Below are 144,179 nucleotides of genomic sequence, written 5' to 3'. Positions count from 1 at the left end.
TAATGTGGTTTTCCTACAATGCAACATATCATTATGTGGAGACAGGTTTCATTCATTTTGACTGATCTGAAGCAGAGCTTCTTCCTTGGAATCTGTATTAGAGAAGTGAGATTAAAGTCTTGTGTTTTTCCATGTGAGTTTGATATGGCTTCAAGGAGCCCAGTATTCAGTGATCAAGGGAATATAGTTAACTCCACAAATACTGTGGATAGAAATCACAGTGCACGATGTTCCTGCCTGAACTGACTTTTTTGTTGTTGTTGCATGACACATCTAATACTTTTAACACTTGAACAACCTCAATATTAATTTTTAAAGGATTTAATTTATTACTCCCCAAGTATAATTTTGGGTTTTTTTTTTAATTGTTCATTGTTTTATTTTACCTAAACATCCTGTGGTTAAGAACTTGTAGATGTGAATACATTGTACTTGTGCCATATTCAACACCAATGTACATTTTATGTAAGCTAGTTTTCTTTCAGTAAATCATGTGCAGTGGGTATATTAGTTAAGAAATTTCATCTTATTAAGACCCATTATATCATAAAATTAGAACCTGATTCCCCAAATGAAAGCCCCATCAAAAGTTTCTCATCATTCATTTACACTAAAAAAAATTCTTTCATGTTCTGTCTTGGATTTTTAACATATTCTTGGTATATTTATCACACATTTCTTATAAGCCATTTTTTCAAACATTTAAAAATATTTATCTGTGGTATTTAAAAACCATCTTTTATGTGACAAAAGCAGAGAGGGTATTAACTCAGTGCTTACTATTTCCATATTGTACCTTGGGGCTAATAAATGTTAAAGAAAAGCAACAATTTAACCCATATATAATCTTGAGATACCATTTCATTGATGTTTCCTAAAAATTTATTTTCCAAATACATAGATGTATTAATTCCTAGAAAAGAAACTAAAATCTCTTCAAAAGTAGAGACTGGTTAAGTATTTGATACTTTATCCTTACCTATGACTTGTGCATGTTATAACTGATGAAATCATGAAACTCTAATAGAGTAGGTTTCTTCATCATTGTCTGGGTGTCTTTAAAAAAATATATATATATACATATGTATATATATATATATGTTTATGTGTGTACAAATATATATAGACACATATATGTATATATGTGTGAGTGGTGTGTGTGTGTGTGTGTGTGTGTGTGTGTGTGTGTGTGGTTCCTGGCTAGCAGACTGTTCTATTATATCAAATCTATATCTTAATGTTTTCATAGCTGATTTATTAATATATCTTCATTTCCACAGAATATTTGTTCACCATGTTAAAAAGTGAGAGTCATGAGAAGTAATTGAAAGAAGAAATTTTAGGCCTAAAATTTAAAATGTTTTTAGGTATGAGTTGATCATTGTCTAATGTGCATTATATGATTCCACACTGACATGTACACCAAGAATCTCTTATTACTATCCTATTCATACTCCTTACCTTCTTTATGATCTAAACACTTTTCTGTTAGTTTGTAGAACAAAAGAAGTGGAACCAAAACTTTGTAACTCTTAAATCAGAGGTGCCTCTCATGCTATACCAAAAAGAGGGAAACAGAAAGCTGTCTTGGAAAATATGGAAGTCTGAAAGTTACATTTAGCATAAATAAGCTTAATAAAAGATTTTTTATTTAAATTTCATGAAAAGGAAGGTTTTTGAGCTCATAAATTTAAGAATGTCCAAACATCTTAATGTTTAAAAAAATTATTTTTCAAATTTTACTTGACATTGACCCCTTTAATTTTAGGTTTATTTTTTTTTGCAAGGCAAACGGGGTTAAGTGGCTTGCCCAAGGCCACACAGCTAGGTAATTATTAAGTGTCTGAGGCCAGATTTGAACTCAGGTACTCCTGACTCCAGGGCCGGTGATCTATATCCACAGCGCCACCTAGCTGCCCCTAATTTTAGGTGGTATATGTGTTATCTCTATGTGATCTCTTAGATATACTTAGTAAAATCTCAGTTAGCTAGAACTTCAAAACTGGAACTGATATTTTTGCTGCAATTGTCTTTTAGAAGATTCATCCCCAAAAAGCAACTCTTTTTTTAAAAATAAAAATTTTATTTAAAAAATTTTTTAAGTAAAAATTTTAAAATAAAATTAGTGCAATATTTCTTGTCTGTGTACAAAACTGTTTCTATCCAGCAGCTATTCTAAGGCTTTATTCCTTAGTTTCTCTGGACTCCCATGAGCTTGATGGGGGAACCAACTTCCTATAGCTAATAAGGTACAGAAAATAAGGTAAAGAAACATTTATAGGTATGGTATGGAAGAAAATTTCAGGAATGAAGAGCAAGATATTTGCTTTCTTGATTCATACCATGGGTAGGACAAAGAAAGCTCATTTCCCTGGACTGAACTGATTGAATTACCGCCACTACCATGGTGAACACAAATTCCCTCACCCCCAACCCCTTCAAGGGTTTGAGGATGCAAAGGAAGGAATTGTGAAGCCCCATCTTGGGCCATCTTTTACAAAGTGAAAGACTGGTTTCTATTTGTTCTTTTGGACTAAAAGAGAAGGTAGAGTAGCTATAGACAAAATTTTAAAATAATTTCTTTTTCATGTTCCTAAGGCTCTCAAGCTCACTTCAGATACGTTTCTCTACTCTTTATCATTTACCACTTACCACTTCCTTTGTTCTCCTAGTGACTTAAGATTTCTCCTCTAGTTAGAACTCCATCCTTGGTGACCACAAGTCAGAAAATTAGTCTTATGGGAACTGGACTAGGATCAGAGGTGCCGGGCTTTCATGTCCCCCCAAACCCACCATACACTCTTATTATGTATGCTTAGGTATCAAAATTTGTTGTTTATGTAGACATTTAAACGCAGTTTAAAAAAAATTAGAAGAATAATTACTCTAGCTGGAGGGTATTTTTAAATCAATACCAACTCTGGTCAGACTTTCATATTTTTCCAATTTCTTTTTCCAGAAGAAATACCTTTTGATTTGATTCAACTTATATTTGTTCCAGTGAAATATTCATAAAGGAATGAATCTTTTGGCAACAAAAGTCCCACAGTAACTTTTGTTTTGAATTTAAATTTTCTCCTGTTTGCTTTACCTCCTGTTTAAAAACACAAAGTAGTACACAGAAAGGATTAATTGTGCATTGAATAAAAATTAGAAAGTCTAAAGTGGTCACAATGAAAATCATATTTTTCATGCAAGCATTTCAAAGAAAGAAATAATGAACTAAAAAAAAAGAAATATGAACTAGACAAAGATACAGTGTTTTGTGGTGTGCTGTCTTGATTCTGGAAAGGAGTGTTCCATAAATTAATGGTACCTTGAAAGAGTACTGTGAAAGTTAACTCACTACTTATCTAACTTCAGTCACATAATTTCTTATATGAAATATCCTATTGTCTGTTATTTTAATCAGATATCTTCTCAAAATTCACTTGGTTTTAGGAATTTTTCACTTGTCAATGTTTCTGTATAGGTTGTTATTTACTAAAACACTGCCAAAGATGCACTAACCATTATAGTGCCTAAGTAGAATTACTTTAGGCTGTTTCAATTAGGTATTGGTTCAGGAAAACTACTTTTAATTCAAACTGTGACGTAGATAATTCCATTTGATATTAATTCTACACATGATTTCAAAGCATACTAGGAACAATTTCTTATTGAAAAGTCAGTGTTTTATTAATATGTTATATGGATGTGAATTTACTATAGGATGTAGCTATCTAATTATGCACTGAGAAAATCTCTCAACCTAATAAATGCTCCTGTCTTCTCTCCCTAAATAACTTGTCTATGCACCTTGAAAATGCATGGAGAATAAAGCTAAAATGTTAGGCAATGTTTATGCAAGTGGAGGGATAAATGAATTGTATAAATTAGATAAGAACAAACCATTCCTTTAATTTTCTCAAATAAAAAGATTGTGCATTGAATGAAGAAGATCTAAGCAGCTCTCATAGAATTTAGTCTTTCCCTACTCATTTCCTAGTGCTATATAACGTGTGTGTGTGTGTGTGTGTGTGTGTGTGTGTGTGTGTGTGTGTGTGTGTGTGATTTAGTAAGGGGGGGGTGTTATGGATGTGAAAGTGATGTGAAAGAATCTAGAATTTAGTTTTATTATGTTTCCATGTGTTCCTATTGGTCACTCTCTCTTTGTACAATATTTTTAATTGTGCTCCCCCCCCCTCATTTTTGGTAATCACTTCCTCTATCAACTTCTTTATAGGATGGTACTAGTTGCCTTTGAATTATAGGAAGTTTTCTTAAAAAAACATCAAAAATTTGAAAAAAAGGTCAGAATTATTATTATTTGTAATGGGCAAAAAGAGCCTTACGTTGATTTTCTCCTTATCACTATCATTCTTGTTTTTGCTTTACTATTTTTCCCCACACTAATTTTTTTTGGTGAAAAAGTATGTATAGAATATAATAGTTTACAAGAATTAAGAGGCAAAAAGCAGCTGTGCTTTAGTTTTTTGGCTTTAGGGAAAAGGAATTCCAATAGAATCATTTCTAATGAATCAAATTTCAGTTCAATATCAGTTTCAAGTATAAACAGTATCTCATTCAGGAGAAAACAAGAACTTTATTCTCTTCATATGTTTAACATACTCTATTTCTCTATATTTATAGTGAATTCTTAAATCTCCTTTCAAAGCCTCATTGGGAAAAATAAAAACAAAAACAAGCCATAATGCTAAAATTGTTCCCCAACACTAACACTTTTAAAATACTGCTTTTCTAAATTATAAAAGTTGTATTTGTGTGTGTATATATATTATATAAAACATGATAAATTATCTATTTGGTGAGAATTGCATTTCAGAATAAATTAAAATTTAGAGGAAGATAGTGCTACTTCTACTATTCATTAAAATATATGAGTTTGATACTCTGCTAAATATGACATACAAGCTGATAAGGACATAGAATATATTTTGTTTGTGATCCTTAATGTTTGATTGCACTATTAATGTTTACCACTGTTTATTCATATCTATATCTGTACCTCTAAGTATTAAGCTTATGAATAGCTAATTTTTTTCACAGTTCTGGTAACTGGTAATTAGTAGTATAGAAGGTTTTGATAAGTGTAACAGTTGCAGTTTTATGAAAGAGTTGTTGTATATTTAGATAATAAATTGGAGTAATATATTTATCCTTAACTAGGAAAATACATGATAATTTCAAATTGTCAAGTGATAAATTGGTTAATTTGTTCTGTTTCAGAAGTGAGTTAGAAGTCTCACTTTCATACCATATAGCATATTTATACAACAGGCTTTTCCTTTTACTGATTTTGGGATTTTTTTCCAAATGAGAGTTTTGCTATGATTTTTATATCAGAATATTATCATGCTGCTCATTCAAACTGCAAAAATTTATTCTGATTTGCAGGAATTTTAAGCAGATAAAATATTTGAATATGAAACTAGCCTTATATATTTGATTAACTTTGGAGCAAGTGTTTTAAATTTTAATATTCTGTTTTTGAAGAGAATGAAAAAGGAAATGTTGACATCAGTAGTCATGATGACAGATTGCATGAACAAGATAATCAGTAGAAGGCTTCACCAGTTGTATAAATCAATGTATTTATCTCTATAAAATATATTAAGGAACTTGATCTTTTATACAAAAATGCGTTTTGTAGTTCTTTTATACTGCTGTTGCTAACCTGTTAATAATGCTGTTTATAATTTGCTTACATACTTGGAGCACTCATTTCTGTCAAACAGAAGCCCAACCCATCTTTTACGTTTCTGAAATTCCTTGTTCCTGGGAACAAATAAATGGATGGCTGAAATTAAATACTGTAGGCTTAGGTCATTTAGGATGCTATTGCAGTTATTGCAATTTTAAAGTGTGAAGAAATCAGAAAATGCAAATGATTCTTAAAAATTCATAAATGTTGATGTTTTATCTACATGTTCTGTTTTTTTTTAGCACCCAAGTAAATTTGTATTCAAATCCAAACTTCTAGCCAGTATCAATTGTGGCTTGGTAGAAATCAAAAATTGTACATTATATATATATATATATATATATTATATATATATATATATATACACACACACACACACACACATATACATATACATATATATATGTAAACAGAAAATGTTGCAGTGAAACTTTGAGAGTCATTCTAGAGTGTCATTTACACAGTTATTTAAGTATGTATTTGCAATTTCACTGTGCATTTTTGCATATAGTTTATTTGCATTCTTTAGAAATTTTGAGAATCCATTTTGTTTATTCCTCTACTGCCAACAATCATTTATACAGCTGGGTGCATACTTGTCTTTTTAATTATGTTACATGTTTTAAATGTGTTTCATATGAAAAACTTACAAGTTTTGAGAAACAAAATTTTAATCAATTTAAAAAAAATCAAATCATCCAAACAAAAAATTCTATTTCAAGTTAGTATGAAATAGTGTTTTGTGCCTAAATTTAACTCATTATTCTTAGAAACCCTTAGTCAATTTATAAATCAGTTTGCTTTTATAAGGCAACTAAAAAATTTTATATACTGTCAGAATATTAAGGATGATTTTTAAACAAATTATTATGAATATTTTAAAAATAAAAGGGAGAGTAAGTCACACCATGTATCATCTGTTGATAAGTGAGCTGATAAACAGTTACCAGCTGGTATGGATAGGCAATATACTTTTGATGCCAAGGTCCAGCAGAGTATTTGTTCTTTGAGGGTGCAACCCACAACCAGTCTGGTTCTTTGTTATAGTTAGCTTTCTTGTCTGTCTTTTTCTATTTCTGTACTTCTACTCTTTTTTTTTATTGACTTTCTCTTTATGAGAAGACAAAAATCTAGCTCTAGATTTGGAATACATTTATAAACATCATTCACATTCCCTGAATGAAAATCTATTTACAATTGAGGAAGAAATGTAGAAATTAGGATTCTTTTTTTTTTTGATTGGGAAGGAAAGTCACAACCTTTCTAAAATAACCAAATTACTTGCTAACATGAAGCTAAAGGGGTAAAAGAAGCACTTTTCTCATTAAATGATGAATTATCTCCTACCATACACTGCCTGAACATTACTTTAAAAGTATCTTTACTCACAGATTTTATCAAATAAAATATGTCCATACTCTTCGATATAAAATATTGTGTCTTATGGAGCTGTCTTATGGCAGAAGATTTTTAAATATAAGAAAAATTGGATTAGAAATGGTTGGTCAAGTATTTTCTTTTTTTTGTTGTTCTTGATGACTAAATTAGACTGACAGCATGACTGATCATTAGATTTTGCAAGAATACAAAATGGATGAAATATAGTGATTCAAGAATGACCAGGTATGAAAATGAGGGGGGAAAGTCCTTCTTTTCTTAAGGAAAAAAAATTAAAATTTTCTTCACATATAGAATAGTGAGAATGAAAATTTTCAAAATTGTACATTTTTAAGACTCCTAGTAAATGAAGAAGAAATCATATTGCTATGAAAGATGATGAAATGACAATAAAATTATCTGGTCTTCAAAGGATGATAACATATAAAAAATTTCCTCTCCTTCCAAGAAGCATAATAACCACTAATTGAAAACAAACTATAATGTGTACTAGTGCTATTAATGGAGATTTGGAAATTTTTTGAGACACTTTTTAGTGCCAAGTCAAAGTTCTTGCAGTGCTTATGCCATTGAGGTTATCTCTGCATCAGGGAGGGTCGTTGTCAAGTTACATAAAATCTCTTACAATAAAACAAGAATGCAAATATAAAATTAAGACAATACTTCTTTTGTATCTTGTCGAGGTAAAATTTAAGAATAACCTCAGAGATCATCTAATAATATTAATATTCAGAGCTTTCCAAAAGTCTTATTGTAGTAAACTATTGGAAGACCCTATATTTTCTAATGTATATGTGCATTTAACATAACTAAAAGCTAAACTGAAGGTTATGTTCATAGCAGGGAAGAAAACTTAACAAATTCATAAATTATAGAATATCAAAGCTGAACAGAATCCCAGAGAATCTTTAGTTTAGGGTTCCTTAATTTGACAGTCTGGTGATGTTTTATATATGGACTCCTCAAATTATATTTTTAAATGCATAAAATAATGTCTTACAGGGTTACAAAGGAAGTCAAAAGTTAGCAAAAATAAAGATGTAATTTTTTCCCCATCAACATTCATGGGCTTCCTGAAATCTATCCATCGGTCTCTGAACCCCCAAGCTAAGAATTACTTCTCTGACCTAATCCCTTTATTTTATAAATGAAGAACTAAGATCCAGAAAAGTTTTATGAATTGCCTTACACATGATAGACCCTTAAAGTATATCTTGATTGATTGATTGCCCAAGATCATGGTAATTAATAAAAGCTTGAATCCAGAAGTGAGTTCTTTTAATTCTAGGTTCAGTACCTCTTCCAATTTACTATCCTGCCTCGGGTGATGCTGAACATTTTTTAGTAAAGGATAATTGTTTACCTAAATGACAACTATTTTTTATGTGAAATATGAGCAAAACTGAATCTCTACTTCACCATATAAGCCTATGAAGTTCATATATATTTGTGAATTCAAAGCACATAATTAATTGACAAGCATCAATTATTCTTCTTCTGTTTTGGACATTAATATTTGTCATATGTAATATAAACCCACTGACATTTTACATATTTATCAAGTATTTAAAATTAACTACATTTTCAATAACTTTGCATTCTGATGAAGAACAAAATGAAACAGTCAAGTAGAATTTGTTTACAAGTAAAATGACCTAAACATTCTGAATAAAAACATTGAACATAAAAATGTTTTCCAAATACTTATAGTTTATTATCACTTTTAATTATTATTGATTTCATAGTCTATAAACTTGGACAGTTACAGCATCAATTCAAGACTGAATTTATTTCCTGTTAAACAGACTTCCTTTTGAGTCTTTTCTGTTATATGAGTGTAGTATTAAAAAGATTTAAAAATTAATTTTATTCATTTTATAAACTTTAATATCAGATCTTATATAATATGGTAAATATAAGAACACTTAATATTTTAAAAGGTGAATCTTTCAGAAAAACCAAGTATATTTTATTTAAATTAACATTGGATTCATAGTGGAAAGTACCATCATACCACCACCACCACCACCACACTGTACCCTGCCCATGGCAATAACTAAAGTATACATTATGTAGAAATTCATTTCATCTTTATGTTTCGATATTTTCATAGCTTGGTGATGGCATCACGAGCTTTTTAAATCACCTTTGGTTAGAACATCATAGTTTCACTGATTATTCTTCATAGCCATAGGTTGATCTGTACTGACTCATGTAAATGATAAGATTTTAATTTTAAAATAGAATATGAGTTAAATATTTTCAAGATTCATCTCAGGAGACTAAATTTTCTGCTTCATTTTATAGAAACCAAAACATGCAACAAGGAGTGTTAATCTATATACTTCTAGAAAGAACATGTAAAGTCATATTTCCTGAGTTTTTTGAAGACATATATATATATATATATAAATTTATAGATATATATAAATTGCATATATCTGTTTACAATTCTAATCCACTTATGGAATAGAAAGTAATAGCATGTAACATTCAGATAATGATATGTAATAATCTTAAAATAAGCTTATAATAAATATATTTTCAGATTCATGTATGTTTACATATCTGAAATAAAATATCAGCTGTGAGTTATAAGAGTGGCCTTTTTGAATACTATTAGTTTGTTGGGTTTTGGATAGTGGTTCTTGATGTGGTTTTCCTAAAAAAAGTCACACATATGTATGTAACAAAAACTCAAGGAAAAAAAGTCCTGTTGCAATTTAAAACATTATTTAAACTGGTCTAATTTGGAATCACAATTTGACATCGTTTATTAAATGTCACCTATTTCTGAGCTTCACATAACTTTAGCAAGTCTGTTTTTATCTTGCAATTCCACCTACCAAAGAAAAGGTGAGGCACACTAATTAGACATGCTATCTTTACACAACACACATTTGTTTTCTCTTTTTAGCAAGGATGATCACAAACTGAGTGAATTTCCTATTCATAATCATCTTGACAATATGAAATCAAAATGCATTTCTTTCTGATCCTTATGCTGCAAAAAAACTAGTCTGTTGTATTTCTCTCCTTTTCAGTCTTTGTCATTGTTTTTTTTTTTTTAAGGATTCACTTCATCTATTGTCAAACTCCTATCAGTTTATGACTGAAATAAGCAAAATGGCTTCTCCCTGTTACACAGTGGGCTCTGTTTGCTACAGAAAAGAGTGAAACTGTATGTTTGGCAAATATGCCAATGAAATATATCCATTAGAACAGGAGTCATTACTTTGGCTTTATTTGCTTTAAATAATTGTAAAGAAATGTTGAGTTCTGTTTGTTTACATACTGTTTACAATGGCACAGTTTTATTTTTAATATATATATATATATATATATATATATATAGGTATAGAACAATTGAGGTATTTATTTCATACTATTTTAAAGATGTTTTATGTGTTTTCACCTTTGGAATATATTGTTACATTTCCTTGTACAGAGATTTTGGTGGCTTTGTTAATGTAGTTAGTAATTTTTATGACTACTAAGTGACCAGTTTTCGGTGCCTTTTATTGTTGGATGCATGATTACATATTTATTGTATGGAAGTCACTGAGATGTGTATTTTTCTACCCTGCTGAAAGCAATGGTTGATTTTGTTGTACATAATGATGGGAGATGTCTCTCCTAAAAGATCCTCACTTGAGATCTTCCTTCTCAAATAAACAGAATGCATTCAGTTGATGTGTCAGGCCTAAATTCTTTCATGGTTATGGGGAAAGGCAAAGCTCTCAACTTCAAGTAATAGACTTGGAATTTTTTCTCTGCTTTTCTTGGTTTGTTTGTTTTTTTGCAAGGCAATAGGATTAAGTGACTTGCCCCAAGGTCACACAACTAGGTAATCATTAAGCATATGAGGCTGGATTTGAATTCAGGTCCTCCTGACCCTAGGGCCAGTGCACTATCCACTGCCATTTGGCTGCCCCACCCTTTTTGTTTTTTTTTACTGCTTTTATGTACAAGAATCATGATCACTTCAAAAATACACAAATATTGAAAAGGATATAATCAATAAGGCATTATATCTTGAGGTAATAAGCCAAATTCTGGCTGAATATGGGGTTAAAATCTGAAAATTCCAATTCATCTTTATTAAATTATTGTGTGCAATCTTAGACAATAAATTTATTTTTAGGTGTCACTTTTTTCCATAAATGGAGATAAATATATTTCTTTTAAATTAAGAAAAGCAACAAATAGGGTGGCTAGGTAGCACAGTGAATAGAGCACCTACCCTGGAGTCAGGAGTACCTGAGTTCAAATATAGCCTCAGACACTTAATAATCACCTAGTTGTGTGGCCTTGGGCAAGCTACTTAACCCCATTTGCCTCTCAAAACCCTAAAAAAAAAAAAGAAAAGAAAAGAAACAAATATTTTAACATCTTCCTTTAAGAACATTGTGGGTGTGTCAGTACCTCAAAGAATTGAGGATTTTACTTAGCTCAATTCCCTCTATTCCATTTCCATTTCAATTAAGTAAACATTTAAGTCACTTACTTGAACTGAAGATAGTGGAAATCTGTTGATGATACAATATCAATAAATCATTAAGCATTAAAAGTGCAACCAACCTAAGAATCAAGAGGCATATTACCAGAAGACTGACCATCAGGTGAGGATTTTTTTTTTTACTTATTGTTATCACTGATTGACTACCTTTTCAACTTGAATACTCAGAATTGCTCTCTTCTAGTCCTCTTCCTACCTTCCTAACCTGTCTTTCTCAATCTCCTTTGCTGAATGCATCTCAGAAATCACTAGTAGACTCTCTTTTCTTTATATATCTTCTTGATCTCATTAGGTCCCATAAATTCAATATATAGATGACTCCCACATCTGGATATTGATCTCTCATCTCTCTTGAACTCAGTCAATAAATAGTGGCCTGACTCTATACTCATTGCTATGGAGATTCATTTAAGCAGGGGAATTACATAAACATAACTCTATATTTAGAAGTTTAAGGATAAGTGAAGAGAGATTGCAAGCAAGGATACTAGTTTTAAAACTATTGCAATGATTCAGATGGAAGGTAATGAGACATTCAACCAGACTTGTTGCAGGGGAAATCCAAAGGAAGGAGTAGTTTGAGAGATTCCAAAAATAGAATTGACAAGACTTGACCAAGATGATGTGAAAGATGAATTTTTAATATGGGTGACTGAGTGAATAACAGCCAAATTTATTATTTATTTATTAAACATGTTCTGTGTCCCAGGCACTGTGCTAAACCCTGGGGTAGAAAGGCAAAAACAGTTCTTGATCATGTAATAGGGAAAGCTACATAAAACCAATTATGCATAAAAGATATACATACAGGATATAGGCACCAAGATAATCTCAGAGGGAAACTATTAGTATTTGGGGGGATTTGCAGAAGGTTGAACTCTTACTGAGACTTGAAAGAAGTTAGGGAAGCCAGGAGGCAGAATTTGAGAGGGAGAGAATTCCAGTCATGGGGATAATGGAAAATGAGAATCTTGGGTGAGAAAAAGAGAGCATTTTGGATGAAGAACAACAAAGAGATCAGTGTCCCAGGATTGCAGAGTATGTGGAGGGGAATAAAGTATAAGAAGATTGGAAAAAGAGGAAAGAGTCAGGTTATGAAGAGTTTGAAAGCCAGAGGATTTTATATGTGTATATATATATATATATATATATATATATATATATATGTATGTATGTATATATATATATATTAATATATACCAGAGGTAACAGGGAGCCCCTGGAGTTTAGTGAGATTGGGGGGGAGGGTAGAGAAAAGGAGATTCTAACATTAAACAAGTGCATTTGGAAGATCTCTGACAGCTGAGTAGAGAATGAACTCCAATGAGGAGAGATTTGAGGCAAACCAGCAGGCTACTATCATAGTTCAAGCAGGAGATGTTGAGGGCCTGCACCAGGGTGGTAGCAGGGTTAGAGGAAAGGGAGCTTATATGAGAGGCGCCATAATGGTAGAATTGACAAGATCTAGCAATAATTAGATTTGGGAAATGAGAGAGAATAAAGATTTGAAAAGACTTAAGTTGTAATCAAGGATAGCTAGGATGAAGATGGGGCCCCAACGGTAACAGGGATGGGATAAGGACATGTGTATGTAGATAATGATTTCTATTTTGTATTTATAGAATTTAAGATATTTGGGGATATTCATTCAAGATGTCTAGTAGGTATTTAGATATGTGAAACTTTTAAGTCAAGAAAGAAGTTAAAACAGGATCAATAGGTCTGAGAATTGTCTGCACAGAGATGATAATTGGGAGCTGATGAGACCAAGTGAAATAGTCCAGACACTAGAGAAGAGGGTTCAGCACAGAGACAATAGGGAAGTTGTTACACACACTGAGAAGGGAGGTGATGAATGCCTGGACTTGCATAATGGCAATGGGAAAGAAAGAACAGGCAAATTTTGAAGACATTAGTTGGAAAAGCAAAAGGCCTAGATGATAGGCAATGAGCATTAAGTGACTTGGCCAAAATCACACAAATAGTAAGTTTCTGGGTTGGATTTAAACTCAATTTCCTCCTAACTACAGGGTTGGCAATGTATCCAGTTAGTCATCTAACTACTTTACACACACACACACACACACACACACACACAGACAAATATACAGTAATTAAGAACCAGATGTTATGTCCATTACAATAGCAATATTAAATATCTCAAGGCTGCTAAATAAAAAGACTGTCCAACCAAAAGCAAAGAATACATAAATGTTTCATTGCTCAGTGATGGCTAACTGTGTGACATCAATTAATTGCTAGCTATTTTTCAGTCAAGAAACATATAATATAATTAACTTAATTAAGGGTGGGTGAACTTAAAATTTTCAACTAGAAATCAAATTAAGTCAGGTCAATTGTCTTCATACTGACCACTCTTCCCCTGAACCTGAGTTCCCACTCAAAGACTATCTCCTATTTCTTTAAAAGATCAGGTCCTGGGGGCGGCTAGGTGGCACAGTGGATAGAGCACTGACCCTGGAGTCAGGAGTACCTGAGTTCATATCCGGCCTCGGACACTTAATAATTACCTAGCTGTGTGGCCTCGGGCAACCCACTTAACCTCATTGCCTTGCAAAAATAAAAAATAAAAATAAAAAATAAAAGATCAAGTCCTCTTCTTGAAAGTCTAATATACCAGCATTAATCACGCAAAGCACCTGATCTTCATTTTTGTATTTATAGGATACATAATCATATATAAATGAAATCATATGTTGCTGAATAGAGATGGAAGAAACCATGAAACTGTGCTGATTGTGTCCAATTACAAAGTTATTTTTATTTATTTGTTTGTTTGTTTATTTTTTGCAAGGCAATGGGGTTAAGTGGCTTGCCCAAGTTCCACACAGCTAGGTAATTATTAAGTGTCCGAGGCCGGATTTGAACTCAGGTACTCCTGACTCCAAGGCAGGTGCTCTATCTACTGCGCCACCTAGCTGCCACCTAGCTGCCCTGAATTACAAAGTTATTTAATTGCAATTGAGTCCAAATGGAGCATGACAACCATGCAACTCCTTAACTGATTTACTATTCCATTCAATTAAGTCACAGTGGATAAAGCACTGACCTTGGAGTCAGGAGGAGAGGAGTTCAAATCTGGTCATAGACACTTGACACTAACTAACTGTGCAACCTGACTCTCTAGTATCCAAGGCTATTTCCAGTCATCCTGGTTCACATCTGGCCACTGGACCCAGATGGCTCTGGCAGAGAAAGGGAAACTATTAACTTGGCCCAGCATTCAATCCCTTCATTCAAATCCAATAACATGCTTGTCATGACATCACCTTTGTAAAGAAAAATAGGAGTAAATATGTCATCAAGGAAATGTATAATAGAAAATGAAGGAGACTTCCAACCAAGATGGCAGAGAGAAGTCTGGCACTGTGCTAAGGTCTCCTGGTTTTCTCTTAGAACTAATAAGAATCAAGCCTCTTAACAGAAATTCAATAGACAAAAACCCAGAAAAGGAAACTAGGAGAAGAAAATCTACCAACGAGGTCTGTCTCAGGGGAACATGGGTGAGCCAGGGGCAGAGAGCAGAGAGCTGAGAGATAGTACAGGAGTGGTGGGGTAAAGCCTGGGACTAACCTGAGAACAGCCCTGGAAGCTATGGCTTTGTGAGTGGTGGGTGGGAGAACTCCAGCAGGGCAGGAGGAATAGTTCCAATGCAGAGTTGCAGAGCACGATTAGACATCAATCCACACAGTTTGGCTAATCTGGAAGACCAGGGCCACGAGCCCTGTATTTTCAGCAGACGTCTTCATGTTTCTGAAGCCACTTCCCCTCATCCCTGTGGGAAAAAAGTGAGTCTTCTCAGGACAAGCACAGTAATAGCCCCCACAACTACTCAGGCTCAGGAGTGTGCTTCAGATCTCCCTCAATAGAATAAGCATATTAATTATATAGCCAGAGGAGCCAATGAACATTGTTGGAGGATAATCAGATCCTGGTGCCCCCCAACCAGGCCTAGGGAGTGGGTCACAAATCAAGGTCACAGCACTCCAGAGAAAGCCTCTATCACCCCCTACTGGCCGGCCTACTTGGAGTTACTAAGCCCAGTGAGCAAAGCCTCTAGGGATTTTAAAACTAAAGGTCTGTGAACCAGCCCCTTCCCCAATGGAATATCCTAGAAAAAGGAAGAAAAATTAGCTGGGGGGGGGGGTCCATCAAAAGCTACCTTGAAGACCAAGATCCTTACTCAGAGGAAATATAGAACTTCTGAGGAGAATTTGAATTGGTCTCCAGCCCAGAAAGACTTCTTAGAAGAGATCAGGAAGGAGTTTAAAAATCAATTGGAAAAAGTGGGAAAAAAAACTAAGAGAAAATTAACACCCTGTAACAAGAAAAAATATTATTGGAAAATACAATTGCAGAAATGCAAAAAGAAAATAATTCTCTCAGAACCACAACTGGGCAGATGAAAAACTCATTCAAAAATAGAATTGACCATTTGGAAAAGGAGTTGCAAAAGGTAAATGAAGAAAATTCTTCTCTAAAAAAAAAGAATGGAATCTATGGAAACTAATGACTTCATTAGAAAACAAGAATCTGTTAGACAAAGCAAAAAAAAAATTCCAAAATATAGAAGAAAATGCAAAATACCTCATTGGCAAAACCACTGACCTAGAGATTCAACTTAACAATCATTGGCATCCTGAAAACATTGAGGATAAAAAAAAAACCTGGATAAATAATTCAGGATTTAGTGATGGAAAAGTACCCTGATATCATGGAACCAGAGGGCAAATAGTTATTGAAAGAATACATCTTGGGGCAGCTAGGTGGCACAGTGGATAGAGCACCGGCCCTGGAGTCAGGAGTACCTGAGTTCAAATCCAGCCTCAGACTTAATAATTACCTAGCTATGTTGCCTTGGGCAAGTCATTTAACCCCATTGCCTTGCAAAAAAAAAAAAACTAAAAAAAAAAAGAAGAAAGAATACATCTATTCCCTCTTGAAAGGGATCCCAAAGTGGAAACACCAAGGAATATCATGGCCAGCTATTAGATAAAAGAAAATCCTGCAAGTAGCCAGAAAGAAAAAAAATTATACATCAAGAAGCCTTTGTAAGGATTTCACAGGACATGGCTGCATCAACATTAAGGAAGTGAAGGTCCTAGAATGCAATATTCCAAAGAGCAAAGGAGTTTGGGATGCAGCCAAGAATTCACTATCCAGCAAAGATAAGTCTTCTTTTCTAAGGGAAAAAGATGGCTATTTAATGAAATAGGAGACTTCCAACTTTTCCTGATGAAAGACCAGAGCTGATTGGAAATTTTGGACTTCAAATGGGAGACTCAAGAGACATATGAAAAGGTAAAAAAGAGAAAAGAAAAAAAACCTGCTATCCAATAAGATGAAACTGGCTATATCCTCACCTGGGATAAAGATTCTCATAACTTGTGAGAATTATAACTCTGTTAAAGAGAATATACTTAACCAGACATAATGGACACTCATGACTTGTCTGTGACCCTAATAGAATGATTTAAAAACAATAACTCCTTTTAAAGGGGGAACAGTAAAGAGACAGGAGGATAAAGGATATTGAATGGGGTAAATCACATTACATGAAGAAGTACAAAGGACCTATTGCAATAGCAGGGAAGAAGGGAGGAGGTGAAACTACCTGATTTTTACTCTCTTCAGATTTGGCTCAAAGAAGGATTAACATACACACACACACACACACACACACACACACACACACACACACACACACTGAGTTAAGAAACTTATCTTACCTTTCAAGTATTAAAAGGGGAAAGGGGGAGGGAGGAAATGAGGAATTAACAGAAGGAAGGGAAAGAAAAAGGGGCCAAAAGAAAGGGGAGGGGGTTTGGCCACAAGGAGATAAACACACTGAAGTAGGTGATATTCAGAAGCAAAATACTGTGGAATATGGATAAAGTGAAAAAAAAAGGAAAAATAAAGATTAGTAATTATAATTTTGAATGCGAATAGGATGACCTGTCTCATAAATCAGAAACAGATAGCAGAGTGGATTAAAAACCAGAATCACACAATATTCTACTTACAAGAAAAGCATTTGAAGCGAAGAGGTACATACAGAGCAAAGAGTAAAGGTAAAAGACTACAGCAGAATATATTATGCTTCAGCTGAATTGAAAAAGGCAGGGGTAGCAATCCCTATCTCATACAAAGCAGCTGCAAAAATAGATCTCATAAAAACAGCTAAGGAAGGAAACCATATCTTCCTAAAAGTTACCATAGACAATAAAGTAATTTCAATACTAAATATTCAGGTGCCAAGTAGTATAGGATCCAAATTCTTTTTTTAAAAAGTTATTTATTTATTTATTTATTTATTTTGAATTTTACAATTTTTCCCCTAATGTTACCTCCCCCCGCCCAGGCAGCAATCTGTTAGTCTATTGATTTAAGTTGAATGTGATAAGAATGAAATCATATCCTTAAGGAAGAAAAATAAAGTATAAGAGATAGCAAAATTATATGATAACACGTTTTTTAAATTTAAGGTAATAGTCTTTGGGCTTTGTTCAAACTCCACAATTCTTTCTCTGGATACAGACGGTATTCTCCATTCATTGTTCATGAGCAAGTCCATTAAAATTGATCATCGCCCCAATGTTGCTGTTAGGGAATACAATGTTCTTCTAGTTCTGCTCATCTCACCCAGCATCAGTCCATATAGCATCCAGATTCTTAAAAGAGAAGTTGAATGAGTTAAGGAAAGACACAGGCAACAAAATTCTACTGGTAGGAGACCTCAACATCCCTCTCTCAGATTTAGATAAATCTAATCATAAAATGAACAATAAAGTTGTAGTAAATAGAATGTTGGAAAACCTAGATATGATAGACCTTTGGAGAACACTGAATAGGGATAGAAAGGAATATACTTTTTTCCTGCAGTACATGGCACTTACAAAAATTGACCATGTACTAGGGCATAAAAACCTTATAATCAAATTAGAAAGGCAGAAAGTTAACACTTCCATCTTACATCATAATGCAATAAAAATCACGTGCAATAATGGACCATGGAGAGATAGATCTAAAACTAATTGGAAACTAAATAACCTCATTTTAAAGAATGAGTGGATTAAACAGTAAATTATAGATAGCACTAATGATTTCATCCTAGATAATGACTACATACCAAAACTTATGGGATACAGCCATAAGGGGATATTGTTGTTGTTAGGTGATATATTTTATCTTTAAATTCTTAAATGAATAAATTAGAGAAAGAGGAAATTAATGAACTAAGTATGCAACTAAAAAAATAGAGAAGGAACAAACTATCCCCCCAAATTAAGTACCAAATTAGAAATTCTAAAAATTAAAGGAGAAATTAATATAATTAAAAACAAGAAAACAATTGAACTAATAAATAAAACCAAGAATTTTATGAAAAAAACCAATAAAATTGATAAACCTTTGTTTAATTTGATTTAAAAAAAAAGAAAACCACATTGCTAGTATCATACATGAAAAAGGTGAACTCACCACCAATGAGGAGGAAATTAAAGTAATAATTTGGAATTATTTTCCCATTAAATTTGATAATATAAGTGAAATAGAAGAATATTTACAAAAATATAAGTTGCCCAGATTAAATGAAGAGGAAATTAAATATCTAAATAACCCTATCTCAGAAAAAAAAAATTCAACAAGCCATCATTGAACTCCTTCAGAAAAAATGGAATGATAAGTGAATTCTATCAAACATTTAAGGAATAATTAGTTCTAATTCCATATAAACTCCTTGGAAAAATGTGTGAAGATGAAACCCTGCCTAACTCCTTTTTTTTTAGGCTTTTGCAAGGCAAATGGGGTTAAGTGGCTTGCCCAAGGCCACACAGATAGGTAATTATTACTGTCTGAGGCCAGATTTGAACTCAGGTACTCCTGACTCCAGGGCCACTGCTTTATCCACTATGCCACCTAGCTACCCCAATGCCTAACTCCTTCTATGATACCAATATGGTGCTGATACCTAAACCAGAAAGAGTCAAAACAGAGAAAGAAAATTATAGACCAATTTCCCTAATGAACTTGGACGCAAAAAATCTTAAATAAAATATTAACAAAGAAATCATAGCAAGTCATCACTAGGATGATACACCATGACCAAGCAGGATTTATCCCAGGAATACAGGGTTGGTTCAATATTAGGAAATCATATGATTATCTTAATAGATGCTGGAAAAGTCTTTGACAAAATACAGCATCCATTCCCACTAAAATCACTAGAGAGCATAGAAATAAATGGATTGTTCCTTAGAATGATTAGCCCTATCTATCTGAAACCATCAACAAGCATTATATGCAATGGGGATAAGCTATAGGCATTCCCAGTAAGATAGGGGAGAAACAAGGATGCCCATGATCACAACTACTATTCAATATTGTATTAGGAATGTTAGCTCCATCAATAAGAGAAAAAGAAATTGAAGGAATTAGAATTAGGAAGGAAGAAACAAAATTCACTCTTTGCATATGACATGATGGTACACCTAGAGAATCCTAAAAAATCATCTTAAAAATTATTAGAAACATTAGCAGCTTTGCCAAAGTCACAGGATATAAAATAAACCCTCATAAATTCTCAGCATTCCTTATATTACTAGCAAGATATAACAGCAAGAACTAGAAAGAGAAATCTCATTTAAAGTAACTTCAAACAATATAAAATATTTGGGAGTCTACCTGCCAAGGCAGACTCAGAAACTCTATGAAACAACTATAAAACTTCTCACACAAATAAAATCAGATTTATATAATTGGGCATACATCAACTACTCATGGATAGGTCATGCTAATTTAATAAAAATGACAATTCTACCTAAATTAAAATTTTTATTTAGTGCCTTACCAATTAAACTTCCAAAAAATTACTTTAATGAGCTAGGAAAAAATCAAAACTTAATTCATATCGAGAAACAAAAAGTCAAGAATATCCAGGAATTTAATGAAAAAAGTCAAAAGAAGGTGGCTTAGCTTTAACAGATCAAAAAATTATGTTATAAAGCATCAGTCATCAAAACTGTTTGGTACTGGTTAAGAAATAGAGTAGTAGATCAGTGGAATATACTAGGTGCAAAAGAGATAGCAGGAAATGATTATAGTAATCTGCTGTTTGTTAAACTCAAAGAGTCCAGCTTCTGGGATAAGAACTCTCCGATAAAAACTGTTTGAAAAATTGGAAGTCAGTATGGCATAAACTTGGATGAGAGAAACATCTTGCACCCTATACCAAGATAAGATCAAAATGGATACAGGATTTAGACATAAAAGACAATATTATAAGGAAACTAAGCAATCAAGGGATACTTTGCCTGTCAGATTTATGGAAAGGGAAGCAGTTATACCAAGGAAGAGATGGAGAACATGAAAATTAAACTAGATAATTTTGATTACATTAAATTGAAAAACTTTTGCACAAACAAAACCACTAACCAAGATCAAAAGAAATGTAGTAAATTGGGAAACAATTTTTATGACTAGTATTTCTGTCAAAGGACTCATTTCTAAAATATACAGAGAACTGAGTCAAATTTATTTAAAAAAAAAACCAACAGACCATTCCCCAATTGACAAAATGGATACCCAAAGGCAATTTACAGATGAGGAGATCAAAGTAATCCATAGTCATATGAAAATTGCTCTAAATCATTGCTATGAGAGAAATGCAAATTAAAGCATCTCTGAGGTACCACCTCACACATCTCAGATTGACCAATATGACCAGAAAGGACAATGATCCATAATGGAAGGGATGTGGGAATTCTGGGACACTAATACATGGTTGGTAGACCTGTTAATTCATTCAACCTTTCTGGAAAGCAGTCTGGAACTATGGCCAAGGGGCAACAAAATTGTGCCTACCCTTTGATCCAGCAATACCACTACTGGGTCTATACCCTGAAGAGATGATGAAAAGGGGTAAAAATATCACTTGTATAAAAATATTCGTAGCAGCCCTGTTTGTGGTGTCAAAGAATTGGAAATGAAGTAAATGTCATTCAATTGGGGAATGGTTAACAAACTGTGGTGTATGTATAACATGGAACATTATTGTTCTATTAGAAACCAGGAGATATGGGAATTCAGGAAAGCTTGGAGGGATTTGCATGAACTGATGCTGAGGGATATGAGCAGAACCAGAAAAACATTGTATACCCTAACAGAAATGTAGAGGTGATGATCAACCTTGATGGAATTGCTCATTTCATCAGTGCAATAATCAGGGACAACTTTTTAATGTATCTGCAATGGAGAATGCCATTTGTATCCAAAGAAAGAACTGTGGAGTTTAAACAAAGACCAAAAACTATTACCTTCAATTTAAAAAAAAAGTTGTCTTATATGCCACAAAATTTTCCTATCTCTTATATTTTATTTTTTCCTCAAGGGTATGATTTTTCTCTCAATACATTCAATTTTGATTAATGTGTATCATGGAAACAATGCAAAGATTATCAGACTGCCTTCTGTAGGGGGAAAGAATTGTAAAATTCAAAACATTACAAAAATGATACCTAGAAACTACCATTGTATATAATTGGAAAACAAAATATTCATATTAAAAAAACAAAAAGAAAGTGAAAGTATGAGGGCTACAAGGCAAGTGAAAATCAGAGGGTCACAATGCATAGAAGAAAAATGCTTGATGAATGTTTCACTTGTACCCCCAGATTGACAGTATAATCAATTCAGAATGTGGAGTGAACCTCCTTGATAAAGAGTTATACACATAATAGGCTTAGATGCTGCAATCTGCTTTGTAAGAGGAAACATCCAATTAGATGAGGTCATAGACCCAATTGAGTATTTCAGTAATAGTAGCAAAAACATCTGGAAAACTACTCAAAGAAAACATTCAAAAGATTACATAGAAATAAACTGGACATTCTGATATCATCTCATTATTAGATTAATAATTTCACTAGTGCAGGCATTCTATCCTACAGGACAAATTGCTATGCAACTCTTTCCTTCTCCATGGTTGCCTTTAAGAACTCCATAGAGGTTCTACCCATTTTACTTGAGACTTTCTAAATTTGTTGATATTGCATGGATATCAATGGAACACGGGGGCTAAATGATGCAAATAACAAAAATTTTACACTTTAATGAATAGTGTTTTTGGTCTCCTTTTTGTATTTGAATGTTTATTTTTGTGGATAGTTCCTCAGTTTAGAAATTTTAATAAGATCATCAGAAACAGGAAAGTGGTTCTATATTTTGATTGGGTGCTTGATTTGAGATGCTGCTTAATGGACTGTTCTCTGTCACCTGCACTAAAGAAATAACAATCTGTGAAAAAGAAAATGGCATTCTAGGTACCAAAACGTAGTTTGTAGGAAGTGTTTACAGATCAAATAAGAAAAGACCATATTGCAGTGGAGGAATCCCACCTCCACAAAATCCCTACAGTGAATTCTTGGCTATTGGTTGATAGATTCAAGTAAAAAGACATCATACTGTGCTATGGAAACTCTTCCTTCCCAAAAAAACTACAACAGACCTGCGGTTCCTTCTCACATTACAATTTCCACTGTTTTTCCCCCTCCCATTCCCCCCATATTCATAGAAGATACTGCTGGAGAATTCCAAGGTTTTTTTTTACTATATAACTGAAGCAGAAGGGACATGAAGTAAACTAAAATAAGTAATTCGCCTCATCCTCTTTTCTAACCTACCTGGATCTGTCAAAAGAATTAATTGAGATGCTTTAGCACAGAGTACTCCTACTCCCTCCTACTCCCTTATAGAAACCTTCACATAGGTTTCTGTACGCTCATGAGAGCAAAACAAATCAATGGAAAGAACTTGCTCAGCAATAAAGCTGCTTTTGAACTGTGAAGGCATCCAGTCATTCTCTATAATGACCCTGAGAACACAAAATACATGGTAAGTTTAATTAATGATAGATCTATTGGACCTTAATTTTTACTATATTCAACTTAACCATCTTTGCTCCTTGACTTTATAATCTTAAGGCAGCAGTTAGGAAAAGTAAAATCTGGCCACCTATCAGATCAATCAGTTTGACAAACCCTTCTATAAACTATAAGATTTATAGCCAAGAGATTTCATCTGGAGCTATTAGAATTAATTCATTAGCAACAATTATGGTACATTTAAGCTCAACTATCTGCCAATCCAAGTGGACCATTTTACTTGAAATCCAGGGACATGTGTCTCATGTGAACTCCTGTACCTACAATTAATTCTTATACATTTTCCTAGAAAAGCTCAAAAGAGTAGTGTTCCATCTCAGTCATAGCACTGTAGTGGTTGACTACAGGAGGTCTAATATAATCTATGACTCCAGGTGGTCCTAAATCCAGTCAGGTGATTTGTTTATTTGGATTAAAGATTCATGGGATCAGGGAAAGAGACCAGGAAAACCATTACTCCACTTGAAATTATAACAACATAGAATATGGGATTTGGAAGGGACTTTGGAAATCATTTAGTATGATTCATTCTTTTTGACGAATGAAGAAATTGAAGCTTAAGGGGATGAGATGACTTACCCAAAGTCTACAGGAAGTTAATGGAAGTGTTAAAACTAGAAGTCAGACCTTTTTGACTCCCAGTTCCAAGTTCCATCATACCTTGAGATGTTCCAGAACTAATGGAAGTTTTTCACTAATGATAGCCCACCAAACCACAGACTCAAGCTTGTTGTGGGTTCCAAGGAAAAGAATCATACAATTAGAGCTAAAAGATACTTCAGAGGTCATCTAATCCTACTCTTACATTTTACAAGTGTGCAAACAGAAATATTGGAGAAATTACTGCTTGCCAAAGGGTACTTGGGTAGTGATCGAACATGTATGCAAGTATAGATTCTCTAAATATATATGTATGTGTGTGTGTGTCTATACATATATATATATATATATATATATATATATATATATATATATATATATATATATATAATGTTCTTTCTACTATACCATGCTTCCTCTAGTCTTTAGACTCATTGCTAGGTGAGGTAGAGTTATGGCTATAGCTTATCTAAAAGCATGCAGAATTGCCTAGTTGTGTGAAACAATCTATCAAGAGCTAACTCCTTGTGCTTTCCCTTGTGATATTTTATTATCCTTGTGCAAAGTGAACCTCCCCTAGACTCTAGGTTTTATTGCCCCAAGCCTTAGTTCAAGACTTCCTTTTTAACCCTTTATCCCAATAGAGTTCTCTTCTTGACTTGCCTGGCAGTCCCTATTTTCATTATCTTTCTCTGACTCTATTATATACTAGAAATCTTCAATTTAACCTTAATGTCTCTTTTCTCTGTTTATGAAATCAAATGAATGATGGCATGACTTGTACATTATGTTTATTATAGTGAGGGGAATATCATACAAAGACATCCTCACTGCCTTTTCCAGAATTATTTCACCCATTATTAAATAGGAAACAGGATTTTTGGTGGTGATCTGGATGTTGTGGGAATTCTTGACCTTATGGATATGGTTCTCTTTCTATCAACGAACCAGTATGGTGCTCCAGCAACACTGGGCAAAAGCACCTATGTGATTTTCTGGCAACAAATTGGAGACAACACAGTTTATCTAAGCCTGTCTCATGATAGTCTGTTTATCAGAATGGCCTTTTCCTATCAGACCTGCAACCATACTCCCCTTCCCTCTCCTCCCCCACTCCAACCCAAAGACTTAAGTTTCCTAGAAACTGCCTGGTAGGTTAGGGGATCCACACTGCTGGATCAGTTGTTTATGAACAGAACTACAATGGTATCTGATCATTTGCAAAATTTCAATTTTTCTGGAATCAGATAGGCATAACCTTTTAATTCTAATTATTTTTTGCTGATCCCAAGGAGTCTATGTGAAATCTAAACCTCACTGAGCTGGTACTTACAAGAGATTTTATTAATTCATGAGGACTGTAACAGGTACTTAGTGTATAGAGAGACTAATGCTTTGTCTTTTGTACTCCCTCTGGTTCTTTGTTTTAGTTGCGTTGTGATATTTTTCTCTAATATCTTTTTGCTTATTGAAAAATTGCTTTGGGTGGTTTAATTTTATATTTATGTCCACTAATTTTCTCTTCAGCCCTCTTTTAATAAATATATTTGGCTGTTTAATTGCTGAGTATATTTAGTTCTATATACTTATTTTGTTGAGAAATTTGGCTTTTGTCCTTTTAAGGTCCCTGAAAGTCCTATTCCCAGTGTACTGAAAGGGACCAAAAAGAACATTTGCATCAGGAACACTCATAAAATCAACTTGATATGAAACATAGTTCTTTAACAAAAACTTTGGTGGAGAAACACATTCAGTTACGAGTACCTGAGAGAAAAGTTCTCTGAATCCTCTGTCTCACAGAGGACTGGTCCAGAAGAAAAGTATTGATTGAATAAAAGACTGAATAAATTTTAAATTGTGAAAAAAAAGACTGCAATGCATTTTGGTTCAGAAATTCATTTACATATTGCTGTTTTCAGAGTTTTGAAGTATATAGCTGAAGTTAAAAATCAAATGACTGGGGAATGTGGGATGATTATATAATGGTTTTTGAAGTCAGATTGAAATAAAATGGATTTTTTTCTGTTTTAACATCATAAATTAGAGTTGGGTAACTGTTTATAAGGCCTTAATCTGAGGCATCAGATCCCAGAAAGGCCAAATGAAGCTAAAAAGTAGGAAATACTAAATACAAAATTAGTCAAAAGAATACAGAAACAGAAGATGCAAAAGGCAAGGAGAGAACCTGGTAACAGAAGAGAATATAACAGTTGATCTAAGCTGAACCGATGGTTTTTCAACTGTTCTCCTGAGAGCTGTTCTATTTGGAAGAGAGACATCTCTTTGCTGAGAGCTGATTGACTGGAGAAGGTATGAGTTGACTAAGAGAGCTGCCTGAAGCCCAAAAGCCTCTGCAGTTGCTGGAAGCTCATTGTAAGAGAGCTGAATCCTACTGTTTTATGAAGAGTTGTAGAGGATTATTGCTCCTTACTGTCATCTATGGCTTTCGAAAGGGGAAACCTTCCATGTGTATCTGTGATGCCTGTATAGTTTAAGAGAAAGGGAAGGAAAAAGAAGAAAAGTCATATTTTGAAACTATTTGACTGGGCTCTATGCTGATATATTTTTGCTGAAATAATATTTTCTCAAGGGAGGCTATGTGCTTAAAGAGTTTTATGTTATTTCAGTATCCAAGATTAGCAACTTTGCCTAGTAGGGAAACATTGTGGAGCAGAAGAGAGACAGAACAGAGAAGTTTTCACTATTAAGTGATACATCGTACAGACTATTCACAAAAGAAACCAAGGACACTAAGGGCCATCATCCAAAGACTTAGATTTCCCAGATGCATACATTTTCCTACTTATGTATTTCTCTGCTAAGTTTCTGTAAGTATGTGCCTACTTTCTTCCATGGACACTCTGTGCATTGGTGAGAGAGTGTGACCCAAATTTATTGCTGAATTGTTATATTTTGTTTATTCTTGCTTTTGCTTTCTGCTGAGTAAATATTATGTTTGTTTTTGCTTTTGCCTTTATCATTTAGTAAATATTTTACATTTGAGTCATCAGTGGTGTCAATGTGACTGATTTTGGGGTTAAGTGGGAAGCATACCAGTGAGAATTCAAGAGCTAAATGGTGAGTAGTAAAAATGAATCTCTCTCTTCTGAGAGTTATTCCTAGTCCTATGAGACTGAGTAGTAACTGAGTGGTAGTGGTAGTGGCTATGGTCAGTGCTCCAGCAGATATTCTCCCCATCTCCTAGTGTTAGGAGAGGTTTGAAATGAGAGAGAGAGAGAGAGAGAGAGAGAGAGAGAGAGAGAGAGCGAGAGAGAGCATCAGTGCTATACTGACTTTCTTTAACTGGATATACTAAGAATAGAAAGAAAGAGAAGATGAAAAAAATATGTTTTACATAGATTGAAAGTTCATGTATTTGTTCCAAATTTCTTAAAAAAACTCCATATCACTTTTCAAACATGCTGATTATACAATGGTGATGAAGAAAGATTTCCCAAGGCAAGTATACAGAAGTAAAAATCTAATCACAGTTTTAGTGGTAGAAAAGTCCTAAAGGATAAGACAAAGAGAAAGGAACAAGGTAGGAATACAATGAGGAACAAGAGGAACACTATTTGATCTTTTTTTTTTTAGGTTTTTGCAAGGCAAATGGAGTTAAGTGGCTTGCCCAAGGCCACACAGCTAGGTAATTAAGTGTCTGAGATCAGATTTGAACTCAGGTACTCCTTACTCCAGGGCCGGTGCTTTATCCACTGCGCCACCTAGCCGCCCCTGATTTTTTTAAAGTAATAAAAGCAGAGCAACAGTTTGAAATAGATAGTTAAGATTCTTTTATCTCTAACATAAGTCGTAGCAAAATAAAAAGTCTTGAAAGTATAGGGATACTATTTATTATCATACATGTGATGTTTCTCTTACTGAACTGCTACCTGTCAATGTCTTACATTGCTGTTTGACTTTTTCCATTTGTCTTGACATTCCAACTAGATTGCATAACTATCTTTTTTTTTATATTTCCTACAGGCCCAAGACAGTATCTTCCTTATCCTTAATAGGCTCTTAATAGATGTGTCAGAGATGCATTCTTGACAACAGGGAAACACATTTAGCAGATGGCAAACTTGGCTAAAGCCATGCCCATCCTGTAAATATTATCAGCAAGGCAGACTGTGAAATGTAATGGTGATACGTGTCAGGGACTTGGAGCACTGCAAGGTTGAGAAGGGCAGACCAGTGCTGGGAAAATTCCCTTCCTGATCACTGCCTGGAGGTGGCTGTAGAGAAAGGTGAGTTGACTGCAATTCTATTGGGCATATATACAACATAAGAAGGTAGACCTAGGGCTGGAGCATATGGCTTGGAAGTTCATGAAAGCCAGTTCGAGTGTGGTAAGCAGGAGAATGTGAAAGAAAAGGCAATGGCTTTGGGAGCCTCAGTATTATGTTTTGGGATTTGCTGTGAGGACAGAGGAAGTATCTTAGAATCAGTGTGGACCTGAAGAAAACTAGAGATTGAGCAATTTTTTTTAAAGGTGAACTATTTAAGGAAATTAAGAAGAATTTATGGAGGAGAGATCTCTCAGTATAGAGGACCTAATGTGGGGTGCAGATTCAATTCAACAAACATTTTAGAGGCTTTATTTTGTTTAAAGCACTGGAAGATACACAGGGAAAATGAAAAACAATCTCTGCTCTCAGCTGGCTAATACTGTACTGTAGACATATCCCATCGATAAGTATAAATATAAGATAGTTTGAGGAAGGAGAAGACATAACAATAAGAGGCATTAGGACAGTATTCCTGTAATTGGTAGCATGTGAGTTTAACCTTGGACTATATTCCTCCCTTACCTTTTTCCTCTAAAAAAATGAACGAACTTCTGTGAGGTGAAGGCAATAAAAGAGTCCATTCTAGTAGGATTAAACAGCTTGGGCAAAGGATGAAACAACAAATGGAATATTAAATTGAGGGAATGCAAAATTGAGGAATCTGTATTTTATCTAAGAGCCAGAATTCTTAACCTGGGATCCAAGAATGTGGTTGCTTCCCCCCTCCCCAGTTATTTCAATATAATTAGATTCCTTTGTAATCCTATATATTTTATTTTGTTAATTTTAAAAAAATATTCTGATAGGTTTCCATAGGTTTCACTAGCCTGTCAAAGAGGTCCATGCTGCGAAAAGTTAAAAATCTCTGTCCTAAAAGCAATAGAGAAATGTTAAAAGTTCTTTAGCAGAGAAGTGACATGGTCAGTACAGTTCCTCCACTGCTCAATTTCCCACAAGTTGTTTATTAGAAGGATGTAGTGCTTTTTCTCTGTAAAACATTATTCTGCACCATATCACCTAAAGCCAGGTAGATGGGGCTTTCTATTCTCCCAAAGATTTCTTTTTTTAATTAAAAAAATTAGAGTTTATTTTTTTCTTTTAAAATTTTGAGGACAACTACTCATCTACCACCCCCTGAGAAGCAAACAATATATCAATCATACATTCAAAAAATAAAATATTTTAAAAATCAAGGAAGTTATAGCTACCTTGGACTCATGCATCAGGTACCATTATTTGCTGGGATAGTATACGTTCCCATGGTTCAGACTCTTAAGTCTGTAGGAATCACTTCTGGCACCTGAACCTAAGAAGGATAATCAACACAGAAAAGAAACAAATGTGCCCAAGTCCATTTCTCAGAGCCCTTCTCCTCTCTCTAGCTCATTTCATGATACTTTCTGTGAATAAAATGAGAAAAAGACACAGATAGTAAGAGAGTGGCAAAAAAAGAAAGTCAATGACTCAGTTTGACCAGTTAAAGACATGGCAGCCAATAAAAGAAGGCTATCCCTGCCTGTGTGGTAGGGAATATTGCAGGTTCCATGTTAGACAAATTGAGTATGTTCTAAGAGAGTGTCTCTCTATATTAGGAAAACTGGGCAAATTGCTCCACTGAAAGGAATTTTACATCTAGTGTCTTGTTAACATTTTGAAGATACTTCTAGAATTCTGGTTTTCATTACCTACACCCATGGTTTACAAAATAATGTTTTGGCAGTTATGTGAGGGAGGGATTGATGAAAGGAGAGATTGGATGTAGGCTGACCAATCATAAAACTATTGTAACATTATTTCAGTAGTTTGGGTGTGAGATGATGGTAGCTGGGATGAGATGAATTTGAAAGGCATAATAGAGCAAAGTAACAGTATTTGATAACTGATTGGATGTGAAAGATGAAGTAAAATGAAGTGTGAATATTTCTAAATGGAACAGAAATCTCTGAGAATCTTCCTGACTGTTTATATTTTGGAGACTAATCTGGACCCAAACTGGTTCTCCCAGGTGTAGACCTGAATCTTCAGGATGTTTCAAAGGACTTAGAAGCTAATCAGAACCTAGAAGACAGGCAACTCAATATATGCTAAATTGTAGGTGCTTCTCAGACTCTTTTTTTTTAACCAAATCATTTTAAGCATTCATTTAGCTAGACAGGAATAAAACATTCCTCTGGCTCAACAGTCAACAAAAAATAGTTTCCCATAACATTATTTCTTGGAGTTCTTCCATATTAGGATTTTTTTCTGGTAAAATATGATGAGAGTTAATAAATATTGAGAAAGCTCTTATGTGCAGGGCAATTTGCTCACTTGTTTGAAAGGTCTATAATGTAATACACAAGAGCAAGAGAACTGGAGCAATTTCAGAACAATTTGTTCTAGGCTTTTGATTATCATTTCATCATCATGAAATTATTGCACAGGGCTTCCTGAAAAGTTGACAACTGAAGATTTGTTAGTTCAGTTGTATGTTCCTGATAACATATATAAGATTTTATATAGTGTATTGTCTCTGAAATGCTTTTTTTCATCATTTTCAATTTCTCTTCAATTAGCAATGGCTCTTAATATTTATATTTTCCTTTCTTCCTGCATCTGTTAGATAATTTGTGAGTTTTAAAAGACTTAGATTCTTTATCAGAGTAGACCAGAATCTTGGAAGAACTCAAAAGAACCACTATAATTACAGAGGGGAAGTGTAGTACTTGGGGTCAGCAAGTATGATCTTTCTTGATTCCATATTTGGTCACACAATTGGAAGCAGATTTAGGAGGGACTAAGAATTCTACTACCCTTAGAAGCAATTCCTGAGAGGGAGTGATGATTGTTTTAGTACCAGAAGCAGTGCAGACCTACATCTACCTTGGACTAAAAGTATAGCTTTAGCTATCAAAGTTTTGGTTTTAACCATCCAGTCCAGAATGGAATAGGTCAAATGCCCCATCAGCTGTTTTGGCTATCAGTTTTTAACTAGATGTTAAATTTAGGATCATTCAGCAAACTTGTTTGTTTTCATGCTTTTGTGATATTCTCTCCCCCTGCCCCACCTCCCCCATGCATTTCCTAGTTCACATTCTTTGGAAAAATTCTAGCCTTATCTCAGTTAAACTAGGAAGCAAAGGGATTTTTCCCACAACTTCAAAAAAAAAGGGTCCAGTGTAACTGGAAGATGGTTGTGATTATTGACAATGACCCAAACCTTCTCTAGATACCAAAGACTCAGTAAAATTTATGCAGATGAAGATTACCAATGATATACAAAAGGAATTGAGAGCTATTATATATATCAAATTTTTTCCATCTAGTATTTCTCCTTGTAGCTTGTATTACCATTGATTACCATGTAATGATTGGTATTCCCTTTTGGCATGAAGGGACTGGCTATGCTTTTTAACTTTTCACTTTCTAGTGAACCCTGGGAACTAATATACCTGGATGCTATATTCTCTCCTAACCTTCTAAGAGAAGCTACCAACTCCTCATTATAGGCCTTCTAACTCATTCCATTTACAAAACAACAAACCTTGTATTTGAGTCTTTAGAAAATCAAATGACTTCTTAGCTTATCTCTCACATTATGGATCAAAATCATCTCTATTCCTCAATATAATGACTGAGGTGGGTTTCTAAGGAGTGACAAATTCAAGGTTTGTTATTTCCAATTGTTGAACACTGGAACTCCTCTCTCATTGACCTATCATTCATTAAGTTTTTCTTTCTCTCCTTAGCAGTATTAAAGCTCTTCACCCATCATCATTTATTGCAATTGCTCTATTCCTATCAGGTATATACTACTGTGATACTTTAGTTCTGTCAGGAATCATGGTTTTTATGTACTAGTTAATCATGAACCCAGATCTCCCATCTGGCCAAGTCCTCTTCATGACCCTGAGTGGATACTTGCTTTCCTCAATAAATTTCCAAATGATATAAAACTAGTAGGTTTTATCATAAGATGAGGATCAGAAAACCCAAAGATAGTGACATTATTTTTAATTAATGTTTATTAATAGTATAATAAGATGAAATTTAATGGAGATAAATGTAAAGCTTTATACTTGACTTTAAGAAAAATCAGTTTAACAAATATAAGAAATGGGTTAGCAGTTTTTGGACAGCAGTTCATCTCAATATGACTTTAGATATGAGTTAATCTGCCTTGAGAACTACAGAATCTAGGATTAGGGAGTTTACAATCCTGTTCTGCTGTTTTCTGATCTGCTGCCATAGTGTGATTATACAGTCAACAACAATAAATAATAAAGCCTGCTTTGAGAGCCACAGTCTTGGATTAGGGAGGTAACAATCTTGTTCTACTGTTTTCTGACCTGCTGCAATATATATATGTATATATATATATATATATATATATATATATATATATATACATATTACCTTTAATTCTAGAAATCATAGATTAGGAAATCATTGATAACTTTGGAGAATGTCCATAGGATGTCAAAATCATGCCATATGAGGACTAATTGAAGGAGAAGAGTATATTTAGCTAGGAAAAGAAAAGACTTAGGAGGTAATTGTCTCATAGTATTTGAAGGATTATCATATGGCAGAAGGATTAGACTTGTTCCTGGCCCTCAGAGCATACAAACCAAGAGTACTCTATGGAGGTTGCAAAAGAACAAAGTGAGACTCAATATAAGTGGAAACTTCATAATAATTTGAACCTTCTAACCAAAGAATGGGTGGACTTGACGGTGAGATAGATCTCCGTCCTTGGAGGTCCTCAAGCAAAGGCTGGATGATCACTTGTTTGTAATTTTGAAGAGTAGATTTTTAGTTAGGTACCCAGTAGTTTCTAAGGTCCCTTACAGTATTGAGATCCTGGGATTCCATTATCACAACAATCAGAGTGAAATCACTAATAAAACATAGGGCTTAAGTTTTAGTAATTCTAAGACCACTGAATCAAATTGCTGCATTTCCCCTGCAAAGGACATTTTATTAAATTATTATGAATATTATAAAATAATGACTTAGTTGCTCATACTACAGAAGTTATTAAAATAACTTTATTATCTTTGTGTTTTACTTCCCCCCAAAGTATATTTCTAATCTATGTTTTTGGTCTAAGTCTATGATTTCATTATTTTTGTCTTTACTAATGATGAGAACTTCCTCCATGAATATAGATCACCAAATGTTCTGCAACTTAGAAAGTGTTTGAAACACTGAGAATTTAACTTATTTGCCCAGGATCACACAACCAATGTTTGTCAGAAGCAGAATTCAAACCTAAGACTAACTTTCTCTCCACTATACCGTGCTATGTTTCTGGGCGTCTCATATTCACTTTTTCCCATTCCATTTACTTTAAAATTCTAAAACTGTGCCATGACCAGTTTCTTATACAGACCATAAAATTTTTTCTCAGCTCTCTTCCCCTTTGAGGATTATCTATTTGCCCCCAATAAAAGCCTGACTAGGAACATATGAATCATTCCTTGATTTACTAACTACGTAAGTCCAGAACATCTGATGAGAAAGGTGATAGGCCATTGAACAGGTGGCAGCTTCCGTTTCCACAGTCCTGAGAGGGACAAGTTTTCCTAGAAAAGAATTCCTGGTATCTACACTAATCTTTTTCAAAGATCCTCAGCTGCCGTATTCAATTTCATTTGGCATCTTCCATTGGCTCTGTGTGGCTCTTTTCCTTTTACTTCCTCTCACTGCTTCCTTCACACTGTGGTGTGTCTACCTCCTATTCAGACTGGTAAGGAATCCCCTGAACAAGGTTCAACCTTTAAACCAAGCAGAACAGGATTTGGACCTATATAGTATGATATCAAAGACTTAGGGCAGGTCTCCCCACATAGACAGACATGTGGTTGGAAAGATAGATAATAGATAGTAGATTGATAGCTAACATATGAAAATAATGTAGCCCATGATTTATTTCTTGGCTTTGGTTTAGGAAAGAAGATAAAGATTTACTAAAAGAGGTTATAACACATTAAGAGAGTGATACAAAAGTTAAGAAGAGTTTAAAGAGAAGACCATGCTGATTGAACTGTTTAGGCCAGCTGAACAGGGCTTCAACAGGAGACTGGAGGTCAAAAAGAGCAAGCCCCCTTCTGAATCTCCTCAAATTCTCCCCCAGAGTCCATGGGAGGAGGTGGTGACCTGGGAGTGACCCAAGTCCCACATTGGAGATTTTGCCTTTTGGGGAGGGGGTCTCTTTTGGGTGGTCTTGGGTGCTTCCAGGGCCTGTTCACTAGCTGCCCCAGCAGAAGACAATGCAATTTAAGTGAGGTTGAAGGTCAGGCCTTCAGCTGTGGTCTAAATTAGATGTTAAAAGAAGGAAGATTCCCTTAACAACGCAAGCAAAAGATTTACAAAATTTGTCTCCAAATGATCTTGTCACCCCTTATGCCCACATTTCTCTGCATCAATAAGACAGTTGATGGGTAGACATTAATAAATTGATAAATAGTAGATAGGTAATATATATATATATATATATACATATATATATATATATATATATATACATTGCTAATACACAGTAGAAGATAATAGATTTCAGATAATCAACTGATATTTATATAGATTTACATAAATTTTGTTAGAGATGAGTTGGCATGCTCTACCACAGGTTGGGCACAAATAGTCCTTGTGAACACCTGGAGTGATTACTCTAAACTTGTGCATCTCACATTTCCTTTGACTTGCTTCAATTCTGATTTGCTCATAGAGCATAGCACTTTCTCTCTGATGAGGGCATGCCACTCTTGGCAGTCCTGTGCCAGTGGTAGGTGAGTGATAGATGGTATACATAGATTATTTGATAAATAGGAGGGAGACAGATAATAGATAATTCTCAGATGAGCAGATAGCTAATAGAACTATTTTCCTTGCTTCCTTTTCCTAGTGTCCAATTCTGCCATCTTTGGTAAATCCTCTAAAGGTTCTAAAGGATTTGGGATTTTTTTTTAGAATTCCTTTATTGAACTCATTACAATAATTCCTCATTAAAATTCAAAGTGAAAAATCGAAATTCTTTAGAGTGGGAGGTAAGACACAGAATAGCAAGAAAGGTGAGATTAACTTCTTTTTTTTCACTATATTGTCTGGGATCTGCCATAATCATAATAATTAAGGCAACCAGGATGATAAAAGACTTTGAAGACATGGGGAATAGATATGAAAGAAGATGCAGAGGCATGACAACCTTTTTCAAATATCTCAAAGGCTGTCTGTCATGTTGAAGGAAGCATTAGACCAGTCCTATTTGGCCCCAGAGAGCAGAACCAGTACTCAGAGGTAGAAGTTGCAAAAGAATGAAATTTGGACTAGATGTAAGAAGAAACTTGACTCTGGAGTCAGAGGATAGAGATCCAGAATCTGCCTTTGTCAAGTATTGAGTTGCCATGAGAAAGCTGTTTACCCTCTCTTTGTCTCAGTTTCCATATATGTAAATGAGGGGATTCGTACCCTCTCTCCCCAAACCATTCTGTATTTATTTTCTACACATTCTGATTATGCCTACACATACATGTCTCTACTCCACCTCCCCATAGAATATAAGTTCCTTGAAGGCAAAGTCGGCTTCATTTTTTTCCCTTTGTATCATCACCCAATGCCTTGATGATGGTGGTTCTTTGTTCATGATATCAGGAAAGTGATGCCATGACAAACACTTGAATTGGATTTGAAATTGGATTTGAATGGGGGGGGGGGCTGGGCCAAGTCATCAGCCTCACTTTCTCCTCCAGAACCATCTGGATCCAGTGGCCAGATACGAGTCAGGACAACTGGAGATGGCCCTGGATGCGAGGCAGTCAGGGTTAAGTGACAACTAGTGAGCATCAAGTGTCTGAGGCCAGATTGGAACTCCTGATTCCAAGGCCAGGGTGTAAATCGTAGGAGTTTAATAAATGGTTATTGGTCAGTTGATTATCTTTCTACCAGTCTTCCTTTGGGGGAGTCTACCCCTAGGCTCTGCCATGAGCCTTCTCTCCCAATGACTCAATGACCACCTGCATGCAGATGGCTCCAGGTCTACACAGCCAACCTGGATCCCTCTCCTGAGCTCCTGGCCTGGACATTTCTACATGGATGTCCCACTGGCTTCTCAATTTAATATGTCCATAAATGGAAACCACCTTTCCTGCCAAACTCTCCTTCCTCATCTTGATGCAGGGGAAGATGAGACTTAAAATATAACAGAAAGAATTTGGGTGGGGATGTAAATTGATTCTTGAAGTAGAGAATTAAGATTGTAACAGAAGCCATCCTGATGTCTACGGATGGTGCCTCTTTGTAATGGAGGCTGCCCCGATGCCCGCGATGCCCACGGATGGCACCTCTTTGTAGCAGAGGGTGCCCCGATGCCCATGGATAGCACCTCTTTGTGGCGGAGGCCTCCCTGATGCCCACGGATGGCGCCTCTTTGTAACGGAGGCCGCCCCGATGCCCATGATGGCACCTCTTTGTAACGGAGGCCTCCCCGATGCCCACGGATGGCGCCTCTTTGTAACGGAGGCCTCCCCGATGCCCACGGATGGCGCCTCTTTGTAACGGAGGCCTCCCCGATGCCCACGGATGGCGCCTCTTTGTAACGGAGGCCTATCCGATGCCCACGGATGGCGCCTCTTTGTAGCGGAGGCCTCCCCGATGCCCACGGATGGCGCCTCTTTGTAACGGAGGCCTCCCCGATGACCACGGATGGCGCCTCTTTGTAGCAGAGGGTGCCCCGATGCCCACGGATGGCGCCTCTTTGTAACGGAGGCCTCCCCGATGCCCACGGATGGCGCCTCTTTGTGGCGGAGGCCTCCCCGATGCCCACGGATGGCGCCTCTTTGTAGCGGAGGCCTCCCCGATGCCCACGGATGGCGCCTCTTTGTAGCGGAGGCCTCCCCGATGCCCACAGATGGCGCCTCTTTGTAGCAGAGGGTGCCCCGATGCCCACGGATGGCGCCTCTTTGTGGCGGAGGCCTCCCCGATGCCCACGGATGGCGCCTCTTTGTGGCGGAGGCCTCCCCGATGCCCACGGATGGCGCCTCTTTGTGGCGGAGGCCTCCCCGATGCCCACGGATGGCGCCTCTTTGTAGCAGAGGGTGCCCCGATGCCCACGGATGGCGCCTCTTTGTGGCGGAGGCCTCCCCGATGCCCACGGATGGCGCCTCTTTGTAACGGAGGCCGCCCCGATGCCCATGATGGCACCTCTTTGTAACGGAGGCCTCCCCGATGCCCACGGATGGCGCCTCTTGCAAGAAGCCCTGCCTGATTGCCCAGCTTGACCTCATCTCTCTAACCCAGCCCCCTCATGTGTCTCCTTGCGTGTATTCTGCGTTCACTACAGCACTTAACAAACACTTCATGACTATTGATTGCTGGAAGCTCCGGTATTGGGTTCAGCACCCAGGGCAGAGGTGGCCTCACCACGAACACCCAGCAGGCCTTGCGCAAAGAGCATAATGCGGCTGAACAGTACTATGTCAGCCTGGGCTTTAAAGCCCCTGCAGCGGGGCCAGCCTTCAGGCCAATAGGAAGGCGGCGCCGCCCTCACGTGACAGCCGCCCGGCTGCAGGCAGCCTCCAGTTTTATTTTTTCCTTTTTTTAAAGGGCTTTCCTTAGCCCTTCCTCAGGATGCGCCATCTCGCGAGAACGTCCCTTCTTCCTCTCGCGAGAGTGGGCCGAGCTCCAGCTGCGGGGCGGAGCGAGAGGCGCGGTGGGCGGGGCGAGCGCCTGAGTGGCCACGGCGGAAGCGGGCGCGCGGCTTGGGGGCGGGCCGCGGGGGCGGGGGAGGAGGGCGGGGGGAGGGGAGGGGAGGCAGGTGGGCGGGCGGGCCGGCCGGCGGGGGCGCTTCGCGGAGCGGCGGCTCCTCTTCGGGGCCGGGGACGCGTCTGGGCGCCGCGGAGGCCGCCGAGGGGAGCGCGGCCCCGCCGAGGGGAGCGCGGCCCCGCCGAGGGGAGCGCGGCCCCGCCGAGGGGAGCGCGGCCCCGCCGAGGGGAGCGGGCTCGGGGCCGGGGCGGGGCGGGGGGGGGGTGAGGAGGGGGAGGGGCGGAGAGCGGGGGGGGGGGGGGGGAGGGGGCTCCCGGCGCGCTCCCGGCCCCGGCTGTCCGCGCCCGCAGTGGCGGCTTCGGGAGCGGCTCCCCGGATCCTCCGCCGCAGGAGGGGGTAAGAGTGGGGCGGGGGCCGGAGACAGCTGCAGGCAGCCCCTCCCCACCTGCCCACCTCCCCATCTCCTCCATTTCCCCGCCCCCATTCCCCATCTCCCCTCCCCCATCTCCCCATCTCCCCATCTCCCCGCCCCCATCTCCCCCATCTCCCCGCCCCCATCTGCTCCATCTCCCCATCTCCCCGCCCCCATCTCCCCTACCTCCCCATCTTCCCCCTCCCCTACCTCCCCATCTCCCCCATCTCCCCGCCCCCATCTCCCCATCTTTCAATCTCCCCGCCCCCATCTCCCCCATCTCCCCGCCCCCATCTCCCCATCTCCCCCATCTCCCCATCTCCCCCATCCCCACCTCCCCCCCCCCCCCCCCGCCCCGGGGACCCCCTGGAGTGCTTGGGCCCTGCCCTCGGGCCCCCAGCCCGGCCCTCCCGCCTCTGCGGATGCCGCAGCGCCCCGGGGCGCCCCTTGGCCCTCTCCCCTCTCCCCCGGTGGCGCCCCCTGAAGCGGGTCCGTCACCCCGACTCGGCAGAACCAGAGGAAATGCTGATGGTTTCCTTTGTGTAGTGAAGGGAATAGGTTTAGCCTTTTGGTTTTTAAGCGTATCTTCTTCACTATGGGAAGCAAGAGGGGGGAAAATATTGAGGATCTGGGTTCAAGTGCTGTCTTTGACACTTATTTCTATGACCTTGAGTAAGTCCCATAACCTGATTCTCTTCTATAGAGTGAGATTTGCTTAGGTGACCCTTGAGGGTCCTCCTAGTTCTATTTTTTTTTAAATTAAAAAAATTTTTTTTTAGGTTTTTGCAAGGCCGTGGGGGTTAAGTGTCCTGCCCAAGGCCACACAGTTAGGTAATTATTAAGTGTCTGAGGATTTGAACTCGGGTTCTCCTAACTCCAGGATTGGGGCTCTATCCACTGCCACTTAGATGCCCCCTATGTTACCTATTCTTAACCAGGCCTCTATTGTTACAAGCTAATCTTTTTACTTTTCTCTAGTTGGCTCTATAAATCTTTCCATATTGCTGTTCCAAATCTTTTTTTCTTTTTCTCAAACCTATTGGATTATTCACTGTTTTCTATTCACTGTTTTCTCTCTCAGCAAAGGAACCCTACTTTCTAATTTAAGAAAATGAAGCATATCCATTGTAATCTCCATTTCCCCCTTTTTTCTATATTTTACCATCCCTTTCATTATCCCACATTCTTCATTTGCTCCAGTAGCTACCTTCCCTTCTGTTGCTAGTTTCATCTTCTCTGGAAGATAGTTCATTTATTCATCTTCTGTTGACAACTTTCTTATTCCTATTCCTAAAGAACATTCACTTAATCCTTAATCCTTAATCCCCTCAATCTGTAGTTCTTTCTCTTTTCCCTTTTATAGGCAAACTCATATAAAAAAAAAACTTCCTATTTTGTAGTATGACTTCTGATCCCATCAATGAACTGAAACTTGAAAAGAATCACTTTTTTTTTTTTATCTAGTCATCTTCTTGACAAGTGCTAAACCCTAAAACCAGAGCTGAAACTTTGGAGGATTTCACTGTTTCACTCTTGGACTCTAGTAGTGGTTCCTCTCTCCCTTCTAGGTAGTCCTAGATATCCTTTCCTATGTCAGCCTCTACTGCTGTATACGTACCCATCACCTTTCCTAGACTTTTTTTAGTTGCAGAACTACAATCAAATCAATTGCTTCTAGTAAGACTATGCTAGTGTGCTCTCAAACTGCTCTAGTAATCATCCTTTTATCTTTCCAAAACAAAATACTTTTCCTTGGCCACCTCTTTCCCATTTTAGAGATATTACTTTTCTGGTATTCACTTTTCCTTATCTGTAAAGTGAGCAATTTAAAGTTGATAATCTATCTCTAACTTTATTATCCTTTGATCCTTTTTATTGCCTTCCTTTTTAGCATTTAAGCTTCCATAGTTGGTTGAGCATTTAAATACTTTTTTCATTCATTTAACAGCTCCATGCTGCACATCTCCATCCCAAACTCAACCTATCCAAATTCCTTCTGCTTGATAGTGCTTTCTTCTCAGATTTTCTTGAATTTGCCTTCTTTAAGACATAAAGATAGGAGATGGAGTGTTGATGGGAAAGAACAGTGAGAAGGATAGTTTGTTTGGATCACAATGTATTGGGTGCAAGAGTAATGTTCACTGAGCTGGAAAGTTTGGTTTGGGCCAGATTATGATGAACTTTGAAAGCTGAATAGAGTGATTTATATTTTATCTTGTAATTAGTAGGAAACTAACTGAAGTTGGTTGAATAGGAGAGTTAACTGGTCTTTTAGAAAAAATACTTTGCAGCAGTATGTAGGCTGGATTGGAATGTGGAGAGACCTGAGGCAGGAAAACTAGTTAGGAAGGCTTCACAGTGACCTGGTTAGTTGTTGTCCTTTCTTGAAGACCAAAGTGACATCCCTATGCTGGGATCAAGGTATAAATGTGTCTAACTGTTACTGGTTAGACCAATATGATCTCTGAAGACTCTGACACAGGTTGGGCACAAATAGTCCACATGCACATATGGAATTTAAATGTCTCTAAATTTACTCATCTCACGTATCTTTTAAGCTACTTTAATTCTTTGTTGCTCATAGAGTGCAGCTCCTTATTTGGATGCAGTCATACCATGGTGGGTAGTCCTTTGCCAGTGTCTTCTATATTACACAATTGATTCCAGAGTTCTTCAGAGATACTTTGAGACTCTGCCTGTAAGATTCTTTTGACCTCAGAATGAACACTTGCCTTGTGTGAATTCTCTGTAAAAAGTTTTTTAGGCAAATGTATATTTGACATTTGAGCAGAATTGCACTCTCTGCAGTAGAGTTTATATAGTTGACAGTTCACCTTGAGAAAGGACCTCAGTGTCCAGTATCTTGGCTATGTTATCTTCAGAATCTCCCTAAGATAATTCAAACAGAAGTGATTCAGTTTCCTGGATTGTCACTGATAGTCCATATAGGTTTCACAGATATACAACATTGAAGTCAGTACATTGGCTACATAGACCTAGCTTAAGAGGTAAAGAGGACCTTCAAGGGATAACTGTATGAATGGAATGAAAGAAAGCTTGGTTGTGAGAGATGCTTTGGAGGAAGAAATGGTAAGATAGAGCAACTGATTAGATAAGGCAGGAAACAGAGTGGGAAGTTAAAGAAGTGCTGAGATTAGAATAGGATCCTGGGAAACTGGAAGGGTGCTGGTGCCTTCAACAGAAATGGGGAACTTGGAAGAGGGAATAATAGTTTGGGAAGAATGAATTTAGTTTTGGGCATGGCTAAGTTTAAGATTTCTCCATGACATCCAATTGGATGAGTAGTAGAGTTACCTGTGATGTGATCAATGTTGTGAAAGTGAAGTTCAGGGTAGACATTGGGTTGATTGTGTGGATCTGTGAGTCATTTACAGAGAGATGTCAAAACTTTTTTGACTGCATCCATGATGGAACTTTGTTCTGTTTTTCTTATCCCTTTCAGAACTGCTGATGTCTTCTGATGAAGTTGTTTAATGAGCTGTTTCTCTTCTGAACTGGACCCCAGATCCTCATACTCCAAACCTACCACACTGAACTGCATCCCATTGCCTGGTTTGTGAAAGCCTTACATGATCCTTCTTGAGAGTTTTATTGATGATAAACTTAATACCTGTGTAAATTATTCTCATAAAGATTGATTGTACATTGATACTACTTGTCATTGCCATTAAAAGTTCATATTCACCCTTGGGTAACAAATTAGCTCCATCAAGGATGATCTCTCTATTGGAAAGCCAAATGTGATTAACCTCATTTCAGGTGTGTGCTTGATGCAAATGTGAGATTTTCTTATACGTATATATATTATATATACATATATAACTATATCTGTTTATCTAGCTATCTATCTATGTATTAAACAAAGGAATTATCTTTTCTTCTGTAAGATTCTAAGGCTTTATTGGAATCCAATTTATGGTTTTGGCAAGAAAAAATTGGGCATCACCAAAAAAAAAAACTAAAAGCAAATGATTAACATTTATATAGTTCTTATTATGGGTCAAGCATTATGTGAAGTGGGTTACAATTATTAACTCACAAAAACTGTAGATGGATGCATACTAACTTATAGCATTTTATGTGGTTAAATCCATTCTTTGTTTCAGTCAGGTGACTTGCATATCAACTTTTAACACATAGTTCAAAAGACTGGAGTTTGGGAAAATGCTGGTCTGATGGTAGCAAAAGAAATATATTAAGGAGTTAAGAACAAATAGATTGGATAAATAGACAACTACTATCTCCCTCCAAATACTGATGGGGACAACTCAGAACATTGAACTTAAGAGCCTTAGGAATAATAGTGACTCAAACTACCATTAAAAACTTACAGCTCAACCCCTGTAGTCATAATTGAGGGGAGAAATTCTTGCAGAGAAGGTCTCTTTTACTACCACCAACAGTAGCTACTGACCAGCTCTTGCTAATGGACAGATAAAAGAAGTCTGTAAATGACAATGCCTCTCGACCACTCATCCTAGTCTTCATAGTAATTATCTGAGATAGTAACCCCTGGGAGAAGGGGTCAGTCATTCCCACTCAGTTCTTAACCAACCCCTCCCCCCCTTTCTCTCCTCCCATACATTTAGGGCAGGTACACCAGCCTACCTGAAGCAATAAGGAACTATAAGGGAGTTGCAGTAGGCAGCATGTGCTAGGAAAGTCAAACCACCCCTACCACCTTGGCCAACACTGAATTCAGGAGCCTTAAGAGTAACTACTTCTAGCTCAGTTCTTGCCACTAGTATCCTTTGAGATTGTAGCCTATAAATGCAGCTTGTTCACAATTCTTATATACAGATGGTATAACCACAGCTATTGAAGACCCTGCATGGGGATGCTTTGCCACCAAAGTCTTTACCAGTCTCTCTTCTTCCCTCTCTCCTTCCCTCCCAGTTTTCCTTCTTCCTCTTTCCCTCTTGGCTCCTTTCCTCTTTTTATTCCTTTTCTCCCTCATTCTCTGTCTTTCCCTCCTACCTCCCATTTCCCTCCCTCCCTTTCTGCAGCTTATCTGTGTTTTGAATAGAACAGGTAGAATTATTATTTGATAGATACACATTCGTATACATACTTATTGGTTGGACCTCTGGTCCATCATTTATCTGCCAAGAAGTGAGAAGCATGAGATAGTTTTCTGGAGTCATAATTAGTTATTGTATTCATCACAGTTTGTAAATCTTTCATAATTTTCCTTTACAGTGTTGTAGAAGTGGTTTTCTTAGGTTCACTTCACACTGCATTAGTTGAATTCCATTTGAAGGTGAGAATGGAAGTAGACAGGAGTAAGGAATGAGAAAGGCCAATCAATGGTTGAATATACAGGAGACTTTTGTCTATTAATCAGAAATATTTGTATTTTTTTTTAGATTTTTCAAAGCAGTGGGGTTGAGTAGCTTGCCCAAGGCCACAGGGCTAGGTAATTATTAAGTATCTGAGGTCGGATTTGAACCCAGTTACTCCTGACTCCAAGGCTGGTGCTCTATTCACTGCGCCACCTAGCTGCCCCAGGAATATTTTCTTTAAGAAAAGATTGAAAAGGTGCTGATCAAGGTAGAGCAATACCAATATAAAAGATGAAATAGATCATATTTTAACTGAAAAAGAATGATTGTTAAAAATGTGGGAATCATTTCTGAGTCAGCAGTCTTTTATAAAGATCACTGACTTGTTAGAACAAAGATCAAAGCTACTAAGCTGGAAAGAAGAATAAAAAAAACAACCCTCCATTGTTATCTATTTAAACAAGTTGATTGTGAATAAAGAGCTGAGTGAATGAAAGCATACCAATTATAATAATTTTATACAGAATTTTACCTGACATAACTAGTCAGCCAAGCATGTAATAATATGGTAGGCTGTATGCCAAGTGTTAGGATACAAAGAAAAGGGGAAAAAGAACCTTGTACCTATAAGGAGCTTACATTCTAGGGGATGTGGACCCCAAAACGTGTTTTAATGAACACTTGACTTATTTGTTTAGCAGAATGGTTTGACAGTTAATGGCAATATAGATTTGGAAATATAAGTTTACTTGCAAAATGTTATAGACATGAATGATGGAAGATTATGACCAATTTTGCTTCAACATTGGAAAGGACTGTGGAATGACAAACACTAATATAATATTGTGAAAGGGTTATTTTCAACTTGTTTTCAAAAGCAGTATGGCTTATATGGGAAAATGAACATGTTTTGACCCCCCAGGGAGACAAAGACAGAAGAAAAAGTCTCACATACTCCAAAATATTGACATCATTTGAAAACAAATTAAGGGCCCATCAGTTGGAGAATGACTGAAAAAAATTTGTTGTAATAATGGATATGATAAAAGAAAATTTATTTTGTGCTGTGAGAAATGACAGAAATGAGTTCAGAAGACTAGGGCAAGACTTCTCTGAATTTATAAAGAAAGCAGAAGAGACCTAATGATAACAATAATGTAAACAACCACACTAAAAAATTAGCTGAACTCAAATTAATTATAATTGCTAGTATTGGTGTCCAAGAACTGATGATAAACCTATCAGCAAATAGTTCAGTTGTGGTGCATTGTATATCATGCTACCTTTGATGTCAGAGATATTTCTAGGATAGTCGGGTCCTCACTCCAAATCTGGTATTCCATCCACTGTACCACTATGTTCCATTAACTCAGCCTTTGAGAACTCCATGATGTCTCTGTGCTAGCATGGAAAAAAAGGAATAGAACTTTGGTTGAAACAGTGGAAGGATAGGGGAAAATTGTCTAAGTGTGAAGTAAGCTTTTCATGAAAAACTATAATTTAGAATTCTTACAAAGCTATGTATCCTTTTCTCACATAAAAATAGAAATTAAAAAATTTTGCAAGAACACATTTATAATGTAAGTAATACTCAACACATTATAAGTAACAAACAATACCCAATAAAATAAGTTATTGGAAGTCAGAAATGCCAATGAACTCATTTTTTTATGGAACTGCAAAACAGTTCAACTGTTCTGGAAAAATAATTTTGATTCATGAGAAAACAATCTTATATTTTAATGCTCCTTATACACACCTTAGGAGCATAATATGAATTTTTTAATTAAAGTTAATTTGTCCTAATCCAAATTTTGTACTTCCATTTTGATTGCTGCTGCCTACAGGTAACCTTAAAACCAGCTGTCAAATTTAAACACTCATGAAACTATATAGAATCTGCTAAAAAACATAGAAAATACTTGGTTTCAGTGATCATGAATATCAGTCAATATTTGGCATGTCAGAAGCAATATTTCTTCCCAAAGCATTACTCACCATTGCCTGTAAATGATTATAAGTCTATAAGCATTTCCCACTGGGATTACTTAAATTCTTTGGTCCTTTTTTTTTTCTCAGTCATCAAATAAAACTAAAATGTCAACCTTGGTTCATTTGCAAAAATCTGTTACTACCTCTCCTGTGCCAGGGGAGTTGAATGACTTTGAAAGAAGATAAATGCCAACCTGCTTTCTCCAACTACAAACTCATGTTTCAATTGAAAAGGTATCAAATCAAGCATTAGTGGATGAAAGCAGAACAAAGAATAGAGATCAAGAGCCATTGTTACTCTAGGGAAGAACAACTAGACAACAACATGAAATGTTACTATTTCTCAATCTTAATATCATCCTTGAAAAATTCAAAAAAGATCTATTATTTCATCAGGTATTCTCTTCAATGAATTGGGTCATAATTTATACATCTCTGTCCATCTTTTTTGACTCTTGTTCATATTCTCCCATTCTGCACATGGTTAGGATACTTAATAATAGGTGAACACACAACATGTGTGGTTCCATATACTTCTAGCTCTCTGATTATATTAAATTATACAAATGAAAGTTCATGAATACAAAAAACATTTATTGAAACAGATGGCAGAGCACAAAAACACATTTGTCATAATAGCAAAAGACAAGATAAAAATAAGAAAGCTAAGCTAAATTTTAAATTCTATTCAATACTGCCCTGCAAGGTAGATTGTAGTTTTCTGTTTTCTTCAAATTTTTTTTTAAATTGCTTCTTTGGAATACCCTTGTTTCTATATGACAACCATAGACAGTGTGACCTAGACTCATCTCTGTAGTTTCCATTTTTATAAATATATAATCATAGCTGCTATAATTTTATCACTATCATAATTTCCATATCTTTGATCAGAATAGTAATTAGATTCTTGATTTCAATTTTGACTTTGGATTCGATTTTGGCATCACCTCATCTGACAGCTGTTATGTCTATTTCTTTTTTTTTCTTTTGTTGAGTTTTGCAGTTTGATTTCACATTTCCCAAATCCAATTTTAAGGTATTTGCTTCCTAACTAATTTTGTTTTCTAATTCTTTGGCTGGCTATGTGATTTTTTTTTTTCAAAGTCCCTTTATTTTGTTTGGGTCCAGTATTCCCATCCTCTCCAAACCCTTACAAAATACTCTTGATTGGTTCTTCACCTTTCACAACTTTCATGGGAGTATGATTATTGATGTAAAAATGGAGCCAGAGTGGTATTGATAGTAACCCACTGTATCAGGTATCAGACCTTTATCAGAACTGCTTCATTCAGAGATTTTTGTCCTTTTACATTTTGTCTTTTTATCCTAGCTGTGTTGATTTTCCTTTACAAATTATTGGGTATATGTTTACATATTGTATTTCCGCTTGTAGAACCTTCTTGAGGGCAGGAATGATTTCATTTTTATTTTGTATCCTTAGTGCCCTGCATAGTTTTTTAAATGTGGTGTCCCATGTGACCTTTTTAATTGATTATTGCCTTAGGTCATAGCACCTCCTAACTCAAGGTGCTGTGATATTTGAGCTAGCACCTGGGTGGAATTTGGTTCATGTATTACCCAGTGTCTCTTGAAACTGCAAGTATAATCTTTCCTAAGCAAAAAAAATATTTGTGTTAATTATAGCTATAATTTATTGTAATCCTTTTCATTGCATATTAAGAGTTAATAATTTTCTTTGTAGTTTCATGGTTTGCATGTTAAAAGTGAAACAATTTTTTTTATCTTTTTTTATTTTATTTTATTGTGAGAAGTCTTCATTCCCAAGAACATGATAATTTCTTCCAGAGGCATTCTCTAGACAATTAGTAGCATCTGTACTGTGTAAGCTGTCTACCAGGAGATTAGAATCAGAGGTACCAAATATGTATTTGCCTTAGGTTTATTATGATATAAATAGTCCAGTGTAGACCTCTAGTTCAAATAACAACCTGTGTAGGAAGCAAGGATCAGGTTGCCCCCCAAGAGCAGACTGGAATTTAGAAAGCCCATCCATGAAATTGGCTACATGTATATACTTGGGCTATTCAGTATGCAAGGTCAGATCCTGAAGTATTTCTTCATTTCATCATTTCATATGAACCATTAAAAAAAGGTGAGTTTTTCTCCTGTATATAACTGAGAGAACAATTCAGCCTCAAATTGCCATGCTTTTGAATTTGTCCTGTAGTTCTCACTTAGACTTTGGCGCTTTTTTCCCCATAGAATTTTCTGCCATTTCTTTTTCTTTCGAGATTTTGGGATTTTTTTCCTTTGTTGAATAATATCTTTTTATTGCATTGTATACTTTTCTATATTGCTTCATTTCCCCTCCTCATCTCCTTATAAGTTCCACTGCTGAGTTTATCTTTTAGTAGACTGAGTTCATACCTAGCCTTTCCAACTTGACATTCTTATTTTCTACCTTTTCTCCATATAGTGTTAGATCAGTCATTTATGTAGTGCCTACTCTGTGCCTTATTGGGAGGGAGGCATTGAAGAAACTGAGGCAGGTGTTAAGTGACCTGCCCAGGGCCACACAGCTAGGAAGTGTCAGAAGATGGATATGATGGAAGGTATCCCTGACTCTACTTCCAGCCTTCTGTTAATTCACCCCTAACTGCTTCTTGTGGCATCAGCAGTGATTAAGTATAGCTCTGTTTTCTTCCTGTTCATATGCTAAGACTGTCCATTTTCAGTTACCCATAGGTCCTCTCTCTCTCTCTCTCTCTCTCTCTCTCTCTCTCTCTCTCTCTCTCTCTCTCTATATATATATATATATATATATATATATATATATATTTTTTTTTTTTTTTTTGCAAGGCAATGGGGTTAAATGGCTTGTCCAAGACCACAAAACTAGGTAACGATTAAGTGTCTGAGGCCAGATTTGAACTGAGATACTCCTGAATCCAGGGCTGGTGTTCTATCTATTGCACCACTGAGCTGCCCCATGTCCACTGATATTTTTAACATAGAGTAGTATTCCCTTAATATTTTCACCCCTCCCTCCATACAGCCTGATTGGCCCGAGGTTCCCTGATGTAACTTTCTGGTGTCAGGGCACAAAAAATCCAGCCTAGTCCCCAGACTTGGTGATTGCCTTAGACCACTTGACTTTACCGTGCCTTGATTATATATCGACCAAACATATTTCTGGATTGAGAAGAGGAGGATATATCCGTTTCATTTCATACCAATATTGAACTTGAACAAAAAGGCCACTGGGGTTAGAGCTCTGCCAGCAACACTATTGTTATTAAAGATGTGTTTGATGGGGACCAAGAGGATTCTAGTTAAAGGGAAACTTACTGGGTACAGTACTGTAGCTGTCAAAACCATCTTTCCCTTCACTTAAAAAATGCCTTCTCTTCTAGGTTTTTTTGGAATTGTGGAGTTTCTTTTACCCCAGCTATTTACTTTTTCAGTCATGAGACAGGGAAAGCTCAAATCTCTCCCCAGTTAAAAAATGGAGGAGAGTGCTTAGAAGGTAACCAACCTTAGAAGCCACCTATGCCTTCAGCTTGAAAATCTGACCTCTTGCTTATGTGTAGTGTATCAGGTCACCTATAGGTAGGACAGAAAGACCATCATGGAGTATTTTTTTGTGGTTGTATTTAATTGTGTTAAGTGTTTTATTTTTAAGTGTTTTTTTGATTATAGATGTTAGAGCCATGGAATTTATCTGAGAAGCACCTGTTTATTCCACTGCCTAGAAGCTTAGAGCTTTTCATTATAGAAAGACTTCATTATTATCAAATATGTCTATGTCCCAGTTCACACATTTTAGTAAGAAATGTAATTATTTTTCTTTTCTGCATCTTAAATGACCTAATGCAATTATTTCTGCCAATTTCTAGGAATGCATAGCCTTTATATCCCTAATTCTCTTTTTTCCCCAGTTTGCCTACTCTTTCCTTTTTTCCTTTTCCCTTTCAGTATGGTGTAGAGAAAAGAACATTGGAGTTGAAGTCTGAAGAACAGGGTTTGAGTCCCAGCTGTGTCACTTTTTAGCTGTGTGGCTGTGGGGTAAGTCATTTAACTATTCTGAGCCTCAGTTAATAGTAGCACACATTTATTTAATATTTTTATATTTTATAAAGTACTTTTTTCATAGCAACCCTCCGGATCTAATTATCTTCTTTTGTAGATAACAACTGATTTTGTTGAACTCTTTTTTTTTTGGCTATATTTCAGTGTTCTCATAATTCCATAATGCTATATCTTAATTTGTATTGTGGATATAAACATATTTGGCCTCAGATGTTCTTATTTAGTGTACTTCTAAATACTATATAAATATTGTGTATATATATATATATATATATATATATATATATAAAACTTTTTAATTAAAATGCTAGAGCATGTTGTACCTTTTCTATTACATATTTTTATCACAAGCCACTTGTTCCTCTGTGTTCTTTAATGGACACTTTGCTCTACTCATACCTTTATTATGAAAGAGATAATAAAAAAATCTGTTCTTGCAATAACAAATACTCTATTCACTTCTGATCTTTATTCATGTACTTAATTATCTTTATCTGTGTATATGTGCAAGTATTTGACTATGGAATATTCATACACATAGTTGCAGTCAATATGAAGATCTTTTTTTCCCCCACTTAACTATATCTTAAAAGAATGGACATACTTAACATTTTTTTTAACAATTTTATAGTATTTCATTATGCTATTATACCAGTTTGTTTTGCCATTCTGCCTTTGTGAGATATTTATGTTGTTCTAGGTTTTTTGCTATTATAATTATTACTACTACTAAAGTTTTTTTTCTTGTGCAAAGTTGAGAACTTAAAATAGTTAACAGTGCCTTGTATATGGTAGTTTTTGAGCAAAAATGTTTTTTGAATGAATGAATGAATGCTGTCTAACTCTGGAGAGAGTATAGATTTGTTCACATGATAGATGTACTTCTTTCATCTCTAATGCAATGGCATTTTGTTATTTTTATTTATTTTTGCCAGTTTAATAGGTAAATACTTGAAATCTATTCAGATTTCCAAGTCTTTTATTATTAGTGGAGAATAGTATGTACAGAGGGATAGAGGACCAGTCAAAAAAGTCAAGAAATTTTGACTTTGACTTAACTTTGACCTGTTCTCTTTGTATGATTATAAGTAAGTCCTTTAATTTCTCATTGACTGTGGCACTCATGGTGACCATACATTAAATTCTTGAGCTTTATTGGCAAAAGGATTTTCTTTGTTTGGATTGGCTGTTCCCTATATTAGTGAGATCAGGGCTAGTGTTAAGAGTCCTATTCTTTCCCCTATGACCCCTCTCCCCCCAAAAAGTTGTTAAAACTTGCCATTTTTTCATTGGATAATTTTTCTGTAAGTATAGAACTCTGAATACAGACTTAATAAAATTGTAATTCTCCCCGTTCATTTAAAAAATATGTGCTATTTTTGGGATACAAGATATATTTGACTATGCCTCTAGATAGATCTTTGTCAAATGTATTCAGAAGAGAGGAATTTGAGCCATATATTTTGAAAATGTTTTGTAATAATTTTTATATTAACAACTTTGTGTTTGTTTTTATTCATTTTTCAGATAAAGAAATTAGTTTTTTTTTTTTTTTTTAGGTTTTTGTAAGGCAAATGGGGTTAAGTAGTTTGCCCAAGGCCACACAGCTAGGTAATTATTAAGTGTCTGAGGCCAGATTTGAACTCAGGTACTCCTGACTCCAGGGCTGGTACTCTCTCCACTGCATCACCTAGCTGCCCCAGTCTAGTTTTTCTAAATGATACATGATGAAAAGGAATTGAAGGTTTTGAATGACATCTAGTTCCCACCTTTCTTTATCCAGAGCTCTTTCTGCCCTCATCTTCATTGTTTATAGTGATTTTTGTGGCCACCATAACTCTTCAGGACAATTCTATTTAGGGGAATAGCATGAGTAGAAGATTTCTACCAGTTGCAGGACATGAACTTTTATCACATAGTACCTGGAAACTCTGGAGAGAGATGTTTAAAGAAACTATCAGATGCTGTTACAGGAACACTTTTTAGCTATAGCTACTTAGTACAGTAGTTTCTTGCCTTTATTCATATTTGGAAGGCAAGAGGAGTTAGACAATGACTTACAAGATCACAGTCATTGAAATAATGAAATTAGGGTTAATAAAGTCATCTATTCGTAGCCATAAGCCTATGGGAAAGGTAGTGAAAGTCCAATTCCCATTCTAATGGTGAGGAAATTGAGGCTTCAAATATTTTAAACTTGCCTTTGGTCACATAGCTAATAGTATCAAAGATTGGACTCCAACCTAATTCTTCTAATTTAGGAGTTCTTAATATGGTGTCTTGGACCCTTTGGCAGTAAACCTATGGATTCTTCAGAATTAAATTTGTAAATAATTGAAGGAAATATTCATTTTTGTAAGTTAGGGGAAATAAAGATGTAAGTTAATAAGAACTAGTTTAATGTCTCCCTGCAGGAATCTAGATATAAGCAATGACAAAACCCTTTAAAAATCAAGCAGAATATTCTAGATCTCCAGGTGAGGGATTCCCATGCACTCAATACCAGGAATGGTTCAGATTCTAATGTAGTAAAAGGTTCTTAATATCAGTTTCATAGATCCTCAAAAGGTTACATGGATAGATTTCAAGGTCAAGAGGTCAGAGAACTCATTAAATTAGATGGGAGAAAAAAAAAGTTACATATTTATTTTCACTAACTTCTGAAAGGGGAACCTAGGTTACACTATGAGTGTATAGAGCACTAGACTTGGAATTGGGAAGACTTAACTTCACATGTTCTTATCCAGGCTCTGAATTATTAGTTGTGTTACCATGGACAAGTCAATTAACCTGTTTGCTTCAGTTCCTCATCTGCAAAATAAACTGGAGAAGGAAATAGCAAAACCTCTTCAATATCTTTTTCAAGAAATCCCCAAATAAGGTTTGGAATAGTCATGTGTGACAGAAATAATTGAACAGCAGCAACAAAAATCTGCTGAAAATGAGTGTTTTTTTAAAATTTTTTTCAAGCTATGGTTATTTATGAAGTCAGACATAATGGTTCCAGAAGCTGTCAAAAATATTGCTAAAGATTAAATAGCTTTGGGCAAGAAATTGAAGATTTAGAGACATTGTAAGCATCTCCATCACTAGCAATAATTTAAAAATAAAACAAAATTTTGATTCATCTGAAAGCAGTGTCACCAAGTTCTGTCCATAATTTCCCCTTCTGCCTTTTCTCTGTTAACCTTTTTTTTAAGAAAGATTTTATTTATTTTGAGTTTTACAATTCCCCCCATTCTTGCTTCCCTCCTCCTACTCCCCACAGAAGGCTGTTTGCTAGTCTTTACATTGTTTCCATGGTATACATTGATCCAAGTTGAGTATGATGAGAGAGAAATCATATCCTTAAGGAAGAAAAATAAAGTATAAGAAATAACAAAGTTACATAATGAAATAACAGTTTTTGTTTTTTTTCCGAAATTGAAGGTAATGGTCTTTGGTCTTTGTTTAAACTCCACACTTCTTTCTCTGGATACAGATGGTATTCTCCATTGCAGCTAGCCCAAAATTGTCCCTTACTGTTGCACTGATGGAATGAGCAAGTCCATCAAAGTTGTTGATCACCCCCATGTTGCTGTTTTATTTCTCCATGTGAATTTATTTAAGAGTTTTTTTAACTCATTAAAGTAATTTTTTGAATTTTGATTGGTAGGGCACTAAAAAAGTAGTTTAGTTTTGGTAGAATTGTCATTTTTAGTATACTAGCTCTACCTATCCATGAACAGTTTATGTTTTTCTGGTTCTGCTCATCTCACTCAGCATCAGTTCATACAAATCCCTCCAGGCTTCCCTGAATTCCCATCCCTCCTGGTTTCTAATAGAACAATAGTGTTCTATGACACACATATATACTACAGTATGTTAAGGCATTCTCCAATTGAAGGACATTGACTTAATTTCCAATTCTTTGCCACCACAAATGGGGCTGCTATGACAATTTTTCATACAAGTGATGTTTTTACCCTTATTCATCATCTCTTCAGGGTATTGAAGAGGTATTGCTGGATCAAAGGGTATGCACATTTTTGTTGCGCTTTGGGCATAATTCCAGATTGCTCTCCAGAAAGGTTAGATGAGTTCACAATTTCACCAACAGTGTATTAGTGTCCCCGATTTCCTGCATCCTTCCAACATTGACCATTTTCCTTTTCTGGTCATATTGGCCAGTCTGAGAGGTGTGAGGTGATACCTCAGAGATGCTTTAATGTGCTTTTCTCTAATAAGTAGTGATTTAGAGCAGTTTTTCATGTGACCATGACTATGGATCACTTTGATTTCCTCATCTGTAAATTGCCTTTGCATATCCTTTGACCATTTGTTGCTTGGGGAATGGCTTGTTTTTTTGAAAATTTGACTTAGTTCTCTGTATATTTTAGAAATGAGTCCTTTGTCAGAAATACTAGTTGTAATAATTGTTTCCCAATTTACTACATTTCTTTTGATCTTAGTTGCAGTGGTTTTTGTCTATGCAAAAGCTTTTTAATTTAATGTAATCATAATTATCTAGTTTGTTTTTAATGATGTTCTCCATCTCTTCCTTGGTCCTAAACTGCTTCCCTTTCCATAGATCTGACAGGTATACTACTCCTTGATCATCTAGTTTGCTTGTAATATTATTTTTTATATTTAAATCCTGTAATCATTATGATCTTATCTTGGTATGGGGTGTGAGGTGTTGGTCTAATCCAAGTTTCTTCCATACTAACTTCCAATTTTCCCTATAGTTTTTTTATTGAAGAGAGAGTTTTTATCCTAATAGCTGGACTCTTTAGGTTTATCAAACAGCAGATTACTATAATTATTTCTTGCTGTTGCACCTAGTCTATTCCACTGATTCACTACGCTATATCTTAGCCAATACCAGACAGTTTTGATGACTGATGCTTTATAATATAATTTTAGATCTGGTAAGGCTAAACCATCTTCTTTTGTACTTTTTTTCACTGAATCCTTGGAAATTCTTGACTTTTTATTTCTCCATATGAATTTACTTAGAGTTTTTTCTAACTCATTAAAGTAATTTTTTGAATTTTGATTGGTAGGGCACTAAACAAGTAGTTTAGTTTTGGTAGAATTGTCATTTTTAGTATACTAGCTCTACCTATCCATGAACAGTTGATGTTTGCCCAATTATTTAAATCTGATTTTATTTGTGTGAAAAATGTTTTGTGCTTTTTTTCAAAAAGTTTTTGAGGGGCGGCTAGGTGGCACAGTAGATAGAGTACTGGTCCTGGAGTCAGGAGTACCTAAGTTCAAATCCAGACTCAGACACTTAATAATTACCTAGCTGTGTGGCCTTGGGCAAACCACTTAACTCCATTGTCTTGGCAAAAACCTAAAAAAAAAGAAAAGGTTTTTGAGTCTGCCTTGGCAGGTAGACTTCCTGGTATTTTAAATTGTCTGAGGTTACTTTGAATGGGATTTGACTTTCTAGCTCTTTCTGCTGTATCTTACTAGTCACATATATAGAAATGTTTAAGATTTATGAGGGTTTATTTTATATCCTGCAACTTTGCTAAAGTTGCTAATTATTTCTAGTAGTGTTTTTAGATGATTTTTTTTGATTCTCTAGGTATACCATAATGTCATCTGCAAAGAGTGAGAGTTTTGTCTCTTCCTTCCCAATTCTAAATCCTTCAATTTCTTTTTCTTCTCTTATTGCTGAAACTAATGTTTCCAATACAATATTGAATAGTAGTGATGATAATGGGCATCCTTGTTTCACCCCTGATCTTACCGGCAATACCTCTAGCCTTATCACCATTGCATATAAATGCTTGATGATGATTTCAGATAGATATTGCTTATTATTCTGAGGAACAACCCATTTATTCCTACACACTCTAGTGTTTTTAGTACCAATGGGTGCTGTATTTTGTCAAAAGCTTTTCCAGCATCTATTGATATAATCATATGATTTTTGATAGGTTTGTTATTGATATAATTAATTATATTAACAGTTTTCCTAATATTGAACCAACCCTGCAATCTTGGGATAAATTGTACTTGATCATAATGTATTATTCTAGTGATAACTTGTTGTAATCATTTTGCTAAGATTTTATTTAAGATTTTTGCAACTATATTCATCAGGGAGATAGGTCTATAATTTTCTTCCTCTGTTTTAACTCTTACTACTTTAGGTATCAGCACCATATTGGTGTCAGAATTAGGCAGAGTTCCGTCTTCACCTATTTTTCCAAAGAGTTTATATAGAATTGGAACCAATTGTCCCTTAAATGTTTGAGAGAATTCACTTGTGAATCCATCTGGCCCTGGAGATTTTTTTCTTAGGGAGTTCAATAACGGCTTGTTGAATTTCTTTTTCTGATATAGTGTTGTTTAGGTTTTTAATTTCCTCTTCACTTAACCTGGGCAACTTATATTTTTGTAGATATTCTTCCATTTCATTTAGATTGTCAAATTTATTGGCATAGAGTTGGGCAAAATAATTCTGGATTCTTACTTTAATTTCCTCCTCATTAGTGGTTAGTTCACCTTTTTTGTTTATGATACTAGCAATTTGGTTTTCTTTCTTTTTTTTAAAATCAAATTGACCAGAGGCTTATCAATTTTATTGGGTTTTTCATAAAACCAACTCTTGGCTTTATATATATATAATTTCAATTGTTTTCTTGCTTTGGATGTTATTCATTTCTCCTTTAATTTTTAGAATTTCTAATTTGGTATTTAATTGGGGATTTTAATTTGTTCTTTCTCTAATTTTTTTAGTTGAATTGATTTCCTCTTTCTCTAATTTATTTATGTAAGCATTTAAAGATTATAATATATTCCCTGACAACTGCCTTGAGTGTGTCCCATAGGTCTTGGTATGTTGTTTCATTATTGTCATTATCCAGGATGAAATAATTAATTCTTTCTATAATTTATTGTTTGATTCACTCATTTTCTAAAATGAGATTATTTAATTTCCAATTAGTTTTGGGTCTATATCTCCCTGGCCATTATTGCATATGCTTTTTTTATTGTTTTATAATCTGAGAAAGATGTATTCACTATTTCTGCCTTTCTGTAGTTGGTCATTAGGTTTTTATGCCTTAGTACATGGTCAGTTTTTGTGTAAGTGTACTGCAGGAAAAAAAAAATATATTCCTTTCGATCCCCATTCAATTTCCTCCATAAGTCTATCATATCTAGGTTTTCTAACAATCTGTTTACCTCTTTAACTTCTTATTTGTTTATTTTATGATTAGATTTATGTAAATCTGAGAGTGGGAGGTTAAGGTCTCCCACTAGTAGAGTTTTGCTGTCTGTGTCTTCCTGTAGCTCTTTCAACTTCTCTAAGAATTTGGATGCTGTTGCATTGGGCGCATACATATTTAGTATTGAAATTACTTTATTGTCTATGGTACCTTTTAGGAGGATATAGTTTCCTTCCTTATCTCTTTTAACACTATCTATTTTTGCAGCTGCTTTATCTGAAATAAGGATTGCTACCCCTACTTTTTTCATTTCAGCTGAAGCAAAATATATTTTGCTCCAACCTTTTACCTTTACTCTATATGTATCTCTCTGCTTCAAATGAGTTTCTTGTAAGCAGCATATTGTAGGACTTTGGTTTTTAATCTAGTCTGCTATCTTACCTCTGTATTTTCCCCCTTTCTTCCCTTTATCCTTCTTTCCCAGTATTTTATTTCTGAATACCACCACCTTCAGTGTATTTGGCCTCCTATATCAACCCACCTTCCCTTTCTTTCCCCTTTCCCTTTTCCCCTTCCTCCTTCCTTTTCTTCTGTTAGTTCCCCTTTTTCTCCCCTTCCCTGTCCCCCTTCCCATCCCCTCCCTCCCCTTTTCCCCTTTTAATACTTGAAAGGTACGATAAGTTTCTTAACTGAACTGATATGTAACTTTAAGCCAAGTCTGATGAGAAGAGGATTCTGGTGGTTCTGATCTCCTTTCTTCCCCTCTATTGCAATAGGTCTTTCATACCTCCCAAGGTAATGTGATTTACCCCATTCATTCTCCTCCTTCCTCCTTTCTTGTTACTGCCCCCCCCCTTTTAAGTAGGAATTGTTTTTAAATCATTTTATCTGAGATACAGAAAAGTTTTGAGTGTCCATCACTTCTGGCTAAGTATATTCTCCCTAATAGAGTTACAGTTCTCAAGAGTTATGAGACTCTTTCTCCCAAGTGGGGATATAGCCAGTTTCATCTTATTGGATAGCAGTTCTTTTTTTCTTTACTCTCCTCCCACCCTTTTTTTAACTTTTTTTTATGTCTCTTGAGCCTCCTTTTTGATGTCCAGATTTTCTGTTTACCTCTGGTATTTTCATCAGGAAATGATGGAAGTCTCCCGTTTCTTTAAATGTTCATCTTTTCCCTTGGAAGAGAAGGCTCAGTCTTGCCAGATAGTGGATTTTTGACTGCATTCCAAGCTCCCTTGCTCTTTGGAATATCTCATTCCAGGCCCTTTGAACCTTTAATGTTGATTCAGCCAGGTTCTGTGGCTCCTTGATATTTAAATTGTTTCTTTCTGGCTGCTTGCTGGATTTTCTCTTTTATTTGATGGTTCTGGAATTTGGCCACAATATATTCCTTCATTTTTGGATCCCTTTCCAGAGGGGATCGAGGTATTCTTTCAATAACTATTTGCCCTCTGGTTCCATTGATATTGGGGCAATTTTCCAGCACTAAATCCTGTAATATTAAGTCCAGGCTTTTTTCTCTTCAGTGTTTTCAGAAAGTCCTATAATTCTCAGGTTGTCCCTTCTCGATTGGTTTTTTTAGGTCATTGGTTTTGCTGATGAGGTATTTTACATTTTCTTCTATTTTTTATGATCTTTTGGTTTTGTTTAACAGTCTTGTTGTCCCATGAAGTCATTAGTTTCCACAGATTCCATTCTTCTGTTTAGAGAAGAATGTTCTTCACTTACCTTTTGCAACTCCTTTTCCAATCGGTCAGTTCTGTTTTTGAAGGAGTTTTCCATTTGTCCAAGTGTAGTTTTGAGAGAATTACTTGCTTTTTGCATTTGCCCAATTGAGAATTTGAGAGAATTGTTTTCTTTTTTGCATTTGCCCAAACAAGATCTGAGAGAATTATTCTCATTTTGTGTTATTTGTCTAGTTGTATTTTCCAAGGATTTGTTTTCTTGTTGTGAGATGTTAATTTTTCTCTTGCAGCATGTTAATTTTCTCTTGAGTTTCTTTTCCCAACTTTTCCAATTGATTTTTAAACTCCTTCCTGATTTCTTCCAGGAAGTCTTTCTGGGCTGGAGACCAATTCATATTCTCCTCAGAAATGCTAGTTCTCTTCTCTCTAGGTTAGAATCTTGCTCTGCTAAGTATTTCTCCATGTGTCCCCCTTTGGCTGGTTTATCTTCATTTTCCTAAGATCGTATGTTGTGTATGTATGTGTGTGTGTGTGTTTGTGTGTGTGTGTTTGGAGGGACTGGCTCTCAGAGGTTTGCTTTTGAACACCCTGGAGGCTTTGTTCACTTGGTTTAGTAATTCCAAGGGCTGGCCAGTAGGGGGTGCTGTTGCTTTCTCTGGAGTAATTGAAGCCCTCTCCCATTCCTGGAGGGAGTGGGGGGAGGGGAGGAGGAAGTGAAGGGCAGCAGGGTTTGAGTTGACCTTGAACAATGTGCTAGAAGCCAATCTTCCTTTCAGCTGAGTGCACTCTGTGGTCCACACCTGTGTCTGAGGGGGGTGGGGGTGCAGCTTCAGTTTGTTCCTGGAAGGATGCTTTGCTAACAGTATGGAGCTAAGGTCTGACACCAAGCTGGAAGATTTCCAGGCTTGCAGACCTCCCCTCCCTCTGGCCAAAGACTCTGTGGCTAAAGTTGGTTCTGGACCTGCCTCTCACCAAAGTCTGTCTGGCTAATGCATGTCCGCTCTCTTCCTCCCTGCTCCTGTCCCTGTGCTGACACTCTGGGCTCTGCTCCCAGTTCACCCTGGGTCCCCTGAGACAGACCTTGTTGGTAGGTGTTCTTCTCCTAGCTTCTTTTACTGGGTTTTGTTGATTTGAGTTTCCATTAAGAAGTTTCTTTCATATTATTTTTGAGGGAACACTAGGTCCGCCATCTTGCTCACTGTTACCTTTGTCAGATTTCTGCTTTCACTCCTGTCATCTTGTGTATCAGAAAGAAATCTCTTACTTGTTTCTCTGATGTCATTGTTTTTTGCTTTTGCTTTCCTTGTCTACTATATTTAATTCCTTCTGTGTTTTTGATGTTTGGGGTGTCTGGAAGCAAATGGTCTCTGTGGTCCTGGTTTCCTGTTGATTTATCCATTTATGATCAAGGTTTTTAAATTTTCTTCTTCCTGATATCTTTTCCTTTCTCCATTCTCTTTTCCATTTATTTCACTTTCTGACTTCTCTGATTGTGATTTCCTTGGGGGCTAGATCTCAGAGCATTTCGACCTTCCCTGAATGCTAGGCTCACCAGCCTAGTCTCTGCCCCAGTTGACTTGAGTAATCAGAATTGATGCCAGATGGATGCTGTAGTCTTTCCCTCTGGCTTTGTTGGAGTGCTCCATAGCCTTGCCAGATACACATACAGTTTCTTGTTCTGTCCTGCTTTCTCTGAATCTATTTCATTGACCCAGAACAGATAGGGTTACAGCAGGAGGTCTACCACAGCACCAACAATTCAGATCTTTGTAGTGTTGAAGCAATGGGATTATGGCCCTTGAAAAACTTTTGCTTTTGAGGAATTCTGGCTATCTGGATATTGCAGAAGCAGGGGCCTCCTGTGTGTGGAAGTTTTGTTGTAAAGACTATGTTTTTGCTTTTTGTAAGGCAGTGGGTTTAAGTAACTTGCCCAGGGTCACACAGCTAAGGTAATTATTAAGTGTCTGAGGCTGGATTTGAACTCGGGTCCTCCTGATTCCAGAGCCAGTGCTCTATCCACAGTGCCACCTAGTTGCCCTTGTAAGACTATGTTGTGTGAGTCCTTGGGTCTGCTAGTGTAATTTCACTGCCCAGTTGCATGGAAAGTGAGGAAAGGGGGCCTTGTGATTATAGGGTCTGTGAGCATTAGTTTGTGGTTGGAGGTTTTGTTTTTTGACTTCCTTTTGGATTCTGGGTGCCCTAGACCAAGGAGACAGATTAAGTTGCCTTATCTTTGGCACTTAATTTCTGTTTTGGGGTTTTAGAGATTGTGAGAATCAGAGAAAATATCTCATCCTATACCATGATGCTTACATGTTGGAACTCTTTTTTTTAATTTTAATTTTTAATTTTTTTTTACCCTAGCTACATGCAAAAACAAGTTTAAACATTTACTTTCAAAACCTGGAGTTTCAAATTCTCTCCCTTCCTCCCCCCCCCCAATTCCTCCATTGAGAAAGCAAGTTACCTGTTGGTTAAAAATGTATAGACATAAAACACACTATTACTATAGTCATGTTGTAAAAGTTAATATAATCCCCCCCCCCCCAAAGAAAGAGAAACCTCAAGAAAAATAACATGAGAACAAAAAAAGTGTGCTTCAGTCTGTATTCAGACACAATCAGCTCTTTCTTTGGGATGGATAACATTCTTTACCATAAGACCAGTAGAGAAATTGCTTCAGTATTTTTTCCCCATAGTTGCTATTGCTAGATGTATTTTACTTCAATCTATTTCTCTGCTCCCATTTACTCTATTCTTTCACCTTGTCCCTTCTCAAAACTGTGTTGTATCTGTTACCCTTTCCCAAGATCTTCCCCCTCTTCTATCACTCCCCTCCCCTCTCTCCCCTTCCCCTTTCTTTCATCCCATTTCTCTCCTGTTTTCCTCTAGGATAAAATATATTTCTATTGTCAATTGAATGTATATGTTATTTTCTCTCTGAACTACTTCTTTTTTTAAAAAAAATATTTTTTTCCAATTATATTCAATAGTAGTTTCTACCTGTCCCTTTTTTTTAGTTTTGAATTTTTCCTCCATCCCCCTTCCCTCCCACCTCCCTGCCACAGAAAGCAGTCTGATAATCTTTACATTGTTTCCATGTTATATACATTGATCAAAATTGAATGTGTTGAGAGAAAAAACATATCCTTGAGGAAAAAATAAAATATTAGAGATAGCAAAATTCTGTAGTACATAAGACAACTTTTTTTTAAAGAAAATGGAAGGTAATAGTCTTTAGTTTTTTTTTTTTTTTTTAGGTTTTTTGCAAGGCAAATGGGGTTAAGTTGCTTGCCCAAGGCCACACAGCTAGGTAATTATTAAGTGTCTGAGACCAGATTTGAACCCAGGTACTCTTGACTCCAAGGCCGGTGCTTTATCCACTATGCCACCTAGCCACCCCTAGTCTTTGTTTTCACTCTACAATTCTTTCTCTGGATACAGGTGGTATTCTCTGAACCACTTTTTTTTCTTTTTTTTTAATGTTTTTGCAGGGCATATGGGGTTAAGTGGCTTGCTCAAGGCCTCACAGCTAGGTAATTATTAAGTGTCTGAGGCTGGATTTGAACTCTGGTACTCCTGACTTCAGGGCCAGTGCTCTATATACTGCGCTACCTAGCCGCCCCCCCTCCCCGTCTGAACCACTTTTGATGAACGTAAAGGCTCACTCATTCCCATTTACTTTCTCTTTCTTTCATTCCATTGCAAAATCTTTTTTCTTGACTTTTTTATGTGAAATAACTTATCCCATTTTTCCTCTCCTTTCTTGCCCATTAACTCCATTTTTATAATATACTTTCAAATTCAACTGCCTTGCGTTCCTTGTCTATATTGCCCTTTCTAAGTGCTCTAATAAATGAGAAAGTTCATATCAGTTATCAGTATCATCTTCCCATGCAGGAATACCCATAGATCAACATCATTAAATCTGTCATGATTTGCCCTTCCTGTCCATCCTCTCTCTATGCTTCACCTGAGTCCCGTTTCATCAGGAAAGTTTAAAAGTCCTCTATTTTGTTGAATATCCATCTTTTCCCCTGAAAGAATATGTTCAGTTTTGCCTGGGTAGCATTGGAAGCATTGCCATATACATGCATCTTCGACCCATCTCTAGGAGCTCATTTCCCAGAGTTGGTATTGGATTTTGAGACAGATCCTTTTGAGTAGTTCTGGGTATAAGAAATAAGAGTAATTTATCTTTTGATTCTTGATCACAATTTGCTCTGGTGCTACTCTTAGGTTTTTTCTAGAATAGATACAGGAGATTTAAACTATCTGTCTGCATTTAGACAACTACCTGGGTTACAAGTCCACCAACATGTATTGGTAAAAGTAAAAGTTTAGTCATAATTACCCAACATAAAGTTTTGATTTGTTTTTATTGTTTTATTCACATTGTTGTCATGTGTATATTGTTTTATTGGTTCTGCTTGTTTCACTTTATGTCAGTTGATACTCATCAGTCTTTCTATGCTCCTTTGTGTTCTTAATATTCATTATTTCTTAGCACAGTAATTTGTTAACCATTATATGTCACTATTTGTTTATTCAGTCTATTTAATTCCCGCATTTTAAGGAGGAAACTGTAGCTCCAAAAGATGAAATAACTTCCCAAGGTCACATGACAGAATTATCAGTTACTTCCTTTGTGACACAGTGAAGATGTAAACCAAGGTCTTCTGATTCCAAACATTCTCTTTCTGAGACAAAGCTAACCTCAAGGTGATTTGTGTGTCACAGACAAAAATGTTAAATTCAGAGTAGGAAGAACAGATTTAGTGAAAAAGACAATAAACTTGATTTTGGACATGTTTTGTTTGAGATAGAGAGGTGCTTCAGACACTTGGAGAGATGAATAAGTCTGGATATTTAGATTTGAGAATCAATCTTCTAGATGATTGAAACCATAGGAATGAATGAGATTGCCAAAGGAGAGTATAGAGATAAAGAAGGCAAAATTTTCAGGATTTACTACCATTAGGCATTAGATTTTAAAAATGACATATTATCTGAATTATGATATTCCAGCTAGTCTAGCAATTACACTGGAATTTATTTTATTTTATTTTATTTTATTTTATTTTATTTTATTTTATTTTTTAGATTTTGCAAGGCAATGGGGTTAAGCGGCTTGCCCAAGGCCACAGAGCTAGGTAATTATTAAGTGTCTGAGGTTGGATTTGAACCCAGGTACTCCTGACTCCAAGGTTGGTGCTCTATCCACTGCGCCATCTAGCCGCACTCAGTGAAATATTTTGAACAGGTCCTGAAGATGGACTTTGATGCAGACAGGAATAATGAATTTTAGGATTTCCAGATTTTTTTTCCATATGGGAATTGTGCTAGGTCAAGAAAGCAGGGTAAAAGAAGTGGAAGAGGGCAGAGTTGATAACGAACAAAAGTGAATGGCCTCACTATTGGTCTCAAAAAGCTCAGCTTTTTCCTATTCCATTTTGAATTTTTCTACTTTACTCTGTTGTAATTCATTCATTTCAGCTGTGTATGACTTGCAGAGCCCTTTTGGGATTTTCTTGGCAAAAATACTGGAGTAGTTTGCCATTTGCTTCTACAGCTCTTGAGGAAATAGAGGCAGACAGGGTCAAGGGACTGACCCAGAGTCACATAGCTGGTAAGCATTTTCAGCTTTAGGAAGATTAGTCTTTCTGTCTCAGGGCACAGCACTCTATCCATTGCCTCACCTACTTTCTTACAGGTTCCCTTTAATTTGCTGTGATAGCTTATGTGTGGCAGCAGAACCTTTATTTACTTTTAGCAAAAATACCTGGTTTTTTTTTCTCAGTTGTATCAGCATTTTAAAAAAAATTTTGTGGAGAGCTGCCAAGTTGATGAAATTGCAGGTTCTTCTCTCCCTTTTTCTGTCACTTCCTCCTTTGTAATAATTTTTCAGTGCATGTGTACTTTTTATTGTTGCTTTCATTGAAATTTCAAGTACCTGGTGTAGGATGATGGTAGAGAAGGTCTGGAGAGTCAGCAGTATAACCTGAAGAGAAATGAAGACAACTGACCTGGGTGTCCTCCTTAAAACTGAGGTTCTGTTTTGAGTAATTATGGATCTCATTTAGGACATTCTGTGCTGTTCCAAGTTTGTTGAAATCAACATAGGTAATAAAGTGAAGAAAATAAAAGAGAGAGAATATTTAAAAAAAACTTTCAAAAACTTAAATATATTCAGGTACTTTAGAAGGCATATTTTCATATAAACTGTTGGATAACTAAGCTTCATTAAACACCCAAGAGTAAAAGGAATCTTCTGAAGACTTTGGAGTACATAATACATACTAGATATATATTGGGGGCAATTAATACTTATTATTCAGTGTGATTGAGTTAGGGTGGTCCTCCTAGACAACTGAAGAGAACAATCATTTTCAAAATTCCCAGTCTTCTTTAGGACATTTCATAATCCTATTCCATAATAACCCATCCTCTGCTTTCATTAGGTCCTTGTTATTACTTGACTGCATCACTGATTAAGATTACTCATCAAACCCAATTGGTTTATCTCAAAAATAAGTATTCCTTGCTTTGGTCAAGCATAGGTTAGTAGCTTTGCAACATCTCTTCTGATCATGGAGCAGATCTCTTCTTCATCTCCTTCCTAATGAGAAAACAGAAACCTAGAAAAAATATATAGTCAATATATTTAACACAAATTCTAATCTTTTATACAAATTCTAATATAATTGACATGAGGCAGTCCTTACAAAACCTTAATTGATCTTCTACTGTATATCATTTAGCCCACTCTAATATGTTGTATATGCACTAAAACTCTCCTAGGTATCCTGTTCTAGTTCTCTGGTAATCTTTATTTTTTTTTTAAGATTTTATTTATTTTGAGTTTTACAATTTTTCCCCTAATCTTACTTCTGATCCCCCCCTCCAGAATGCAATTTGTCAGTTTTTACATTGTTTCCATGGTATACATTGATCCAAATTGAGTGTGATGAGAGAGAAATCATATCCTTAAGGAAGAAAACATAAAGCAAAATCAGACAATAAGATATCAGGTTTTTTTCCCTAAATTTAAGGTAATAGTCCTTGGTCTTTGTTCAAACTCCACAGTTCTTTTGGATACAGATGGTTTCTCCATCACAGACAGTCCCAAATTGTCCCTGATTCTTGCACTGATGGAATGGGCGAGTCCAACAAGGTTGATCATCACTCCCATGTTGCTGTTAGGGTGTACAGTGTTTTTCTGGTTCTGCTCATCTCACTCAGCATTTAGTTCATGGAAATCCCTCCAGGCTTCCCTGAATTCCCATCCCTCCTGGTTTCTAATAGAACAATAGTGTTCCATGATGCATATACTACAGTTTGCTAAGCTGTTCCCCAATTGTAGGACATTTACTTGATTTCCAGTTCTTTGCCACAACAAACAGGGCTGCTATGAATATTTTTGTACAAATAATGTTTTCACCCTTTTCCCTCATCTCTTCAGGGTATAGACCCAGTAGTGGTATTGCTGGATCAAAGGGTATGCATATTTTTGTTGCCCTTTGGACATAGTTTCAAATTTCTCTTCAGAAAGGCTGGATGAGTTCACAGCTCCATCAACAATGTAATATTGTCCCAGATTTTCCACAACCCTTCCAACAATGATCATTATCCTTTCTGGTCATATTGGCCAGTCTTGAGAGGTGTGAGGTGGTACCTCAGAGAGGCTTTAATTTGCATTTCTCTAATAAGTAATGATTTAGAGCAATTTTTCATATGACTATGGATTGCTTTGATCTTGTTTGTAAATTGCCTTTGCGTATCCTTTGACCATTTGTCAATTGGGGAATGGCTTTTATTTTTAAATATGACTCAGTTCTCTGTATATTTTGGAAATGAGTCCTTTGTCAGAAACATTAGTTGTAAAGATTGTTTCCCAGTTTACTACATTTCTTTTGATCTTGGTTAAAGTGGTTTTGTCTGTGCAAAACCTTTTTAATTTAATGTAATCGAAATCATCTAGTTTGTTTTTAATGATGTTTTCCATCTCTTCCTTAGTCATAAACTTCTTCCCTTTCCATAGATCCTTGATCTTCTGATTTGCTTATATAGTATTGTTTTTGATGTCTAAATCCTGTAACCATTTGGATCTTATCTTGGTATAGGGTGTGAGCTGTTGGTCTAATCTAAGTTTCTTCCATACTAACTTCCAATTTTCCCAGCAGTTTTTATCAGAGAGAGTTTTTATCCCAATGGCTGGACTCTTTGGGTTTATCAAACAGCAGATTACTATAATTGTTTCCTACTATTACATCTAACCTATTCCACTGGTCCACTATTCTATTTCTTAGCCAATACCAGACAATTTTGATGACTGATGCTTTATAATATAATTTTAGATCAGGTAGAGCTAAGCCCCCTTCTTTTGTACTTTTTTTCATTAAATCCCTGGAAATTCTTGATTTTTTTTTATTTCTCTATATGAATTTACTTACAACTTTTTCTAACTCATTAATTTTTTGGAATTTTCATTGGTAGGGCACTAAACAGGTAGTTTAGTTTTGGTATAATTGTCATTGTTATTATATTAGCTCTACCTATCCATGAGCAATTGATATTTGCCCAGTTACTTAACTCTGATTTAATTTGTGTGAGAAGTGTTTTATAATTGTTTTCAAAAAAGTTTCTTAGTCTGCCTTGGCAAATAGACTCCCAGGTATTTTATATTGTCTGTGGTTACTTTGAATGAGATTTCTCTTTCTAGTTCTTCCCTCCCCCCCCCCCCCCCCACAGAAAGCACTCTGTCAGTCTTTACTTTGTTTCCATGTTGTACCTTGATCCAAATTGGGTGTGATGAGAGAGAAATCATATCCTTAAAGAGAAGAGAAGTCTAAGAGTAACAAGATCAGACAATAAGCTATCTGTTTTTTTCCTAAATTAAAGGGAATAGTCCTTGCACTTTGTTCAAACTCCACAGCTCCTTATCTGGATACAGATGGTACTCTCCTTTGCAGACAGCCCAAAATTGTTCCCGATTGTTGCACTGATGGAATGAGCAAGTCCTTCAGGGTTGAACATCACTCCCATGTTGCTGTTAGGGTGTACAGTCTTTTTCTGGTTCTGCTCATCTCACTAGCATCAGTTCATGCAAATCCCTCCAGGCTTCCCTGAAATCCCATCCCTCCTGGTTTCTAATAGAACAATAGTGTTCCATGACAGACATATACCACAGTTTGCTAAGCCATTCCCCAATTGAAGGACATTTACTGAATTTCCAATTCTTTGCCACCACAAACAGGGCTGCTATAAATATTTTTGTACAAGTAATGTTTTTACCTTTTTTTCCTCATCTCTTCAGGGTATAGACCCAGTAGTGGTATTGCTGGGTCAAAGGGTATGCTCATTTTTGTTGCCCTTTGGGCATAGTTCCAAATAGCTCTCCAGAAGGGTTGGATGAGTTCACAGCTCCACCAACAGTGTAATAGTGTCCCAGATTTCCCACATCCCTTCCAACAGTGATCATTATCCTTCCTGGTCATACTGGCCAATCTGAGAGGTGTGAGGTGGTACTTCAGAGAACCTTTAATTTGCATTTCTCTAATAATTAATGATTTAGAGCATTTTTTCATATGGCTATGGATTACTTTGATCTCCTCATCTGTAAATTGCCTTTGCATATCCTTTGACCATTTGTCAATTGGGGAATGGCTTTTTGTTTTAAAAATATGACTCAGTTCTCTGTATATTTTAGAAATGAGTCCTTTGTCAGAATCATTACTTGTAGATTGTTTCCCAATTTACTACATTTCTTTTGATCTTGGTTACATTGGTTTTTATCTGTGCAAAAGCTTTTTAATTTAATGTAATCGAAATCATCTAATTGGTTTTTGGTGATGTTCTCCAACTCTTCCTTAGTGATAAACTGTTCCCCTTTCCATAGATCTGACAGGTAGACTATTCCTTGATCTTCTAATTTGCTTATAGTATTGTTTTTTTATGTCTATGTCCTGTAACCTTTTGGATCTTATCTTGGTAAAGGGTGTGAGGTGTTGGTCTAATCTAAGTTTCTTCCATACCAACTTCCAATTACCCCAGCAATTTTTATCAAAGAGGGAGTTTTTATCCCAATGGCCAGACTCTTTGGGTTTATCAAAGAGCAGATTACTATAATCATAAGATATTTCTTCAGTGAGGCTTTTGCTTCTTATTTAATTCACTTTTCTTTATGGGAATTGGGAAGAAAATATATTTTCTGCCATATATATATATATATATATATATATATATATATATATAGTCTACAGAAAACAAAGATAATCCCTTTCCTCAAACATTTTACCTTCTAATGGAGGAAAAACACTTATTGGGTCATAGCCAAGGAGAGGCACTTAAGTATGTATTTGAGGCCATAGATTATTCACTCCTTTGAAGAACAATGGCAAAGCTGATTGGATCATCATTCTTTGTTCTAGAACTGTAGGAAAATAAGATGTATGTGAATGGAAAAGGTGCTTGCTTAGAGGATTGTGAATAATGATTGGAGAAGTCATTGTGGAAAAAGTGGAAGAAGAGTGAATTGAATCCCAAAATAGTACTCTGGATGAGGCAGTCCCTATTCATGAGATTGAGGTCACAGGCTGGAACTTCCTTCAGGACATGGACTTTGGCATTGTGAGGCAAGACAGTTCCAATGATTCTTCTTCATAAGGATGAACAGATTACACATTTGGAGATAATGCAAAATATGAAATCTTTCACCTGTCATTAGGATTTTTTTTCATTTTAAAGACTTCATTTATTTTGAGTTTTGCAATTTTTCCCCTAATCTTGCTTTCCTCACCCAACCCCCCTCATGAGGCAATTTGACAGTCTTTACATTGTTTCCATGGTATACATTGATCCAAATTGAATGTGATGAGAGAGAAATCACATAGGATTATTGTTTCTGAGATAGGGAAAGCTTTTCTAATAATATATTTTAAAATTTTCTATTTTTATTTAAAGCTTTCGTTTTTATGTTACCTGTATTTCCAAATATATCTTCCCCCCCCACTCCACAGCAAGATATTCCTCTGAGAAAATGAAAAAGAAGCTTAGCCAATTCTGCCTGATAGTATGTGTAATATTGCATAGCCATAGCTCTCCTCCTCTGTTGTGAAGGGAAAGGTATGTGTCTTTCTTATTCTTTCTTTGAAGTAAAATTTGGTAGTTATAATTACACAGCATTCAGTTTTGACTCTTCCTGTTTATATTGTCATTTGTATATGTGTTTCCTGGTTTTTTCTTACTTTATTCCTCATTAATTCATATTAGTCTTCTCATACTTTTTGGAATTCTTCATCTTGATCATTTGTAATAGTCCAGTGTTATTCCATATATATTTCATGTTTCATAATATATTGATCCTTTCCCAAATCAGTGGTCATCTATTTTGCCACTCAAAATACTATGATAAATATTTTGGGATATAAAAAAACCTTTATTTTCTAATTTTGACCTCTTTAATGAATATGCTTAATATTCAGTGGACTCTATGGGTATTTTAGACACTTTGTTAACATGTGACCAAATGGTTTCCAGAAAAGCTGGACTAATTGGCATCTCATTCAGCAGTTGTTTTGGGTGCTTGTCTTTCTGTATACCCTCTGTGTATTAAGTGAAACTTTAGCATTGTTTTAATTTGCAGTTGTCTTATTAATGATTTGGAGTATTGTTTCATAAGATTTTGTCGTTCAGTTATTTTAGATGTATTCAACTCATTGTGACACTCTGGGATTTTGTTGGCAAAAATACTGAAGTGATTTGCCATTTCCTTTCCAATTCTCAAAAAACAGATGAGGAAAGTGAGGTAAATAGGGTTATATGACTTGCAAGGGTCACACAATTGGTAAATGTATGAGGTCAAATTTGAATTCATATCTTCCTGACTGCAGACACTCTATTGGTACTCTTCACTGTGCCACTGAACTTCCCTATTTCATATGATAGTATTTTACGATTCTTCTTTCATTAACTGTTTTTAATTAGAAACTTTTTCTGACTTATATTAAGTGTTTAATAATTACTTTACTTGGCTTTTGAATCCTTCCATTATAGAATGACTCTTAATGTTAAATAATTCTTCTTGTTTCCTTTTAATCTTAGTATCAGATCAAGAAAGAGAACTAGTATGATATTGTTCATAGAGTGCAAGTCTTGAGCCAGGAAGACCTTGAGGCAAGTTCTGCATCTGACATATACTAGCTATGTGACCTCTGGCAAATCTTTTAAATGTTTTGTGCTCTAGGTAATTCTCTTAAGACTCAAAATTCTAGAGAAGTGCTAACCTGAATTGGGAGAGAGAATTTCTTATGCCAGTGAAACTTCTTGTCCCCTCCATTAGACTGTTATTATAGATATATATTGCAAAGAGTTTTTTTCCATAATGCCAGTTGGGATAACTACATTTTTATGTAAGTGAAATTATCTTGTAATCTTTTGTGATTGACTCTATCCCTTGCTGGGTTAAGAATTCTTTTAGCCATATCTGTGAAAAGTTGATATTTTTCCTTTTCTGATTTTTTTTTTTTTATTATGTGCCCTTTAAATTTCAGGTCCCAGTAGGTAATAAGATTTAAGATAATTTTTTTTATGATTTTTTTCAAGGCAATGGGGTTATGTGAATTGTCCAAGGTCATACAGCTAAGTAAGTATTATGTTTCTGAGGTCAGATTGGAACTCAGGTCCTTCTGATTCTAGGACTGGTGTTCTCTCCACTGTGCCACCTAAGCTACCCCCAAGTAATAAGATTTTAAAAAAAACTTTTCTTTTTCAAATTCTTCTTATTGAAGTCTGAAACTAAAATACTTTAATACATCTGGTGCTTTAATATAAATAACTTGCTAATTTTATCTACACCTGATTTAAGGTAGAAGTTTCACAACAATCATACCAGAAGATTAATATAGATATTATTTTTCCCTTTTTCACAGATGATGATAATATTAAGTGGCTTTTTCATAGCCATGCACCTAGTAGATTCAAGGGTAGACTATGAGCCTATTTCTCTTCTAACTCCAAGTTCATCCCTCCTTCTTTTTGGATGTGGCCTCTTCTTAAACCAGTCAGTACCTTTCAGATTAGGGTAATTGCATGGCAAAGGGGATAGAGCACCATGTGAAGAGTTGGCAAGACCTGAGATCAAATCCAAGTTCACACTTGAGTATCTTTGTAAAAAAAATAAACTGGAAATGGTTATGAAGAGTTGGACATGGCTGAGAAACAATGAAACAACAATCTTCCAAATTGGCACACTGAATTAATTTTAAAAATATAGGTTGCTGATTTTTTTAGTGAATTCTATTAATTAATATAATATCATTATTTGGTTTTCTTATGTCAGGATAAGGGACCTCTTTTAATGTGTCTTTTTTTTTTCTTAGGTGTTTCTGGAGTAATTCTTCATTGAATTATTACAAGCTACCTAAAGCTATGGATACTTATCAGACTCTTAAAAGCAGTAAAATGAAGACAGTGAAGACCACAGTATCTGTCAAAAAAGTAAGTGCTTGATTATCTTATTTGTTAAATTTATAATCTTCTGCAGTCAGAAAAGTTCCTAGACATCAAACCTTTTCAAAAATTTCACAGTTGATCTAATGATTGTGACTTCATATAACCATATAACTAGAGTTAAGCTAGAAGCTGGAGCTGAAATTCAGGTTTCTTGATTTTTAATTATTGGTGTATTTTCCCTTACATCATACAGGTAAAACTTTTGACTAGTTTTTGAACAAATTCTTTGTAATTCAAAGAATTTATAATTTCACATTACTATTGTGTTTTGGTGTCAGTAGGGCCAGAATTATAAAGTAACAGATAACTTTATTAAAGTTATAATCAACCTTTTATTTTCTTCATGAATAGGGGGAAAGGTGGAAATACAAAGGATATTCAAAACAGTGAACTTTGTTGTTGGTAGATTTTTTTTAAAAAGATTTTAATTCTTTCTTCTTTGTTTTCTTTGTTGCTTCATGAAAATTAAGACCATTAGCTGTTATTTTTATGATACCCTCTCATGCATAATTTATAGATAAGGAATCTTAGGTTTGGAGATGGCAAGTGACAGAACTGGATAAAGAGACTCACACCTTCTGATTACAAATCTAGTTAGCTCACTAAACCAAAACTGTTTCTAATAATAGCTTGCCATTTCTGAAGTTCTTTAGACTACATTAGGGTCATTGTGAATCGGGGAATGTCTGTCCCAAGCATAAAAAACTTTCCTCCAGCCAAATGGGCAGAAGAGAATAATTTGTTCCACCATCCAAGAAGGCAGCTGAAGCAGGCACTGTGGAAAGCTTAGAGCTTGGTTAGACAACAAAGATGCCAACATCATCCACTGCATCCCAGGCCAAAGCGAGTTGTCTTAAATTTTGTCTTGCATTGGACTATGATGACTGGGAAAAAAAAATTAAACTGATAGCTTGTACAACTTTTCCTCACTTAAATCTAATTTATATTCAAGTCAGATATCACCCTGTGATGTCATTGGTACTCTTTGAAGGCTGAACAACAACAAAGTTCTTTATAAAAGTTGTTATTCAGTCATACATACATTTTCTCTATCCTTAAAGAATTTTTCTAGCTGTGATCCGATTTTTGTTTCTTTTAATGCAAGCTTTTAGAATCTTTGATCTGTTAAAATTGTTTATATTTTCAGTCTTCCTGTTCTTAACAAATGTCTTAAGTGAGAGCTAGGCCTGAAATCAGGAAGACCTGCTTCTTCTGTTCTGTTCTGTTACAAACTGTTTATGTATGTCTCTTATGAAAGTCTCTTTCATTTCATTCTAGAAGCAGTTAGGTGTAGTTGATAGCTGTTTTTGGAGTCAGAAAGATCTAGGTTCAAATTCTGCCTTGGACACACTCATGTTGTGTGATTCTGAGGTTACTTCTCTGTTTCAGAGAGTTACTTAAGACTTGAAGGTGCACAACAGTTAGGGATCTGCTTTGGCAGAGGGATCTCCCTCACTAGGAGTTGTATATTCCTTAATGAAATCATAGTCTGTTAAAAATCACTTCCAACTATTATTATAGAGAAATTATATGACACTTTAAATTGAAAAATGTAAACATTTGCATGCCAGTTAAGTCATTTGAGGTTATCTGAATCCTTTGACCTTTTCTCAATCATCTTTCTCCTTTTTGAATCATTTAACATTGTCAATTATCCTTCATTTGATAGAATCATAAATGTCAGTTTTAGAAGCAACCTTATAGATCCACCCCTGTTTCCTATTATATTAAATTACTCTATGATATCCTCAAGAAATGGACATTTAGCCTCTGCTTGAAATTTTCTCGGGGGAGAGGAATAGGGCTAGCCTATTTTCAGTTATTAGTAAAATTTTTTTTATATATAAATTGAACTGAAATGCCCAACTTCTTGGAAAAGTCTACTTCCTTGTCTTATATGACATTACACTGTCCTGGTTCTTTTACTTCTATGACATTTTTGTTTCTCTGCAGTAGTTTTTTTTTCCTTTTTTCCAACTATTAATTATACTTCCCCAATATGTTGATTTCTTTTTTTGATTGCCTTGCATCCAGGGCATCTCAGTTGCCCTGAGTCATATCTGGGCACTGGACCCAGATGATTCTGGAGGAGAAAGTGAGTGAGGCTGGTGACTTAGCACAGCATCCTTTCACTCAAATCCAGTTCATATACTTGTCATGGCAGCACCTTCCTGTTGTCATGGTCTTCTTCGAGAATGAAGGACAAAACATTTTTTGCCTCCCTTTTGTAGATTACTCTTAATTCTATACTTTCAGCATTTCCTTGAATTCCTGCTATCACCTGAAATTCAATTTGCTCAAAATAATATTACTTCTATTCTCCTACCAAACCATAATGCCTTCCCAGCATTCTTATCAATAATACTAATATAGATCCCTTCCACTAGAAACTTTGACATCCTCTATGCCTACCTTCTTTTTCATCTACTATATCTGAACTATCAGAAGCTTTTAGCAGTTCTTCCCTAGAAATATCATGAACTTGCTCATTTTGCAAAGGAAGGAGGAAAACAGAGGAAAGGGCAGTGGAGACAGGGGAAAGAACAGAGAAAGGAAGGAAGCCACTGCATTACCAACTGGAACTGGCAAGTTGGATCTCTGTAGGGCAGCTCATACTACTCACAGTTTGGTGTTTATCTTTCTTTCTTGAAGAGAACCATGACATCAGGGAGGTGATACCATAATTTTCAAGTCAATTGGATTTGGGCTTGTGCAAAGTCATCAGCTTCACTTTCTCTTTCAGAACCATTTTAGATCCAATGGCATACGTAATGCAAACCAGGATCCATAATTGAAAACTCTGAGCACGCCTAATTCCTTTTCTTAGACCATTTTTGTCTCAATCTAATTTAAATTCTATAGAACAGAACTTTTAAAAAAAATTCTCTATGTCCAGCAGAGTGCCCAGCAAATATTAGGTGATTAAAAATTCTGGACTTGGAGGCAACAAGACCTGAGTTCAAATTCTCCTTCAAGCATTTTCTAGATGTGTAACCCTGGACAAACCACTTAAATGCTCTCATTATCAGTTTTGTCATCTATAAAAGAGGGATAGCACCGACCTCACAGATTGTTGTAAAAATCAAATGAGATGACACACATGGAAGATTTTGAAGTCTTAAAACTATCTATGCTTAGCTCTTATTGTTGTTATGTTGCTTCATATTATGGTTAAGTATACACATCTTTCTTCTTCTGCCCTTGATTGTTGGTATCTTGATGACAGAGATCTTTTTTCTCCCATTATTTTCCCATAGCACTTAGTATTGAGCACCTTGTACTCAGTGTTCAGTAAATATTTAATAAAGTAATATCTAGTCAGAATGTTTTTATGGATTAATTCATTCATTTTTTAATAAAATATATGATTTCCTTTCAGAGCTTCATTGAAAGTGTACTCCGGTCTATGAAGTCTTTGTTACAGAGCCAGAAGGAATTATGCAGTGTGTCAGTAGAGGAATACTTAAAGTCCGAGGAACAAACCAATATGATTGAGGTTTGACATTGCTACTTTCTAAATATTAGGTGGACACAAGAAAAGATTGAATTATTTTTTTAAGTCATCTCTGCTGAATCTAGCATTAAATACTAGAAAAATGTTTTTTGAGTGAGACCATAGAAGATTAAATTAGGTCTTTCCTTTCTGTAAGAAGTTAATAAAAAAGAATTGTTTGTAAATCATTGAGAATTGTGCTGCTTTTTAATATTGTCATCCTATTGAAAAAAAAGTTTAAGATGGGTCATTCTTTTGCAGTATATCTCTTCAAGTGTTTTCAATTTTAAGTCTATATAAAAAATGAATTTTTCACTAATAGTAGTATCTGACAGTGAATAATTGATTTTTATCAGTGTAAGGAATTCCTAGTATGGAAATTCCTTGCACTGATTCACATTGGCAAACTCTGAGAATTGTAGAGAATTGCTTGGGATACTGTGGGACTAAGAGATATTCCCACAGTCACAGCGAGGATACATACCCACAAACACACATACACATATACATACATATATACATATATATATGATATACATGCATCTATAATATGCATACTTAAATATGTGCACACACATGTGAACATATGCATACATATATATCTGTAGCTAAATTTTCACCCATATCTTGCTGACCATTGATCCAGCAGGCCAGGCTGTTTCATAGTAACTGAAATAGTAAAAGTAACTTAACATCAAGTAATTATCAAGATTTTTTTTTCTCCAAATCTGGACCTTAGCTAAAATGAACAGCTTGATGCAAAAGAAAACCTGGTACATACTCTGCCTAATAGCCAAAGTGGAGGGAGACCTTAACAAGACTGTTGAACCAAACTGTTGATGTTGGAAGGGCCAGCCTAGAAAATTTTATTTTAGGTTTTTTTTAAGGCAAAAATGGGGGTTAAGTGGTTGCCCAAGGCCACACAGCTAGGTAATTATTAAGTGTCTGAGACCGGATTTGAACCCAGGTACTCCTGACTCCAGGGCAGTGCTTTATCCACTGTGCCACCTAGCCACCCCCAGCCTAGAAATTTTAAGAAAGAAGAAGATCATTTTGTTCTTACTGGAGGGCCAGTAAGAAGAAGCAGTCCAATTGTGAAATCCCTCTGGAAAGAGGCAATTCAATTTGTATAAGACTGTGTTTTAGTCAGTAATTAATTTGATTAGAGAGCTGGACAAAATGAGGAAAGAGGAGAAAATGAATCTCCTTTTTTTCCTCATTCTGTTGAAGGGGAAGAGTGTGTTCTTAAGAGACTTTTTGTAAAACCATGTAGGAGTTTAAAGTTTTACTCAGTATTGCCTAGTAACTTGATCCTTTAATGTTCATAAAATAATAGTCATCTTGGATTCTTCTGTTTTAAATCTAAGATTGTGGTATAAGACATTCAGAATCATATTTGAAAAATCATTGTATTACAGTTAGCAATTAAAATTTTTCTGCTTAATGGGTTTCTAATCTACTTTTAAGTTTTACCCACTTGTCTTGATATTACAATTAGGAAAATTTCAGCTTGGCAGAATTTTGTTGTTATTTTTTTCAGGTTAACTTTCTAGGATTCAATGAAGAAACAGATACTGATCAGATACAGGTAAATTAGAATGTGAAATGTGAAAAAGGAACCGTCATAAATCATACCAACAAACCTTATGATATTATGAATATTTTGCTATCATTATAGTACACCATTATTTATAATTCTTCAAATTTAAACTTTATTTTTTTTTAAGGTCTGAGAATGCTTTGGAAGTTCTGTACTTTTAACATGTTCATTTGAATTTTCCTGTCATGGAAAAAGAAGTCATAGTAATATTAATCACAGTATTCACAAAAGTAATCCTAATACCACAAGCTTATTTCTCCTCTTCACTGCAAATTGGTGGGAAGGTGAAATTGTGGTTTTTTAAAAAGGTGGTTTTGATAACAAATTTTGTCTCAGTCTTACACATTTTGTCAATTTAATTAGTGTAAGTATATAATATTAATTTTATAAGATCAATTATCCATTTTCATATATTTGACCTGATTTAGTTTAGAATAATTTTTGTTAGGATTACAATGAAGGAATTACTCAAATAGTTATGCTTTTTGTATGCCATTTAAGTTATAACAAAGCAAATTAGCCTGCATATACTATATATGCACATTCTTTTGAATTTGCAGTTACTGATTTTGGGTTAACTTTGGGCTTTCTTTTGTGATGTCAGAGCTGCTCTGAACTTGTGGAAATATATGTAACATATAAATTTAATGTGTATGCTATAAATATTTTTGTATGTATTTATTTCCTATATTAGAATGTAAGCGAATTGAAAGTAGGGATTATTTCATTCTTTGTACAGAATATAGCACCCTGGGTTAAAATAAGCACTTAAATTCCTGGTGCTTGATTGACTAGGGTCACATGTGTTAAGTTTCAGATTTCATTTGAACTGAGATCTTCCTCACTTTAAGTGCCCTCTCCAATACTCCATGTTACCTCTCATAAATAATTTTACCTGTTGATATCAGACTGTTGTTAGCTTTATTCTATAAGCACTAGGTAGTAAAGATAAAAAATTAGTGTTTATTTTTTGATTCTTTGAAAATTGGTTTTCCATACATAGATTTTAACTAGTTTACTTATTTCATATTTTATCTTTATATTATAAAATACCTTTTTAAATATATCTATATAGTTTTTATGAAATTTGGGGTCAAATTAAACATTGTTTCATATCTTTTTTCTGTTTGCTTTTAAAATTAGGATTTAACTACAATTTCTCTGGAACTCCCAGATCTTCTGAATTCTATCCACTTCTGCAATCTAAGTGAAAATGAAATAATTTTTCTGAAGGATGTAAATAAATCATCAGAAACAAATGCTGACCCTCAAAAACAGGTAAAGTTTAAAAAATTACTCCTTTTCACAAGCATTTAGTTCTTTCCTTCCTTCACCTCTGCACATATTGAACAATAAAAAGGAAAAGAAAACTTTTATAACAGATATGTGTAGTTCTGCAAATCAAATTCCAACATCAGACATGTCAAAAAAGACATATCACATTATGCATTTTAAGTCCATGAACTCTTTGGCAGAAGATAGTGTGTTTCATCTTTAGTCCTTTGATTTACCATTGGTTTATTATTGTATTAATCACTAGTAAAATCTTTCAGAGTTGTTTTTTGTTATAGTGTTGTTACTATAGAAGTTATTCTCCTAGTTTTGCATATTTCATTTTATATCAGTTTAGAAAAGTCTTTAAAATTTCCATAAACTCTTCATTTTTACAACTATAGTAAATATTCTAATAATTCTAATTTCTGTAGCTATTCCTCAGTAGTTGGCAATTCTCTTAGTTTCCTGTTTGAGGTTATTATGAAAAAACTTCTAAAGATATTTTTGTGTATATTGGACCTTTTCCTCTTTGTTTGATCTCTTTGATTTGTAGGCCTAGTAGTGGTCTGGCTGGGTTAAAGAGTATGTACAGTTCAGTGATTTTGAGGGCGTAGTGCCAAGTTGCTTTCTTAGAATGGCTAAACCAGTTCACATTCCCTTAATAGTGCACTAAATGTGCCTATTTTCTTGAAACTCTTTCCAATATCTGTTCCTTTTTTTGTCATCTTTTCTAATCTGTTTTGTAACTTGCATTTATTTGATTATTAATAAATGGGAGTTTTCCATATAATTTTAACATAACATGGAATTTTTCTTTTAACAACTGTTGATTCATAATCTCTGACCATATTTAGCTATTAGAAATGACTCTCTTATTCAATCTGCATTAATTTTTTTATGTCTTTGATATGAGACCTCCATCAGAGAAATTTGCTGCAAATATTTTTCTAGGTACCTTTTTCCCTTCTAATTTTAAGATTTTTAGTTTTATTTGTGAAAAATCTTATAAAATTTTACCTTTACAGTTTTACCTTACCCATGATACAGCCTTTCAATAAATTTTTCTGGCATGAAGTTTTCATATCAGAATTTGTTTTTAGCCAAAACTACTGTGAAATTTTCACATCATTGATTTTTCAATTTTTTTTTTCTTTAAGATATCTTTTTTGTTGTTATTTCAGTCATGTTTGACTTTGTTAACTCCCATTTGAAGTTAAATCTTGGCAAAGATATAGAAGTGGTTTACCATTTCTTTTTTTTACACTATTTTAGAGATGAAGAAACTGAGGCAGACAAGGTTAAGTGACTTGCCTGGGTCATACAACTAGCTAGTAAATGTTTGAGGAGGGATTTGAACTTAGGTTTTTCCGGACTCCAGGTTTAGCACTCTTATCCAGTGCTCCATCTAGCTGCCCAAGATTTTCTTAAAAAACTAATTTATAAAGAGTTGGAGTTAATATCAAAATATAGAAGTATTTTGACCACAGAAATAAATGAATAGTTTATATAATTTAAATTTAAGTAGCCGAGAAATAGTATAACTACTATTCATTCTCTTATATGAATTCATCATGTTCTTGAATTTATTACTCATTTACAGGCAACTTAACTCTTCATAATATGTCCTATATTTGCTAAAAATATATAATATATATATAATATATATATATCTATATCTATCTATCTATATATCTATATCTATATATCTATATATATATATATATATAAAATTTTTTTTTTAGGTTTTTGCAAGGCAAATGGGGTTAAGTGGCTTGGCCAAGGCCACACAGCTAGGTAATTATTAATTGTCTGAGACCGGATTTGAACCCAGGTACTCCTGACTCCAGGGCCGGTGCTTTATCCACTGCGCCACCTAGCCGCCCCTAAATATATTTTTCTTAATGGTTTTAGAATTTGTGTTTAACTTCATCTCTCAGCCAAAAGGAGTCATGTAAAGTGGATGACTGAGAATGTGTGATTTTTATAAAGGACATTTAAAAAAATTCAGATAGAGGATGAGGGCTATAGAACTTAGGTCAGCAATTACTTGTTAGGATTTTATGTCACAGACATTTAGATATTTATGAAGGGTGTTTTCAAAGATCCCTTTAAAAATTATTCTTGGAGAATATGAACCTGCATTTTTTTTTTTTGGTTTGAGATCTGGAAAATTCCCCCTTATCATTGAGGTTGCAGTTCTATTCAAATGTCAGAGAACTATAGGAGTCTCAGATTCACAGTTCCATTTCTTGATTCCTGTTCTTAGTCTTTTTCCATTCCAGTGTACTACATATCCATTAGAGGTTAGAGCACAGGTCTAATATCTAGCCTGTCACACTTGTATGCTTTTATTGTGGGGATAGTGGTTGAAATGAGGTCAATATTTTCTTTAGTATTGATGTGTAATTGTTACTTAGTGTTGTATACTGCTTTGTGATTTTGGGCAAAACACTTGGTTGCACAATGTTCCAGGCAGTTTTCCAAAACCCAGTAGCAAAGAAGGTGAGGATCTATTCCCTGGGACCTCCTTGTACCATTGAAATCCCAGAACTAATCATTATCCTTATTTTGTGTATTTAAAAGATCTGTCATTTTTAACATCTAGAATGTTGGTATGTTTCATATATTTAATAGTACTGTGATGACCCACAATTCTTAAAAGCTCTTTAGTGGAGTGTATACTTTAGTTGGTACCACCAATGTGGAGAAACCTTGAATTCTTGCAGGTCATATGTTGTATATCTGTTATTTTGGGATTACCCTGGTGAAATTGAGAGGATCATCACCATATTGTTGACTGTCATGTTATAACCAGGATATTTTGGTTTTAATGCGTGAATATCTACCAAAGGATAGAGAAGTTGTAATCATCAAGTTATTTATTAAAAACCTACAATGGGTGGTGGCTAGGTGGCGCAGTGGATAGAGCACTGGCCCTGGAGTCAGGAGTACCTGAATTCAAATGTGGCCTCAGACACTTAATAATTACCTAGCTGTGTGGCCTTGGGCAAGCCACTTAACCCCATTTGCCTTGCAAAAACCTAAAAAACAAAACAAAACAAAAAAAACCCAACCCTACAATGTTCCAGGTGCTGTTTTAGCTGCTGGAGATAGAGGAAAAAAAAATGAAATAATCCTGTGTTCTTAGTAAGCTTATGTTCTACTACTGGAGACAATATGTACATATCTTAATATATAAAGAACACATTTATAACTCAGCACCCAGACGTTATAGATGGGAAGATACTAGCATTTGGGGAAGGGGTTATTTAGTAAAGACTTAGAAAGTGATGTGTGAGCTCTGTTTTGAGGAAGGAAGGGGGTTCTTTTAAGTGGAGATGAGGGGAGTATAATGGGGGTGAATAAGTAAAAAAATGTGGAAACAAAAGATTGAGTACTGTTATGTGATGATGTGATGAACACTTTGGACCATCCATAGAATACATGAAGGGTAGTAATGTGAGTTGTCTGGAAAGCTAAGTTTATTATATTTTGTCCCATAGGTAGCTCGGAAGCATTATAGTTTTATTGGGTAGTGAGTAATATAGAAAAGGAAAACTATTTCAGCACATGGGATGTTAGAATGAGGGAGAGGCTTGTGACAGGGAGACAAATTAGACCTTTGCATTATTCTTGCCAATATGTGTGATCCTGAACTAAGATGGTGACTGGCTGTATGAGAGTAGAAATGGAGTATTGATAGAAGTAAATTCAGCAAGATTTGGCAAATGGATTGAATATGTGGGATAAAGGTGATTGAGGGTGCAAAGGCAATGACATGGTAACAAACCTGGGACCCTGGAGGAATAGAGGTATTTTCAGTGGGAATGGGAAGATTTGGAGGATGAGGGTGGTTTTGTTGAAAAGTTAATGAAATTTGCTCTATAGATACAGTGTTTTTATTGATATTTTATTTTCGCAATTCCAAGTTATGAAAGTTTTTCAACATTCATCCACATGCAAATTTATAAGTTACACAATTTTCTTTCATTCCCCCCACCCCCCAACAGCAAGCAGTCTGGTGAAGTTGTTCATGTACATTTGTGTTTAACTGTTTACTAGTCATTTTCTGTATGAGGAATTAAGACTAAGGGAAAAGAAAGAAAACCATGGGATAAGAAGGGAAAACATAAGAGAAATTTTAAAAAAAGTGAACAGTGTTTATTCAGATTCTGTAGGTTTTTTTTCTTTGGATTTATTTCTTCAAATAAAACAGGTCAGGGGCCGCTAGGTGGCGTAATGGATAAAGCACCGGCCTTGGAGTCAGGAGTACCTGGGTTCAAATCCGGTCTCAGACACTTAATAATTACCTAGCTGTGTGGCCTTGGGCAAGCCACTTAACCCCATTTGCTTTGCAAAAACCTAAAAAACAAAACAAATAAAACAGGTCTCCCAGGGTTGTCTTAACTTTTGAGAGGGGCTACATCCATCAAAGCTGATCAGCTCACAATATTGTTGTTTAATGTGTACAGTGTTCTCTTGGTTCTTGGTTCCTGCTCGCTTCACTGAACATCAATTCCTGTAACTCTTTCCATGCTTCTCTAGAGGCTGACCATTTGTGATTTCTTATAGAACAATAGTACTCTAGCATTTATATGTAGCACATATACCATAACTTGTTCAGCAATTCCCCAAAGATGAGCATGTCTTCAATTTCTAATTATTTGCCACTACAAAGAGTTGCTATGAATATTTAGGAGTACGTGGGACTTTTCCCATTCTTTTATTTCTTCTGGTTATATACGTGGGACTTTTCCCATTCTTTTATTTCTTCTGGTTATACGCCTAGTATTGGTATTGCTTAGGTCAAAGGGTATGATCAATTTTATTGCTCTTTGGGCATAGTTCCATATTGCTCTCCATAATGGTTAGATTAGTTCATAACTTCACTAACAATGCATTAATGTCCCAATCTTCCCACACACTCTTCAACACTGATCATTTTCCCTTTTTGTTACCTTAGCCAATCTGAAAAGTGTGAGGTGTAACCTCATAGTTGTTTTAATTTGCATTCCTCTAGTCAGTAATGATTTGGAGTGTTTTTTTCCCTATATTTATATATATATATATATATTTTTTTTTTTATTTCTTCATTTGAAAAATTGCCTGTTCATTTTCTTTGACCATTTATCAATTGGGGAATAACTTGTAATCTTATAAATTTGATTCAATTCTCTATTTATTTTAGAAAAGAGACCTTTATCACAACCATCTCTATACCTCTTATAAATCCTACCTGATCGTGGTGTATAATCCTGGTAATAATTTGCTATAATCTCTTTTGCTAAAATTTTATTTCAGAGTTTTGCATCAATGTTCATTAGGAAGATTAGTCTATAATTTTCTTTGTCTGTTTTGATTCTTCCTGGTTTGGGTGTCAACATCATATTGGTATCATAAAAGGAATTTGGCAGAACTACTTTTTTTGAATAGTTTGTGTAGAATTGGAGTTAATTGTTGCTTAAATGTTTGGTAGAATTCACTTGTAAATCCCTCTGGACCTGGAGACTTTCTTAGGAAGTTTACAGATAGTTTTGTCAATTTCTTTTTCTGAAATAGGATTATTTAAATATTTTATTTCCTCATCTGTTAATTTACATACTTTATAATTTTATAAATGTTCATTAATTTCACTCAGGTTATCAAATTTATTGGCACACAGGCAGAATAGCTCCAAATTATCTCTTTAATGTTCTTCTCATTGGTGGTGAGTTCACCTTTTTTCATTTTTGATACTAGTAATTTGGTATTTTTCTTTTTTTAAAATCGGATTAACAGATTAAACTTTTTATTGTTTTTTCATAAAACCAACTCTTAAGTTTTATTTATTAGATAAGTGGTTTTCTTGTTTTCAATTTTATTAATCTTTTCTTTGATTTTTGGAATTTATAATTTGATAGTTAATTGGAGATCTTTAATTGGTTCTTTTTTCTAGTTTTTAAATACCCAATTCATTGATCTCCTCTTTCTGTTTTATTCATTTAAGTATTTAGAGAGATAAAATTTCACCTAAAAACTGCTTTGCCTGTAACCTGATTTGATGTCTCATTGTTGTCATTTTCTTGGATGAAATGATTATTTCTATGATTTGTTGCATTGCATCATGCATTAGACACATTTATTATTTCAACCTTTTTATATTTGATTGTAAGATGTTTGTGCCCTGGTACATTTTCAGTTTTGGTATAAGTGCCGTGTATTGTAGAGAAAAAGGTATATTCTTTTCTACCCCCATTCAGTTTTCTTGAGAGGTCTATTGTATCTAAGTTTTTATAGTTTTATTCACTTCTTAAATTTGTCCTTATTTATTTTGTTGTTAGATTTATCTAGTTCTGATAGAACTGTTTTTATAGTTTTGCTTTCCATGTCTTGTAATTTATTCAGTTTTTCTTCTAAGAATTTGCTGGGGCAGCTAGGTGGCACAGTGGATAGAGCACTGGCCCTGGAACCAGGAGTACCCGGGTTCAAATCCGGCCTCAGACACTTAGTAATTACCTAGCTGTGTGGCCTTGGGCAAATCACTTAACCCTATTTGCCTTGCAAAAACCTAAAAAAAAAAGAATTTGCTAAGAATTTGGATGCTATACTATTAGGTGCATAAATTTTTAATAATGATATAACTTCATTGCCTATGGTGCCTTTTAAGACCATGTAGTTTCCTTCCTTATTACTTTTAATGAGAGCTATTTTGCTCCATCCTCTTACCTTTACCCTGTGTGAATCTCTCTGTTTCAGATGTGTTTCTTGTAAACAAATTATTGTAGGATTCTGATTTTTTTTTTTTTTTTATTTCTTCTGGTTATAGGCCTAGTATTGATATTGCAAGTCAAAGGGATGATCAGTTTTATTGCTCTTTGGGCATAGTTCCATATTGCTCTCCATAATGGTTGGATTTCATTCCATTCACATTATTTATTTATTTGTTTGTTTGTTTGTATTTTAGATTTTTGCAAGGCAATGGGGTTAAATGGCTTGCCCAAGGCCACACAGTTAGGTAATTACTAAGTGTCTGAGACCGGATTTGAACCCGGGTACTGCTGACTCCAGGGCCAGTGTGTTATCCACTACGCCACCTAGCTACCCCCTTCAGCTAGGTAATTATTAAGTGTCTGAGGTCGGATTTGAACTCCACCTGACTCCAGGGCCAGTGTTCTATCCACTGCGCCACCTAGCTGCCCCCTCCATTCACATTTAGTTAAGATTACTATTTCTCTATTTTTTGTCCATGCTTTCTTTCCTCATCATACTTTTCTTTTTCCTTTCCCCTTATTCCTCCTCACTAATGTTTTATTCCCATTCCCATTTAGCTTTTCTTTTAATTTTAAATTTGCTTTCACTTATCCCTTAGTCTTCTTCCCTTTTATCAGTCCCCTCCTCCCTTTTCTCTCCCTTCCCTCCCCTTACTTCCCCATAGGGTAGGATAGAATTTTTAAACCCAGTTGGGAATATATGTTATTCCTTCTCTGGGCTATAAATCTTTGAGTAGAAATTACTCGTTCACACCCTCTCTTCTTTCCCTCTATTGCATCTTCACCTGGTGTTATTTATCCACTAATGCCTAACCTTCTCCTAGTATAGTACTTCTTTTTACGTATTTATTGTTTTAACCTTGTCTTGTGCTTGCATCCTCTTTGTCAAAATATACTCCTTTTACCTGGCCTGATAGAAATACTATTCTCAAAAGTTGATTGATAAGGAGAGTTGCCTCATAGTCACTAAGTACTTTCCCTTCTTCTGTCTCATTAGAAATAATTCTCAAGTCATGAATCACATCAAATTAAAATTTATTTATCCCTTAACCCCTTTTCAAGTATCCTCCAAGGACACCCAATCCTGATGAGCCAAAACTTCATGCAAAGCCAAGTCATTTTGTGAACCATTTTTTACCCTGCCCCATACTCCCTTCAATTGTAGCCAAAGTATCAAGTAAAAGCAAAAACTCTTAATGATGTTTTCATGTCCAGTCCCTCTAAGTACACCTTCTCCCTTTGTCCCTTTAGTACCTCAGGCATGATAGTTGTTAACTAACTTGTTAACTAAAGTATGAATTAAGGTAGTATCATTTCCTAATCTCTTTATGTCCAGTCTTTCTAAATACACTCCCCACTCTCTACCCCTATTGTACTACAAACCTCTAAGAATTTACTAATGTCACTTCTGATTTCATCATAAATAGGGCCTCTAAGTACTCCTAAGTACTGAGACATCCTGAAGATCTCTCTCTTAAGAACTTTACAATTGATTGTAAGTCATGGAAGACATGTCACAGGACCAACCAGCATATAATGCCCTCATTAGAGAATGTACTGAGCTCTATGAACAAAGCAGAGTTAAAGTGACTCAAAAGAAACTCGAGACACATAGGTTTTAGAGTAAATATCCCAAATTTTTCAGCCAGATGCTCTATAATTTGTCTCAAACATAGTGATGTCATTTTGGTCTCGTTCCATAAGGAAGGAAAAGAACCAACCATACCCCATATATTCAATACTTTATCCTATCAGAGATACAGTTCTCAAGAGTTACAAATGATGCTTCCCTTGTTCTTGACTAGCATTTGTTTTTCTTCTTCTTTCTGTTTAGCTTTTTATGCTTCTTTTAAATCTTGTATTTCAAAATCAAATTCTGATCTTCTTATCAGAAAATTTTGGAAGTCCTCTATTTCATTGAATATTCATCTTTCCCCTTGAGAGACTATGCTGAATTTTGCAGGGTAGTAAATTCTTAGTTGTAATCCAAGATCCATTGCTCCCTGAAATAGATTCCAGGTTTTCTGATCCTTTCATTTTGAAACTTTCCTGTGTAATTCTGATTGTGCTGCCATTGTATTTAAATTGCTTCTTTTTGACTACTTGCAGTATTTTCTCCTTTTCCTTAATGACTTTCTGAAAGATATAGTCCAGGCTTTTTTTTTTTTTTTTTTTTTGATCTAGGCTTTCTAGTAGACCAATAATTTGTCAGTTATCTCTCCTGGATCTATTTTCCAGGTGTTTGTTTTCTTCAGTTTTTTTAGCCTTTTGATTGTTTGATGGAATCTTGGTATCTCATACATTCATTAGTTTCTGTTTGTCCAATTCTAATTTTTAGGGTTTTATTTTCTTCTGTTTAGCGTTTATGTTTTCTTTTCCAATTGCTTAATTTTACTTTTTTTGTTGATGTACATTCCCTTTTTTCAGTTGGTTCATTTTGAGTTTTAGATGTTTCTTTCCTTTTCCACGTGATTGCTTTTATATTTTGAAGCTTTATATTCTTTTTCCCATTTGGTTAATTTTACTTTTAAAGGAGTTGATTTCTTTGGTCATCTTTTCATAATTTTCCTGCATGACTTTCATTTCATTTTTATTTTTCTTCTTGCTTTCTTCTTTGGTTTTTAATTCCTTTTTAAGCTCTTCTATGAGGTTTTGGGTTTGAGTTCAATTCATGACTTCCCCTGGAGGTAAATTGTCACTGCTTTCTTCTTCTGAGATGACATCTCTATCCACATAGTAGTTTTCTATGGTTAGTGCTTTTTATTTCTTTTTCTCATTTGTATTATTGAGCTCTGCCCCTTGGGTATAGGGAGCATAGTCTTGAGCTTATTGTGCAGGAGATGGGGTTATATCCCTGGCTCATCACTGACTTAAGATATTGCCTATGCATCCCTGGCCCTAAGCTATGCAGAGGTTTGTTTCCTCCTTTATGTCCAGGCTCTGTCTGTGTAGTAGTTTGTTCCCAGCTTAGTCTTGCCTTTTGCCCTAGTGTTCCCAGGATTTAGACTTTATTGGGGATGGGACCCTCCATATTGGTTTTTTGTCTAGCTGCCAGGACCTGGATAGCACTGTGGCTAAAAACCTCCCACTAGCTTTCCCACTCTCCTGCCTAGTTGGGCTTACTTACCCTTTCCCCCTGAAGAGACAGACCTTCACTCAAAATCCTCTACAATGCCTACAGTTCAGAACTTGTATTGATATTTTCTTTTGGTAGGATCTGTACCTTTAATGTGTGTGTAGATGCTTCATTTGACATGGTATAGGGAAAAGCTCTGGGTCCATGCGAGCTTCATGCTGCCATCTTGGCTTTGCCCCAGAAGTGACCAGAGGTAGAGTGTTTGAGAAATTTCTAGGATATTTTATTTGAAATATGAGTTGGCATGTGTGTGAGTGTAAATCATTCTCATTAAAATTTGGTAGCAGTGAAAAAGTAGAATGAGGGTCAGAGGTCATTAATGTTGTCTCATTAGCCTTCTTGGGGTTAATAATAAGGTCTGAGATTTTTCTCCATGCTTTTCTTGCACTTTTTTCCTAAGATGTGTTGCCTCTACTTTGCCACCCAGTGTGAAGACTTCATTTACTCTTTTCCATTTTAGTTTTCTTCATTGCCACTTTCAAATATAGCAAATCTGCATCTGAGCCGCATCAGGTATGGTGGCTCTCCTGACTGAAGCCTAAAACCTGGATTACAGGAATCTTCAGAGAACCTTTTTGTTTTATGCCCAGTTGCTGTTCTTTCCTGGGACTCTCATCAAAGTCTTTGAGAACTTGTTTTTCCTTTTCTTTATTTTCTACCACCCTTTGTAGGACTTGCAATATTTGGTTGGGGCACAATCTTTTTTTTTTTTCATTATTGGGACTGAGTTACAACAGTTAACTCTTGAACATGGAAATAATCTGTGATAATGTATTTCATTTTATTTATTACCTATTTTTCATTGTCATCTTGTTAGGCCAGGTTAAAATTGCCCCAGTGATGCAAATTATTATTTTTATTCTCTGATTTGATTTTGGTATTTGCTCTAATAAGTCAGTGATCTGATTACAGAAACAACAAACTAGGATTGATTCTAGCAAATGGCATTTGGTACTTCCTAAATCCAATGCCTTATGACTCCTCTGACATTAAAAGTTTGCAAGTGTTTGGTTTCTTCTGTTTTCTTAATTCTTGAACGAAATTCCCAATATATTTTTCTTGAATTCTACCATATCCATCGTTATAATTGAAATTTCTCATTGTTTAAGGATATGTTAAGTTAATTTGGAGGATTTAAATATATTATTTTTTAATATTTAATATTCTCATTTTCTACAAATAATGTTTTTTATACATTAATAAAATATTCTTGTTTAAGAGTAAACAAAATACCCCCTCCCCCCCAAAATCTAGACTCACTTGAGTGATAAAGTAAAGGGGAGAGAAAAAAATTAAAATTAAAATTAAAAAAATAATAGTAATAATTGTAGGTATGGCCAGGTGGTGCAATGGATGGAGCACCAGCCCTGAAGCCAGGAGCACCTGAGCCCATAGCCGTCCCCATACACCCAACAATCACCCAGCCATGTGACATGCAAAACACTCCAACCCCACTGCCCTGCAAAAACCAAAAAAAGAAAAGAGACCCAAAATAAAATAAAATAGTAATAATAGTAGGGGTGGCTGGGTGGTGGACAGAGCATTGGCCCTTGAGCCAGGAGCACCCGGGTCCAAATCTGGCCTCAGACACCCAACAATCACCCTGCTATGTGGCCCCAGGCAGGCCACCCAGCCCCATTTGCCCTGCCCCCCAAATAATAATAATAATAAAAAAAATGTGCTTCAGTCTTTGTTCCAACACCAACAACTCTGTTGCAGGTAGGTCACATTCTTTATGATAAGTCCATCGCAAAAGTTACTTCCATATTTTTCCACCATTGCCATTGCTGATCGCAACTCCCTCCTTTCGTATTTCTCCACTACCCTGTACTGTATTTTCTCTCTCCTTTCACTCTGACTCTGCTTTAGGGTCGCTGAGTGGCGCAGCAAACAGGTCCCTGGTCCTGGGGCCAAGAAGGCCTGAGCCCCCATACCACCCCTTAGACCCAGCATCCACCTGGCCCTATGGTCCGGGACAGGCCATCCAATCCCAGCCCCTTGCAAAAAGTAAAAAAGCAAATGTTTTATATCTGACCACTCACCCCCCATGGTCCATCCTCTCCTCCATCACTCACATCCCCGCCTTCCCCCTGTTCCCCCCCTCTCCTTCTTATTCCAGATGCCTATACCCCATTGAGTATATATACTGTTTCCTCTCCTAACCATCTCTGATGAGAGCAAAGATTCCTTCATTCTCCCTTGTCTTCCCCCCTTTCATATCATTGAAATAGCTCATTTTAATAAAGAAAAATCTTATTATATGAAATATCTTGGCCTATTCCGCCCTCCTTTTTCTTTCTCCCATTACATTTCCCTTTTTTTCTATTGACTCCATTTTTACACCATATTTTTTCTTCAAATTCAGCTTCCTGCTGTGCTTCAACTATAAAAGCTCCTTCTACCTGCTCTATTAACTGAGAAGGTTCTTATGAGTATTATCAGTGTCATTTTTCTATGCAGGAATACATGCAGTTCATCATCAAGTCCCTCATATTTTCCCCTTCTCTTCCAATCTCTATGCTTCACCTGAGTCCTGTATTTGAAGTTCAAACCTTCTATTCAGCTCTGGCCATTCCAACAGGAACATTTGAAATTCCCCTGGTTCATTGAAAGCCTATCTTTTTTCCCTGGAAGAGGACATTCAGTTTTGCTGGGTAGTTGATTCTTGGTTGCATTCCAAGCTCTTTTGCCTTCTGGTATATTATATTCCAAGCCCTCTGAGCTTTTAATGTGGTTGCTGCTAAGTCCTGTGTGATCCTGACTGCAGCTCCATGATATTTGAATTGTGTCCTTTTGGCCGCTTGTAATATTTTTCTCTTTGACTTGGGAGTTCTGGAACTTGGCTATAATATTCCTGGGGGTTGGTTTTTTGGGATCTCTTTCTCTGGGGGAATTGGTGGATTCTCTCCATTTCTATTTTGCCCTCTGCTGCTAGGATATCAGGGCAATTTTCCTGTACTAATTCTTGGAAAATGATGTCAAGGCTCTTTTCCTGATCATGACTTTCAGGTATTCCAATAATTTTTAAATTATCTCTCCTAAATCTGTTTTCCATATCAGTTGTTTTTTCAATGAGATGTTTCACTTTTTCTTCTAATTTTTCATTTTTTTGGTTTTGAAGTAATGAGTCCTGATTTCTCATAAATTCGTCAATCTCCCTGAATTCTATTCTTTGTCTGAAGGATTTGTTTTCCTCAGAGAGTTTTCTTATCTCTTTTCCATCTGGCCAATTTTGCATTCTTCTCCTCAATAACTTTTTGAACTGTTTTATCCATTTGACCTAAGCTGGTTTTTAGCATGCTATTTTCTTCAGCATTCTTTTGGATTTCCTTGACTAAGCTGCTGACTTCATTTTCATGTTTTTCCTGCATCTCTCTCATTTCTTTCCCCAGTTTTTCTTCAAACTGCCTCATTTGATTTTCAAAGTCTTTTTTGAGCTCTGTCATAGCCTGAGCCCAATTTCTGTTTTTCTTGGAGTCTTTAGATGCAGGAACTTGTGCTTCCTCATCTTCAGACTGAGTATATTGATCCTTCTTGGGATCATAGATAATGTATTTCTCAATGGTATTCCTCTTTTTTTCTCTGCTCATTTTCCCAGCCTAAGCCTGTTTTTGGGGTGCTTCCTGAGCTTTTGGGACACTCCCACAAGGGTCTCAGTGTGTGAGGCTCTGTCCTCCCTCCTGGTCTGTGAATGACCATATGCGACCCCCTCTGCCATGGGGCTGAGGTGGGGGGGGCTTAGACTGCGATCAGGATCTGAATGTGGTCATTGCCTCAGAGTCCTGTTCCAGGGCAGAGGACAGAGCTTTGTAGTCTCTCTCTCTCTCTCTCTCTCACTCCCTTTCCTAGGTTCAATGGGCTCATGCCCTGGGGGCTCCTGCTTACTGGCTGTGCCTGCTTCTTTTTCTGGATTGGGACTACCTGGGCCAGGCTGCTGCTTGCTACTCTGTTGTGTGCCCTGAGGGCTGGGATTCATGTGCTCCTTCTGGCAGAGGTTCCCTCCCCCTTCCCCCAATTTGTGCCTGGTGCTCCTGGGGCTGCCTCCAGGAGGCTGAAGTTCTTTCGCTCTGCTGGGCCACCCCTCTGGCGGCCGCCCCTCCAACCCCCGGGAGCAGAGCCTTTCTGCTCTTTTCCAGGTTACCTTGAGTAGGAGAACTGCCTCATTGGGTCCCTCTGTGGGTTCTGTCTCTTGAAAATTTAGTTAAAGTCCTTAGTTTCGAAGATTTATGAGAGAGCACCTAAGACATGATCCGCTCTTGTTGCCATCTTGTCTCTGCTCCCTGAATATAATCTTCATAAAATTTTTCTTACCTCCATATTTTCTATAAAAGTATTGATGCATAAAGTATAATTATTTTGTATGTATGTTTTAATATAGAGGGTTTACGTTTAAGTTCAAATAGCTTAAAATTATACTCAGGCTTTTGGAACACCCTATACTTTTGAAAACTGTGATATGAAATGAACTGAGTTGCTAGGAAATATTTCTTATTGCTTTTGAACTCATGATAAAAATCAGCTTCTTTATTTGCTTCTACATGAATTCATGAGCCTACCCTTTTTTTTTTAAGCTGCAAATTACTTCTATCTTATTTCATTTTTAGACAGCTAAGTGATGCAGTGGATAGAGCATTAGACCTTGAGTCAGAAAGACCTAAGTTCAAATCAGGTCTCAGAACACTTATTAGACATGTTACCTTGGATGAATCATTTAACCATTGGCTACCTAAATTTCCCTATCTGTAAAATGAGTATAACAATAGCATCTACCTCCCTCTGTCAATGAGTAAAGTCCAGTATCCCCATGACACAATTTAACCAAGGATAGATAATATTGTTATTTATAAAGCATTTTGCAGAAGCACTATATAAATATTAGCTATTAAACAATAATTTAAGCATTAATATTCATTTCCTTCATTATTATACCCACTGGTTGGCTAGCGGTTAAAGATCTTACATTTTGAGTGTCAATTTCTAAGTTATCATTTCTGTTTGGTCTAAAAGTTCATGTGATTCTTAGCACCATTTGCCTCTTTCTTAGCCTTTTGCCCACAGGATCCTGTCTACAGAAGCAGACCCTAGAGGATGGCTATTTCATATTTTTGTATCTTATATATTTTATATTTAAGAATTCTCTAAATTTTAGGAGAATTTTTATGAAGGCTAAGAGGAAAGATTACATTGGGCTTAATGAGAGTTGACATATTGGTTATGTGGTTATTTACCCTGGGTGACCCTGAGAGGGAATAGTAGAGAGCTGGCCTGAGAGCTAGAAAGAATGATGTTAAAGCCCTATCTGTGACACTCCCCTCATCCTTGTGACCTTGGCAAGTTCCTAATATCTCAATACTCTCAACTCTCAAAGACTGGAATTACAGAAAAGGTTGATTTACAGTGGTAGAGAAAACTTCCTCATTAATTAGCTCTCTCTGTCATTGAAAAAGGTCCAATATCCCCATGACACAATTTAACCAAAGAATATAGATGAGGCTACGTGTTCAGGATTTAAACAAAGTCAACTTGCATGCAGGATAGCACCTTAGATGATGTAGAAAAACACAAGGTACCATTCCTGCCTTTGAGGAACTTGTTGGGGAGACAGTCCATAAAACACATGCAAAATTCAATCATGACACAAGTGATAAAAGATAGTTTAATATGAAAATAGGATGATTGTTGCGAAGTAGTAAATAATTTCTGCATATATAGTATAAGTGATAATTTCCGTAATAGGAAAAGTCTGTTTGGCTTGAGATTACTTTGGGCGTATGGAAGAGGAAAGTTTTAATTGGGTCTGAGGGATTAGCAACATTGTATATAGTTGGTCCGAGTAGAGAAGGCATCACAGAGAAAGATAGAGAAAAGAAAAAGAAGAGAAATGAGGATTGAATTCTGGAAAAAGGGAAGAATTGGGCAGAAATGTTGGTAATGAACAGATAAGGAAAAAGACAAGTGTGCTGCTGCCTGGGCAGTATCCTGTCCACTTTAGTTATATTATTTAAAGGCAAATGTTGGGAAATAATATTTTAATATTCTATTGTCTTCTAGAATCACTTTTCTAGTGTGCTTTGTGTAATGAGAGTACCTCCAGCAACATTCCCAAGACTCAGAGAAGACTTTGTATTTAATTTACTAAGCAAATATGCCACAGGCATTAAATATACTCTGGAAACATACTTCCGTCAGAAACGTCAGCTAGAGAAATCTCATGGAGATGATGATGACACCAATCAGTCAGTATCTTCTATTGAGGATGATTTTGTCACTGCATTTGAACAGTTAGATGAAGAGGAACCTTCCAAGTTACAAAATGATGGTAAGTTTTCTATTTTTTTTTTGAGAATCGATAGTGCCATTATAATTCAGTTTTTAAAAAGACAAGTTTTTCTTTTGATTAACCTACTGAAATTTCCTGACTCTAAAGAAATGTACTTCCCCACATGTGTAACTTCCCAGTGAAACCCATATGTAAATTTTTGTTTTTGCCTTTTCTTAGCTAGTGATGTCTGTAGTTTCAAAGTTTGATTCTGTTATAAAATCCTTTATAGATAGTAGTATACTGGCATTTGTTTAAGAACCAGCTCTGTATCCATAAAACACCAAAGTTTAATCTACATTATTGACATTTTGTATATTGCTTTCTTAAGTCAGCAAAATAAGAAATCAGATCCCATTTTGTAGCATTTGCTTATTTTTGAGGTATAAATACTCATGCAAGAAATTTAATGATCAGTTTTCTGGAGTTGGCATGAGCTCTCTCCAGCACATGCCTGATTATGCTCATTAAATGGGAGAATTAAAATACTAGTATTATTTACTCAGAGACCAGTAGGTCTCAAACTTAGAGAGGAATTGTAGACTATTATGAACAATCATGTCATATGACTTAAAAATTTGGTTAAATAGCGTAAGTTCAAATTTGGTTATATCATGTCAGTTCAAAAGGTACTTCTTGGGCTATATATACATTTTATTAAAATCAGCTAGTATAAAATGACAATGTTTTTTGTTGAAAAATAATTTTATTTTTGCTTCAGGAATGAGCTTTGCTACATTGCGGAGCCAGTGTGATGCTGCTTCACAGACTATCCCTGCTCACTGTTTGGAAGCCAGTAATTCAGAGGTTCTGGTTAGCTCTATGCAACAGAAGTCAGTGACTAAGTGTTCACCATCCTTAATAAATACTTTGGGATTTAAGGAGCGACCTTCCAATGTGAAAAATTCAGTCACAACATCTTCTGAACCTTGGACTCAGAAGAGTTTCTATAAGTCGTATCATCCTTCAGATACAAGTGTTACTTTACAAAAAGCACTTTTTTCATCTTCTCCTGCTGAATCATCTGAATCGGAATGTTCAAGCCCAAGCCCTGTTATTTTCTTAGATGAAGAAGGGTATCAAAAAAGCTTAAAAGCAAAACTTGAGTTGCCCAAGATTCCTGTAGGGAAAGATGGTATAGAAGACTCAGATTCTGAAATAGGTGAATTTTTTGACAGTTTTGATCAGTTTGATGAACTAGAACAAGCTTCAGATGCTTCTTGTCAACTCAAGTGGGAACCTGTTGTAGGAAACCCATCCAAAAGAAGAATTCACAAACATGGAAAATCTTGTTCCATTACCACTACCATGAATCCTCAGAAATTTAAGTTTGATCGTCCCACTCTTCCAGCTAATGTAAGAAAACCAACTCCTCGTAAACCAGAATCCCCCTACAGTAATTTGTATGATGTTCCAGACTCCCCTCGCCCAGTGAAGACATCGGGGGAGGACAGTGGCTTGTTTAGTCCCATTCGATCTTCAGCTTTCAGCCCTCTGGGTAGCTGCACTACTACTGAATGCTACTGCCACTTGGATGTGAGTGAAGAGAGGTTCAATGAAAATTATGATAACATTTATCATGCTTACTCTGATTATGCAAACAGTGTTTCATGTGAAATACTCGGCTCAGTTTTTCATTCTCAGTTTGTCCCCAGAAATACTGAAAATATAGCTTACGTTGATAGTATTGGATCCACAGAGGAGAAAATTCTAACCACAGACCTTAAATCCAAGGAGCTTGATTGGAAAGAAAGGTCAAAACATAAATCTGGAATGATTAAGGAGAATATTCAGAAATTTGCAGCTGACCTTGTGGAAAAAAGTTTTGGCCATGCTTTCAAAGACTTACAGAAGGGAGTCTCTTCATGTACCAATGCGCTCTGTAACTTAGCGATGAAATTGACATCCTCAGTCTTTGATATGGCATTTAATGAAATTGGAAGGCGGAGGGCATTTTCGCTGAAGGAGCGTGCCATCAGTGGTCTGGCCAACTTTCTGGTTGGGGATGCTCTAACCAGTGCTTTACGAGATTTACACTATGTCAAGAAGCAGATATTTACTTATACTGCCACCAGGTTTGCTGCAGACCTTGCTGAAGAACTTATTTTTGAAGGCCTTATGGAAGTATGCCAGTTTTCCCATCCACCAACACCCACAGGGACACATGACACCCCTTTTGATTATGAAGACATAGTAGTTAGGTCTTATGCAAAAGATTTATCTGAATCTGTCATACAGGAAGCATTCATTGAACTATCACAAGTTGATGTGACTTTTACCACAAAAGCAGCAATTAGTGTCTCTATGGATAACATCAAGTATGTCAGTGCAGAAAGTGTATTGCAGTCAACACAAACCTCAACTTCTTTTCCTACTTGTCATGATCAAGTACTGACAGCATTGAATCCAGTACAGGACCATAGAAAAGAATACACAGTACAACGGGCCTTGTTTTGTACTTCTGGTGTTGTAACTTCTATACCAGTACCCTTGGCAGGAAGTGCCCTTGGTAGATATCATATTTCATCTAATACATGTCAGGAAAGTTCTCATCTGCCATTAGATAATAGTCAGAAAATGTACAATGATTCTACCCAAACATACTTTATGACAAAAAATAAAGAAGAGGAAGGCGCTTGTCTTAGGAATCTTTATCTGCCTTCAAACCACAATCCAAATAATGAAAATAACTGTGAGTTTTCTTATACCCAGAATGATCTTAAATTAACAAAAAGCATTGGAACCAATAGCTCTTCAGAATCAGCTTGTGAATTGGCAGCTATCAATAGTTTCTCTGGAACAATGGTAGATATGATAGTAACTGAAACTTACGAAGCAATTGCCTCCTCCAAAGTTACCAAAGCAGTTGGAGAATCTTCAGATTATGTGATAAACAATAAAGCCGAAGGAAAAAACCTTTTAGCACATGGTGGAACACTTCCACAGGATGGTGAAAATAACTCTAAAAACTATTTTGCTGATCATTTATCTAAGTATATTATAAAATACTCCTTAGATGCATCAAATAATAAGAATTTGACACACAGTGCAGGTATGCCGACATGTGCAGGCATTAGAAAAGATGTGTCAAGTTTGATAAAGAAACATGAAAAAATAGAGAAACAATTTTTGCCTGCCCTTAAAGAGGAGCCACAGCTAACTATGAGTAAGTTAACCAACTTTCAAGATGGTCTAAATCAGACTCCTCAAGATATGTCTTCAGTAGTAAAGGATAATGTTTCAGAATATAAAGGATCTATGTCTCCCAAGTTTTCTTCAGGTACCCTACCACCTTGTTCAGATGTAAGTTTTCAAGGACAGAATACAGAGGAACTCACTGAAGCAATGGACTCTACAATAAAACCTTTTGACAAATCGTTGAAAAAACATGACCTGAATAAAACTGTCCTTGGTTCTCTGCCTTTTGGGCAAGAAAGCTGGTTTTCTCCTGCTCCTACTTTCTCACCTACAGTGCTTCCTAGTGAAGACATTTCACAGGTGGAGGATAAACAGAAAATCAGAGATGGGAATCTAATACCTGATACTCCCCCACCAACTCCTTTAGTACCACCCCAGACTAGTTCAGAGCAGAACCTAAGAAAATTAACCAAAAAGCTCAAAGGAGAATTAGCAAAAGAATTTGCACCTGCTACACCACCTTCCACACCTCGAAATCCATCTCTTAGTGGCATATCTGAAAATGAGCAAAATACCATAGAAAAAGAAGAGTTTATGTTGAAACTCATGAGGTCTCTTTCAGAAGAAGTTGCAAGCAGTGAAGATGAAGAATATCCAGAAATGCATATGAAATCAGAGTGTTCAGAGAAAACAACTCAATATGCAAATAATTTAGCTGCTCATATTCTTTCTTTGGCAACTGACATGGCTGCTTCCTATTTACATGATAAAACCTTCCGAGGACCTAGTACAAAATCTCATTTAAATGTTCAGAGTAAGCCATCTGGATATACTACACTTGTAAATAAAGATGAGACTTTACAGTGTTTAAAGGATTATGCAGGTGATGTGGCTGGGGATGTCATTAGAGAGGTTAAAAGAATGGTCAGATCAAAACATTGTAAACTATTGAGACTAAAAAAGAATAATTGTCCTATGGATAGTCTTTGTCTCAAAAGAGATGAGAAAGACTCTTGCTCAAAAGAGAAGTGGAGTATGCAGGCTGAAAAGTGGCCAAGAGAAGTTGACCCACTTAGCCATTCATTATTTCAAAATTCCTACATGTCAGGTCTCACATCCAAGTATCCCAGCTGTGAAAGTGTGACAGATGAGTATGCTGGCCACATCATCCAAGTTCTGAAAAGGGAAGGTGCCAATAGTGAATTAATAATGGATCAGTATGCTAGTAGACTTGCTTATCGATCTATTAAATCAGGCCTTCAACAAGCAGCTAGGAAAATCCAACTCAAATATAATAGAAAAATATCCTCACAGATAAACAGTAAGAATGAACTGTTAAAATTCTTGAATAAAGATAAGCATTCTATAGATAAAAATGGACAAGACAAAAGAAATATAGGTCATCTTTGTGAAAACCAAGCTGATGAAAGAGCTAGACTTAAACAGAGAATTGACTGTTCAGAGTTGTTAAGATTTTCAGATGCTCTTGCTTACAGCATAACACGAGATGTCACAAGAAAGCTAAAAATGTCCACAGTTGGCTTACCAAAATCTTTAACAGATTCTTGCCTTTATAAAAAAGCTACATGTGAGGAAGATATGGAGGCTTCTGTTGAATCAGCATTTTCTAAATCTCTTCAACTTTCTTCTCCAAAACAAAAACCTTACTACAGCACAAGCAACTTAAATGAACATGCCTATGGAGACAGCATTATTCAAGCTATAGAGCAATATGCCAAAAAAATAGTAGATGACACTTTAGAAATAAGTTTGGAATCTGCAGTTCTCCAAGTTTCTAAGAACAGAAAATCAGCTGATAGATTTACTTATGCTGAAAAGTTGTCACCTTTTTCTGGTACAGCTTGCAGATATTGTAACCTAAAAGAACACCAAGATTGTATGGAAAAATCATCACAGTACTTGTTTGAACAGGATTCCTCTACTAGAAATAAACCAGTATCTAATTCAAAACTGGTATCTGACTGTCAAAAGTCTAGACTTTTTCATCTTGATGTTCCCAGAATCCATATTGATCTTGAACAGAAGGTGGTATTGGCTGAAAAGCTAGTTGCTGCAGCTATTGAAAAAGCAGAAAGAGAATTAAATAATACTAGTCTGGCTGCTGATAGTGGAATTGGGAAAGATGGTGTCAGCTTTGCCGACAGCCTGACCACAGAAATAATGACTTCAGCTATGACAAACATTGGTCACAATGTTAACGTCAGGTAAATTTTGTATATATTTTATACATACAAATATATGTGTGTGTACATATATATATATATACACACACGTGCATACACACATATATTTTGAAAAATTATATCCCCCCCCCTTTTCAAGTATTGAACACTTTTTTTTTTCAATTCTTTAAGTGCCTACTGTGTGTAGAACATGCCACTAGATACTAGTAAGTCTTGGTTACTGTCTACCTTGTCTTCTCAGAATTCTGTCCACCCCTAAGAGGGATGCCTTGAAGAGAATGGGAATGGATTTCTGGACTCCTGGTAACCAAGCCTGAGGGGCTTTTAAGTTTTTCTCATTGTCAGAAATAGCACCCAGGCCCTATGTTAGATAGTTTTTTCTTCCACTACTCCCCCTCTTCTCTCCACCCCCCACTCTCTAGACACATATACTGGAACCTAAGAGACTACAACATTTTTGGTGGGTGTTGAGTTCCATTTACCTGTTTTCATTTTCCTCTTCCAGCAGAATTCACTCAATTGCCAAGGTATTAAGGTATACTGTGTGCTGAAAACTGACCTTGGTATTATTATTATTTTTACTATCATTATCATCATCATTATTATTAACAACAACAACAACAATAATAATAATAGATAGGTCGGTCTGCTGTGGGGTAGTTAAAGGAGCCTTTGAAGACTGGATTAAAATACTCGTTCTATTACTTAATACTATGTAACCTTTAGCATATCATTCATCTTTCTTGTGTTTTCCTTTTCCTTTTCCATTTCCTTACCTGAAAAATCGGGATAATGTCTGCATCATTACTTCATTCATTCAGTGTTTTTGAGAGTCCCATGTGACAATATATATACAAAAAGATTTTTAAACCTCAGAACCATAAATACCTGACACAGATAGTGTCACTTTCTTTCTTTCCTTTTTTTTGTTTGATTCTTTTAATTTAAATTTATTTTTATTAAAGATATTATTTGAGTTTTACAATTTTCCCCCAATCTTGCTTCCCTCCCCCCTCCCCCCCACAGAAAGTACTCTGTCAGTCTTTACTTTGTTTCCATGTTGTACCTTGATCCAAATTGGGTGTGATGAGAGAGAAATCATATCCTTAAGAGAAGTCTAAGAGGTAACAAGATCAGACAATAAGCTATCTGGTTTTTTTCTAAATTAAAGGGAATAGTCCTTGCACTTTGTTCAAACTCCACAGCTCCTTATCTGGATACAGATGGTACTCTCCTTTGCAGACAGCCCAAAATTGTTCCCGATTGTTGCACTGATGGAATGAGCAAGTCCTTCAGGGTTGAACATCACTCCCATGTTGCTGTTAGGGTATACAGTCTTTTTCTGGTTCTGCTCATCTCACTCAGCATCAGTTCATGCAAATCCCTCCAGGCTTCCCTGAATTCCCATCCCTCCTGGTTTCTAATAGAACAATAGTGTTCCATGGCAGACATAAACCATAGTTTGCTAAGCCATTCCCCAATTGAAGGACATTTACTGTATTTCCAATTCTTTGCCACCACAAACAGGGCTGCTATAAATATTTTGTACAAGTAATGTTTTTACCCTTTTTCCTCATCTCTTCAGGGTATAGACCCGGTAGTGGTATTGCTGGGTCAAAGGGTATGCACATTTTTGTTGCCCTTTGGGCATAGTTCCAAATAGCTCTCCAGAAGGGTTGGATGAGTTCACAGCTCCACCAACAATGTCATAGTGTCCCAGATTTCCCACATCCCTTCCAACAATGATCATGATCCTTCCTGGTCATACTGGCCAATCTGAGAGGTGTGAGGTGGTACCTCAGAGAAGCTTTAATTTGCATTTCTCTAATAATTAATGATTTAGAGCATTTTTTCATATGGCTATGGATTACTTTGTTCTCCTCATCTGTAAATTGCCTTTGCATATCCTTTGATCATTTGTCAATTGGGGAATGGCTTTTTGTTTTAAAAATATGACTTAGTTCTCTGTATATTTCACTTTCTTAAAATAAGAGAATTGTACTAGTTGACCATTGAGACCCCTTCAAATGTTTACATTTTAGGAAAGAGATGAGTTTGTTTCACAAAGAGGGAAAAATGTTTTCAACAATTAGTTATCTAAAAGTGGAGTGGACTTCTTTGAGAAGATAAGTTAGTTAACTGGAATAAGAACCTGGATCACTCTTTTTTGGTAATGTGGTAGAATGGAATACCTATTCTGGTTTGAATTGGCTTGTTCTGTCTATATAGTCTTCCAAAATTCCATAATTTTGTTAGATTAAAAAGATTGAGTTGAGATGACCTCTCTGATATCTTGGAGTGTTCAGCATTCCTTTTTTTTTTTTCCTATTTAACAATTTCAATTCCGTTCAGGATTTTTTTTTAAATAACTACTCTGTACAAATCAGTGTGATCAGTTCTGGGACTGCAAAAGTGGAAAAAGACAATGATCCTGCCTTTGAGGAATTTGCACTCTACTAGAGAGTTAACTGTTGTATAAACAATAAGTTAAAGCCATATGTACAATAAAGTCAAAGAAGATTTAAGGAAGAATTTTGTGTTCTGAGGCATTTTAAGTAATAGATATTGGGTTACTGTTTGAAATAATAGAAATAATATTACCAAGGCCAATTGTACTAGAAAGTGTCTGAGATTTTTATCAAAATAGTCTCTTTAAGATTAACAGAAAATATTGAAGCCTGAATATTTAAGAAAGACCCATTTTTATGAACATCAAATAGTGAGAGAAACATTCATTCTTACCTCTAAGTTATCACTTTATTTAATAATGTTAAAGAAGTAATTCTTTCCATGTGGGGCTGTATTTTTCTTAAATAAAAAGCTACAAAATTGCTCATCTTTCAGTGTTCACAGTTGAAAAGGAGGAAATTTATGATCATCTGGTATAGAGTTATGACTGAACCAGATCAAAATATAATTGTAGTAATTAAAGTATAATACAATCCAACATAAATAATGTTGTTATGGGATTTTCTAAACGCCACCCCCACTGGAATTATTAAGATTCAGCGAGTTGACACTACTAGTGGTGAACAACCTTTCCTCATTATGTGATTCATTCACTAGTTGTCATCTAACTTATGATATGAAATACCTAGAATAATAAATTTTATCAAAAGAATAAATACAAAAAATAAAAAAGAATAAATACAGCTACAATGTCATCTTATTAATAAACTAAATATGAAGACAAGAGCTTCTGCTTACAACTTAATATCTGATGACACTGGAGGCCACAGCCTCTGAGTAATCTTTTCTTTCCCCTTCCCTCACTCTCTACATCCCTTTACTTGCTGTGTCTTGCTACTGTTGTGGCCCGACCCTTCATCTGCCAGTCCAGAGCAGACCCTCATTATTGACCAGCCTATCATAAAAGCTTCATTGTCTGGTTCCTTTGTCACCAATTTTTCCTCTTCACTCCTACTCAGAAAACTTTAGAAGCATCCTATTGTTTGTAAAATAAAATAGAAAATTTTCATCCTGACATTTAAAGTGCTTCCCTACTAGTTTAACATCTCATTTTTGTGTACCCACAACTAGCATGTAGTTAGTTGACTCTGAACAAGTGTTTCTTGAATTGAATTACTTTTAATTCCCTTATAATATAAATATTTCCTTGAAAATTAGAAATATTTAACAAATGTAAACTTTTGTTAGACTCTTTTTTTGAGTTTAAAGTGCTATATTCATTGTAAATTGTTCCACTTTTATGAACCAGTTATTACTTCTTGACTTTATATGTTGTTAGAATATTGTTTCAAATCCTGCCTACCAGTCAGTGAAAAAGAGGAGAAAGGAAAGAGAAACTGGTTGCAAGTGACTAGTAAGCACAATTTTTGTAAGATAAGTTTTTATTGATATATTTTGTTTTTATATTAAATACAGTTTTCATTGATTCCTTTTTAGAACAAAAATAAGTTCATCAAAATTGACTAACATATCATAAAATTCTGATTATATACATACATACATATATATATATATATGTATAGTTCTCTATTCATAGTTTTTCACCTCTGTATCCCATACCCATACTGTAGCATGTTCTTTTGTGAGTTTTATTTGAAAGGTAGCTTCCTGTTCTAGTTTTTTAAAATAATAACTAGAATTATTGCATAGCTTATCACAGCTGGGCTTCTGTCTTGTTCTTTCCCTCTTCTGATCTGACAGATGTCTTGAATGTTTTGAGGGAAGGTCAAATTTATGCAAGTCTTCAGTAACATGTTACAAGGCTATGAATGATCAGTTTACAGGCAGAAATATTTTAGTATTGGCAAATGTAAGGTAGTCAATTTAGAGAAAAATCTATATCATATTCTGAAATAATCAGTTATAAGTATTAATAATAACTGCTACTTATATATTTAAGGTTTATAAAAAAAACTTTTAAAATATCTTACTTTTATGCTCACAACAATCCAGAGAGGTCATTGCTATTTATCATCCACCATTTTATAGATGAGAAAACTGAAGTGTCTCGCTCAGATTCACAATCAGTTAAATTTGAATTTAAGTTTCCTAAATCTAGGCCAGTACTACTGCATAGCTCCCTCATTATTGACTGTACTTTGAAACCACTAATCCATTTACCATTTCAGCTAAAATGTCATCAGATTGTGAGATATTTTTAGGAAATGTCTGAGAAACTTAAAACAAAAGTCAGATTCTACTCTTAGACAAAATAAAATTTTAAAGTCAAATAATAATATTTAATAGTTTGTTTTGTGCTTAAAGACAGTAGAATCAGAAAAAAGTCTAAAACAGATAAAATGTTCAAATGGATGAAAGAACTTTAATATAAGAATATATAAATTTTTAATAATAGATTCATTCAAGAAAGACAAATGCTAATAGAGGGAATATAATTAAAGATTTTGAAATCAAAGCGACAAATGTGAGAATAGACTTTGTCATCAAATCTTGGAATCTTTGAATTGAGAAGTAATTCTTAAATCATACTTTGAGGTATTTCTGTATTATTAGTTGTTTTTATATTACTAATAGCTTAAATTTTTATAGAACTCTAAAGAAATATATTTGACATTCCTCATAGCATGCTGAAAGAGTCATACAAATGAATGGTAGCAAAAATATTATTACCCTTATACAATTGTGTAAGTCTTGCTTAACAAAGTACAAAACAAATTTAAGATTATTAGACAGAATGAAAGGGACCTTAGATGTCATCTAATCCAATGGGCTTTGATAAATCATGAATTATAGAGGAAAATATTGATGTAAAGTTGGAGCTGTTTGGAGTATTTAGTGAGCTACTCTCAGAAATGGAATATTCAGTTAGATAACTTGATATTTCTTGCTTTTCCCAAGTCATTTGTGTTTTGCATTTCTATTTATTTCTCATTGAGTTGGTCCAGAAATATAACATAGAATGAATGATACAGTGATTCAATTTCTTTTTAGTTCAATAGGAAAAGAAGGATTTCAGTCAGTTGAGTCTGTTGGAAGTCAGCAGATGAGTCTGAGTATTGGTGATGACAGTAGTTGGTCCAATCTAAGTTTTGAAGATGACCATCAGGATGAGAGCAGCAGTTTTCTTCATCTCAGTGACAGGTAACTGAAATTTTACATAAACGTCCACTTTAGTTTGTTTGATTCTGCATACCTCCTTGTAGATTCATTAAAGGAAAATCTTCCCATTTTAACCTTGTAGATGTAGATGATAAAAAATGTCTACAAATTTTAGATATTGTGTTATTCCCTGCAACAAGTATTGAAAGTAGAAGGAAATGCATTATGTGAAGTAAAGCCTTCACAAAATCACTATAGTAGTAGTAGCAGCAGCAGTAACAGTGAGTAAATCATGTAATTAAATTCAAAACTCTTATTATTCATATTTTTGATATGGGTGAAAAGTACTGGTTTTTGTCAATTAATATTGGCTAAATGTTTAATTTTTCTATAAATCAAAGAAATATGTGAAATATATAATATTTAATAGTATGATGCAGCATTGAAATGTTTCTCATTGCTTTACCAATTTTATAATTGTTAATCAGTTCACTATTTTTATTATATTAAGATAATGCTATAGGAAAAGTTATAAGATTAACATGTAAAGGATTTTATATTGGAGTAACTTTAGAAGACATAAAATTGTAAATAATATTAATTCCAAATACTATAAATCCAACTGTCAACAATTGAGTTAAATTTTTTTATATTTTATATATTTTTATAACCTTTAACTTTGTAAAAAAGTCTTTTCATAGACTTCAAAAATTTAGTAGGGAATATAATGAATAAATGGTCCTGCCTTGGAGTAAAGAAGACCTGAATTCAAGTTCTTCTTCTGACACATATTAGCTGAGTACTTGGGTCAATTCTCAATTCCTTACTTATCTTTTTAAAACTATAATTTGTAGGTGTTGCATTTGTGGAGGGAGTTTCCGAACTGGGATTATTATAAGTCCAGATCAAATAATGTAATCTCCTTTTCATGTATGTATGCCTGCATGTATCCCCTTGTTCATAGGATCACAGATTTCAATCTGGAAGGAAGAAGGCAGGAAGAAAAATTATCCCTGAAACATTTCAGCTGGAAAAAAGAAACTTTGCAATTTCACAGATAATACTATATTCAAATTAGTTTTTTAAAGTACTTTTTAAAAAAGTTCTTTTTATACTGTAATTCAGTTACTAAATAACTTATAATTTAGATTATGCAAGTTACAAAACTATATAATAAAACCAAATGTGATTTTGAACAGTAGAGGGTGCTTTTATCATATATAACTTCCCCATAATAATAGTTTAGAAAATTTTATTAACTATGTTAACAGTTTTATTTCTCCTCAGTCATAAGGGTATCTCTGATAAAAATCTATGCAACGTTGACTATAAAACATACCTTTTGACACTTGCTTTTCCTTAACTTAATAGTAAATAATAGTTATTCATATTTTTATTATGTTCTTATGTTTCTCAGGATCACATATTTCTTCTAGGAGTGTTTTGTTTAAATAATTTCTTACCATTTTGAATTTTTTCAGTATTTTTATTCAAGTTCTATAAATAGTAGTTTGATACTGTATGTTTATAGGTTTTCATTTGCAACATAAAATTTCTGTCTCTTGTTGCTGTTTTATTGTTCTGTGATATTTGTCCTGGGAAACTGCAGGATTCAGTAAACTCTGGGCTCAAACTCTTGCCACTTTACCGCTCTCAGTACACTTTCTTTACTATTTTGTAACTCCACTAAGAAATGTTGTTTTTTTAATTAGATATTGGTCATAAATTTTAAAAAAATTTAGTATGAAGTTTGTATGAGAAAGTATAGTTCTCGTTACTACCTTATCTTCATTGTTCAGATAGTTAGGGGTCTGGGAAGGGGAAAAACTTCTGTTGGAAGAAGACTAAAGACTAGTTAGAAAAATTATAGAATAAAGAATAGATCCAAGAATGAAGGGAGCATGACCAGGGCATCTCATAAAATGATTTCTTGGCCAGACTCTCCAGTCAAAAGAGAGTGCTTCCAGGTGAAGCTTTTTAATAAATGCTTTTCTATTCACTTACTTCCCATTCACAGAGATAAAATATATCTTGGGTGAAGCAGGTACATATTTAAATTTTGATGTTTAAACACTTTGTTCTTAAAAGTCTGCTTAATGGTGAATTTCACCAGCATTTGTTGATAGTGTATGAGTTGATCAAAGTTTACTAACCTATAAAGTCATATCAGAAAATGGATTCATTCTATATTTTTTATATCAGTAAGAGAATATGAAGAGAAATTGCAATTTACAACCTATGCTTTATTTTATGTGACAGCACTTATCATTCATCTTTAGAAAGCACAGCAGCTTGCTTTCAGAAAGCAAGGTACTTTAAATGTGGATTTATAGATATATGAATAATATGCTCAATGAATGCATATTAATGTACCAGTGAAAACTGTGGAAGATTCCCTAGCATACCACAGAGCTCTTAGTATTGGTGGTTCTTCATTTTTACCAGTACCTTGAATGGAGCTGGAAGCTTAACCAGTTTTTGAATTTGAATAATATAGATCTAGGATAGAAATTATTAAATTGAAAAGATTAAAAAAATACCCAGCAGTGACACAAGTACTTAATAGGGGAAACCCAGCTTGAAAAATATCTTGGGAGTTTTGATCAAGTATAAGTTAGTGTCAGCTCCTTATATGGCACAGCTCTAAGAAACCTCTTGAAATTTTGGGCTTGACTTTTGAAAGAATGGATGCAGCATATTCCCATGGTTTTCTGTCTTGAACAACTTCTCTGTTTTACAATAATATTAGCATAGAGTTCTTTATAGTATCAGTTAACAGATTAAAGTTAATAAGATTACTTAAAAATTATAAGAAACCTAGCTTGAAAGGCTTAGAATGCTTACATATTATAGAATGAATTGTGTAGTTTTGTTATTTAACATGTGACATGTTAAACTGTTCATGGTTTTAGAAATAAAGTGCATTTGTAAATATTTTTGTAATTACAAAAAATAACTTCTGCAATCTCATTTATATTGAAAAATGTTTCATAACTGCTAATTGCAAGCTAACAGATTTATTATTATTTTAATTACTCAAATTATAAAATTGCATGTTAAAAGTTTCTGTAAGGAATTGCATCTAATTTTATTTCTAAGTGTAGTTGCTTTGCTTCAGACTTAGAACACAATTATTTTCCTGTTTAGAAATGGCCACTGCTATTCTTTTCTTTTTATTAGGTTGCAGGCATGTAGATGTAACAAATTATCTGTTTCATATTAGAGACTAGCCAACCCAAAAGCTGCAATAATTGTTTATTAGATGTACTCCTTTCATTTGATTTATTTATGTCACACTTCTTATACTCTAGAAATCCTATTGTCACCATCTACTTCTTAATTTACGATTAAAACAGGAATTGAAGTTTGCTTATATAATTACAGTACTTTTGCATAGACAACATTAAAAGACAAACAGCACAATAAATCAAAAGGTAGTCTTATTTTAAACTTTTAGTAAATTATTTCCCTTCTAAATCATCCATCCTCAAATTGAAGATAGTTTGATTAAAATTTTCTCTGAAGTTTATTGGTTAACTGTGGAACCTGTTAGTTTTATTTGCTGTTTTATAATGTGTCATTTGTGTTCACTGGGAAACAGACAAATAAATGGGACCCCCCCCCCCCAAATCAATGTCTGCACATTACTTTCCAGGATAATACCAGTCATTCTTAATTATTTCTCTAATTGGTCTCTAGTCAGTTTTGACAGTGGCAGAAAGTCATTGGAGTTTTGGGGTATGTGGGGGGAAATAAGCTTTTATAGAGTACCTGCTGTGTGAGAGACACTCTCTGCTAAGTGCTTGATAAATATTATCTCCTCATTTTCCAATAGTGGAAACTATGGCAAACAAAGGCTAACTGATTTGTTCAGGATCACACAGTCTATTTCAGGATTTGAACTCAGGTCTTGCTGAATTGAAGCCCAGGGCTCTGTCTACAAGAGCTACCTATTTGCCTCTGCCGCTCTCATTAAATAATGACAGAAACAACTCTGAAGGAAAAGCAAGACCAGTTTAGATCTACTGTTCATTTTCTAGTTCAGCTCTGTTCTCTTCTTCTCTGGCAGTAATGGTAACAGCAGTAGCTGGAGCAGTCTTGCTTTAGAAGGAGATATGTATGAGGAGAATTTATCCTTTCCAACATCAGACAGGTTGGTCTAGTCCAGAAATTTAAACAGATGAGTTTTTCATCACTAATGCATGAAATTATAATTATAAATGAATGTGTTAACAATGCACATGAATATCAACATGCTTTCTCCTAATCTTGGCATGAGTTTGCCTAATGAACTTATATTTTGTGATATATGGCTATGTCAAGTGTGAATGACATCTAATTATAAAGTAAGTTATCTTTTTTGCATGCTCTGCTTGCTATTTTTAATCTCTCAATTATTTCCTAAAGAAGAGCTTGCTTCCTACCGAATTTCTGTTTTCTTTCTTGTTTTAAGTTCATGCAGGTTTTATAAATATAAGAAAAATAAACTTTTCCTTATTCTAATGAGAAATATCAATGTTATTAAGTATGAAATGCCTAAGGAATTTTCATGGCATGATATAAAGCCACTGAGTAAAACTCAAACCTTGCTTTCTAAGAGCTTATATCTAAGACACATTATTGTACATTATTTTTACATTTGAATTTTATTCTAAAATTACTTGAATAATTATCACATTAAGGTAGGATTGCAGGGTCACTAATTACCCATCCTTTGGAACCCATTAGTTGATCAGATTATAACATGAAATGGTGTGAGAAGCAAAGCTTCCTTTTAATCGTTACTTCTTGCTTCTTTTTTAAATAATGTATGCCTTACTTTTCATATTCATAATTGTGTTTTAGAACTGTCTTTGTACATTGTTGGTTAAAGTTTTATTAATATTTACCTTTTTATTTCAAAATGCAGTGATGGAACAGATGATAAAGATGAAGAACATAAGAATGCTATAGAAGGTAATGAATCTTAACTAAAAATATCTGCCACCTCCATTATTCTCACATTTCTTAAAATTTGTGTGTATGTTCATATATTCTTCTGTCTGACAAATGCATCATACAGTAACAAGATTGTTTATTTAGTCATATCATAAATCCTCAAAATAGTTTAGTTTGTTTTGTTTTGTTTTATTTTTAGGTTTTTGCAAGGCAATGGGGTTAAGTGGCTTGCCCAAGGCCACCCAGCTAGGTAATTATTAAGTGTTTGAGGCCAGATTTGAACTCGGGTACTCCTGACTCCAGGGCCGGTGCTCTATCCACTGCACCACCTAGCCACCCCTTCAAAATAGTTTTGATTGAATATTACTTTTGTAATTTAACTTGTCTATATGAAGTAGATTAAATACTGGCTAAAATAATTAAATTCATATTAATATAAGCCCTAAAATAATTAAAATTCATTGATTTTCTTTTAAGTATAATCATAGTTCACTTAATATTTTGTCCAAAATATGAAAATGATCCCCATATTCTAAACATCCACCACAACAGCATGGCATTTTATTACAGTTATGACATAATGTTAGCATGGTTTTAATTCTTAACCAGAAGATAAAAATATAGTAAAGGCTTTTGTTTCCAGTCTAAGAATTTCAGCTTATAAATTATAGCAAAAATACTACACATTATTTTAGGGAGCATTTGAATAATTATTTTGCTAATATATCCCCAGTTGTATGGATACTTGATTCTACTTTTCAGGTAAAAAAAAGTAAATTTTGCAATATATTTTTTCATCTTACAGTTATACAGGAATGACAAACTACTAAAGTGGGATGGTGAAAATCTGTTTGCATGGAGTCTTGTAATTTTAAACAAAAGGAGGGTAGATACCATAGAGAGTCAATGTTGAAAGCATAGCAGGCACCCTCAGACATTAATAGGAATAAAATTCAAGAAAAGGCAGTGGTAAAAACCCATGGCCTCTGGTGTTTATACCCATGCAAAACATGTATGACTTATAACAAAGTCAACTAGCTATCCTAGTAGAAGGAGTCAAATTTTGATCTTAAACAGTATCAGTAAAACAGTATCTAAAAATTCTTGTAACATAAACTTCTAAGAATATGACTCTTGAAAGGTTAGTCCTTGTTGAAAAGGAACAGTATGGGAAGTGGCCATAAGTTGTGGGATTGATGTGGCATTAAGCAAGGATTTACTATTAGTTTAGGATTTATTATTGGTTGGAAATCTGGGGATCCAAAGGGAAGCATAGTGTCAAACATTTTGGTGAAGATCAACAATGGCATAAACAGAATGGTTTATGGGAAGTTCTAGACTCAGGAAAGAGCCCTATTTTCAGAGGAATAACTAGAACTAGACCGGGGTGTGAATTCTGGTTGCAATTCTTAAAACCTGCATGGCCATGCACGCACAACTTCTATAAACTCTTTGAACCTGTTTCTTCACCTGAAATAGATTTTATAGTATTTGCACTACTTGACTGGGAAAGGAAAAGCTATACAAATGTGAGTCCTTTAGTGAGTCCTACTCTATATACTCTAATGTAGAAACCCATATCAATGTATCAGCATTTGTTTAACCTTCTGGAGAATTGGTTATCTTGATTTGTTGATATTTTGGGGTTGAGGATTAACCAGAAAATTATTTTGCTTTAATCAGTCTTGGAAGTATTTATAAAATATATGTATTTCTTGTCTTAGATTATATAATACGGTGAATATAATTGAATTTTCTTTCAGGACCTTTTCTCTGTGGTCATTGTAAATATCAATTTTGATTGTATTATAGTATAGCTAGAGAAATAGTTGGGGAGGAGTTTTTTTTTTCCTTTTAAGCCTAAATTTATTATGTTTATTTTATTATTTATTATTTTATTATTATATATAATGTTTTTTTTTGAAAGTAGCTTGTGCTTGTGTAGTGGGGGAGAGTTGTTTCTTATTTCATATAGTCTAAAAACAGCAGATTTTCAATTAATTGAATATTTTGATTTTATTCTAATTATGGTTTTATTGTGCAATAGTGATTTTTGTACTTCTCCCTGCTTTATAATAACCAGTCTATCAAATCTATAAGATCCTAATTACTTTAGACTCATTGTGCTTTCCAGTTGTATATGGTAGTCTTTGTTTGGTTTTCAGTCTGATTTATGGGAAAAACCCAAGTCTGGGGAACCAATAAACATTAAATTCTAATTCTGGCTCTGTCTACTCATAAAGTTGTTTTTTAAAACTAAATTTATATTATTGTTCCCCTCTCAATCTTAAGCAAGTCAAATTCCACCATTTTTTTTCTTCATTTGTAAGATTAGGACTAGATTATTTCCAAGTTCCTATCTGGCACTAAAATTCTAACTGTGTTAATAGAGCCTGTGCACACGTGTGCATGTATATAACATTATGTATTTTAACATTGTGATAGTTAGAACTGGAAGCAAACTAGCCTATTTATATATATAAAACAACTGTGACCTAGTTATATTAAATGACTTTTTCCAAGGTCACAGAACAAGTTACTGACAGAACTTGGACTTAATTTAAAATCTGTATGTTTTTGATTCTTGCATTTCCAATTAATGGGATACTGCTCTCTGTTGTATTCCAGAATATCAGTTTCATGGGTATTTTCTTCCCCTCAGTAAATAACTAATTTAATTACTAGTTCTGTAAATAATTGCTCTGTGCATTCATTTCAACAGTTTAACATGAAAGTAAAGTTTGTTTTAATATGGTATAAGCCCATTTGAAACGCAGATGTTTTGAATTTACAGAGACTAGTTTCTCATGCACATTTTATATTACCTATATTTATATAAAAGAAATCTGAATATGTGGTTTTTTGAATTCATATATATACACATACATTAATATGTATGTATTTCAAATTAATTTTGTAAGAAATTTATTTTAGGATTTTTGGTGACAATTTTTTCCTTTTATTTGTATGACTTATAGTTTTAATTTTTAGACATTAATTATATTATTCATAGCACTTTAGACAATCTGCTTAAAATTTCAAAAGTATATGTTTAGCTTAAATATATAGCAGAAGAAATGGGTAATAGAGTTAACTTTTCCAACAACTTAAATGTAATTTGTGAGATTTGTCCTTTTGATGGAATGGTTAAAAAATAGATTTCTATTATCTTTATTTTTAGAATAATAAGACATACTGTAAACTCCTTATTAATATTTGGGATAAAATATAGTGATTGAGTTTGATACATATATTTCTTCTCTTGATTGTTTTGTCTTAAATATTAGATTTGGAGAAAGTTGGGAAGAAACTACTAATAATGAATATTGATTTGGCCCCATGTGTTATGGATTCTCAGCTGAGGCTTGCTCTTCAGTGGCTGGCTGCCTCTGAGGCAGAGGTGGAACAACTTTATTTCCATGACTCTTCAAAGAAAGAATTCATGCTGGTGAGTTCTGTTAAAGGACTGCAGACCCTGTCAGTATTACCCATTCACCAGTCCTCTTGGGTAAAGGTGCCCTTGGCTCAATGTCTCCATCAGGTTCACCATGAAATAAGATTCCAGCAGCTTAAGTTAAAGGCAATATTCTGTTTTAGAATTATAGTAAATTTTCTGTTTCAGAACTATAATAATTTATTGTCTTAATTTGATTTTATATTGTTATTCTAAACAAAATCTTCAGGTCTCAGTGAAGAATATAGCAGTTGAGTCAGTGATAAATTAACCTTATAGATATCAGGACTTGGGTCAATCTAATGAGCTTAAATTGGAGCCTTTAGCTTTATAATTTATCTTATTGGTATTGGAATTTTGAATATGATGCTTAGTTCCCTTACTGGGTGTGCTATTTGATAGCTTAATCTTAATGGTCTGGTTTTGTCAAGTTGCTATGGTATTGAGGCATGTTTTGACATTATAGACCTTGGCATTCTAGGTTGTCTATTTCTGTCTTTTTAAAAGTACTTCCATATACATATGTGTGTGTGTGTGTGTGTGTGTGTGTGTGTATGTGTGTATGTGTGTGTGTGTGTGTGTACACACACACACACACACACACACACACAGTTTTTTCACAAATAACTGAAGGCCAATTCTACTACTATTTTGCTTAGTTGAAAAGGAGTTTATTGTTTATTATCACAACTTGATGGTGGTGTGTACATAGGTTTTGAGAATGCTTAACTTTTTAAGAACTAGGACTTTGCCTTCCTTGTGTCTTGTCTGAGATAGGATACATGTGCCACCCAGAGCATTGCTCTAGGTGTAAGTACACACATGCATAAGTATGTCCATGTGGGTGGGCATTGCTCATGTGTGCATGTGTGTGCACACACACGCCTCTTTTTTCTATGCCCCTCTACCCCCACCTGCCAGCAAAATGGTCCAGCTTACTGGCTGTTATATTTTTCCATTACTTTTGATTATGATGAAGTTGGGAAGCTTTATATATCTGCAGTTTGTATTTTTCAGCATGAAAATTTTCCATCCTAACTCTTGAGCTGAACAGACCCTCCAGCTACTTGGAATTCATTAATTCAGCAGTTATCTATTAAGCCCTTACTATGTGCAAAACATATTTCATCTCTACACCCTTAATAGGAATAGTCAAATTTTATTAAATAAACTTGTCCTCTAAAAGGCTAGTCTACATGTTATATGTGTATATAATATATAATATATATATATATATGTATGTATGTTTATATATAAAAATTCAGGATTTGCATAATGAAAAGAATATTGAACATAGTATTGCAACTTTGACTAAGATGATTTGCTCTGCTAATTATATGATCTCATTTTTGTCATCTATTAAAAATGTGAATTATGGTACTTTAACTATTTTATAGTGTTATTGAGTGGTTCAAATGAGAGTCTTTATGGCAGTGCTTTATAATCAAAAGTACCATGTTAGCTAAATAATAAAATATGAGCTCAAGTGTGAGAGGAAATATTTTGATGAATCTGTATTAATAGACCATGTCCTTTAGAGAGAATAAGTATAAAGTTATAGATTCTCATGCAAAAAAAGAACTCTGAAATAAGGGACAGATAGCTTATAAGCTGTTTTAATCACACACCTGCTTTGTTTTAGGCATGCTGTACAAATTTCTAAGATGGTCTAATGGCTAACAGTTGTCTTTCTTGCATTATTGGTTTTTGATATAGCTCCAAGTTAACTGAAAGAAATTGAATATTGAATTAGTAAAAATTCATCAAGACCAGACTTCAAGGACTTAACAGCTTTCACATAATTTGCATGCTAACTTTTGAGAAGGGTGATTTTTATTTGCTTTGACCAGTTGATGTTAATAGTCATTTTCCTCTCATCACCATTTTTAGTATAAGTGAAATTTAAAAAAAACGATTAAAAATGTGTAGCATTCATGCTTGAGCTCTGGTGTGGAATTTCCTTGAAGCATTCAAAGAGGTAGTTGTAGTATTCATGGGTTAATGCATCTAACATAGTATCAGTTTCTTTGCTTTTCAGTTTCTTACATTTCTTCTTGGTTAAAAGTATTTGATATTCTAATAGAATATTAATGTTCAATATCATAGTTGTATTTCATTTTTTTTATTTTTGCATATTTTGATGGCATCAAGGAAGAAAAGTGAGAGGAATCTGGACAAGTCTCTGAACTGACTGCCAGGATCTCCTCCACTATGAAATGGTGATAATAATAGCTCCTACTTTGTACAATTGTGAGAATCAAATGAAGTAAAATATACAATTGCCTGTCTCATAGGAAACTCCTCACCATTGCTTGTTTCCTTTTTTCTGAGGCAGAGAGAATGACTAAATAGTACCAAGAGGTAGCTGGAACCCTGAGAGCTATGACTAACAAAGACTTCTCTGAATCTTGTCTCTTCACATCCTTCTTTTACCAGTTGGTTCAGAAGACTTGTAGTCATGTTTGATAAAATAGAGGGGCAACCTAGAAGCACACTCACTCAGCAGATTTTAATTCCCTCAAATATAAATATGAATGAAGACAACGTGGAATTGGCAGTTTTTTATTATTTTTAAACTTGGATCATATTTTACATAATCATGAACATTTCCTAAGTTGGAAAACCATATTTGAGTTGAACCTCAGGTGTATTGTCTCTTAAAGCCACATTGTATTATAAAAGAAAAGTCCTCATCCCTTTATTAAGATTTGACTTTTTAAAATTTCTTTGCTTAAGGGTTTAACAAAATTCTTTAGGTTGAGAATTTCTTGTCTTATGAAGCCTTTGCACTAGTTCTTGAAGTACCCTGTATTTGTGTCACCAAATAAGTCATAGGGCCTGTTTTTAAAGATTTGCCTCTAGACATCAGCAAGGAAAAGTCTTTAGCTTGAGGGAAGCTTAGTTGATGTCGAGTAATGCATCACATTGAGATTCTTAGCAATAAAAAAATGTTTTAAGAACATCTTATAGCTATTTTTTGATTACCTGATTGTTGGTTAACTCTGTGTTTTCTTTTTTTTTCTAGCTTTCAAAAAGAGTACGTGAGAAAGAATGGAAAGTGGGAGACCTCTTACAGGCTGTTCTTAAATATTATGAAATTATGGAAAAGGCTTCTGATGAAGAGAGATGCACACCTTTGTTTTGTTGGATTTTGGAAAATGCATAAAACAAATGCAGCCACTGTTCATTTTATTCCTCCTTTTGAGTGAAAAGATACATATGCAGATAAAATGTAACTAGCAAACATTAACATTGTTAGCATAGATGAAGGTGAATAAATAACCTTTTTTGAGTTATTTGTGATATATATATATATATATATATACAGTATGATAATCCAGTTCATATCTTTGTAATCTGTATTGGAATATTATCTTCATGTGTTCTATCCATGTGTTTGTCATTTTCAGACTAAGAAATTGGTATATGAAGGAAAGTCTGATGATGAAGCTCTCAGGTGACTTTGTCTTGCAGGATTTTCATTGTGTCCAATAGTGCTGCTAAAAACTGCATTTGTGATTTATTAAACACTTTTATTACTGAGATGGCTGTTAATAGCATTTAGCCAGCTAATAAGATTTATAATACTTTTACCTGCTACAATTTTGCAACATACATGCCCCTTTGGGAAAAAATAGTATTAATGACTAATTTGGCATCAGTTGTCAATAAGATTGTGGTTAGTTTTTTCTTCTGGAAAAATTTGTCATTTGGCCAATCTTTTTAAATCATAGTTTTATTTTTCATAGTTAAAATACTATCAAACTTCCTATTGTAACTGCTTAAAAAAGAACATCATTTATTAAAGAGCAGATGCATTAAAATTTTAAATTGCTACAATTACCAGAAGTGATAGGTTTCATAATCTTTGACCAAGTAAAACAGGTTATTTGCCAATATTGCCAATTTATGTTGGAATGAAAGTGTGTATGTGAGAGAATGTGTTTAAGTAAACATTCCTGTGACTTTGCAAATGATTTTTGCCCAATTTCTAAAATTTCATTTTATTTTACTTGTGTCTTAGGGAGAATTCATTGTAGAAAATTATAAAGGTGCTTTAAAATCTGACATTACAGCAAGAAGAGTTTTGATTTCCCTGTTATTTATATATTAAATTTCTGATTTTAACTTGTGATGTAATCCTGAAAAATAGAGATGAAAGATGATGCTAGAGCAGGCATGTTTTGCATAGAGGAAAAATTTATACAGTTAATTGACAGATTTTACAACAACACTACTGTCTGGTAAGAGGTAAGACCTTCCCAAATTTCAGAAAATGTGTTGGACTTTCAAAAACAATTTTTTTTAAACCTTATATGCTTTCCCCCCCTACAACATAGTATTTCACCAACCTTTTGGATGAAATGTTTCCTAGAATTTGTCTTTGTAAACTTAAAATTGATACATATAAGAGATTAGGAGATCTTCATCACACTACATCATAAGTTTTAAATTCAGTTTCCAATTTAAAGTAGCTGGAAGACCTTCAATGCATCCTTCATTGTGGGTTCTTTTATTGTTTGTTATCTATTTTTTCTGAGCATCAAATATGCACATAATAGAAGGCACAGCTTTTTCTCAGAACATTATCAATGAATAATAGTATTACTGTTACAGTGAAGTTTTTTTTAAGCAAAAGTGCTAAAAAATATTTGAAAACCTGAGATTTTGTGGCAATTTTTTTTTACCATTTCTGTTACATCTTGGAGTTGTTTTTTTTTCTTTTTAATTGGACTGAGAAATGCAGGAAATGTTAGGCAGGATTTTTATTAATTTTTCAGACAATGAGGTAAAGCACCAGTGGGCTGCTATAAAAATTAAGATTATTTTCTCTTATTAACCATAAAATGGGTTAATTGTGTATTGGATTTTAGTTTGTATTTTTCAAATCTAATTTTAAAAAGTCTGTCATTGAATTGAATGTGCATAGTCAATCAGCAGCAAACCAAAATTCTGAATTTGTTTTGTTCTGAAGTGACAATATAACTAATTGCTTTGCAAATCTTTTTTTCAAACAGAGATTTTTGTAGCTGTCTCAGTAATTCTTGTTTTCAGATTAGATTCTTTTATATTTTTGCCTCACTCACAATTCTTTGGAACATTACTGAATTCAGAGAGCCATTTTAGTAATTGTTAATACAGAGTTGTTAATAAATGTGATTACTTAATAGTAAAAAAAATGGAAATTTCATATTCATATCAGGACAGTGACATAAAAGTCATTTGTAAGTAGGCATTACTTAATTTTCTTGGTAGAGAGAAAATAATAGGGTTCAAAGAGTATATTCAATCAATTTCACAATTCAAAATAAATTTTCTTAAAGATACCTCTGTGTGTGTCTGTGTGTGTGTGTGTGTGTGTGTGTGTGTGTGTGTGTGTGTGTGTGATTTTTTTCCAGTTCATTTTGACCACTTAGTTTATGCTTTAACTCTGTTTGGGACAGCTGTTACTGACATTTTTTAACGATAAAAACTATTTGATGTTCTAATTTCATAAAATTTCCAATTTGTGGGAATTTTAATCCTGATGAAATGTAACGACATGTGTAAAGTTGTGAATTGTGTTGATTTTTTTTTGAAATCTGTTCCATCTCAAGCTATTGCTAGAAGTGTAGAAATAAAAATCTGAAGATAAAATGCGATATGCATTCGTACAGCTTTATTTTCAGATTGATTAAAGTATGTACTAAGATTTGATTCTTTTAGATGGTCAGTCATAAAAAGAAGTTTGTCATGTTTTTGATATGTGTTTAAAATTAGTACCTGATTTATTTTAAGATTTTTTTTTTTTTTGTTTTACACAAATGATACCTTCACAAACCAGAGGGAATCTCAAAGTTCAATAAGGAGTAGGGAAAAGTTTGAAATCCCTTTGACAAGAAAAGTCTTATGGATTTATGGTTAGTGTCTTCATTTTAAAAATTTTAAATAAATTTAAATAAATTATCTGTAAAGCTTTATTTTAGCCTAAAGAATGGATATTATTTTGCTGCTGAGAAAGGTTTAAATTGCTTACTAAATGTGCCATTTGTCTACATAAAAATGACTTAGTTTACTCATGTGGCCTTGAAGCACTTGGATTAAACTTTTCATTTGGGGAAAAAAGTACTATCTCATCAATGTATATTTAGGGTGCAGGTTCAAGCAAAAATAATTCTTCAAGATCTGATATTGTCAGTAATTCAAGCTCAGAATTTGCAGTTTTCTAAGGTGACTTTCCATCTCTTTGTGGAGGGGACAGGAGGAGAGAAAAGGGAAAGGCACGGTGCAAATAAGGAGGTGTTTGTTCATCCTTTGGGTGTAGAAGAATACCCAAAATTACAAATCCTGTCACCAACACAAGAAGTTTATAGAAATTAGTAGCTATTGATGAAAATTAGTACTGAAAGGTTAAAAAAAATTTCTGGTTTCTTTCTTTGCTGTTTTTTTCTTTTGGGTGGAAAATGACAACTTACAAATGTCAGCAAGGACCTTTTTCAGGCATTTACTGTATTTTTGTTTTGAAAAGACAGATGCAGTATTAGCTACTCATTATGTTTTGTAACATTTGTGTACATTCCTTTTGTATAGGCGAAATTATAGTTATACAAGTTCATTGTTAGATTTGAATAGTATTTAATATTAATTGGATTTGCTGTTTTTGTTAATTGTGCAGTAGTACAGTAATTCACAACCTTAGTTTAATGAGTTAGATGTATACCGAAGTAAAACTCTCTATGTAACTCAGTCTTGTATTTTGTAACAGTGGCACTTTTTGCTATTCAGTAACTTCATGTTATGTTTAATTACCAAATGATGAATTCCAGTTGCACACAATTGTCTTTGTTTTCGCAGTGGCTTAAAATAAACATTTCAAAAAATACTTTCCTAATTATTTATAATTTTTATTTTATGGGACAAAATTTTTGAAAGTCTTTAATCTCCCAGCTTCTCCAGTAACTTTCAAGATTATACTGGGCTTTGTTTTGGTTATTCACTGACTGATAAATTTTTCTGTTACTTAGAAACTAGTAATATTTGAATACTGTCTTTAAAAAAAATGAGAAAGGAGGGGTGGCTAGCTGGTGCAATGGATAGAGCACCAGCCCTGGATTCAGGAGGACCTAAGTTCAAATTCGACCTCAGATACTTAATAATTACCTAACTCTGTGATCTTGGATAAGTCACTTAACCCCATTACCATATTAACCCCCCCCCCCAAAAAAACCCTCAAATAAATGTGAAAGGGACAAGTAACTTGTGGTCATCTAAGTCAGACTTATCTTGTGTGGCCTGCCACATAATCCCTATAAAACTCCCTTGCATATCCCACACCAGATTAAAATGTAATTGGGAAATATTTAATAATTTAGATTTTTTGAAAATAAATACATCCTCCATTTCTATTACACTTTGATACCACTGATCTAAGTATCACATTTCTGAAGATCTAAGAGAATTAGAAGAAATTTAGGCTGGGGGGAAAACCCTGGGTTTTATTTATTTCTTATAGGGACTATTGTAATATAATCTTTTAATTCAGTTATGCCATGTTAACATTCTATTTGAACATGATGTAGTGAACATTTCTTTCAAACATTTGTTGAATGGAAGGCAACTAAATTACTTGCTCATTTTTAACTCCCACTGAATATGTACTCTGTGCTATCATGTTAACAACTATACTTATTTTAGTTCATTTGAATCCTTTTTTCTTGTTTTTAAGGATATATTCCCAATAGTAGCATCCATAGGTCAGAAGGTATGAATAGTTTAGTAACATTTGGATATATTTTTAAGTCATCTTCCACAATTACTGACTCAATTCAAAGCCTCAAGAAAAGTGCATTACAGTGTCTCTTCTCCAACAATCCCTCTCCTGTCATTTTCCATTTTCCTCTGTTATTTTAATTTGAATTTTTCTTATTATTGGTGGTTTTGAAGCATTCTTTCATATGGTTGTTGAAAATATTTTGAAAACCGTTTTTGAGAAATGACTTATATATATCAAGTCAATTATATATCTTGGTATTTACTATAAAGATCACATCCCAATTAACTGCAATCTGCTGGCAAGTTTAGACAATTTGGGGAGCAGTTTTAACTTCTTCCAAACTTACATAAATTGTTGTGACTTTCACAACCCCCTACCAAACCTAAAGGGATGAATCCCAAATCACATTGCCTGAGAAAGCAATCTGACAAAAGGAACATCTGGCAGAATGTTTTATAATAATGGTGTGTTTTTCTTAAGACACAAAGACAGAAACTTGATTAATCATAGTTGCAAGAAATACTTTAAAACAAAAAATGGAAGGTAGGATTTTTAAGATAAAGAATCGGGGATAGTATGTGACCCAATTGCTCTGTTAAGATTTATTTTTTCTTTTAACTCATACTATTTATTGAACAGTAGGTAGCTCATTTTCTTTTATCAGAAATGCTTTGTGGCAGGAAATAGACCTACAGGAATGTAGAATGACTGAAGTGATGTAGTGGGGAAAGAGATAAAAACTAGTTCTAGGCAGGGAAAATTAAAGGAAAAGCTAAAAAAAAACCAGTTTGAAAATTGAAACAAATTAGAGAAAGGATGTAGATTTGAAGGAGTTCTATTCAGGCCTCATCTGCATTGCTTAAGTCTATTGTAAGTTCCAATGTTAGGCATTCCCCTCATCCTCCTTCCCTGTCTTTACCTTCAGATTTGGTTCTGCCTCTGGGTCATTTTCTTGATCTTTTTTTGTGTTTGATTAGGTTGAGTTTGGACAGAGACTTCTAGCTTATCAGTATTCCTATAATGACTACAAGTCCATGTGTGGATTTCCAAGATGTTCCTTCCTAGTGATTATCTCTAAATATTGAGATGTAGGTCTAGTCCTGGAGGAACTGTTACCTCTAATCCCTAATCAGGTCTATTAGGTACTTAACCCTTACTTCCCACCTCTAAAATGTACTAGTTTACCCTTAACTTATCTACAGAGATATTGTTGACCTTTTGCTCATTTATACATTTCTTCTGTTTGGTACTGTTGTTTTTGGCCTAGTATAACATGCCTACATGGTGGTAACCTTTTATACAGTAGTTCATGAACTTGCCTTTCTAGAATGTTCATCTACTATAGTTCCATGATCAATTAGATGTTTAGTCGGGTTTTTTTGATGGTTCAGTTGTTTGTTTTTATGGCCAATGTTAGAGCTGCTATATACCTATTTAGAGTCTGAGTAATTTAGTTTTATTTAAAAAGTTAACTAATAGCTCAGTAAATACTTCCTACAAATCAAACCTATATCAGAGTAGTGAGAAGTGGTTAACTTTTGAACTACTTGGGAAAAGGCTTCAATTAAAATGCAAAGTTTAGCCACTAAGAGGCAGTGTGGGGCAGTGCAAAGAAGGCTGACCTAGAAGCCTAAAGTTGCCAAGTTTGAGTCCTGGCAGTAGTAGTATGGTCATAGTGGTCATCATCCTTCCTTGTAATCAAAGAGGACCATATTGTCATATACATGATGACTTGCACATTATGCATATTAGAGTGGAGGGAGATGTTGTACAGACATCTTTCTCACTGCCTTTCCCAGTTGTAATTCACCCTTTGATTTGATAGGAAACAGGACTTTTTGGTGATGTTTGCATGCTGTATGAGTCCTTGACCTATGGATGTGGGTCCCCCCCATGTTTGTAAGTGTTTGATTAAGGAGTTTTGGTTTCAATTCCCTCCTATAAAACGACATCCACACCAACAAAACTAAAAAGTATATTTAATAAAGTGATTATAAAACAGGTAGATATAAATCAGTTTCACAGCAAAAGTAACCAGTTAGTCCTAATATAATACAATGAAGAGCAAAGCCTACATAAACATAAATCACCGATTGGGGAAGCTTCAACTTATGAACCAACAGCAGCTGGGGAGTCATGGGTTACAGCCTTCAGAGTCCCACTTGGGAAGGTCCCAGGCAGAGTGTCCTCTCTGTGGGTGAGACTCCAATTAGGCTAAGGTCTAATTAGATCTTATATAGCTTGAAAACGAAGAAGGTTTCTTGACAACTTTTTGTGGAATAAAAACAAATTTTCCAGATTTGTCCGAGGAGGGAGTCAACCCTCTCCGAACCCCAAGAATTATGATGTTTACGTTCAGTAATGGCTAGTTCCTGAAGAGAAAGGCAATGTTAATCAAGCATGGCCTTGAGAATCTGGTCAGTACTAGTCAAGGATGTTAAGCAGTTCTTTTAACTACTCAAGCTATTTTAAATATATGCATAATATCAATCCTGCTCATCTCCCTTCCCAGTACAGCAGGGTTGAATTGGGGATCAGTGATTCACCAGAGGTAAATTGAGGGTGGCCTTACCATGGAAAATCTTATATTTATGCATTAACCATACAGTAAGGCACTTCTGAGTTCAAGCAACACCAGCAAAAGCACCAGGATGTGATTTCTGGTGACAAACCAATGACAACATAGTATATCCAAACCTAGAGTCCTAGGTAAATGTTTCAAATGCATTATTTAATAATGATTGATTTTGTACATTTAAATAATGTCAGGTTTTCCCACAAATTGAAGAATGATTTATATTTTTAAAAAGACCGGAGAATTGACTGCATTGATTAATTTGAAAATTTCAAATTGTGTTGGTACAAGCAGTGGTTTAGGTATAGCACTGAAACACTACTTCAGTTGAAGTAGAATCTAATTTTATACTTTTTCTTTAACCTTCCTTTGAGGACTTGGGATTACATAAAATATTTAGAAATATGCAACTGAACTTTGGCAAATATTCTGTCCCCTTTTTGTGGCTATAAATAAATGTGATATATTTCTGATTCTTGAGTATTTTAAGGTATATTTTGGGTATCAAAATGATTTGGGGTGACTGATGAAATGGATAAAGTACTGCATAGCCTCATATAGTACATAACCTCAGCTTTATTTATGTTGACTCCCTTCCTGAACTCTACCCTTAGGGTATTTTCAGGAATATCCTAGGTTTAAAGATATATAATTTATAGTAAAGTTTTCATCTTCAGAGATGTAACATATCATGCTTTCTGAGGGGACCAAGGTATTTCCACATGAATGGTTACATGGGAGAAAGATGGATTGAATCTCACCCTTCAATGACTTGATTATACTGTCCTCTTTACCCCTTATTGCTTAACTACCCCCCTCCCCCAACTCCTACTGATAGCTTCTTCATTGCTGAGGACAAGAGGGTTATAACAACATTAGTGCAGGCACTGACAGTAATTCCTTAATAACTAAAATTTCCCTTTACTTCCCCCAGAAGACTTCCTTATTGATCTCTTAAGTATCAGATCTTTCCCTACTCTAATTCATTTTCAATGCAGTTGATGGCCCTAAAGAATTCACCCTCCTGGATTTAACACCAATGGCTTTCTTTTGACTGTAGGCACAACTACTTTCATGTCTTACTTTTAAAATGCCTTTTAAAAAATGTGCTTTACCATGTAATTATTAAATGCATGAAGAGTAGCACACACACACACACACACACACACACACACACACACACACACACACATATATATATATATATAATTTATAAATAAACATAGTAAAAGAATCCACGCTTATTTTAACAGACACTATCAGGACTGTTATATCAAAAAGTTTATAGAGATTGAGTTCAAGTCCCACTCTGATTTTGTGGGATGATTTGTAAACTGATCTTTCAGTTCCAGCTAACTTTCTCAGAGTATAGAGATTTCTGAACATGTGTTGATAGGCACTGGTAGAGAAAGCTGCCTCATTGCGAGTTATCTACTCTGGTAAAGTTATAGGTTCAGGCTACAAAAAAATTCAATAAAAATGTACTTTCCAAGTAGTGATGTCTTATACCAAAGAATCATAGCAGCAAAGGAGATAAACCTTTAAGTACTCATTGTAAGCCAAGTATTTAATCCTTTATAGATATTTAATTTGTAGTCCATATCAACAGGAATAAAAACCTATGTAGTGTCTGAAGTGAAACCTTGAAGTCTTTCCTAGTCCACCTTTTAAGAATTTTCCCCCCTCAGACTCACATAGCACATTTGTGTATATATATTTCTAATTCAATAGTCTCCCCCCCCCCACTTTTTTGAAATGTGGTGGCGTTCAGTCATTTAAAGTTGTTTCCGAATCTCCATTACTTGATTTGGGATTTTCTTGGCTTGTCATTTGCCATTTTCTTCTCCAGCTCATTTAAATATGGGGAAATTGAGGCAGATAGGGTTAAGTGACATCTAGGATTACACAGCTGCTAAGTGTCTGAGGCTGCATTTGAACTCATGTCTTTATGTCTCCAAGCTGTGTACTTTATCCTCCATACCATCTAGCCTCCCTATATGGTAGTGACTGTGTTAGAAATAGAGAAACCCAAGAGAAAGTTAGGGAATTGGGAATTGGGAGCTGGGGGGAGCAGAGATAAGTCCTAGATGTGTATTATAATTCATTCATACCACATCATTCTGTGCAACTCAACTTTTTTCTGGGGGAATGGAACTCTTACTCAGGATAGCCATGGCTTCAAAATTATGGAGCACCATTTGTAAGCTATCCAAAGAAACTGAGATAGTAGCAAGGAGAAGAGGAGAGGTAGGGGACCTGGGAATTTTCCCTATGAAGCTGTTCAGAGAATCTAGATCATATTTTGATTATGACCAACCTGAGATGATGACACTAAGGAGGGCTAGACTAGAGATGGGAGGGGACAGTTTTGAGCATCTTCTAGATGAGATAGTGTGGCTGAGGAGGGACTATGCCTCCCAGACTCTGACTTACACCTTGGAGGTCATACTAAAACCTTTTCTCCCAACATTACTTTGGAGACCAATACTCTAATGTACTCCTTACTTAAATTTTTTTTTTCCTATCCATGTTTAGACTATAGACTCCATGGTGAGGAACCTTGTTTTATCTCATCTTGCCTTTGCACACTATAGATCTATATGTGTCTGAGTGAACAAAAATTGCCATACATGAATGTTCTGTGTAACAATAAAAATGTGCTGTTAGAATCAAGGAAATAGTTTCAAAGATGCTTGAAAAAACTAGTATGAACTAATGCTGAGTGAAATGAGTAGAATCAGAAGAAAAAATTATAGCATCAATATTATGAACATGATTTTGAAAACTTGTATAAACATTAAATAAATGAGCTAAACCAGGAAAACAATTCATATAATAAACTGTAACCACAGTAACGTAATAACCTTGAGTTATTAGAGTTCCTAAGAACTCTAATCAAGGCAATGAACATTCATGATTTCAGAAAACCTATGATAAAACCTCTCTTCCACCTTCTGAACTGATGGATTTAGGCTGCAGAATGAGATATATATATATGTTGAACATAGTCCATGAGGAAATTTATTTTGCTTAATAATGTGTATTTGTTACAAGGAATTTGCTTTTTTCCCTTGCAAATAGAGGTGGGAAGGAGAGAAAATAGAATTCTAAGCACATCTACTGAGCAGGAACAAATTGCCCAGAAAGGACTTCCTCCTATCATCCCCCCCACCATTTCTTCCTTTCCTCCCTGTTTTTCCTATGCAGAAGAACAGAAAAGAAAAACAAACCATTACACTACCTTTCTTCTTCCCACTTTCCCTTTTTCTCATATCTAGTTTTCAGTATGACAAATTGAATACCAAGGGCTTCGCAGTTCAGAGATTGCAAAACCTATCTTGTTGAAGCTGTCTACTTCTAAAGGGGCCCTAAGACCATCAGCCTTTCATCTCTGAAGCTTTTCATCTTCCTTTCTTAAAACAACTCTCTTCTGAGGGCCTTAAAGTACCTCAAAGATATCATCTCACCTCTTGAAAGCATGGAGGGAGTAAGTCTTCAGCTCTTACTTCACAGAAGGGAAAAGTAGGGCAAAAGCTATTAGATCACCTAGGTCCTCAATTAATTGTAGGGCTATTAAGGACCAGCAAAAAGACTGCAGGTTCCAGTGTTCTAATAGTCTTCCTCATGTCATCCTGGATATGACTAAATAAATCCAATCATTCATATATTACTTTAAGACAAACCCTGAAAATTGTTCAAATTGTGTTTAACTCAGAATTATTAACCTTTAAGAGTGTTCCCCCCCCACCTTATTGCTATTGTTTATAACAATCAAAGGTGATTCCCTTCTTTCTCAGGTCTTCATAGTTAATACAAGCTATGTATAGGAATAATAATAATTATAGTTAACTACTATAGAATTTTGTAAAGTTTGTAAAAACACTTTATAAACATTCTTTCAATTAAAAAAAGTATTAGAGATATGCGGTCCCCATTATCCAGAAGAGGAAAGTGACACTTGGGAAAGTTGTAACTTGGCCAAGATCACACATCTTGAACATTGTTAGAGAGGATTTAAGCTCAGCTCCTCCTGATTTCAAATGTAGTATTCTATTCATTATAGGCAGCATTGCTTCTCAAAAATAACAGCAAAACCCCCTTGGTTTGGATAGCCCTTTGAAGTTTTAAAAGTACTTTTCCTCACAATCTTGTCAGTTATTCCGTGTAACAGCTTAATACAGTACAACTTCCATTCCCAGGGAAATGGAACATGAAAAATGACTATCGTATGATACTAATTGGACCGGATATCTCCCTAACTATCTTAGACCATTAATGTGTGTCTCTACCATAAACACTAGATCAGGAAATCCACAAAGACCAAACTGACGTCATGGTTCATTTCTGGCTAATAATGGATATTTAACCAGACTCAAAGTAAACACAACCTCACTCCAAGAGCTAAAACTATTTGTGTGCAGTTCCTCATTGGGTATACACTGGGAAACCAATTTCATGGACTAATTTATAAAAGTCATAGCCTAATTTGTGCATTACATCCAACTTGAAGCCAACATCTGCTAGGCTCTTGGTCTAACCGTAATGACAGGATTCACAGAATATTGAAGTTGGTCTTGTTGGAGTTGGGCTGTGTGTTACTGTAAATAATTCAACTAAAACTTGGGGCTCATGGACAGGTCATAATGGAATTACCGTGAGTGAGGGCAAGCCTGGCCATATTTCAAATCCCATTCTGGAAGTAGGGCTTGAGATAGGAGACTCTGGCAGATAGCTGATTGTGGTCACAGGCTGATGGGACTCAGAAAACCACCATCAACTGAGCAGAAATGGCAATCCCTTCAACATTTTTGTGGCTTGTTTGAGTGGGTGATATTTGCTAGGTGAGTAACACAGAATCAGCTGCCATGTTTTTTAACACTGGTCATATAACACTGTGACCATCTTGGTCTTTTCACCATAGATTTTTCCATGCCGGAGGGGGAAAAAAGTGGAAACTTTATAGCTCAGAATTTTCAGGGGTTTTCCATCTTTGGACCTTTACAATCTCTTGACCTAACTGGAAGAAACATGGACAGGGAAACACCCAACTTGGTTACTCTGAGGATTATGAAGAATGCAGTTGTTCTCTTGAGACAGAAGTTTTTTAAATTTTCACAAGCTGAAATACATCCAATATAAATCATATTAAAGTCAAGTAAGAATCCTATTAGAAACTTAACTAAAAACTTCAAGTCAGAATTTATCATTTTTAATCCTGGCTCTAAACATGGTGGCTATGGAAGCAATTCACAACTTTTATGTATCTGTTTTCTCATCTATAAATGGGGACAATCATATTTGTGCTGCTTATCAGGATTTTTTAAAAGGAAAATTCTATATAAAACAGCTGAGTTATCACATTTATTCCTCTTGTAATGCAATGAACTGGTCAGTGTGAAAAGATCAGGGATATTTAATAGGGCTGTAATTACTTTAATGGGGGTCAATTTTAATAACCATTTCTAAGGCTCTTTTAGTTGAATTGTTCCATATGTAATTTGAACTTCTTATCATAACTAGCTTCCTTGACTTTCTCCGGTGAATAGCAATACCAATACAATTTAACTTAGATTTCTTTTTCCTTTCATAGTGCAAGGGTAATTTAAACAAAATATTATTTAGAATGCACTACAGCCCCAACCATTCCAAAACTCAGATTCATAAATTTTGAGCTGGAAAGAACTTCCAAGAATTTCATTTGAACCCCTCATTTATTTATATATATATATATATATATATATATCAGAAAAATCATATTTTAACATGTTTTACATTTTTTTATATATCAGAAATATTGTCCAGTATTTGTAGGAAAAAATAGTAGAGCCAGGTATTCAATTTCAAATCCAGTATTGCTTCCAATCAGTTAATATTTATTAAGCTTCTTAGTACTTTGTTCTAAACACTGTGTTAAGTAAGTGCTTGAGTTATAAAAAGAGATAAAAGATAGTCATTCTCTAGAAACTTATAGTCTAGTGAGGAAGACATATATCTATAACTATATAGATACAGATATATGTATAAAATATCAACATAGAGCTATATTAAATATTATATATATATAATATACATAGATATGATCAATAGGAAATAATTAACAGAAGGAAGACACTAGAACTGAGAGATTGGGAAAGGCTTCCATTGTACTACACTGCCCTCTATTGAAGAATAGAGGCCATTGAAGTAGTTATAAAGACATTTTTCTATGGACACTCTTCTGCTTTCTTTATATTTCAGACAAATGTCTTCAGGCACCATCCACTTCACAGAATCTTAGAGTTAGGAAAAAAACTTAGAAGTCATTTAATGTAATCCATACCTGACTATTAATGCTTTCTGTAACATACCTGATTAGTAATCATCCAATCTCCATTTGAAGACTTTCTCATGATGGTTTTTATTTCCCAAAGGAACCCATTCCACTTTTGGAGAATAGTACTACCCAGGAAATATTTTTTTCCATATGCATCATGAACAAATGTTGTACAATTTATCTGATAATGACAATAATAATGTGTAGAGAAACAACTTTGAAAGATCTCCATGTAATCATAATCTTTTATCAGTCTTTTTCTAAAGATTTATTTATTTATTTTGAATTTGACAATTTTCCCCCTAATCTTGCTTCCCACCCCTCACAGAAGGCAGTCTGTTAGTCTTTACATTGTTTCCAGGAAATGTATGTGTGTGTGTGTGTGTGTGTGTGTGTGTGTGTGTGTGTGTGTGTATATATATATATATATATATATATATATATATATATATATATATATTTTGCAAGGAAGCAGGGTAAAGTGACTTGCCAAAGGTCACACAGCTAGGTAATTATTAAGTGGCCAGGTTTGAACTCAGGTCCTCTTGACTCCAGGGCCAGTGCTCTATCCACTGTGCAACCTAGATGCCCCCCTCCAAAATATTTTTAATAACATCAAACTTCTACCTTCTATGACCAAGCAGAACAAACCCGAGTCCACTTCTTTTTTTTTTGGCAAGGTAAATGGGGGTTAAGTGGCTTGTCCAAGGCCACACAGCTAGGTAATTAGTAAGTGTCTGAGACTGGATTTGAACTCAGGTACTCCTGATTCCAGGGCCAGTGCTTTATCCACTATGCCACCTAGCCACCCCAGTCCACTTCTACATTAAAGTCTTTTAACATTTGAAGATATGTTTTATAAATTTTATTTTCTTTAGATTGAATATGCCAAGTTCCTTAAACTTATTCACATATAAATCACTTAATATTAATCAAAGAATATTAATATTGGAAGAGATCTGAATGACCATCTAGTCTGATTCATACCGGCAAAGAAAACCCTACTACAACATGTCCAACAAGTGATCATTTATCCATAACTTGAAGACCTTCAGTGAATAAGAATGCAACTACTTTTTCACATGGATGATATGTAGAAATGTGAGAATATGCTCTGATTGTGTATGGTAATATATAGTAAGAGTACTAAAGAAAAAAAGAAATCAGAGTAAGGTGCCAGAATTCATGTGTAGCTGGCTGCATTGACCTGAAGGAAAAGGAATTTGTTTCTAGTTGAGGCCATTCTTGTCTCCTTAGAAATTATTTGGGTCAAGGAAGAAGATTGATGAAAGTGAATTCTTGAATATGTCCCAGGAAGCAGTCCCCTAGTGCAACCCATTATGGTCAAGTAGGAGGTGCTGAGTGAGCTTAAGGTAAGTATTATTTCATGTTTATAATGTTTTTTATAAACCATCTTTTGGATTTTGGGTGTTTTAGATGTGGTGAGAACTGAAGTTGCTTTATCTTTGGTAAATAATTTCTGTTTTGGAAAGATTTGAGAGATTATGGGATCCTCCATTTTGTTGATGTGACCCAGAAGTCCCCAAATATATTATTAATACCTAAAACATAGGAGAACTGTAGACCAGTATAATTCATGAATATTCATCCAGAATTTTAAAATAAAATTCTGTCAAGTAGACTACAAAGATTCTTCTCAAGAAGTAATTCATTTTGGCCAACTTGGATTTAAACCAGGGATTCAAAGGTGACTCAACATTAGGAAAATATTAAGGCAATTAATCCTTCTAAAACCAAAACATATTCCAAATCACATGACTATTTAAATAACTGTAGAAAAATACTTTCACAAAGTAGAACATTCATTTCTGTTTTTTTAAAAAACCTGCAAAGCATAAGTATAGAGGAGTCTTTTAATATAATAAATATCTGTCTAAAACCAAAAGTAAGCATCATAGACAAGACAACTGCACTAAAAGTTTTCGCAGTGAATAAAGGAGTAAATCAAGAATGTCTACTCTCCCCCATAATTACTTAATAGAATTCTAGAAAGCCTAGCATTGTCAACAAAAGAAGAAGAAGAATGGTATAAAGGTAAGGAAAGAAGAGATAAAACTACTCTTATTAGTTGTTTATATAACAGTTTAACTAGAAAATACTAGGAAATCAATCTAGATTTTAATTAAGATAACAGCATCAGTAAAATTGTTGGCTATAACCAATAAAATAACAACATTTCTTTAATGACAAAATGAAAAAAGAAGCAATAATAGAAAAGAAATCCTATTTAAAAATAACTACCAAATATACAAAATATATGGAGATCAATCTAGCAAAACATGCAAAATACTTGAATAGATTCAATTGCAAAGTACTTCATTACTTCATGGATTTTATAGTACTCATGACTAGACTGTGCTAAGATAATGAAAATGAAAATATGATCAAAATTAATTTACTATTTTGATGCTGTAACAAAATGTCAAAAAGGATACATTACAGAATTCAATAAAATAATAAAGTACATTTGGAGGAAAATAAGTTTTAGAATTTCAGGGAAAATAATGAAAAAAGGCAGAGATAAAGGAGAAAAAACTAGTTTAAACTTCATAAAATCATCAGTCATCAAAACTTTGTGGTTAAAAAAATAGAGATCACTGGAACAATTTAGACAAGTGAGAGTCAGAAACAATTAAAACTTAGTAACTCAGTGATTTTCAACCTGAAAAATATTAAATACATATATGTTATTTCCCTGTTTGATAACAAAGTTGCTGGGGAAATTGGAAAATAGTTGTAAAAATATGCTTAAAATCATATCCTACCATATCCTATCTTAAATTCAAAATAGATATGTGACCTGAATCTTAAACTTAATCTTAAACTAAAAACAAAGCTGAAAAGGAAGAAATCATATACCTTTAATAGTTATGGTATTAGCCTGACTGATTTATTTAAATGTAAAAAACAGTGAAGTATTGTTAACTGTGTTGTCAGTAGTTAATATATAGCTTCCACAAATAAAGGTTATCTCTAGCATCTTGAGAGTTAGTTGTGGTACTGTTGGCAACCATAATCTCTAAATTTCAATCAGTGTGCTTCCCATTTAAGTAGATTATCCAAGACTACTTTTAAATTTTGTAATATTTACAAAACAAGATCCAGAGAGACAAGAAGAAATAAAAAAAGGGAGGTCAGCCCCATACTCATGCATGCCACATACCTCACTGGTTATTATTCTTGATGAGATGGTATTTAACAGTTATCAATTAACAATTACCCTTTCAAAGTTGTAAGAAACTATCCTTTTACAAATTATTGCTAAAGAATTTTCCACACATTATTCCATTCTTTTTCTTTTTTTAAAAAATAATTTATTTATTTGTTTATTTTTGCAAGTGGATTTTATTTATTATTTTTTTAGGGTTTTTTTTTTGTCAAGGCAATGGGGTTAAGTGGCTTGCCCAAGGCCACACAGTTAGGTAATTATTAAGTGTTTGAGGCTGGATTTGAACTCAGGTACTCCACTGCACCACCTAGCTGCCTCTATTATTACTATTATTAAAATAATTTTATTATAAGAGTAAAATACCCCCCCCACCCCAGGAAGATGAGAAACCTCAAGAATAGTGAGAGAGAGAAAATAAAATGTACTTCAGTCTGTGTTTAGATTCCAATGGCTCTGTCTCTGGGGTGAGTTGCTTTCTTTATCATAAGTTCACCAGAGAAGTTGCTTCATTATTTTTCCCACAGTTGCTATTACTAGCTGCATTTCCCTCCATTCTTTTCCTCCCCACTCTCATTGATTCTATTCTCTCTCTCTCTCTCTCTCCTTTCATCCTGGCCCTGTCCAAAAGTGTGTTGTATCTGAGTACCCTCTCCCTTAATCTTCCCTCTCATGCTATCACTTATTCCCCCTTCCCTCCCCCCATTCCTCCTTATCTCATCTTTTTCTTCTCATTTTTCTCTAGTATAAGTTGGATTTCTATACCCTATTAAGTGTGTATGTTATTTCCTCTCTGAGCCATTTCTGATGAGAATAAAGGTTTACTTATTCCCCCTTGTCTTCCCCCTTTCCACTCCATTGAAAAAGCTTTTTCTTGACTCTTACATGAAATTTCTTAGCTTCTTCTTCTTCATCTCCTTCCCCTTCCTCCCATACTTTCCTTTATCACCCATTGACTCCATCTTTTTACTATTTGATACCATTATATTCTACTCCTTCCTGTGCCCTGTCTATATATGTTCCTTCTAACAATTATTATAAATGAGAAAGTTCATATGAGTTATCAATATCTTCTTCCCATGAAGGAAAACAAACAGTTCAATATCATTAAGTTCCTCAGAGTTAGTCCTTCTCATCCACTCCCTCTATGGTTCACCAGAGTCCTGTACTTGGAGATCAAACTTTCTGTTCAGCTCTGGTTGTTTCAATAGGAAAGTTTGAAAGTCCATCTTTTTCCCTGAAAGAGGATGTTCAGTTTTGCTGGGTAGTTGATTCTCAGTTGTAATATTCCAATCCCTATGAGTCTTCAATGTAGATGCTGCCAGATCCTGTGTAATCCTGACTATGGAGCCTCAGTAGTTGAATTGTTTGTTTCTGGCAGCTTTTAAAATTTTCTCTTTGATTTGGGAGTTTTGGAATTTGGCTATAATATTCCTGGAAGTTTTTCTTTTGGGATCTCTTTCAGGAAGTGACCGGTGAATTCCCTCAATTTCTATTTTACCCTCTGCTTCTAGGATCTCAGGGCAATATTGCTGTATTATTTCTTGCAAAATGAAGCCTAGGCTTTTTTCCCTGGTTGTGACTTTCAGGTAGCCCATTAATTTTTAAATTATTTCTTCTGGATCTGTTTTTGAGGTCAGTTGTTTTTCCATTGAGATATTTTACATTTTCTTTTAATTTTTTTTGCCTTTTTTGGAAGAGTTTTATTTCTTCCTGATTTCTTGCAAAGTCATCAGCTTCCTTTAGTTATATTCTGCATTTGAAGGAGTTATTTTCTTCAGAGAACTTTTTTTATCTCCTTTTCCAACTGGCCAATTCTGCTTTTTAAGGCATTCTTCTCATTTACCTTTTGTTTTGCTTTTTTCCCATTAGGCCTAAACTTGTTTTTAACATATTATTTTCTTCAGTATTTTTTTGTATTTCTTTCGCCAAGCTGTTGATTTTCATGATTTTTCTGCATCACTTTCATTTCTCCTCCAGATTTTTATTCCACCTCCCTTATTTGCTTTTCAAAGTCTTTTTTTTGAGCCCATCCAAAGTCTGAACCCATTTTCTATTTCTCTTGGAGGTTTGCGATATGGAAGCTTCAATTTTGTCATCATCTGAGTATGTGCTTTGATCTTCCATGGGACTAAAGTAATTCTCAATGGTCAGATTCTTCTTTTTCTGTTCTTTACTCATTTCCTCAGCCCAAGACTAATTTATAGCGCTTCCAAGGCTTTGGGTTTTTTTTGGGGGGGACACCCCACTGGGAACTTTATTCTTCCAAGGTCTTATGTTCTCTTTGCCTGTGCTTTGATATGTAGATGACTACAGCACTTCTCCCTGCCCTGGAGCTGTAAGGAGGAATCCTACTCTGCTATCTTAGTATGAAAGTCCAAACTGCAACCTGGATCTGAGTGTGGGCAAACAGCAGAGTCCTACCCTGAGGGAGAGCAGAGAAATTTCTACAGTCTCCCCTGACCTCCTTACCATCTGTGGGCTGTGCTCTAGAGGTTCAGGCTGCTTTCTCCAGATTCACACTGTAGGTTCTGCAGCCAGTGCTTCCTCACTCCACACTTATTCTGGTGTAGCAGAATTCTTCCACCACCCCTTCCAGCTGTTCCAGTGCTGTGTTGCGACTGGGGCTTTTCCCAATTCCAGTCCTGGTGAAACACACCTTTACCACAAAACTTCTACGTTATCTTGGATTGGGAAAATGTATCACTCAGTCTTTCTGTGAGTACTGTCCCTCTAAATTTTAGCTAGAGTCATAATTTGATGGCTTTTGGAGTTTTTTTGGGGGGGAAGGAGTTCCTGGAAAATGCTGTCTTCATGCTGCCATCTTGGCTCCACCCCCTCCATTCTTTTTCTTGATGGAGATGGAGAAGGCAACGAAGAATTTTGCTTAGGGAGTATTTGATCCACTTATAGGTCACCATTCAATGAATAAACTCTTAATATTCCATGAATGACATTTAACATGGTAACAAAATGATTAGTTCCTCCTGAATCATGTCATTATTCTTAACTAATGGAAATTCACAGATAATTGGAAAATCAATTGACTTCTTTAAAAAATGGAAATTTGTTTTTTTTTTTTTTTTGATAAAGAGTTTAGAAGAGACACAGAATAGTAAACTTGTTTGAAGGCTCTTGACAATCATTCAGGTGAAAAGAAGCAGGCATTAATATAATGCACCTATTTTCCAGCAATACATACATACATACATACATATATATATATATATATATATATATATATATATAAGCAAATTATAATAATGCTGACAGAGAGCTTGAAAACATACATTAATAAGGTAAATTAATGACATTTCTCAGTTATTTTTATCTCATGCATGCTCATAAGTGTCCTGAATTTTTACCATGTACTGGATCTAACATTTTAAAAGAGATAAATTATTATCACTTAACCAAACAAAGCCCTTTTTTCTTAGAAAGAAGAAAATGTGGGTTGTTTGAAATGAACTCAGAAAAGAATACAGAATAGATAAAATTCATTTGTTATTAATTTGTGGCCAAGTTGATATATTTGTGGGATGTTTTTAATCCTTTAGTTTATTTGTCTAATTTGTATCCTTAAAAAACAGAATTGTCTAAAAAATAATTAAAAAATAAAAATTAAAAATTAAATTTAAAAAATTATAAAAGCAGAATTGTCTAAATGGAACAAGAAGTACAAAAATTCAATGAATAAAGAACTTCTTCAAAAGTAGAATTGATCAAATTAGAAAGGGAAGTACAAAAATTAAATGAAAAAAAATAATTCCTTAAATGTTAGAACTGGGTAGATCAAAGGGAAGTAATTAAAGAATAATTATTGGATTGCCAGAGAACCAAGATAAGAAAAAGGACCTAGACACATTTCAAAAAATTATCCAAGAAAATTACCCTCTATCTTAGAACAAGAGAGTAAAATAGAAACTGAAAGAATTCACTGATCACCTCCTTAAAACGATCTCAAAATGAAAACTTCCAGGAATATTAAAACCAATTCTAGAGATCCCAGAATAAGGAGAAAATATTGGAAGCAGACAGAAAGAAACAATTAAAAATATTGTGGAACCAAAGTGAGGATAACACAAGATTTAGCAGTATCTACTTTAAAGGATGGGAGGACTTGGAATATGATGTTCTGGAGGTCAAATGAGCTAGGATTATAATCAAGAATCACCTGTCCAGCTAAACTGAATATAATCCTTCGAGGGAAAAAATGGATGTTTAATAAAATAGAAAACTTTCCATCATTCCTAATGAAAAAGATGTTGAAAAGATCCTGATGATGAAAAGATCATAGTTGAATAGAAAATATGACTTTCAAATACCAAAGACCAAAACATAAAAATGTGAATAGGAAAGAGAAATCTTAAGAGATTCAATGAAATTAAACTGTTTATATTCCTACATGGGAACATAATACTTGTAACTCCTAAGAACTTTATCATTGTTACTGTAGTAAAAAAGGAATATATATCTATATCTATATATATATATATATATATATATATACACATATGTAGACAAGGGGTCATGGGTGTGAGTTGACTATGATGGAATGATTTCAAAAAGATAAAATGAAGGTGTGAGAAAAGGGATTGCACTGGGAGAAGGGATAAGGTAGAGTGGTAGCATAGGGCAAATTATATCACATAAAAGAGGTGAAATGTGTATGTCAGAAAGTGCTTGAACCAACCTCAAAGATGTAGTAACATATATACTCATTTTAGGATTTTTATCTTACTTTTCAGGGAGGCAGAAAGGGAAAGGGATATGAGAAGGAGGAGGTGATAGAGTGATTAAGTTCTAGGAGGAAATAGATAGCAAAACTTTATTAGTGGAAGACCCCAAATTTCCCCTTTCAGAACTAGATAAATTGAACCAAAAAATAAAAAAGAAAGAAGTTAAAGGGAGGAATAGAATTTTAGAAAAGTTAGATAAGAGAATTTTGGAAAAAATTAAGTGGGAATACAGAACAACATACCTTTTTCTCAGCTGTACATGTTGTCTACATAAAAATTGTTCATGCAGGGCATTTATAAACCAAGTTCAGCAGGAAGAGTTAAAAAAAGAAGTTCCTTTTAAAGTAACTGCAGATAACATAAAATACTTGGTAATAAAACTGCTAAGATTAAACCCAGGAAATATATGAACACATTTACAAGATTCTTTTTATACAAATAATGTCAGATTTAAGAAATTGGAGAAATTTGAATTGCTCAAGATTAGGATAAGCCAATACAATAAAAATGACAATTTTATCTAAGTTAGATTTGCTTATTTAGTACTATATTAATAAAACTTCTAAAATATTTAATAGAGCTAGGAAAAATTATGACAAAATTTATCTGTAAAAATAGAAGGTCTAGAATTTGAAGGAAATCAATGAAAAAATGTGATAGAAAATAATCTAACAGTACCAAATCTCAGACTATTACAAAATGATAATCATCAGAGCAATTTGGTCTGGCTAAGAAACAGGATAGCAGATCAGTAGAAAAGATTAAGTACACAATTCAAACAATTAAATAACCCTAGTAATCTAGTGCTTGATAAATGCAAAAATCCAAGTTTTGGGGAGAAGAAAATATTATTTGGCAAAAATGGCCAAAGTTTTGGGAAAACTGGAAAGAAGTTTGATAAAACCTAGGTATATATAAAACTCATACCACATACCAAGATAAGGTCAAAATGAATACCTGACTTAGACATAAATTGTGACATTGTAAGCAAATTAGGGGAGCATAAACTATGTTACTTTGTCAGATCTATGGATAAAAGAAGAATTTATGATCAAACCAGTGATAAAAAGCATTATGGAAAGTAATATAATTTTGATTACTTGATGTTCAAAAAGTTTATTGCACTAACAAAATAAATGTAACCACAATTTGAAGGAATGCACAAAACTGGAGGAAAAAGTTAAAAGTTCTCTGATAAAAGCTTTATTTCTCAAATATATGGAGAACTATGAAAAATTCATAAAAATACAAGTCATCCCCCAATTGATAAATAATCTAAGGATATGAATAGTTTTCAGATGAAGAAATCAAAGCAATCTATAGTCATATAAAAAATTTCTCTAAACCATTATTGATTAGAGAAATGTAAATTAAAACAATTCTGAGGTACCATCTCACACCTATCTAATTGGCTAATTTGACAGAAAAAGAAAATGACAAATGTTGTAGAGGATATTCAAACTATGTTCAAAGGGCTATAAAATTGTGCTTGTCATTTGCCTCAGCAGAGATATTAAAAAAAACCAAGATCTATATGTACAAAAATGTTTCTGCAGCTTTTTTTTGGTAATCACAAAGACTAGGAAATTGAGAAGATGCCCCTTAATTAGGGAATGAACAAGTTGTAGTATATGATTGTGATGGGATACTATTGTGCTATTAGAAATAATGAACAGGATGCTTTCTGAAAAAAACTGGTAATATTTATATGTACTAATGCAAAGTGAGTTGAGCAGAACCACAGTTCATAAAAACAATATCATATGATGATCAACTGTGAATAATAACTATTCTCCGGATTACAGTTATCCAGGACAATTCTAAAGGATTTAAGATGACAAAATGTTATCCACTTCCAGATAAAGAACTGGTCTTGAGTGCAGAATCAAGCATCCTTTAAAAAATTATTTTATTTTTCCCAATTACATGCAAAGATAGCTTTCAACATACATCCTTTTGCAAGCTTTTGAGTTCCACATTTTTCTACCACCTTCCCTTCCCTCCTTCCTCCCCATGACAATGAGCAATCTGATATAAGGTTGTACATATACAATCATGTTTAACACATTTCCATATTAGTCATGTTGTGAAAGAAATTAAAAACAAAAGAAAGGAAAAAGAACATAAAAGAAGCTTTAAAAAGTGAACATAGCATGCTTTCCTCTGCATTCAGACTCCATTTTTTTCTCTGTATCCAGTGTTTTCTCTGAATGTGGATGGCATTTTCCATAATAGGAATCTCAGGATTATCCTTGATTACTGAACTGTTGAGAGGAACTATGTACATCATTGTTGACTATCTGCTGCTAATGTGATAATGTTTAAAAGTCCAGTTGCTCATGATTTCTCACAGAATAGTATTCCATAAATTCATATGCCCTAGCTTGTTCAGTAATTCCTCAATTGATGGGAATCCCCTCAATTTTCAATTCCTTGTCCCTACAAAAAGAACTGGTATAAATATTTTTGGACATTTAGGCCTTTTCCTCCTTTTTATGATCTCTTTGGGATATAAATATTGTAATGATATTTCTGGATCAAAGGCCAGGCCTAGATTTATTGCCCTTTGGGCAAAGTTCCAAATGTTCTCCAGAATGGTTGGATCAATTCACAACTCCACCAATAATGCATTAAATGTCCCAGTTTTCCCATATCCTCTCTAACATTGATCATTTTCCTTCTTTGTAATTTTAGCCAATCAGATAGGTGTGAAGTATTATCTCAGAGTAGTTTTACTTTCTGTTTCTCTAATCAATAATGATTTGGAGCATTTTTTTCCTGTGACAATAGATAAGTATTTATCAAGTAGAGAATGTTTTGCATTTTTATAAATTTGACTCAGTTCTCTATATAGTTTAGAAATGAATCTTTTATCAGAAACACTAGCTGAGGGGCAGCTAGGTGGTGTAGTGGATAGAGCACCAGCCCTGGAGTCAGGAGTACCTGAGTTCAAATGTGGCCTCAGACACTTAATAATTACCTGGTTGTGTGGCCTTGGGCAAGCTAACCCCATTGCCTTGCCAAAAAACAAAACAAACAAAAAAAAAAAACCTAAAAAAAAAAGAAACACTAGCTGTGAAAATTGTTTCCCAGTTTGCTGCATTCCTTCTAATATTGCTTTCATTCATTTTATTTGTGGAAAACTTTTTAATTTAATGCAATCAAAATTATACATTTTGCAATTTATCTCCTATCACCATAGTTCTGACAGATATCCTTATTCTCACAAGTGACTTGTTATTATCCTTTATGTCTAAATCATGTTTTGATTTCAAGCTTAAATTAGTATAGGGAGTGAGATGTTGTTCTATATCTCATTTTTGCCACACAATATTCCTGTTTTCCCAGCAGTTTTTGTCAAACTGTGAGTTCTTATCCAGAAACTAATTTTGGGGTTTATCAATTAATAGACTACTGTAGTAATTGATTACTGCTTCTTTTGTGCCTTATTTATTCAACTGATCCATTTCTCTATTTCTTAGTCAGTAAGAGATAATTTTGATGGCTGCCACTTTATATTATAGTTTTAGATTTGCTATGGCTAGACCACCTTCCTTTGTTCCCCCCACCCCATTAATTCCTTTGATATTCTTGTTCTTTTATTCCTTCACATGGATTTTGCTAGAATTTAATTTAGGTAGACTTGCCATTTTTGTTGCATTTGTTCAGTCTAGTCATGAGTAATTTACATTTTTCAAATTGTTTGGATCTGGTTTTATTCATGTGAAAAGTGTTCTTACGATTGTGTTCATATAGTTTCTGAGTTTAGCTGTTTAAATGTCTTAGGAGGCAGATTCCCAAGTATTTTGTGATGTCTGCAATTACTTTAAATGACATTTCTCTTTCTATTTCTTGAAATTGGACTTGGTTGATTTATAATTTATGTGGATTTATTTTGTATCTTGCTAATTTGCTAAGGTTCTTAGTTGTTTCTAGTAGTTTTTAGTTAATTTCCTAGGGTTTTCAAAGTGGACCATATATCATCTGCAAAGTGTGAGAGTTTTCTCTCCTTATTGCCTATTACTTCAATTTATTTTTCTCTCATTGCTAGAGATGACATTTCTTAATATAATTTTGAATAATAATGGAGATAATGGGCATTGTTGTTTCACTCCTGATCTTAATGGGAATGCTTTTAGTTTATCCCTCTTACATGAAATGCTTGCTGCTGGTTTTAGATAGGTACTCCTTATCATTTGAAGGAAAACTCCATTATTCCTATGGTTTCTAGTTTTTAATAAGAACAGGTGCTGTATTTTGTCAAAGACTTTTTCAGCATCTGTTGAGATAATCATGATTTCTATGAATTTTATTATTTAATATGGTTAATTATATTGATATATTGATATTTCCTAATATTGAAGGTGATATTAATCCTAGTTGATCATGGAATATTATCCTAGTCATAACTTGTTAAAATCTCTTTTTTAAATTTTTGCATCTACATTAGGGAGACTGGTCTATAATATTCTTTGTTTTGGTTCTTCTTGGTTTAGGTATTAGCACCATATTGGTGTCATAAAAGAAATTTGGCAAAACTCCTTCTTCACCTAATTTTTCAAATAATTTATTTAGAACTAGAATTAATTTTTCAATAAATGTTTGCTAGAATTCACTTCTAAATCTATCTGACCCTGGAGATTTTTTCTTAGAGAATTCACTAATGACTTATTCAATTTCTTTTCACTTAATCTGGGTAGTTTACATTTTTGTATTAAATTTTGTAATTTGTTGTCATACAATTGGGCAAAATAGCTCTGAATTATTATTTTAATTTTCTCCTTATTGGCAGTAAGTTTATTCTTTTCATTTTTGATACTGGTAATTTGTTTTTTTCTTTCTTTTTGAAATTAGATTAGCCAAAGGTTTATCTATTTTATTGCTTTTTTATAAAACAAACTATTAGTTTTATTTATGAGTTCAATAGTTTTCTTTCAGTTTTGTTAATTTCTCTTTTGATTTTAAGAATTTCTCATTTGGTATTTATTTAATTTGTTCTTTTGCTACCTTTTTTAGTTGCTTGCCAAATTCATTGTTTTCCTCCTCTATTTGATTCATGTAAACCTTTAGAGGTATAAAATTTCCCTTAAAAACTCCTTTGGCTACATCCCTCAAGTTTTGATATGATGTCTCATTATTATCATTCTCTTGGATGAAATTGTTGATTATTTCTATGATTTGTTGTTTGATACTTTCATTCTTTAAAATTAGCTTTTTTTAGTTTCCAATTAATTTTTTGTTTCTTACCTTGTGTCTTTATTACATGTAATTTTATTGCATCATGATATGAAAAGGATACATTTAAAATTTCTTCTTTTCTGCTTTGGATAATGAGATTTTTATACCCTAATACAGTCAATTTTGCATAGGTATCATGTACTTCAGAGAAGAAGATATATTCCTTTCTATACCTGTTTAATTTTCTCCAGAGTTCTAGCCT

General features: G+C 34.9%; 2 protein-coding genes across 11 annotated transcripts in view; both read left to right on the top strand.

The window, feature by feature from the left end:
* DGKH (diacylglycerol kinase eta) overlaps positions 1 to 2,066 on the top strand; it is a 308,050-nt gene extending 305,984 nt beyond the window's left edge. For all 7 annotated transcript variants that reach the window (XM_074191736.1, XM_074191737.1, XM_074191735.1 and 4 more), the window contains one exon: positions 1 to 2,066. This exon is cut by the window's left edge and continues 417 nt beyond it. The gene's annotated coding sequence lies outside the window, so the exon portion shown is untranslated.
* A 26,099-nt stretch (positions 2,067 to 28,165) lies between these two features.
* Positions 28,166 to 121,034, top strand: AKAP11 (A-kinase anchoring protein 11). 4 transcript variants are annotated; one of them, XM_074191731.1, is made up of 14 exons: positions 28,166 to 28,428; positions 42,090 to 42,199; positions 49,858 to 49,947; positions 72,205 to 72,322; positions 75,717 to 75,833; positions 77,371 to 77,418; positions 78,574 to 78,708; positions 94,642 to 94,909; positions 95,631 to 100,272; positions 105,673 to 105,822; positions 109,850 to 109,933; positions 110,690 to 110,736; positions 114,006 to 114,166; positions 117,198 to 121,034. In XM_074191731.1, the coding sequence occupies exons 4-14, from the start codon at positions 72,254 to 72,256 to the stop codon at positions 117,336 to 117,338; spliced, it is 5,862 nt and encodes a 1,953-aa protein (XP_074047832.1). In that variant the 5' UTR covers positions 28,166 to 28,428; positions 42,090 to 42,199; positions 49,858 to 49,947; positions 72,205 to 72,253; the 3' UTR covers positions 117,339 to 121,034. The 4 variants fall into 4 exon arrangements, with proteins under 4 accessions (XP_074047832.1, XP_074047830.1, XP_074047834.1 ...); XM_074191729.1 differs by lacking the exon at positions 28,166 to 28,428 and adding an exon at positions 38,522 to 38,610; XM_074191732.1 differs by lacking the exon at positions 28,166 to 28,428 and adding an exon at positions 39,404 to 39,457.
* The last annotated feature ends 23,145 nt before the right edge of the window (positions 121,035 to 144,179 follow it).

Source organism: Macrotis lagotis, chromosome 6 (assembly GCF_037893015.1).
Source record: "Macrotis lagotis isolate mMagLag1 chromosome 6, bilby.v1.9.chrom.fasta, whole genome shotgun sequence".
Lineage (NCBI taxonomy): Eukaryota > Metazoa > Chordata > Mammalia > Peramelemorphia > Peramelidae > Macrotis > Macrotis lagotis.
This window is presented reverse-complemented; position numbering and strand designations above follow the sequence as displayed.

Excerpts from the sequence above, each read along its gene's own strand:
- AKAP11 (XM_074191731.1), top strand. The coding sequence starts at position 72,254 with ATGGATACTTATCAGACTCTTAAAAGCAGTAAAATGAAGACAGTGAAG. Across the intron at positions 78,709-94,641 it reads ATGCTGACCCTCAAAAACAG|AATCACTTTTCTAGTGTGCT; the intron begins GTAAAGTTTAAA and ends ATTGTCTTCTAG. Across the intron at positions 109,934-110,689 it reads TCCTTTCCAACATCAGACAG|TGATGGAACAGATGATAAAG; the intron begins GTTGGTCTAGTC and ends TTCAAAATGCAG.